This window comes from Hippopotamus amphibius, chromosome 4 (assembly GCF_030028045.1).
Source record: "Hippopotamus amphibius kiboko isolate mHipAmp2 chromosome 4, mHipAmp2.hap2, whole genome shotgun sequence".
Lineage (NCBI taxonomy): Eukaryota > Metazoa > Chordata > Mammalia > Artiodactyla > Hippopotamidae > Hippopotamus > Hippopotamus amphibius.
In genome coordinates, this window is record NC_080189.1 from 43,563,910 (window position 1) to 43,692,754 (window position 128,845).

The 128,845-nt window shown below is 37.8% G+C and overlaps 1 protein-coding gene across 5 annotated transcripts; it reads left to right on the forward strand.

The window, feature by feature from the left end:
• Positions 1–1,890: 1,890 nt before the first annotated feature.
• DPY19L1 (dpy-19 like C-mannosyltransferase 1) lies at positions 1,891–97,308 on the forward strand. 5 transcript variants are annotated; one of them, XR_009053323.1, is made up of 23 exons: positions 1,891–2,275; positions 17,390–17,414; positions 18,041–18,128; positions 20,758–20,895; positions 23,659–23,779; positions 24,472–24,565; positions 38,570–38,627; positions 48,462–48,553; positions 52,475–52,574; positions 54,773–54,850; positions 62,958–63,044; positions 65,135–65,194; positions 65,745–65,825; positions 71,180–71,281; positions 76,273–76,344; positions 78,307–78,356; positions 82,639–82,663; positions 83,508–83,627; positions 84,424–84,598; positions 86,591–86,690; positions 87,834–87,959; positions 94,495–94,745; positions 96,048–97,308. XR_009053323.1 is itself a non-coding variant. In XM_057733211.1 (23 exons), exons 1-22 carry the CDS (start codon positions 1,978–1,980, stop codon positions 94,649–94,651), a joined length of 2,247 nt encoding a protein of 748 aa, XP_057589194.1. In that variant the 5' UTR covers positions 1,891–1,977; the 3' UTR covers positions 94,652–94,676; positions 96,048–97,308. The 5 variants fall into 5 exon arrangements, 4 of the variants coding, with proteins under 4 accessions (XP_057589194.1, XP_057589193.1, XP_057589195.1 ...); XM_057733211.1 differs by having other exon boundaries at positions 94,495–94,676; XM_057733210.1 differs by having other exon boundaries at positions 94,495–97,308.
• Positions 97,309–128,845: the final 31,537 nt, after the last annotated feature.

Here is a 128,845-nt window from a genome sequence, read left to right on the forward strand (position 1 = left end):
GCCCTGCTCTGAGATTCTCCACTGGTCGCCAAGAAAAGAAGGAACTCCTCAGCACCGGTGGAACTGATCAAAACCCACTGGGTGTGTCTTAAACAATAGATGTTCCTCTTTCAATTGAGTTCAACAAATTTTCACAGCCAGGCTCTGGGATAGGCTCTGTGGGACAATATGATGTTGAGTAGGAAAGCTTCTTTGTCTTTTAGAAATTTGAGACCATGGGAGAGAGGAGGGCTAGAACTAAGTAACTTCCACTGCACGACAGAACACAGAATAATCTTCATCTGATTATGTTATCTCCTGCATTCATTCACTCAACCACTCATTTACTCATTCAACAAGTGTTTTCTCTGTCAAAATGGTACCAGTTGAACCCAAGAGGGTAACACACTTGGACCCTGCTGACACACTATTTCAGAATCCAAGCATTCTGTAATACCACTTCAATCCTTTTAAAAAACCAGTGTCTAAAAATAGTTGTTCCCTCCTCGGATGAAAGACAAGTGAAAATTCAAATTCACAAAATATAGAGTATGAAGGATTATAAATTAGCAAGGTAAATTTTTTCCCTTTACAAAATAATTAATTGCCCTTAAAAAGGCATAACAGTGAACGAACGCCGTTATCAACTTCCTTAAAGAAATCACTGGACAAAGAAACTTAACGGAGAGGATCCATAGTCACGTGAAGCACCTGGAATTACAATGGAGATAATCAGAACAACGTGGCTTGATTTACAACATTGGGAATTAAGAGCAACTTTTTGGAACAAGCCCACTGGACACCGCCAGGAAGCGAACTTAGTTATCCACGAGGCTGTAGGGTTTTGTGCAAAGATTGCGAGATGGGGTAGCGGGGGAGAGGGTAACTGGCATCTGCCTGGGCTGCCTTCAATCATGCCTTCCGCTCGCTACGTGAAAGAAAATGCGTTTTCGACTAAAGTTTTTTCTTTTAACAACAACTAAAATTTTTCTGCTTTCTTTCAAGCCACAAGGTTACAGCATTTGAAACTAACACAGCATACTTGTTGATCATCTTTTCTTCTTGGTCCATTCAATTTTATCACCCTCAGCCTGGGCTCCTGCCCTGGTTTTCAGTTTTAGTGTCAGGAACACCCTTGTGTCTCGACCCCTACCAGCTCCCCTTGAGATGCTGTGCTGCCATGTTAAATCGGGTGTCCCGCTCGTCGCATCAGTGAATGCGGGAGCAGCGTTCTAAACGGCGAGGCCACACATCGTGGAGTCAAGTGACCCAGCGGCTCTACTTTGTTCCGCTCTCCTTCCAGCGGCAGGGCCACCGCGGCTCCAGGACGCACGCACAGCGCCTCCCCGTGGTCGTTCCCGAGCGTCTCCTCGCGGGTCCAGCCGCCCCCGCGACGAGCTGCATGGGCCACGCGGGCTTTCCCGGGCTCCACTTGCAGCCTTGATCGCGCCCGAAACTTCGAGCGGCGGCCCCCAGCCGCGAGGGGGGCCTTTCTTCTTCCCGGCCGCCCCTAAAGGGAGGGACGGCCGCTCCCGGAAGCCGGTCTGCGCCCTCGCCCTGGCCGAACCTTGCTCGGGTCGCGAGCAGGGCGGGGGTCGCGGGGCTGCCCCAGGTCGGCCCCCGCCCCCGCCGGGAGTCCGCGCGTGCGCGCTGGCCGTCCGGGAGCGCGCGTCCGGCGCGGAGGGGCGGTGGGAGCGGGGCCGCGGCCGCTTACAAGGTGTCCCCGCCCCCGCCCCGGCGTTCCGCGGTCGCCGTGACAACCGGAGCGGCGGCCACGGCGGCGGGCGCGCGAGTCCGGCGCCGCCTCCCGGCCGCGCAGCCAAGCAGGCAGCCGCCGCCCGTCCTTGCCGCTCTCCCCGCCTCCCCGCCCGCGGGGAGGGACCGGCCCGCCCTCTGCTCGCTCGCCGGAGAGTGAGCGGCGCCGGGGCCGCCCCGCCAGCCCGCCGTTCCCCGGCCGCCGTCCGGGCGCGCGCAGCAGGCGGGCGCGACTATGCCAAGATGGTCCTGCAGGCGCGGAACAAGCACCGAGAGGCGGCCCCCAAGCCGCCCCAGCCGCCCCGCGCCTCGCAGTCGCCGCTGAGGGGGGCGCCAGATGTCGGCGCCGGGGCGCCCGGGGCCGAGCGCGCGCCCCCGTCCCCTCGGCGCAAGGGCGCCGCGGGCAGGAAGGGGCCCCGCGCCGAGTCCGCCCCGCCGCCTGCCGGGGGCGGCCTCGGGGGGCGCTTGGCGGCCGGGCTGCGCGGGGCGCTGGGCCTGCGGCGCTCGGGGCGCGGCCGGACCTGGACCACGCTTCTGCTAGGTGAGCAGCCCAGCGCGCGGGCGCCGCCGGGTCGCGGAACTTTGAGGCGCGGGCCCCCCTCTCCCCTTTCCCTCGGCTCTCCTCCGGCTGCCGCGGCGCCGAGCCCCGCCGGGCGGTCCCTGCCAGTTCGCAGCTCTCTCCGACTTTTCCTGGGACGTCCTTACCTCTTCCGTCCCTCCCCCTCCCCCAGGCTCAGCCTTCCTCGCTCCCTGCTTACTTGCTCTCTGTCTCTGCTTTAAAAAAAAATAAATAAATAAAAATAAAAATGGCCCCGGGATCAACAGCTGCCCGGCCTGGCCGCGAACTGGCAGGTCCGCGCTAACGAGACTTGGGCGCTGCTGATTGGCGCGGGCCCGCCGCCTTCCCCCTTATCTCGGCCCCTGCCCGGGAGGATGGTTTGCTTTGGGTTGGAAGCGATTCCGCTGAGCTCAAAGCAAAAGCACGTCCCCTGTTCTAGAAAGTTGCTAAACTTATAATTAAATTTTAGCGTGCTTTTTTTTTTTTTTTTTCTTGGCTGCAAACACCGCCGATGGCACTTTGTGATTCCCCTCCTCACTTTCCAGGTTCTGTTGTGTTTTGGGCACCCAAGCTGGGACCCTGCTGACCGGGGAACGTTTGGTATGGAGGGCTCCCTTCATCCGCTGCCTTGACCTAACGGGATGATACGAAATGATGTGCTGAAAGAAAAATAAAGTTGAAACATTGATTTTTTGTGGACCGACTTCAGGTTTCCTTTGTTTTCTGATTGACATTCTGATACGGCAGATCATAGCAGTTTGGATAATAGGCCTGATTTTTCTAAGTGGAAACGTAAAATGCTGTAACACTGCCTTTCCTATGTAATGTCATTAATGGGTCTTGGTCCTTTCAAATTCCCCTAGTGACCCCAAAGAATTTTGAGTTCAGTATAGACCAGGGAATAAAATACAGCAAATCGGCTTCTCCTGAGATCACAGCCACCACTAGAAGCCACTGAATCATAAAAAGCCAGAGTCATCACCGTGTGATGACTCAGAAAGGTTGGTATTGCTATTGGGGTACTTAAAAAAATTTTTTTTTCTATTGTAGATTCAAGCCTAGAGAAATTCAGTGTTTTCAGTACATTCCTCCTTTTTTTCAGTAGCGAGCTTGAAAAACCTTGCCAATGTGCAGGTTAGATAAATTCACCTTGGGGAGGCAGCATGGTACAGTGGATGAGAATTAGGCTCCTGATCCAGTTCACGGTGCTTAAGTTTGGTTTAAGTTTCAAGTTATTTCCTTTGTGAGCCTTGCCTTCCCTGTGACATGGGATTATCACCTGCCCTATTTGCTCCAGGGAGTGTCCGGAGAAGCAGAACTAAAGGGGTGGGTACTATATGGCTAGACACTTTGTATCTAAAGCATTTAACAAATTTCAGTTGCTATTATAAAAGCTCATGCATAGTACTAATTTGATATCTGGTGACAGAAAGAAGTTGCATCTTTATTGAATAGCTGCTATAAACATTAACCCCTTTGTAGCAAAATATGGAATGACCTCACTCCTTCAGGGAGGTTACAGTAACAAATAACAGAATAGTATCTATTGCCTTTTTCTTATGTGCATATTTTCTTTGCTTGTAATTGCATTTCCTTTGAATCTTATATTGGATGGCTCATATTTGGATCTAGTATTGCTCATACCTAAGTACACTTTGGTATTAATATAACAGTTATGCCATTTACTTGACTTATCCCTTTGGGTATTGGAAGAAGGTACAGTGAAGGCGCTGTCCCACATTTTTGGATGTACTATGGACACTAGCCATCAGATGGATGAAGGTTGGATGAACAGACCAAGGTCTAGGGACGTTCTGTTCTTGCTAACCATTTATGTGAGGCCATGGGGCAGCTTGAAAGGTGATTCTGGAAAATAATCAGACCAGGGATGTTTGGTTCTTTCTCTGGATCTGTGCTCTCAGATCCTGTAAAGAGGAGCAGAGTTTAGACATTTTTGAAAGCTGTCTCATTTTCACTCTTTTTCCCTCTCCCAGAATGCGTGAGAGTTGAGCTGACATGGTATGGTTTTTTTAGTATGGGGTTTTGCTATGACAAAAATTGCTTCATTTATGTTTTGAAATTTTACAACTTGAGGCTCCCTGATAGAAGCACATCTTTTAAAGAGAGGCTGACTAGTGGTCCCTAGTCTCTCATCTCCTCCACATGTGCAAAGCACTGATGGGGAACTCACTACCTACCAAGGTGGCCCTTTCCACTGTTGGGCAGTTTTAAGCCCTGTTAAAAAATCCATTTTAATAAAAACATTTTCCTTTTTTTAAGACGTTATTTACTGTTTAATGGTAACAGTCATAAAGAAGGTTTTAGAAATGTTTATTTTTAGATATCTCAACCCAGTAGCTCCCTATATTAGCCAGGGGAGGCAGTGGTGTAGTAAGAAGCACCATGACAGTGTTTCTCTCTCTCTCTTTTTTTTTTTTACCACAGCCTGCAGTAAGCAACACAATTTACATTAAACCTGCTCACACGTCTGAAAATCCAACCCTGTATATTTATGCATGTGTCTGTCTGTCTGTCTGTCAAACTATTTATGTATGTCAGTGCCCTGGCAGGAAACAGATTTAACAAGTGGCCTGTTTTCAAAAGTGTGAGCAGGTTTAAGGAACCCACAAAGGACACTGAAGCACCCAGGGATTGTCACCAGTGGGAAAGCGCTACCACCTCCGGGCCTGGAGGGGAAAGGGAGCTTCCTCTGGAGCTGAACCCAGGGAGGGCTGTGCAGTGGGGGCAGGATCACCCAAGAAGAGTGACCCCAGACACTATGCCCACCCTCTTATCTTCCACTGGTGCCTCTCAGTGGCTGACCAACTGGAAATCTTTAGGCAAGGGGCCCAGCTGAATTATTCTGTAAGGTCAGCCTCCTGGGGCTGGGAACAAGGCAGAGAAGGGAGGAGAATGGATTTAAAAAGGGAAATGGAGACTATCAGTATGTGCATATATTTAAAATAAAAGGGTCATGTACTGTACTCATCCTATAATATACAGTACATTCTGATTTTCTGTTCTGTTTTTTTTTAAATGCTGTTTGTATACCATTAAGTTGGTTTCATGATCTAGTATTATGACTCATGATTTGAAAACACTTCCTTAGAAGAACTGTTTTCTGATTCTGTACCTGTTTCAAACTAGTTGGTGCCTGAACAAAGCATTTAGCTTCTCTGAGCCTCAGTTTGTACACATGTTAAAATGGGAGACCCGGACTAGACTAGTGGTTCTCAGTCTTAGCTGTATACTAGTGTCACTTGGAAACTGTAAAAAATCCTGAAAGCGAAGCCACACGTCAGACCGATTAAATCATAATCTGGGGTGGATTGAGGTGGAGGGAAGCATTAGTAGACTTACAGTCTGATGTTCTGCTTCCCTTTAGGAGCAGACTGTCCAGCATCACAGAGCTGACACTCCTACTTGGCAGCAATCCCCTGGAACTAAGTATATCTACCCCCACCCCCCTTTAAATGGGGACACAGACAGCCCAGTTTGCCAAAGTTTCTCCTAATGTCTGTTGTTTTCCGCAGAACGGGCTGCCATTTATCACCTGATATGTCTGTTATTTAATTGGAGTAGCATTCATTGAGATGGTGAAGACTAGGGGTGTGGTGAGGGGACAGATTTAAGGGAAAAGATCAAGAATTCTATCTTGGGCATGTTACCTTTGAGACATTTGTGAGATGACCAAGTAGGAATGTCAAGTAGGCGATGGGACATAAGAGAAGATGTCTGAGTGGGAATATAAATTAAGGAGTCATCAGCAAATGGGTGGTATTAAATTCATGGGAATTGATGATAGCATCTTCTGATATGGGGTTTACTCCGTGCCAGGCATAGTTCTAAGTTCTTTAGATTAACTGACTTATCTCAAATTCATTGAGCTACTAACTCAGTCCTCACCATGACACTGTGCTTGTCATACCCATTTACCAGATGGGGGATCTGTGGCACACAAATGTTAAGTAACTTGCCCAAGATCACCCCTAGAATGTGGAAAGGTCAGGACTTGAACCTAGGCAATGTGGCTCCATAGTTCGTGCTCTTAACTGTTATGCTTATATTTCATCTTCTCTACGGTGAGTATAGCAAGAGGAAAAATGAAGCCCCAGGGTCCAGTTATGAGAAACCTCAACATTTAGTGCTCAAAAGTATTAGCTTTCTTGTTTCTTCCTTCTTCAGGGGAAATAAGGAAGAGAGAGATCATAACCAGAGATAAGCAAATGGAGGTGGAAAAGTAGCGTATTGCAGATGGGTTAATGGACAAGAAAAGGTGAGGAACAGAGAGGCACGGGGCCACTGCCCATCTTGTGGAATGGCTTTCAGACAAACACTCAGACACACCTGAGCGCCAGCTCTGAGGGTGTCTTAATACATAGATGTTGAGCCAATACCGTTCCCTGGAAAGCCAGTGAGTTGGATGGGTGTTTGGGCTTTTAGAGAGTTTCCTCAGTGTTTAAAACCAGTTTTTTCTTTCTAAAGTGCACTTCTGGTTAACTTTAAAGGATGTTTATAATCACTTAAACATATGTTATTACTAAAAGATACAATTAGGAGGGTTCTGAATATGTGCTATTCATGAGTGCTCAAATAAATAACAAATGTGATAAGTTTAATTTGTCTAAATATAAGGATATGTTGCAAAGTTGTGATTGATTTTTGGCCCATAATATGGCATCAATACTGAAAGCAGGTAAAATTTTATTATCTACATGTATATATTTGGATGTTGCTAAAATTGGAACTATAGCTATTTTTGTAAGGTTTACACAGTGTGTGTGTAAAGACTAAGATTAGGCTGTATTATAATGTCTCTTAAAGCTTTTGTTAATGAGATATTTACATTATCACAGAGCCTACAAGCCTGTGTGCTTGTTTCCAAATGGAGTAGCATAGACGTTATAATTTATATGTTTAGTCTTAAATTCTTGTTTTGCTAGTTCATCTTTTACCATCAGATTATACTTTAGCCAGACCATTGGAACAGTATTATTCCAGGGAAGAGTCTGCTAGTTTTCTTTAGTTACCATTTAAGTGATTACTAGTCATCAAAGTTAGTAAAAATTACGTCTCTTTCTAGGTCAAAACCTTTTACATTAATGTTTAATCCCATACAATGCAGTCCTGTTTCATAGGAAAGGTGAGTTCTCCATGGGTAATCTTTCATAATTCAAGAATCATTTAGGACGAATAAGTTTAAAATGTAGAACAATTAATTTTTAGAGTACATAAATCTACAACTACTGTAACTTTTATTTATTTATTTTTTTTTATTTATTATTTTTTGGGGGGTACACCAAGTTCAATCATCTGTTTTTTTTTTTTTTTTTGCAAATTTTTTTTTTGCAAATTTTTTTTTTTAATTTTTTTGGGGGCACACCAGGTTCAATCATCTGTTTTTATACACATATCCCCGTATTCCCTCCCTTCCTTGACTCCCCCCCACCTCGAGTGCCCCCCACCCTCCCTGCCCCAGTCCTCTAAGGCATCTTCCATCCTGGAGTTGGACTCCCTTTGTTATACAACTTCCCACTGACGATCTATTTTACAGTTGGTAGTATATATACTACCAATACTAGTACTAATTTTCATTTTTTCAGAATTATTAGTCTTCCCTCCAACCCCCTGCCCCAAATGCATTTAAAAGCTTACATGTCTTCATGTTTGCCTGGTATATTTCCTCATATTTGACTTCCTTTCTAAAGTAACCAATTATCATATGTGTTTTTCAGTACTTTCACTACATGTATTTGATTCTTGGATGGCATTTTGTAATTTTATTCATAGCAGCAAATGTTAACATGATAGCATAGTCACTAAAATCATTCGCAGAAGTTCTGAGTGATTCATTGTAGTGACCAGGGGTGGAGGTGATTTAATCTTCTAGTTTATGGTATTACCAACTATATCTTAAAACACAGTTTATAGATCATTATTGGCCAATAACTTTTGAAAACTTGCCATCTTGACAGATTTTTAATTTGAGAATATTGTTATAATTGACAGGGGTGAGGCTTTATTTGTATATTCATACCAACTCAAATTTGCCTAATATACTGCTGCTCTGCATTGCATTTTCCAGTTATTACTTCCTAACCGTAACCACTGCTTTTTGTAATGAAGCCTTTCAGTGCTGCAGATGTCACACCATGGAATCTTTTCCCCACATTTTGATACTAATCATAAAGTACTTACATAACTAGCAGTGCGCTACTGTTTTCTACTAGGTTTAAAAGGTTTTTTTAAAACAGTAAGACCTGATTTCTCACTCTTCTCATCTTTGATCCTCATGGACGTTTCGTGGGAATCTAGAACTTAAAAGTTAACTCCTGGTGTTTTATATATGAGAAAACTAAAGTGGGCCAGGTGAATGGCCTGACGCCTCTAGTGAGTTAACCGGGTGAAGTTTGGGATTAAAATTAAGGTATCTTGGCTTGTTAAGCACATCTGTCAAATTGTAGGTTTCTGATCTAGAATCGAAGGCAACTGTCACAGATGCTTTAATGGGAAGATGATCTCATGTGTTACAAGACCTGATAACTTTTTTAGCAAGAGCACTGCTTTGTTGGCTTATGCTCATTTGGGGAATTGCTCGGATTGTTAAATCCTTGTGGTCAACCAGTCAGTCTCCATTTTGTTATTGCATAACTATTTTTTGGAAACTACTAAATTCTGAATTGGTTTTGATTGTGTTTGTTGGTTGTTTGGCATTGTTATTTAAAAACACAGAATAAAATAGTAAAAAAACAAACAAACCAGTATCACAGTTTTCTTAATCATTTAAAGGATAAGCAAAACATTGTGCTGCCCAAGGGCAGTTTGCAGTTTGAGGAGAATACATAACCTCGAGAATCCACAACCATAACCTTAAAACCTTAAATGGCTTATCGATTAATGAACTTGTTAAAATCTCTTGCTTAATACAGTGGGCCTGGGGGTATATTGTGTATATATATGGATTTTTTTTTTATAGTGAAGAGACACAGCTTCTGCATTTTTTCCATTAGATTTACTAAAGCTTTACAGTTTCACTGATTGCTCAGAAGCATTTAATGAGCTAGCATATTTCATTTGTGTATTTTATCTAGCTACTTGTTCTTTAAAAATTGAAATGGCATTTTTTTTTTTGGCAAGGAGAAAGTTACTTTATGACAATTGCTAATGTAGGTTACTGTTTGATTTAGAAATATTTGTGTCCATATTATGTGAGGATATGATTTTAAAAGGAAGTTAGAATTTATTGCTTTAAAAACTCATATGTTGGGTAATTGTCGTATTATGTATTCCCTACTTTAGTATATGTATATGTATATACATAAATATTTAAAAATGTGAAAATTTACTTTGTATATTTCTCTGTTTAGAAGCCTAATTTTGTACTGTTTGGGAGTGGTGGTATATACTTTCCATGTTCTGTTTTCATAATTTCACTCCAAAGTAAACCTTTGTCCTTGATTTTTAAATTATTTCTAAGGAGTTTCCTCCTTTATGTCAGTGGATCCTTTTGGGTAAATGTGCTTATTAACATTTTTTTATGCTTGAGCTTCCAATCAGAAGGACACCAGAGTCACAGAACCCAGGCTCTCTGAGAGGCCTCGGTTTATCCCAATCCTGTGACCTTGGGCCTCATGGGAAAATAAGAGCCATTTTTGCCTCAAAAGGACTCCTGAATCTTTTTACTTAATATGTGAAAGTGCTCTGTGAACTGCAATTGATAAACAGTTGTTAGACTTATTCACTATAATTGAGAATTTCTTAATTTTCCCTTAACTGTTGTATTTTTTTGCTCAATGCCAGATATATGGAGGAGATTCAAAGTAATTAAGGTCAACTTTACCAGCATTATTATATAGACCACTGTGAATACTAGATCTTACCTAGGAGCCATATAGTTTCTTCCAGTTGTGACTGAAATTTTAAAGTAGTCCTGCTTCTCACTTTGAGACTCAATATCTCTATTAATAAATTGAATGCACTCCTTTTTTCCCTGTTGAAAAAAGAAAAAAAATTAAAAGAATCAAACCTGCCAAGGCTTTTAGTTTGGGGAACAGAAAGATCTAAAAAGAAAACAGAAAATAACCATGGAGGCCTCCTGGAGAGTATGAAGTCCTAAGTATTAGTGGTAGTAGTTGTAGCTATACAAAGTCATTAAATGCTAGGAGTAGAGATAACCAAGTAAAAGCCCCTCAGTTCACATTTGGTGAAAATGAGACTGAGGCTAAATAAGTCATATAAAATCCAAGGAATATTTCTTCTTAATTACTTTCTTACCAGGGAAGGTAAAAAAAGAATTAGGTTCTTAATTTTAATTCTTTCCCTTTCTTAATCATTATTTTCAGCTGTCAGGATTTTGACAATTTTTCCTTCAGAATATCTTTTGAATTTGTATTTGCCTTTTCATAATAAAAATTGTTAAAAATGTACATTTCCAAGCCCTGAGATCTGTTGAATCAGATCCTGAGATCTCTCAGGATCTCTGAGCAGTCTTAACATTCCTCAGCAACCCCCCCCCCCCCCGCCCCAAGATTAGGGTTCTCATCCCTGGTTGCACGTTAGAGTCGTCCCCAGTGCCAGATCTAGCAGTGTTCAAAGCTCCCAGGTGATTTCAGTGTGCTGTCAGTGTTGACATTGCCCTTAAAAGTGTTTATAAATCACCCGAGGAGTCAGGGGATCTGGGATGGGACCTGAGAGTCTGTATTTCTAATAAGCTCCCAGGTGACCCAATTATTGCTGGAAAACACATGGAATACAAAGCATGCAATTCTTATGTTAAATTTTGGACCAACTATGGAGATTTTGCTCCAGTCATTTCTATACCCATCATAATTAACCTTGACTGTACATCAGAATCACTTGTGTATTTAAAAAAAAATCCCTGGAGTTTCAGATTTGGTAGCCCTGGATTAATATTCAAACATCTCTAATTTTATTTAGTGCCACCGACGATTCTAATGAAATCCCAGGGTTTAGATCACCTTGGCTCTATATTGCTGCTTTACGATGTTCTCTCTGAAACTTGCTGTGTTTCTTTATTGACTAGCTCAGTGCTTCTGAACCTTTTTTATATCATGGCACACGTAGAAAATGATAGTGTTTATGTGGCATGAGTGTGGGAGTAAATGGTCTCTTCAAAGCGCGGGGTTACTGGCCCAGGGGAACTCCGGTGACTTCTATTCTTGGTACCACTGGTTGAGTAGCTCTGCCAGACTCCCCTCCTGGTGTTCATAGAGCTCTGAGAGCCTGACGCACTGTATATATAGTGAGCGAACCTTTGATTAATATCTCATGATTGTCAGTATCATGTATTCTGTATTATCAGTATTAGTGATGGGAATTCTTTTGTTATGGTGGATCAGAATCCACATCCAGCTTTATTGTAGCCATCTTCTCTTCTGGCTACTCACCATAAATCTTCATCTAAGTTGTAATCATGTTCTGAAATCCACTCCCCGCCGCCCCCTCCAAATTCCCACTTTAATAAGCTCTAAGCTCTGCCCTGAGAGGGCCGTTATTGATCTGCCTTCTCAGATTTCTTGCAGTTCATAGACTTTATGCTATTTACCTGGGTGCCTAATGTGTTCTCTCATTATTTTATGTACCTAAATCTCTCAAAGACTTTATATTTAAGGACACAGATGTTGGCTAATATTTCTTTAATGTTCTCAGTTTCTAGGAAAATGTGTTGTGCATCTAGGAGGCATTTAGATACTTGTTTGACTTTAAAGCACTTTATAACACATAATCTAGGTACTAGAAAGAAGGGGGGAGCTGAGCGTGAGGTATACATGACTGTTTTCTCTTTCCTAAACTGGGTCCTAAAGAATGTCTTTTCACTTATTAGTTTACTGCACAGAAACTGGGCTTTGATTTATTCTAGGTACTTAAGAATAGAAACATGATTTCTTTCAATATGTTAATTTTGTTATATCTATTTTACTTTCACATAATGAGAACCCTTTGAGTAGTTTGGAATGCTCAAATATTATCTTTAGGTGTTTGGGTTTTTACTTAATTGAGTATATTCTCTAATTTCTCTTACAGGGTGATAGTCATATAAAGTTCAACCCAGTGAGGTGCCAGGCACAGTGCTAGAAGATATAGATATTAAGATGAATTAGACACAGGCTAAGCCTCAAGGCTTTGCATTCTAGCATAGGGAACTGTTTAGGTGCTCTAATAATGGTATAATAGCTATGGTGGCAGGACAAGCGTCACGAAATGCCACATTTGAATTTCTTTGACTTTGAAGGACAAATTAGGAGTTTTCAGGCAGGAACAAAGGCATAGCATCATTAAAACACTTGTTATTTTAGGGGATCATTGCCCAATGCAGCCAGTATGAAAGGTGTGTGGCGAGATTAACTGGAAAAAGGCCAGAATGTGGGCTCCATGATGTGAGCCATGGAAAGTCATAGGATTTTTCAGATCAGGAGAGGAGATGCTTAAATCTGTACCTTTAGAAGTTGACTTCCTTCTACAGGATGGATTGTTGGTGTGGAACAGGGAGGCTATTTACTGGTGACTTCAACTTCTGGAAAGAAACTTTTAAACTCTGAATGGACTCTTGAGAACAATTGTTAGTAATATTAGGAAGAGGTTGAATATCGAATTTGTCGAGTTGATTTGAAAACCTTGTCCGGTGGATTTTAGAAGAGTTCTTAACTTCTTTTTATGTCATTTCATCACTTGAGCATTAGGGAGGCCAAAACCCTGCAGAATGCTTTAAGTATGGATTAACCTCAATTTAGAAATAAGTTGTATTTTTAAATTTTGCAAGTCATTTTGGACTTAGAATATATTTCTTCATATAAATATTGTTACAAGATGAGGTCATCAAATGCCTACAGATGGGAGGGGAGGCAGCTCTGTCACTGTGGAAAGAAACTGAGGCTTGGAATTAGAACTTCTGGGTCCAGGTTCTTGCTCTAGGGGAAATAACCTCTCAGCGGCCTAGTTTTTCACTTGTAAGATGGGAGTAAATACTCACAAGATTGTTGTGAGACTCTAAGAAAGCTTGTCAAAGTATTCTATGAATTAAGTCAAGTACTAGTTATGAAGTACACGTGTAAAGGATTAAATGTAGGGTAGATGGGAAACTAGTGGTGGCTGCCGTTGCAGGAGTTCGGCTGGCAGGTTATCAAAGAGGGGCGAAGGGAAAAGCTGCCCCCTCTGGCTTCACAGTTCTTGCTCAGGTACCTTGAGGAGGAGGAAGAGAGAAAGGACAGTGGGTCTCCAACTTTATCGTGCAGAAGACTCAGCTGAGGAATCTTAAAAAAGCAGATCTCGGGGCTCGACTTCCCAGGAATCCTAATTGGGTGTGTGGGAGGATCTGCAGATGAGACTAGGGCTTCTGAGTCATCTGCTAGGGCCAGGTGACTTGGGGGAAGGGAGGAGGCTGGGAGAGTTCGTGAGTGCAGTCTCGGGGATCTGGTGCTGTTTGGAGAGAGGATGGGATTTAGGAGCCCTTGAGGACTGAGCAGAACAGCATGGAAGAACCCCCGCTCCCATTTCTTTCCCCGTTCCTCCTACCCTCTTTACTGCAGCAAAGCTCTGCTGGCCAGGCAAGAGGAGGGGAGAAGGGGCTGTTCCCTCTCTACTTTCCAAGCTATAGCTGGAGGGAGGCGTGTCAGAGGGAGCAGAGCTGGGGTGGGACCTCGGGAACTCCACTGCACTGGTGTTCCAGGCTGAGAACCAGAAGCTTATGTGGCCGGCTGCATGTAGGTGAAGGGTCTGATTTGCACTGATCACGGGGATTCTATTTTTGGAAAAAAAAAAAACTGTTACACGCGCATGAGTGTGTGTGTGTGTGTGTGTGTTTAGCTACCCATCAATCAAAGTATATTCAACTTTGGTTTATTATGTGGACATGATTTAGGATTATTTAATCCCCCCCTTAATTATATGCATTAATTCAGCAAACATTTGAGGCTGGCTATGTGCTCAGCTTCTTGCTAAGTACTACTATAGTAAAATTCAGTAAAACATTGTTTCTGCCCTCAGGGAGTTACATTCTATTTTGTTTAAACAAGATTCTAATAACAGGAGAAGAATAATTTTCAGTGAAGAAGCAGCTCAAATCCCATAAGACTGAAAATTGATATAATGTGACATATAATCTTGTACAAAATTTCTTTAAACGGAAAGTGGAAGGAGTGGACAATTTAGTTTCAGAGTATTGGTAATTTGTGTGCTTCCAGTAAAACTTAAGAGCCTTTTAGAATTCTCAGCCACAGGATTGCAATCTTTTGAATTGGTTGCAAAGCAAACCTTCTTTCCTTGAACACATTTTTCTTATAGAATAGTTTTGGAGTTTTTGAAAGTTTTCTTCATGTTCTGATTTTTGAAAAAATGCTTTATTCAGTACCTTAGAATGATGAAAATAGCATATGTGTTAAACTGGAAAAATTGGATATCAATTTTGTGACACTCTCAAAAGACTATACATGGGATTGATAATCACTGGAATACATTTAGAGAAAATCATTTTATAATCTTTTCTGTAGGCAAGAAGGCAAGAAAAGCTCTTTAGGGATGCTTTAGGAAGTTTTTGTCATTTTATGTCTTCATGCTTAAATTATATGCTCACAAGGCAGTATCAGCTTTATTTACTGGGGCTTTCATTTTCCAGTGACATATATGTATAAAATTTATCTCAATTTTAAATAAATTAAAGCATAGCTCTATACTTTTATATGAAAATTAATAGCTTCTATAAAACATACTGACTTTACCAACAAATGAATTGTAACTTTTTTCTTTTATCTTTAAAATAAAAAAAAGAGGGAAGGGGAATAAGATACTTTAGGGTAAGGAGGCTCTGATCTTTGTCTCATCCCCTCCCTCCTCCACAAGAGGCCACACAATACAGGGATCTTAGGTCAGAATCTCTGCTTCCAACCTCCTTTTTCTCTGTTTATCTGCTTTGTCTCTTTGGCAAGTTCCTAAAGTAATGTGGGACTCAACTTATTATCTGTAAACCAGGGAAGTATTGGTACCTACCACATAGGATGGTTGTGAGATTTGTTGAGTTAGTTCAAGTAAAGCACTTTAAAATGCCTGGCAGGTAATAAGAATTCAAATGTTAGCTGCTTTATTATTATTATTATTACTGTTAATTACTATTATTATTATTAAATTGAAATAAACAGAGGAATTAAAAACATTGGACAGATTATGAATCGACCCTGGAAACTATGAAAGACGGTCATTCAAATGCTGAGAAATCCAAGAATTGTCTAGTGCTGCATGGATTGAATGAAAGGGAGGCACCAAAAGGCACTTTGTATCTTCCATCCTTCTGAGAAGTTGTAGTATTCTTAGGAGGTAGAGAGATGATGATCTTGAGAAATCCTATGTATCACTACAGAACTGTGAAGGTCACAGTCTAATTTAAAGGCATAATGTGAAATGCATTTCTGTTAAAGTCAGCAGAATACTGGATGTCCTTTTTTACCAGAATTACTTAGTATTATTCTAGAAGTTTATTATTATTGTCAGATGGGGAGAAGAAACTAGTAGTAAAATTATAAGACAGGAGCAAAATTATCTTTTTAAAAATATTATTTAAAATGGAGAATTGAAGATGATAAAAACAAAACTAAAAGAATTAATAGTTTAGTAAATGAGCCTCAAAGGAAAACATTACAAAATAAATACACTTCAAAAATAAATACATTTAACAATATCCAGTAAAGTATAATGAAAACAAAATTTCATGGTTATTAGCAGGAAAAAAAAATGTTAAGTTCCCAGGAAAGACTTAATAAGAAATATATGAGTTAACTATATATTATGTATTAGCTCTACTGATAGGATTTTTGTCAGTGGCAATTGAAAAGAAAGTTGAATAATTGAAATTATATAATGTTTATGGATATTAACATATACATATATTGTAAATATGTAGATTCTTCCCATATTAATTTTTGAATGAAATCAAAATGATAATATCTAAGGGATTACCAAAGTATAAGTGTGACAAGTCTTCAGTATGATAAAGATGGTATTTACATTCTATGAGAGAAGAATGATTTATTTAGAACATGATAGTTGGATCATTGAGAAAATAAAGCCCAAATTTTATTGTGGTGGTGTGACATCTTTAAAGGTAGAAACCAAAAAGGAAGTGGATAGTAGATTTGTCAACAAGAAAAAAAAAAATCAAAATTTCAAAAGGCCAAAGTACCATGTACAAACAAATGTCAAATGACAAACCTAGTCAAATGTTTGCAGTTTAATGAATTAGCAAGAGTAAGTCTGTCTTTTGTAACCATTGGTCTCTTCTAGGGAAAATGCATTTAAAAATTTTTTAAAAATATAAATACTTCTTTAAAAATAAGACAATAAGATCTGAGCTGTTTGTCTTTCATTTTTAAGAGTATTTTGTAGTTCATTTCCTTAGTAGTTATTTAATCAGAAGCCTACAATAAGGTGAATCTTATAAGAAAATTGAATGGTATTTTCTGGATTCATTTTAATGTGTTCTTTGTACTTGTGCAGAAAGCATACTATTGATTCTCATATGAGACTGGTTTTATTACTAGCTTGTTTTCTCTCTCTTACTTTTTCTCTTTTCCTTCCCCCACCCATCTCTTTCTTCCTTCTTATTTCATTTTAAATTTGTTTAAAAAATAGTAAAATGTATTATAAAAATTCAGATATTGCAGCATATATCAAAAGTGGTAGTTCCCTCTTTTTATCCATCCTCAGTCCTGTTTGCTGAGGTCACCATATTTCTTTACCCTTGCCTCTCACCATTAGCTCTGTTCTTTTTGCAGTTGAGTTTGTGGAACTTTCCATCTGAGGGTTTCTTGTATAGTTGCTGGCAAATAATAGCTCCTCATTTATTTTATCGAATGAGTGAGTGAGTGAAAATTGCAGCTTATGCTTAATTCATTTATAATTCAATCTATTGGTATTTTAAGCAGAGCCCTGGGACTTCTTTTGAAGAATTCCTATTCTTTGCCCAGTCCCTAAGAGTTCAAGATTTACAGTTCCCAAACTTTACCTATGCTTATCTTTGTAATGCTTTTCTGTAAGGTGAAAACATTTTTTAATGCTAGAATAATAATTTACGTTTCTTTTCTCTTGCAGCTGCCTTTGCAGCAGTGTTGCACTGGTAAGATTGTTTTTCTCTTATGGTGTATTTTATGCAGATGTTTATAACCTACCAAACTATTTCTCATATATATGAATAATTTCAGTATAAGGATGAATGTATATTATTACATGCAATAAACTAGTCGGAAAATGTAGTTTAATTGATAAATCAGAGTCAGAATAATGCAATTTTTTAATAAAAAAGACATCTATTATTAAAGAGGTTATATTTGAGACTCTCCTTTGCTTAACATTAATATAGTGTTCATGTTGAGAGGAAGATTAATTTTTTTAATCTTCTGGATAGAAAGAAATATGAATTTCATAAATCACACATTTCTGAAATGGTAACCCAATGACATTTATAGTTTAATCTATAATTTTATTGTACTTGGCTTAAAATATCATTGTTCTGGTTCATTCTAATTTTAAAATCTAATTTGAATATGTTTTCTTATAGAGAGAAATTCTAGTAGAAATATAAGATATACTGAGTGGAAAAACAAATATGGATACCATTGTGTTTGAGTTTTATCACAAAATGAAATGCAAATATATAGATTAATTTATTTTTGCTTTTAGAGTTTCTTTTAAATTTATGCTTAGTAGGAGTTTCAACACTATTGCTACTGTTTTGTTTTATAGGAGCCATATAACACACCTCTTTGAAAATGATCGTCATTTTTCTCACCTCTCAACATTGGAAAGGGAGATGGCTTTTCGCACTGAAATGGTTAGTTTTCATGTAGTATTTTATTATAGTAGTTTAGTAATCTAAACATTTTAAACTTTTTATCGTGGAAAATTTCAAAGATGTTCCAAAGTAGAAAGAGTAGACAACTCTCCCTACCCATTCCCGCAGCTTCAACAACTGAGGACACATAGCCATTTTTCTGTCATCTACATCTTCATACACCCATCTCTTTTTAAGGAAACCTCAGACATCATATCATATCATATTTCATCTGTAAATATTTTTCATGTATGTCTCAAAAGAAAGGACTTTTTTGTTAACCACAGTATCATTGTCACACTTGAAAATAATGAACAGCATCATCAAATATCAACCAGTGTTTAAATGACCTGGGGGAATGGGCATTTATTAACCATAATTCATTTATAATGACGAACTTTCCCCTGATACCTATTTGGTTTGTTTCTCTGAGGTACACTTCATACAGGAAAGACAGGAAAATGCTTGATTCTTTCTTTTCATTACAACTTTTCAGAAAAATGAGTTGGTTCCCTAACATCTTTTAGTGGTGACCAATGGAGTTCCTTCTTTTGGAGTACCATTATGGCCTGATAGATTTTAACTTATTTTTTTAAACTTAGCTGTCTTTAGCTGGTGAGAGCCCTTGCAGTTGGCTCTGTGTTTCCTTGACATGACCTCACTAGTTTTCTGTAGCTTCCTTACTTGCTGGTACTGCAAGACATTTCCTCTCCAGACCTGGAATCATCCAGTTTTCCAAGGAGCCCTGATTCCTTTCAGTAGCAAGTGGTATTTAGAGACCACAGTTTTGGTGCTAGGTGCTCATTGCTAATCTTTTATACTAGATTGACCATTGTGTCTAGGCCTTTTTAGTAAGCAGAATTAGGAAGCAATTTTTTAAAAGGATAAAATAAATTATTAATTTTTATTTCTAAATTCAAATTTAGGATTAGGTGGTTTTTACTTTTTTGATATTAAATTTGTATCTTTTCTGTTAGCCTGAAAATCTTGGTTTCAGATTACTTATATTTGAGGAATAAACGTATCAAAGATATTATTAAAAATGATTACTGAAAATAATTTAAAACTTTCTTGCAGTTCTTTTTGACTTTAGGATATATTCCACTAGGGGTGTACAGTAAAATTGCTATTGATATATCTTAAAGTTGCTTGAAATTCTCTTCCAACTTGATAAATAATTAATTCTTTTTTTGGATATTTAGAGATATAAAGTTTTTTATTTTTAAATTTTAATTATATAAGATATTTACATGATTCCAAAATCAAACCTGTAAACAAGGTAGGTTCTTGTTTCCTAGGGCTATCATAACAAAGTGTAGTAAACTAGGTTCCTTAAAAGAGCAGAAGTTTATTCTCTCACAGTTCTGGAGGCTAGAAGTCTGAATCAAGGTGTTGGCAGAGCCATGTTCTCTCTGAGGCTCCTTCCTAGCTTCTCAGGATTCTGGCAATCCTTGGCTTGCGTTGGAGGTACAGTCACTCCAATTTCTTTCCTCTATCTTCATGTGGCATTTTCCCCTACGTCTCTGTCCTCTTATTATAAGGATACCAGTTATATTGCATTTGGAGTCCACCTAATTCAGTATTACTTCATTTTATTTTGATTACATTTGTGAGGAACTCATTCCACGTAGGTCACATTCACAGGTTCTAGTGGACATGAATATTGGGGGATATTATTCAACCTGGTGCAGTAGGAAATGTTTAAAAAAACAGTGATATGAGAGCTCAGTACCATGATATCAAAAACCATTCTTTTCCTTTTCTGGGTAGGCAAATCACTTTAATATTTGTAAGCCTTAAGCCGAGTTTAGAGTTTGACAGCTAATGGTACTGGCTACCAGGGGAGCTCTAGGCAGATGGAGTTTGTTCATCTGTTTTGCCCTGTGCTGCCGCTTCTGTTCCCTCGTAAGGCTTCTAGTACTTGCTTGTTTTTGTCCCATGTAGTATTCCAACCTTGATATCTTTCCTAATTAGCATGTCAAAGTAAAAATTATTTTCCTTGAAATGGGGATACTGCCACTGTCTCTCTCTTCTGCCCTCATAGTCCCAGTTTTGCAGGTTTCTTACCTTCTCAGCTGAAGGAAGATATTCTATAAAACTAGCTGGCATCTGAATGTAATTTGTATGTAATACATCAATGTGTAACCTTCCTAATATATATAAATCTGGAGGAAAGGTGGCTGTTAGTACCATTTAGGGATTCAAATAAACAGTTAGGGGGACATATTTTTGAATAGGGATGATTGCTTGGTTCATGGTAAATTAAAGTTCTACGGTAAACCACTCACTCATCCTGTTCATAAGATAGCCTTTTCTAACACTTCAATTAGTATGGACTGTAGCGGTTTCTTAAATGAAGTGTGCTGCCTGAGTTGTATGACTTTTTAAATGTTGAAACTATTTTTGAAGGTATTTTGAGATCAGTTGTTTCCATTAAGACAAGGTAATACTAAAACATGTAAGTTTTTTTGCAAGTTGAGCATTTCTTAGTGATCAGAAACCTGTGAAATTAATTGTAGCTGTTGCTTGATTATTTTGTTTTTCAGAAACAGTGTATTTAAGTTTATTTTTTTAAAGCCAACAAGAGGCATAGCAATTATATACTTATTTTATAATGTGTTTATTTCAGGGACTGTATTATTCCTACTTTAAGACTATTGTGGAAGCACCCTCATTTTTGAATGGAGTGTGGATGATTATGAATGATAAGTTAACTGAATATCCCCTTGTTATTAATACATTAAAAAGATTCAATCTTTACCCTGAGGTAAGATACTTTTTCCATTGTGATTTTTTTTCTTTTACTTTTTAAAGTATTACTTATATTGAATGCTGATCCTAAATCTAAGATGTAATTCAGTGTATTAAATTTTATCTTTTTTTTTTTTTTTAAAGAAAATGTATATCTTTTCTTAGGAATATGGAAAAAAAGATCATTATTAATTTTGGGGGTCTTTAACTGATTTTATGGGAATGATTATTATGATTGCATGGTTTAGAAAATGTGAAAACTATCTAGATTTGGTATGTTTATAGGGATTATAGCAGAGGACCACCATTACTTTTACATGTCATTTGCCAAAAATGTTTCTTCCTTATCTGGACTCTTCATTTAATTGAATGCACTTTTCCCCTGTGGGAGTGGAAGAAAGGTGAGTCCACCAAGAGCTGAGATAGGAAGGCAGTGATATCAGTAACTTTTTTGGATCTTTCTTTCACCATCCCTCTTTCGTTTCATGCATCCATAAGCCTTCACCAGGACCAGCCTGAGATGAGCCTTCCTCAGTGACATCCTCCTCGAGGTTCTCCTGTTAAGCACACTTCCCCTGGGCTCCCCCTTCTTAGCATGCTGATGCTGCTAGATGGCATGCCGCCTGATGCCAGGGCCACGGCTGCCTTGTCTCTGTGGGATCTCAAGTCTGGGCTCAGTACCAGCACTAAGCAGGGCTCTTGGTCATTTCCCATTGGGTGAGAGGAGTCCGACTTCCAGATCAACTAAGTTAGCCTGATTGATTAGTAAGATGATAGAGATAGAGGAGAGAGAGACCAATAAATAGTCACAAAAGTGCTTATTGAATACTTTCTATGACCATGTACACATTTACTTTTACAGTAATGGGATCACACAGCACATCCTTTTTTTTTATAAGTGCTTTTTTGTTTTTTATTTAAAACCATCTTCCTAAGTTATCTTTTCTTCAACAGCATCATTTTTTATGGCTGTATATACAATCTGCCAATGTTTATTTAGTCCATCTTTTATGAAAACTTTGATTGTTTTCAGCTTTTAAAATATCCTAAAGCTGCAGTAAGCATCCTTGAAGCAAAATCTTTACGCATATTCTTATGATTTTTTAAACTATAAATTTGTTGATGTGGAACTGTTTAGTTCAACAGAATATACACTTTAATGATTTTGGTACATGTTGCCAAAATGCTTTCTAGATAGTTTATATTAATGGAAATTCCCACTAGCAGTGTTTTTGAAAATGCTTGTTTCCCTGCTAATTTAATAGGCTAAAAAAATTAAGATCACGTGATGTATTTTGTTCATTGCTATGTACATATATGTGTGTATGTATATTTTATTCAGTGCTATATATTAAAATGCATTTTCGCTTTTAAAAATAATTGCTTATTCATGCCCTTTGTCTATATTTTTATTGATATTTTGTAAGAGCTCATTTATTATATGCAGGATGTTAATACTATGCTATATGGATAAAACATTTTCTCCAGCTTTTTGTTTGCCTTTTAGCTTTGCACAGTATGATGTGAATGTATTTTTTCTGTTCAGAGATATCATATATATGAATCTTTTAGATTTATGGTTTTCATATATGTAAAAATCTTTCTAATTGTTATAATTATGTGTTTGAGATTTACATTTTTAATTTATGTGGAATTTTTTGGATGCTCAGTGTTGATGTAGGAATCTAACCTTATTTTTTTCACAATGGTCTCTGTGTAACCTAACACTTGGATGAGTGGTCCATCTTCTCCCTGTTTCTTTATTATATCCAAAGTTGTTATACAGATATGCTTGCGCCTGCTTTTGGACTTTGTGTTCAGTGTTACCTTAGGTTGTGGTCCTGGGAAACAAGCTTTAAGATGGAGATCTGTACATAGGAAGTGTATAGGGGAGTGCCCTTGGGGGCAACATCTGAGGGGGATGAAGGAAGTAGGAGGCAGGAGGAGGAATTGAGCTGTGATACAGTCAAACAAAGGCCTCAGCCAACCATTGGGAAGCTCTGGACCTGGGATGACCCTGCAGAGTCGTCCTGCCTGAGGCAAGGGCCTCCGCCTTTATATCTCCCCCTGTTGACTAGTTAGACATTGGATGCAGTTGCCCTTGGGTGTGACCTTTAGTGAATTTACTCTCTTCAGTGGAGGGTAGCTCCCAGAGAGGGACTCAGTTGAGAGCTGTCAGCCACCAACACTCCCAGCTGCTAGGGGAATGAGTGCCTCAGTCCTGAAGGGCGGGTCTGGGTGGCACTCTGCTGTCTCCTTTGATCTGTCTGGCTATTCTTGTGCCAGCATCACACTATTTTAATTATGTAAGTAACAAATTTTATTATCTCTTAGGACTTTTTCTTCAGTTACTTCTTTTTTGTCATTTTTCCATATAACACATCTCAATAGACACTTGGGATTTTGTTTGGCATTGTTTTATGTTTATGAATTAATTTGAGGAAGAATTCACATCTTGAAAAATTAGATCTTTTCAGGAAGACAGAGTATCTTTCTATTTGTTCGACTCTTCTTTTATATCACTTGATCTAGTTTTATAGCTTTTGCATATTTCTTATTATATTTTATTCTTACCCATGGGTGAACAGGTAAAGATTGACCAGTGAAGACTCTATACAGGGGATTGTGAAGCTCCTTTTACTAGGTTTAAGGGGACCCAAGTGGATGATATAGGAAGGGAAAATTTGATAATTATCAAAATATATCAAAAATATCATAGTAAGGAAATTGTTGAGGATAATTTTTTTCTTATAATGTCTCTCTCTCTCTATTTAATTAGGTAATCTTAGCCAGCTGGTACAGGATTTATACCAAAATAATGGACTTGATTGGTATTCAAACCAAGATATGTTGGACAGTTACCAGAGGAGAAGGACTCAGCCCTATTGAAAGCTGTGAAGGCAAGTTTCTATGATATTGTCCAGTTATCTGTTGCAGCATATTAAATTTACTGCAAACTTAGTGGTATAAACTACCATTTTATTATGTTTACAGTTTCTGCAAGTAGGGAATTTGGGCAGGGTATAGGATGGTTGGTTTGTTTCCATGATGTCAGCGGACTCTGCTAGACTGAAATGGCTGGGAAGGCTAGAATTAACTTGGGGTTACTTCACTTATATTCTGGCTCCTTGGCTGGGGCACCTGCAAGGCTAGGCCCAGCTGAGACTCTGCTGGGACACCTACATGTGCTGTTTTCATGCAGCTTGGGCTTTTGTATAGCATAGTACCTCAGGGTAATTGGGCTTTTCAGGTGGTGGCTCAGGGCTCTAAGTTGGAGACTGCATGGGCTGTCTGGCTTCTGCCATGGTGTATTGAAGCAGTCACAAGCCCAGCCAGACTCAAAAGCAGGGGCATAGAACCCATACTTCTATAAGAGGAGTGTCCATCAGTTTGCAGCCCTGTTTTAAAACCACTGTAGCCACTACTCTGGTCTTGTCTATGTTCCTCACTACTGTCATGTGTTCGTACAGGAACCGGGGCAGCCATTTAATATATCTGGCAACCATTCTCAAAAGAAGCATATTTCCATATAAATTGCCAGACACACAATGTAATTTATGGTTAGAGCGTGTTTTTTTTTTTTTTTTCAAAGGATTGGGAGATCCTGCTTGCTTTTATGTCGCTGTAATTTTTATCTTAAATGGACTAATGATGGCATTATTCTTCATATATGGCACATATTTAAGGTAAGACTATTCATTGTTAATATGCATTTAGAATAATATGCACTAGAATAGTAGGAATAGTGAGATATTGGTTGACTTATAGCTCAGTTTTATAACAGTCATTTCCAGTATATCTATGTGCAGATACAAAGTTATTTCCATTTGAATGATTTCACCATTGGCATAGCCAGTCAAATTTAAAATAATTTTAAAGGCTTAAATAGAGCAGGATGAGGATATTTGGTAAATATTAAATATTCATAAGTTTTTATGAAGTATATATTGTTTACATAAGAAGTATGTATTGTTTACATAAACTATAAGGGAAAGGACCACTCATTATCAAACGGTGTTAATGACTATTTTGCTGATCTTAAATAGAAATATATTCTATGCAGATATTTAATATCTGACCTCATTTACTTCATAGTTGAGCAACATTTCTAAAACTAAAAGATTGACATATTTTCTAAGAGTTTTGTATTTCTGTTCTTTTTTTTTTTGACAATTCCTTACATTATTTGTTTGAACTATTTTACCTTCAGAGTATCTTTAGAATTTTCTTTTTTACTGCTTACTGATTCTTTGAGGTACAGAAGTATAGGTTATGTATGTGATTTTCAATTTGGGTTAATGCATGTGAATCTGCTTTTATCCTATAAAATCATCTTTGCTTTGGAAGTGTGGCATTCTCAGTTTAGTACCTCGAAGATCTATTTCATTCCTAGCTCAGTGTTTGAGTGTATAGCAGTTGCTTGATAAAAATCTTTGTCAAATGAGGAAGCTATTAGATCAACTTAAAATATATTTGCATAGAGATTTAAGATATTTCGATGCTAATATTTCTAACTTTGCTCTAAGAAAGTTATTTTAATCATGTAATTGGGGGAGACTGAAATGAAAATTCATGATTAAAAGATGATGTGAAAAGTTTTGATTTTGAAACAAGACACACAGAAATAACCAGAAGTATTTGGTAATCAGGAGTGGAGGCTGACTTGAAGGCAAGCAAGGCCAGTGCACCTTGTCTCATGAGGAGCCAAAGTTAGATGAGTTTGGGGAAATCTATTCATTTTGCTGAGTGCTGCACAAATGTCTTATGGATAGCTTTATTACATTTGGAAGATTAGATTTTAAGTAAGAGAGGTTAAAACATGGAATGTGGCATTATTACTAAGTTGCTAATCTATAGTTATGCTATTTTTTTGATTGAAATAAGAATTCCTAAACATTTATTAAACATTCAGTATCATTTTCTTATAATGCTTGCTATATAACAACTGTTTCAAGGACGGAAGGCACAATATCTGCTGCAGAGAATATGAGGTTCTGATTTTGGTTGAGGGATTCTTGGTGGGTTGGGCCCTGGCCTGAGATTTCTTAGTCTGCAGATGGCAGTATTCTCTCTACATGTTCATTTGTTCAGTCAGCACATAAAGTGCATACCAAATGGTCTCTTTTTTTGAGACTGCATGTTTGGGTTCTCAGAGCATGGTGGTGTGGCGCGGTGGGAGATGGCAGCAGTGGTGGGCGTGTGTCAGTAGAGGATAGACAGCAAAGATAAAGTGCTTACAGTTCTGGAGGCAGGAGAAATTTATTCTGTGTGGAGCAGTCGATTTAGTTCTGCCTTGGAGGATCAGAGCATTTTGGATAGGTGGAGGAGAAAAGAATCCCAGGGAGAAGCAAAGGTGGAAAGTCTGGGATATGGAGAGGGTGGTAAGCAGATCAGTTTTACTGGGATGCAGATGATCGAGGAGACGTTGTGGAAGATTAAGTTTGGAGAAATAATTTGGGTTGGTTCATGAATGACCTTAATGCCAGGCTGGTTTGAAAGCAAGTGAAGGAAATCAGAAATTTGACCAATAGAGGGACAGGACTCAAGCTGAGCTGTGATCTCAGGCCACCCTTGACACACAGCTGTCTCCATAGTCAGCCAGTGACTTCTTCAGCACAGGGTCTGTCAAACTGTAGGGCGTTACCTAGTAGGGGATTTTAAAATAAGTGAGTTGGGCCCAGCAATTTTTTTTACATGAAAAAGAAAAGAATACAAATGTAAATAATAAAATATGCCATACTTTATAAAATAGGTGTTATTTAGAGAAACTTCTCTTTGTTGCTTATTGTATGTGTACATACATGTACATATGCTGAGTTGTGGTGTAAAGCCTTATTTCTTATCGCAGTTTTAGGATTAAAAAAAAATCTGTAGACCACTCACTGCTTAGGGCAGTAGGAGGGAGTAACTTTACCTTAAGAGGTCTTTCCAAATAGCTGTCTCTGGTTCTTCTCCCAGCTCGGAGGACTGCATCCTGTTTCAGCTTCACCCACGTTACTGCGTTGTGCCCAGATGGCCCCTTTGATGTTGTCTGACTCTTGTACCTGGTGGCCTACCTTCTGGAGCTTGTGCTTGGATATAGAGACTGCACTAGTGTCATGCATTTTAGTTTTCCTGAATAATCTCCTTAGTGCTGTCCAAACACAGCCTAAACTCTAGGTTCTTCCTAGCCCCACCCATCCCCAAATGAGCATCCAGATCTTGTGCGTTGTGAAGCCACTTGTATTCTCCTGATTGTTGCACTGCACCCTGGGGGCCCAGGTGTGTATATTATACTCCAGTAGTGACCCTGTTTGTATTATGTTGAATCAAGCCTTCTGTCACTTTTTCTATCAGTTTTTTTCATTGTATTTTTAAGTGTTCTTGGCATGAGTATTTTTAGAGGTCTCAAATTACTAGGTAGTTCTTAATGTTTTCTTTCTTGATTGTGAGGTTTGTCACCCTTCTAATTTTACAAAGTAGGATAAAGCTGCAGACTTCTTAACATGTGGGTTAAGAATAAAGAGGAGGATGTCTTCAATTGAGTTTAGAATGTTTTTATAAATTGTGTTTCTATTGAGAAGTAAAAGTTGAGATTTGTCTAGCAGATTAGAAATTTATAGGCAAGGACTTCCCTGGTGGCACAGTGATTGAGAATCCACCTGCCAATGCAGGGGACAGGGGTTTGATCCCTGGTCCGGGAAGATCCCACATGCCATGGAGCTACAAGCCGGAGTGCCACAACTACTGAGCCTGCACTCTAGAGCCCACGAGCCGCAACTACTGAAGCCCTCATGCCTAGAGCCCATGCTCTTGCAGTCAGAGAGGTGGGGCTTCTCCGCAATGAGAAGCCTGTGCAGCCCCCACTCACCACAACTAGAGAAAGCCTGCACACAGCAACAAAGACCCAATGCAGCCAAAAACAAAAAACAAAAAAAAAAACCCAAAAATTAAAAAAAGAGAAATTTATAAGCAGATTGAGTATGACATTTTTAAAGCCAGAAGTATATTTGTTTTTAAATAATACATATATAAGTTTTCTGAAGTCAAATAAGCCATTTCATTTCACCAGAAATGGAATTAGGAGGGAAAATAGAAAAAACATAGCCAAATGGTGAAATGGGCTACCAAGCTCTGACTTGAGGAGATGAAGTGAGATGTTTTCGCACACACAGCCTATTCATGATTTAGCTTTTTGTCTGGAATTCTCAGTATTTTAGTATTTCTTTAAAATATCTATTGTTAATTACTTCCTAAAAGCTGTGTTGTTAAGTCATAGTTACAGTTATTTATTTCATAAGGTACCCTGATATTTCTTAGCCACAGATTAACAGTTTCTGGAGGCCAGTTTCTCAAGGCCCCACGTGTGCAAATCTCTGTTCTGCAGGGAAGAGGGAACATAGGAGAGTAGTTAGCAGGCAGTTAGGAAAGTCCCCATTGCTTCTTTTGGGGGAAATTCATACATTCCTGAGAGATGGAATTCTCATACTGATAAATGCCAAAAGCTTTTCTTGTTGGACCCGAAGAGCAGATATCATGAAAGTAATATTAATCCTTTTATTCTTAGTCATTTAGTTTGATTTTAGGATTTTTCTGGAGTGTGGGATTCTTTCTGACTAGTCCATTGTGCATTGTTAAGTAAGAATAGATTGGATGGTATATATAGCTATTAATCATTTACCCTGAAGCAGCGGTATGCTGGTAAATGTTTAACAGCCAGCTCTCTGGAAAAAAAAATTATAAAATTTATTATAAATTTTGTTGATATAAAAGATGTGTACAAATAATAACAGAGTTTCTAAATAGGATTTCTTCTTTCTTTTTGGAAATAGCTCACCAGAAATACTGTGACCAGCTCAAATAAAAGAGAGAGTGTGGTACTGGGATACAGAGGTTTTGTGGAATTAGAGACAGGAAACAAAGTATTTGGGCCTCATAAAAATTGAAACTGGGAATTTGAAAGCCCTTTTAACCAAGGATGCCTATCCTCTCCTTCTCACCTTCCTCTCCTTCTCCCCTTCTACTCCATTTGTTTCCTATCTCTATTACTTCTCTGATAGAGGTTGTCTGTCGGCGGGTGCGGGGGGTAGGGTCCCAGAAGTAGGTGTATTTTCCCAGTTAGTTGGTTTTAGTCATTTTGCTTTGCTTTGAAATTCAAAGGAAGTCAAAACAAACCTTGCTTTTTGAGGGTTAATATTTCTATTAGTGGAAAATTAATTTAGGACAGAATTAGTCGTGAAAGAGGGATGTCCTTTAGAAGATGTGTTTTTGTTTTAAGGATCATCCCCTTGTTGGTGTTACACAGTTCATCCCTACTTGCTACCAAGTAGTTATTCTTTGTATTTCACTGTCCTTTAGTCTGTCTTTCTTGGTTCCTTCCCCTCTGCCAAGGAATGTGTACATCTCTTACCTTTCCCTCTCAAAGAACAAAATTGAAACAAGACTTCTTAACTGGTCTACCCCTTGGGTATCCTTGTCACCCCTAATCTAATCTTTAAAACTCCTGTTCCTTCCTCTACTGCGCTTCATCAGTGGTGAGGATGTGATCCCATCCACCTGTACTGCCTGCACCTTTTACAGTGATTACCTGGCAGCCAGGCCAAGCTATTCTTTTGTTTGGTTTTAATCTAAGGATGGTAAAATAATTCATAAAGCTACTCAAGGTTTTCACAAAGAAGTGCTATGGCCAGCCTCAGGGGCTCTGTTTCTGTCTTTTTGTGCTTAATTTTCTCTTTAGTCTCTCACTGATTATGGCTGCACAATCTTTAGAGTTTCTACACCTGTCATAAAAACTGTAGCTGAAGGATGGACAAAAGTTCCCTTCCTACAATTCTTAAGACGAGAAATAGAGTAGGATCGTTAAAGCACCTAAGTTTGAGTGTGATTTTTAGATCTTATAGTAGAGTCTTTGAGCCCTTTTCCATTCAGTATTCTACTCCAGGGTGCCCAGAAAATACCGTATCCCTTTTGGTTGTTAGGCTCTTACAGCATTTGACTCTCTATTCTTGATTAAGCATCATCTGAGTAGATCTTCTGTAGAAATCAGTGAGCAGTGAGTAGAGTCGATGACTCTGAGTCCACCTATACCTCTCTGGGCCCTGCTGTCTACTTGGACTTTTGTTTGTTGTCCTCCATGGAAAATACTTTTACTGAACTTTATTTTCAGGGTTTTGTAAGAAACAGCTATGTGAAATTCCTTATTTTGTGTTTCATGCATCTCTGTGATTTGAGTACATTATCTACTATAACCCACTATCCTCTCTTAGAAAACTTTTTTATATGTGAAATGTGTCCTACCTATGGAATCGTATAAAATATTTACATGTATTTTTAAACAATAGAAAAGTGAACAGCTGTGTACCCATCACTCAGGTTGAGAAATGTCATTGTTGGAAGCATTCTTCCTTAATGCATTTCCTTCCCTTCTCCCAAGCCTCAGAGGAAATGACATCCTAACTTTTGGTCTAATTTTTTCCCTGCTTTTCTTTATAAATTTACCGCCTATGTATATATCCTTAAATATGGTATATTGTTTAGTTTTGAAAAACTGTAGGCATTGTTTTAGTTTGACATGTAGAAGTTTACTCTTTTTAGTATTACTATTTATTAGGATCCTATTTTGCTGTTTTTGTTCTCATATATGTGATTTTGTGATCAATTTTTCTTAGAATCGTTTTGCTGACATTACAAATTGGAATGAAAGGTAGCATACTGTGTGTGGCATTTCCGTTTCCTTGAAGGTGATTGCACATCTGTCCCCAGCTCATGTTCCTCCATATAGAAGTGTGCCCCATAGTTTTGGATGGTCTGATGATTTGTGATGTTTCAGTCTATTCTTTGAAGTTTCTGGTCTAATGATTTTCCAAGCCAAAATTAATAAAATTTACTATTTTATTTCCTTTGGTGATAAGAACATCTGTTTTAATGTTATCTGGAAGATTTTTATGATTGCATAGCTCTTTGTCTGACAAATATCAACACGTCCCCAAATAAGTTTATTGAACTATTTTTTAAATTATATTCTACAGTTGGGTAGGAGACTTATTACTAGTGTGTTTTTAAAGTTAATTGTCATTATTTTGTGTGTACGTACATTGGCTTTTTGTGTGGAAAGCAGTCTATTGCCCTATCTGTCTGCATCACCCATCCATTCCTTTGTCCAAAGAAACCACTTTCAGATCTTTGAAATCTCAGCAATTCTACCATGGAAACCAGTAGTCCATATTTATGTTATTATGACTGTATAAGCATTGCTCAGTGCTGAGTCAAGTAGGGTAAATGATTGTTTACCTGGTAACAGTTTTTTTCCTGTGGTTAATAATTGCCCATTATTTTGTTTTCTTTCTTTTTCTATATACCAATTAATTCTAAACCACAGCTAAACTATAAAACAATTTATACATTGCCAAACATCTAAAATTCACCATTTCAGTAATCCCATGCCTAACCCCCAGGGCCTCCTTCCTGGAGCCCTCTGCCTTCTGGCTCCACACTAGAGTGGTCGTTCTCTAGGCTTGCATGTTGGAACTTTATTTTGCTTTTCCACTTGATTGCTGGTTTGACTGATTTTAGTATTTTATTTTTCTTCAGACTTTGTTCCACTGTTTTCCAAGATTCAAAAGTTAGGTGCTGTTTCACCATCAATTCCTTTTGTACATGGCTCATTTTTTCCCTATGGCAGGTTTTGGGTTCTTATTTTTCATATCTTAAATAAAGGTCATGATGTGGTAGATTTTTTCATTCTTTTCATTGGATACTCTGTGGGCTCTGTTCATCTGGACATGGGCATTCTTCTGTTTCGGGGAAAACTTTCCAGTATCATTCCTTTGATGACTTCTCTTTTCCATTGTCTCTGTGTTTCTCACAATCCTATTATTTGGATATGGACTCCTGAATTGAAATCTAATTTTCTAGTTTTTTCCCCTCCCTTATTTTATATGTTACATTTTATTGTACTTTCTACGAGATTTCCAACTCTCCTAAAGAGTCTTGAGCTTGAAGTTTTCTTCTGCTTCTGCATTGTCTCTTACCTGCAGATCCCCCTTCAATTTGTATTCATTTCCGTTTTTCACATTGAAAGCTTCCTCACAGCCTGGTGATCCTTAGCTTGACATTTATTTTTAGGAATGCGGTAGCTTGTAAAAGCTGGTGAGGAGGTTGTAAGGTGGATGGGAAATATGAAAAATAAGAACCCAAAACCTGCCATAGGGAAAAAATGAGCCATGTACAAAAGGAATTGGTGGTGGAACAGCACCTAACTTACTGACTAGCGCTTTTGTTACAGAATGGTCACCTTGTGATCCTCTCGTAGCTCCCTCACTTACCAGCCTCAGCAATCTCTGTACACAGAGAGTGGAGGCACATTGGATCTTAATCACGTCAGTGCAGAAGTGACACCAGGTACCGGTGACAACTGCCCGCCCCCTACCTCCTGTGGACACTGATGTGTGAGGGCTCGAGGGCACTTACCCAGGCAGGAAACAGTATTCCCTGTCTTTCTGTTCCATTTCCTTTATTGCATTAAGGGAGCTTTTTGAGGAGAACCTTTTTTAAATGATTTTCTTTATGAACTTCTCTACATTTAATGTTTGCTGCTCAGTATTTCTGTGGCCACTGCGATGTGTTCCTGACTCTGCCTTCTCTTTTGGATATTTACCTTCCCCTTGCTCCACTAAGCTCTTCACGCTCCGCTACTGTGAGAGAAGCCCGGCCCCTCTTCTGTGGGCGTGGCTACTCATCAGAAAATGCCTGAGGGACCAAGCTCTCACCGAGTACAGAGAAAATCCGATTCTGGTTTTCTGTTTTTCTCTATCATCTTCTTTGGCCATTGGACGTTCATAGTGGCTTCTTTGATGCCAGAATTTTTTTAGAACTACTTTATTTCTAGACAGGTTCCAAAAGCCTTGAGGGGCTGGAAGATTAGTCTGTATGTCAAACCTCCCGTTTAATTTTGCTTAGTAACCCCCTTTCTATCCTGAAGCGGTAGTCATAGTTAATATCACCAGCTTTCCAACTCTGGCTTCTAATGATCCAACCCAAGTCACCTGTGAAATGACTCCATGTTTTTAGGCTCTGTGGTAGAATAGACTGACTTTTTATATCAATTTCTTACTCCTTCCCCACCCTTCACCTGTTTTAAAGAAAAGTTGAATTTCTTATTCTGTATGCTAATTTCACTTCTGTTGCTTTATTTGACATTTTTTGTTGTTATTGTTCTTCATTAATAAATCAAGCATTTACTGTTAGGCAGGCTGGATTTTTGGTTAAAAACATGTCTTAAGTAGGCTGTGAATTGAACCAGCTCAAACTTTGCCAGCTCCATGTTTTTTTCAGTGTTTTGAACGTTCTGTTAACTTGGCCTGCTAGCACATCTTTAATCATTTGGTCTAACAGTTGTATATGAATATTTAAAAGATATGTATTTCTCTTCAGCATGCATAAATTGATGAAAGTTATTGGTCGAAAATATTGGTGTCTTTTCTACAGAATCTGCCCCCTTTTATGTTATTATCTCAGCAAATGACACTTAACCACACTGTTTGTTGCCCAGGTCTGACCCTGAGAAGATATCCATGATTATCCCCTTTAGTTACCTCTAAAATCCAAGTAGTCACAAAATCCCATTGGTTTCTTTCTTCAGAATATCTCTGGCGTCCTTGTGCTTCTTTCTTTGTACCATAGCATTGTGTATCCCTGGGACACCCTGGCATTCTCTCTCTCTCTGGGACACCCCAACATCTCTCTTACTAGGACACCATGGTATTCTCTCTCCCTAGGACGGCCTCAGCTCTGCCATCAGTCCTGTTCCCCACTAGGCTGTTTGCACACTGTGGGACTGTGACAAGGACAGTGCAATTCTGGAGCACAGGTTTTGGGGTAGAAGGAAGAATAATGAAAGGGGGTCTGGTGGTGTATACAGGACCAGATCCCACATGGCATTTTAGATATGTTTAGGGGTTTGAATTTCCTCCTGAGAACAATGGGATGCCAGTGAAGGATTGAGAGGATCGTGTTGGCGTGATTGTATTAGTTTATTTTTAATGATGGCATAATGTAGAGAATACACTGTAGGAGGAGTGAGCCTGGATATAGTGAAGCTGTGCAGGAAGGTGTCGCTGTTGTCCGTGTGGAGGGGATGGTGGCCTGAGCTGGTGTAGTGGTGGTGGGACGGAGAGAAGCGGACAGACTCCAAGATATTTGGAAGGCAGCATTCATGAGGCTTTGAGATTGAGGGGGTTTTTTTGTTTGTTTGTTTTGTTTTGTTTTGTTTTTTAATAATTTTAGGACAGCACAGATTTGCACATTGGTATAATTTTCTCCAGTGGTGCTCAGCAGAGGGTTAAGAAGCTAGGTGTGCCTGTGAGGAAGGAGAAAGCCGTGAGTAGTGGGGAATGAGCTGGAGTGCTGGGAAATAACAGCTCTGAGGTGGGCAAGGGAGAGAAGTGAGCTCAGCTGAGCAGAGTTTAATGATGGGTTCAGGAGCAGTGCCTGGAAGTGACGAGAGAGGAGGCTGCTGGCCTCACCTCCGGGTCTACAACCAATACAGGAGCATGACAGAGTGACTCTCACAGCAGGGTGAGGTTTCAAGGCAGGAGAAGGAAGCATCTGGATAGAGGCTGAGGCTGGTGGGGAAGGAAGTTGTTCACTGTGGAATAGAGGTCCCAGTAGCAGTGACGTGAGATGTTGTGTGTTTGACCGCAAGGTTCCCCAAAAATGAATGCCAACAGTCTTCTGATTGAATAGTTCCTATGTTTTCACTTACCCTTCAGATACCTTTTGAATCTTTGCCCTAGGAGAGGCTCATTATTAGGCACTACAACAGCTGCAGTGACGTATTGGAAGTTCACAATCTAGTAAATAAAATATTCTTTTTCTTGGCCCTGGCAGACAAAGAGTTAAAGGCATTAATTATTTGGCAGTACCAAGCTGAGAACTTTTCTCAGCCTTCCTGATTCTCATTCTCTTTCTCACCTTTACTTTCTCTTTCCTTAATGCTCCAAAGTATCCCTAACCCTAAGTTTAAGGGAACATGCTCAGCTATTGGCCGGGACTGGTGGGCTAGCAGGTGCTGAGGCTTACATCTTAAACTGGAAATTCTCTTAATTGATTTATTTCCAAATTATTCTCTCAAATTCTCTTTCTTAAGCATTTACACAACAATAAAACTCACTCCAAGGGTCATTTAATATCATTTTGAATTAGCTATGATTACTTTCGTTTTCTCTTTGAACTTTACGTGTTTCATCATTCTTTGGTAAATAGAGGTAAAAACCTCAGTGATTAATAAAAGCCTACCAAAATGTGATGATTGGTTTGAATCCACTTCACTGAAAGGTTTGGGAAAGAAGAGAATTATAACATTATTAAATGTTAGAACTGGAAAGTATTTTTAATATCTTTTATATTCTTACCCCCTTATTTTATATCTAAGGAAATCAAGATTCAAAAGATTAATGGGATGTATGAGTAAATGTGGTAAATGTTTGCCAAGCTTAGAATGCTTCAAAACTTGCACAATAGGAGCTTTCATAGTTTCTGACAGTTGGTGGTAATATTGCAGAAGAAACTTTTTTATTTTAGCCACTAGGGAATGCTGAAATATCAACTGACCAACTGTAATGGGAAAAAAATCAAGTTTAAGTATCCTGATTACATCATCTTTTCTGTTTAGCAAAATAAAATGACCTATTGTGATAGTCATTAAGGATCAGACGGTAGGAAGGTAAATACTGGGAATACTATTTTAGGTTTATTGCAAGTCACATCATTTCCTAGTGACTATAACTAAGAACATTCCTCATAGATAAGCAAAGTTTATTCTCCCCTCCTGGCTATGCAGGAACTGAATATACCAGAAAATCTTCCTCCCTGCTTAGTTAAGCAAAGCTGTCTGTAATCATGGAAGATGCTGATATATATATGCTGATGTATGTTCTACTATAATATAACCTATATTACTATAATATAACCTATGTTATAGTAGACCACTATGTAATTTTGAGGTGGGGAAGAGATTCACAGACAAGACAGGAAATGCAGAAGAAATAAAAATAGTGACATTTTACTATAAAATTAAGTACATAAAATTTAAATTTCTTTTCTGAGTGAATATACTCTAGGTTATATCAAAAGATTTTGTCACACATATGAGAGTAAAAAATTTATATCCCTAATCTTTAAATAGGGAAACAGAGACTCCAATAGAAAAATAGACAAGAATGTGAACAGACAATTCACAGAAGAGTAAATGAAGAAAACAAAACAAAATGGCCCACTAAAATGATGTTTTGTTGTAAAGCAACTATACTCCAATAAAAACTAATAAAAAATTAAAAAAATAAAATGATGCTTTGTACAAATAAGCAGGAAGAACAAATCAAAATAACAGTGAGAAAAAAATGTCCACCCTTCCTATGAGCAAAATGTAAAAGGATCTGAGTGCACTGGGTGCTGTGTTATAGAGAAATGGACCTCTCATACACTGGTGAGGGTGTGGACTGGAATGGCTGTTCTGGAAAGTTCACATTCTTTGACTTTGCAGTCTCACAAGTCTATTCGATAGAAATAAAGGCACCTTACATGTACAAAGATGTTATTTTAATGTTTTAAAAATTATAGCAAGGAGTTGAAAAACATTCGTGTGACCAATAACAGGAAAAGAGCTGAACAAATTGCAGTGTGTTTTTACTATGCAATATTTGACATCTGTTACAATAAAAAGGATGCCTTGGGTTACATGTATTGATTAGGAATAATCTTCATTATAGATTAATTAGAAAAGGAACATTTCTGAGGGATATTAATAGTACGATCACATTAAAATATATGTTTGTTTGGTTATAGAGAAAGATTTGGAAGGATGGACACTCAGTGTTTTTACTGATTATCTTAGGTGAATAAGCTCGGGGCGGGGGGAGCGTTGTTAGGAGGAAACCATTTTTTAACATATATAGACCTCTGGGCTTTTTGTCTTTTTAGAATATGTGCAAATTAACATATATTTATTTCATATCTAATATTTAAACATCTAATTATTTATTTAAGCCCATAACTCATTCTTAAGCTTTCTGAAGTCACGTCACTTGCAGTGAGGGCTGGAGTTTGCCTATTTGCTGGCCTTTTGAAGGAGCTGTGCTGTGCCCCTGAGGAGAGAACTGGCTTCCGCTCCCTGGCCTGTACTACTTTTTAGCTCCTTTATGTGTCCCTCTTATTTCTGTGATCCATCACTTCACTACTGTCTGGCCAGTGTGTTGTTTCTTTGCCCCCTTATCCTTCATTGGTGCCAGTCCAGGTTAATAACCAGTGGAGAAAAATCACACAGTCCTACCATTAATGTCTCTGTGAATTTGTGATCTTGAACGTCAGTTGATCCCTTAAAGATGACTCTGCAGCCCTTCTTTTTTCCCTACTCACCTGTCTCCTTAAATGCAAGTGGTATTTCAGACATCCCCCTCCCCCCTTTCCTCAAGCCTTTAGCACTGCTACCTGTTCTCTTGAGCAGCAAGTGGCTCTGTGCTCTGACTCTGTAGGCAAAACGGCAACTCTGTAAACTCCTTGCCGCTAAACACGCGAACTTCACCTTCCTCTTGGCAGACTGGCCCCCGGTGCTGGGGATCCCCACCCTTCCTTCCTCCTTCTGAGAGTGGTGCGGAGGGTGTATGTTCCCGCTGCGTGGGTTATGCCTGCCATCTCACATATCTCTTTTGTGTTTTCTCATTCATACATCCTGAAGAAAAATATAATGGCCTAGAATACCTGTGTCTGATTCTTTGTTGCTTCTCTGTGTTATACACGTATTTGCTGGATGGATAGAAAGAAGGAGGGAAATTTGGGTAAAATAACAAGAAAGCATCATGAGCTAACGAGGATAAAAAGACCTCAATAGTAGAGATGAAAGAAATGATGGGACAAACCTAAAAACAGCCTCACTTTTCCCTGCCCAGATGCTTCTGGCCAGGGCAGGAGGAAAGTGGGGATGTATTTCACTCTTACCTGATCAAATGAAGGTTTAGCTGTTAGGACTGCCAAACTATACCATTGTGGTTTCTTAGCTAGAGTAATAAGCCAGATTCTCATACTTTTATATTTGTGTTGTATATCCCAATTTTTTGAAAACAAATCGATAAAACTTTATCTGTAAACAAGGTTTCCCAAGCATGTATAAAAATAGTTTGGAGATGGGGCTTGGGATATACTGAATTAATTAAATCTTTAACGTGCTAACATGCTTTGTGAACTTCCAAGAGCAGGAGACAGTGTGGTGATTTCCAGCGTTATGACCATAAAGCACTTCTCTGTACTTCCTCCCATTGCCTCTTCTGAATATATATTATATGCCAAGAAAAATAGTTTTAGAAATGCTGAGGAACACAAATTAATATGTGGTACTAAATGATTTAAAAAAAAAGGAAAAAAATCAGATTGCACGATGTACAGTAACATGACTGTTAAGCATTTTTTATTCCTTGTCAGTTTGTGTTTTTCTGTACATTTTGAAGATGGAAAATGATTTTTAAAAAAATAAAACTTGTTTTGACTAATGATACCTTAGAGGAAATAAGCTGTTTTGTAAATAAGTATAGTAGAGTTCCAGTGTGGCTAAAACTTTTTGTAGTACTGGCAGATTATCATGCTATGTTATTTCACGGTATTATTAGGATTGACCTGGTTTCTGTTATTCCCAAGTTACATTTTCTTATTCTCTTTTCCAGCGGCAGCCAATTAGGAGGCCTGGTTACAGTGCTGTGCTTTTTTTTCAACCATGGAGAGGTAGGTACTCAGCAAATATTTTCAAAATCTTCAGGGAGTTTTACTTCTAGAAATATGAGTTTCTTCTTTAGGTAGTCAGTCAAGTATTTTTTAAAATTTTAGGAGATTTTACTAATAGAAATATGTTTCTTTTTTAATTTCTTTAAATTTAATCTATACTGGCATTCTTTAAATGTTTGATCTTATTTTGATTCAAACTTTAAACATTAGCATTTATCTTTAGTTAACTCTTCATGACCATTATATCTTTCACGTGATATATCTCTTAGTGGCTTGAAGAAATAGTGGGTCTGTGTTAATTCTATATATAATTTAACGCTGTGAAAGCTTGTGTTTTAACTATAATGAAAATAAGCTAGCCACGTACCCATTAACTTCCTGTGTGGGGATAACTTTTTGATTTTGGAGCTATAGGGTATGTTTATATTTTAATGCATTTATATTAAACTTTGATATACTTTAAAGTATCCTTTGCAGAATATTTTATTGTACCTATAAATTGGCATGTATCCAAGGGGTTTCTAAAACAGCATTGTAAAAAGCATAGACTCTGGATCCAGGCCACCTCTGTTCAAATCCTGGCCCTGCCATTTAGTGACTGAGTGACCTAGGCAAGCCATTTAATCTTACCTATGTTTCCTCTTTGTAAATGGGTGTAATGATGTTATCCATCTCATGGGATTATTGGGGAGATTAAATGAGTTCATATGTGTAATGTGCATAGAGCAATGTTTAACACATAGTTATTGCTAAGTAATTATTAGTTTGTGTGATTGTTTATATTATCATTAGTAACTTAAGTTTTAATATAAATTCAAGATGCGAATGAAATTCTTCCACTAAATTAATTATAGTTGTAAATGAATTTCTAGTAATATATCTCTGTCCTGTTTTCTTTCATGGTAAGTTTTGTATGAGGGGAAAAGAAAAGAAAGCTCAGATTGCTTTGTGTGAAGTAACTCAGTCCTTTTATGTGTTTCTACACTAAGTGTCTACGGTATTTGAATATGCGCATGTTACAAAGCTCTAAGAGTAGTCATGCAAAAACTTAACTGTAGACTCAAGGTTGAATTTTTTTTATTCAGTGGATTACTAATGGAAATTGAACTAACACATGCTTAGTATTTAGAATCACAGAAATTTAAAGCTAGAGTGGCTTTATAGAGTATTTGACAAATGATTGCAAATGACATTAATTAATTGATTTGGTCGGAATTTTGAGCAAATAATAACAAGAATTATTTGGCTCTTTTTGACTGTGGCTGCTGCTCAGTGCCATGGTGTGGACCTTAAAACCTTCGGAAGCACAGATCTGTGAGAATGGCCCAAGAAATAGGAAATAACTGCTTAACAATGGATGAAAGGAGCACTGAGTGTTCACAGTGAGATGTTGAAAGGAAAGGGATTGTTGAAAATTTTGAAGCCAAGAAACAATTTTAAATACTACTGTCTCTTAAGCAGAAAGGTCTACTGTGTTATTCTCAGTGTAAATTAGAGGTTATTAATTCCTGATCTTACACTTTTCTAATAATTTTGATACTCATGTAGCATGAACATCATTTGTAACAAGGTCTTTTCAGTTTTTTTTTTTCTTCAGTTTTTAACAATGAAATGCAGACCATTCAGTTCATTTTTCAGGTTGATAGTTTTTTGGGTTTTTTTTTTTTTTTTTTTTGATACTTTTCAGCAGCTTGGTATGTTGAAACACGCTTAGGAATCACTTTCTACTTAGGAAAAGGTAAACTAAATGAGATTAGAATTAGAATTGTAGTTTTACTGAGTTATCTATATTTACTGAAAAATGTAGATAATTATACTTACATCAGTAACTGTAGCTTTAGAGTAGATAAGTGACCATTTTGAGTAATAACGTTAAAATTGAGAACATAAACAGCAGTTTTGGGTAGGATATCGTGAGAACTCAAGTAACTAAAAACTATTTTATTGTAATTTTATATTTATTTTGGTTTTCAGATTGTAAGATTTTTAGACCCTTGTTTTCTTCTGATTTTTAAAAATGTTGCATAAAGTACATAGTTTTTATATGGAGGGGAAGCATCTACTCTGATAGTACCTATTCATGCATTTAGTGAACTTTTCCAGAGAATCACAGTGTTTGTCTCACTGGAATTTCTGGCCAGTTTCTAACTGGTACCCTTCTTTCTTAAAAGTTATTTAATCATGTGAGTGAGTAGTTTATGTGCCAAAAAAAATAGTTGTGAATTGTTACCTGCTTTGAAATTCTATTTCCATTATTTAGTTTGCTCTGTACTTGAGGCTACGTATAAGATGTAGTTTTTTTTTTATAAATTTTATTTATTTATTTGTTTATTTTATTGGCTGTGTTGGGTCTTTGTTGCTGCACATGGGCTTTCTCTAGTTGCATTGAGTGGGGGCTACTCTTCATTGTGGTGCGTGGGCTTCTCATTGCAGTGGCCTCTGGTTGCAGAGCACGGGCTCTAGGCGTGTGGGCTTCAGTAGTTGTGGCACATGGGCTCAATAGTTGTGGCTCACGGGTTCTAGAGCGCAGGTTCAATAGTTGTGGCGCATGGGTTTAGTTGCTCCGTGGTGTGTAGTATCTTCCTGGGGCGGGGATCAAACCCATGTCCCCTGCATTGGCAGGTGGATTCTTACCCACTGTGCCACCTAGGAAGTCCCAAGATGTACTTTTTAAAATATTCTTTTCTCAGATGATTTTACACCAGAAAATTTTTCCTTTAATAAAAGAAATACACATTATGTAATGTAAATGATTAATCGAATTATTTAAAACAGAAATTTAAAACCTTCAAATCTGAAAAATGTGAAAACATAATAAAGGAGCTATTAATTGCTCATAGTAACAAACAATAATATTGAGGGTATATATTTCATAATAAAACTTATGCAAATGTTTTCACTTATCAAGCTTTTTTATAAATGTTGATTCTGTCTCTATTGAGAATTATTGTTAAGATGACAGCTAACAATTTTGCTTTGCTTTTAAAATGTTTTCTTATTAAAAGATGTATACAGCATGGGTTGATTTTTAGCATGCTAATTGAAAAGCATTTAGATGGGTACATTAAAAAAACTAAATGCAATATTTTTCTCCAATTTTGGACTGTTAAAAGTTCATTTTATGTGAAATAGGTTTGTTTAGCTTTTTATGATGAGATCTTTTCTTGCCAATTTGTGGGACTTTTTCTTTTCTTCTCTCTTTCTCTCTTTTTCTTTTCCTTCTCCCCACCCTTCATCCCTCCCTTCCTCCCTTTCCTTTCAAATGATGGTAAAGTTTTGGCTAGGACACGTATTCTGGGTCTTCTTTTTATTCAGCTTAATTAAAACAACATATACTGGGGGCCTACTGTGTGTCAGGACTTGTGGATGCTGGCGATGTGTCAGTAAAACAAAGACCCCTGTCCTTGTGGATGATCATGTGAAAGTGGGACAATCTTCTGCTTAAGGCGGGGAAGACTGGCTTATTTGGGGAGAGGCAAGGAGGCCATTGTGGAGGAGCAGAGAGTGGAAGGGATAAGGCCAGACAGTGAAAGATGGGAGGTGGCATGTGGAAGGAACAGATTCTGTAGTCCTGTCAGTCACTGTAAGGTTCATTTGGAGCACATGGCAAGGCCATGGAGGATTACTTGCAGAAGAGTGACATGAGTTAAATATTTTTTACATTAATTTGGAAAATAGTGTAAGTACATGATGTATTATTTATTCAGGCTATTGAGTAGTGTGTGTATTTGTGAAACTTATATTAACTCCGAAAGTTCAAAAACAGAGAGTGTGCTAGTCTTAGTTGGAAATGGATCTGTTGATGTAGGTTTGAAAACTAGCTTCTAATGTAGTAGAAAACTAACCTGCAATATCTTTCATGAGCTGGCCCTTTCTGGGTCTCACCACTCCAGGGTATTTTCTTTTTGTCTCAGTCTTGCTGTCCTTCCTTCCTCTAATTCTCAGAAAGGACTGTTCCTTTTTCTTCCTCAGGGCCTTTGCATATGCTGTTTCCTATCCCCTGCATACTTCCCTCCCTATCTCTGAATCTTTGCCTAGGTGATTCCTCTCTATCTCCTAATCTTTGCCTAGATGACTCGAAGTCATCTTTAATAACTGAATGTTTCAGTTTGAGTTTCAGTGCTGTTCTTCATTTCTTCCTGCAGATCTGGGTTTCCATCTGATATAATTTCTCTTCAGTCTTAAGAAATTTATTTAGCATTGTGGTGAAGATCTGCTGCCAATAGTTCTCTTAGCTTTTGCCTTTCTAAATACGTCCTTACTTTGCCTTCATTTTTTTAAAGTGTATTTTTGCTGGGTAGGAATTCTGGGTTGAAATTTTTATCTTTCAGCGCTTTAAATGTCATTCTTTTGTCTTCTGGCTTCCATTGTTTGATAAGCATCTATTACTCTTATTATCGTTGCCCTGAATGTAATGTGTCTCTTCTGTGGTGGCTTGAAACTTTCCTTTTATATCTGATTTTTATTGGTTTGATGGTGAGGAACTTACATTTGGTCTTCTTTGTATGTGTCCTGCTTAAGTCTCACTGAACATCTTTGTTCTGTGGGTTGATTTTTTTTTTTCAATCAGTTTTTTGAAAGCTTTTAACAAATATCTTTTCTTCAAATATTTTGTCTTCCCCATTGTCTCTCTTATCCTGTTTGAGGATTCTAATTTCATGTACACTCAATTTTTGATGTTGTCCCACAGGTTTCTGATACTCTTTTCACCTTTCTTTCTTTCTTTTTTTTTTTTCTTTTTTTTTTTTTCCATTTTTCTCTCTTTGCCTCTGTTTGGTTATATTATTTTGCCATGTCCCTGAGTTCATTGTTACTTTATTCTGATACATTCAGTCTGCTTTATGCCTATCCAGTGAATTCTTTATTTTAAATATTATAAATTTCAGTTTTTTTCCTGAGCTTCTATTTCTCTGTTGAAAATTCCTATCTGTTCATCCATTCTATCCATCTTTTTCTATAAATTTTTAAACCTAATTATTATAGTTATTTAAAGTCCTTGTCTGCTATTGCCAACATTTACGTTATTTGTAGTTTATTTCTGTTGACTAGAATTTACCTTTTGATTGTGGGTTATATTTTTGTATTTTGCATGTCTCATAGATTTCTCTTTCACGTAAGACATTTTGTGTAAAAGAATGATAAAGCATGAACTAGATAATTTTTTTTCCTTTTGCTTATTTTTTTCCCAGAGAGGGAATATTTTTTCCTGTGTCAGGCATGTAGGGTAAGGGCCTGAGCAATTGGATCCCACCATAAGTCTTGCTATGCTGGCCAGGGCTGCAGTTTTAATTTGTTTTAGTTTAGCTCCAGTTTCAAATGAAGTAAGGAGATTTCTGCCCTGTAGCTCAATCTGTAATTTCCTAGATGCTTAGCCCAGGGCATAATCTCTTTGCTCTTACCAGCAATTGAATTTGGAGGGGGTTAGTTTTTAGCTTTTTAGTTTCAGCCCATTGCTGGATTCGACTTCAGCAAGTTCCTGGAAGCTAAGCACTGTGTGAGATTGTGACTTCTCTCTGCCTCCTGGCTGTTCTTCACTGCTTCTTCATCCCAATCTGAATATCCACTTAACTTAGTACTGTTTGTTGAAAAGACCATTCTTTTCCCATTGAATTGTAGTAGTGCTTTTGTCATTAATCAAGTGACTGTACATTTGTAGATTTGTTTTTAGACTCTCAAATATGTTCCATTTGTCTGTTTATCTTTAAGCCAGGATCACACTATCTTAAATATAGTAGCTTTAAAAGTTTGATATCTGGTAGTAAAAGTCTCCAACTCTGTTCTTCTCCAGTGTTGCTTTAGCTAGTCCGGGTTCTTTGTATTTCCATATAAATTTTAGAATCGGCTTTCCATAATTCTTCCTTCCCCCAACATATATACAAACCTACTGGGACTTTAGTTATGATTGCCTTGATCTCTAGATCAATTTAGGGAGAAGCGACATTCTAAATATATCAAATCTTCCCATCTATAAACATAGGTATTCTTTCATTTATATACATCTTATTCAGTTTCTTTCAGAAATGTCTTATGTCTTGCAAATTTTTAAAATTAGTAACGTGTGTGTGTGTGTGTATTTTTTTCTGGGGGGGGGGTACTGTTCTCTGCCTTTTTGATATGTCCTCAGTGTTCTTTGAACACTTGCTTTCTTGCACAAAAAGGTGTTTCAAGATCACTTAGTACTTTCTTGTCCCCAGATGTGGAATCAGCTATTTTCCAAGGAATCTTGGATCCTGTTAGTGGAAAATGGTATTTAGAGACCACAAACAAGGTGCTTGGTGTGCTTATTACTACTTGGATGTAATCACTTTTAGCTCCTTTCAGCAAAAATCATTAATTCATACTGATTCCTCCAATAATTCTAATCTAGTAATCCAGTATTATAAACGCTGCCTTCTCCCACTCCATGTTTGTGTCTCCTCCCTCCCCACAATCTAAATGTATTTACTTACTTGCTTTATTCTATTAATATATACAAAACAGCTTCAGAATTAATACACTAATATGATTACCAATAACAGACTTACTAAGTAAGGTTTAAGATTTCTCTGCTGTTCTTTTTTTCCCTAAGATTATATTCTACTAAGAGGGTACAGAGTTCAAAAGTAAAACAGCTCAAAATATACCTAAATTATTTTTCCTTTCTGTTATGTTACCCTTTAATACAGTTAGAATCATTTGTTTCAGTTTATATTTATACTGCCTTTGTGTCTTGAGAATACTTTCCTACTGTATACAGAGTTCTGATTATGTTGATAACCTTGAGAAGTTTAGTTTACAACCACATGGTAAAGGTGGTAGAGTTGATACTGATAACATCTTGTCAGATATTTTTTCTATTTTAAATAAGTAAGGAATGGTTAGGTTTGAGCCATTGCTACAAAGGATGGAGTCATGAGAATGTAATTTATTGCTTATCCAACAAAGCTGACTGATTTTACAGAAGTTCTGTGCAAACTTTGTGGTAGGATATGCTGATATCCTAGAAGTTCAGAGACAAAAAAGATGTTTCTTTTCATAGAACCAGTAGAAATTCTTTATTAAGATGGTAAAGCTTGGGACTTCCCTGGTGGTGCAGTGGTTAAGACTCTGTGCTCCCAGTGCAGGGGGCCCAGGTTCAACCCCTGGTCAGAGAACTAGATCCTACATGTGTGCTGCAACTAAGGAGTCTGCATGCTGCAACTAAGACCCGGTGCAACCAAATGAATAAATATTAGAAAAAAAAAGATGGTAAAGCTTAATAATAGCAATCATATATTACTGAAACATTAATTTTTGTGTGAGCCAAAGTTGTATTACAAATTCAGATCGTATCTGACTGGTTAATTGGGCAGCATATCAGTAAATGGTACAGAAAAAGACAAACTCCAAGAAAGCTACCTGACTTACTATCAAGGTGCAGTTCCGTCAGCCTCACAAAGCCCATGCCAAGCTAAGGGTCTACCTAAACAATTGGATCGCTCTAAGTAACATCAAATGGAAAGTGGTCAAACCATGGCTGTTGCACCTAGCATTTTATGGTTGACATCTGGATAGTTGAATCCTTAAACCTATACCATTCTCACAAAAACACTAGCCAAACCCATGGTGGTCAGAAATCTTTTCTGGAATTGCTTTTAAGTATAGTGTTTAAAGCAATATTATAGCTAATACAGCAGTGCAGCAGTCAGAGGTGGGATAATTTGTTTTAAACCCAAATATTATACCAACAAGATACAATTGACCCTACAAATGTTAACTCTAGTTAAAACTCTTGGAACAAGCCTTAAGCATGATCTGTTTGATACTAATACTAACTATAACTTATAATCGACTAGTCAGTTCTATTCCTATTTTTAAATGAAGAGAAATCAATTAAATTATGCTAGATCTATAATAGTATAAGTAAATTATTTGAAAGTAGAGGTTAAAAAATGAAGGTGTTTATTGCTCAGATTCCTTCGTTTTTGATTCTTGAGTACACGATTAAAAAATTCAGCCTCCACCAAGCAGAAAATAGATTAAAAGCCTGTTGTCATCAGTATCTAGGCAGTATTATGTTGCAGTATTATTCATTGCTATGAAATGTGTGCTAAAAATTATATAGTGGATGATGACAGTTTAAACAGTATAAGATTTTTTATTGAATTTGTTTTCACAAATAAAGAATTTCTTATTCTTTGTTAGAATATAGAATACGTTTTTGTAACTCTTTTTGAAGCAGTTCATATGTGTATATTTCCTCCTTTAATTCTTACATTTCAACCTATGAAGAGAACTATAGATTTTTATTTTCCATTTAAAATTATAGTTAAATAAAGAATATTTATTTGTTGAAACTTAAGGTATGATTAAAACAAATCTGTTTACTATTTTCACATTATATGCTGTCATTTGGAACAGCAATTATATTTGTACCAGATCTAGTAAAGAACCCTATTTATTGGAGAAACAATAAGAAGCACTTTCACATACATTTGTATTCATTCACTCTTAATATTTTAGAAGGAGAAAACCTTGCTCTTTGTTATAGTTTATAATTGAGCCTTCTTATCCTTACTTTTCAGGGGATGTAATTGAATTTTAGCAAACTGAATTTCTTCTGCTATTAAGAGAAATGAATTTCTAAGAGATGACAACCTAGTTGAATTTGGTAACAAAATAAATGTGGGTGAACAGTCTGTATGAAGAAAATTTTCAAATTGTGTATTATATAGTTTAAATATTTTGTTATTGGTTTTTGCATACAGATAGGTAACTTTATAAATTTTGGTTATATATCTCTCCCAGCAACCATACTGAAATCTCTAGTTAATCTAATAAGCTAACAGACTTTTAAAACTGCATTTTGGTAACAACAAATATGCATTTTTAGAGACTTTTTCAACCTTTTCATATTCTATTGCATTTATTGTTCATTTATAAATAGATATTTATGTTAATTTCATAGAGAATGGTGAGTTTTGGTAAAAAAGAGGAATACATTGGCTCAAACTTTCCATAGCAGTAGTAGAAATATCTAACAGTCTGAGACAGAGCTAAAATAAAGGAAGGCTTATTTCCACTGTGGTCTTTGTAATTCTATGTAGTCTTTAAAGTAGCCCTGCTTGACTTGAAAGATGTAATGATTTCTTTTAGTGTGACTAGCTTAGTGGTAGTAATATCAAATTGTTTACATTTAATCCAGTGCAGTTTTCTTTAAATTGAAAGATGGACTTATTAATATATGTAGTATATATGCAGAAACATGATGGAGTCTAAAACTGGGATATTACATTATTTAATTAAGTCCAAAGTAAGCTTTTCAGAAAGATTGATACTTAACTATTTTGGGACTTTTGTTGTTTTATTTGATCCCCTGTGCCACTTTTAAATATTTTGCAGCCCAGGGTAGCTTGGTCAAAGAAGAAGTAAAAACAAAAATGGAGTGCTCCTTTTAAGCAGCATTGTCAGTAAAAATACTAATAGTGATGACCACAGAGAGTTTTGAAAAATTGGTTATGGATAATTTTGCTGAAATTCATGTGAAAGAAGACAAACTGTAGTTAATTTTCATAACCAATTCAAATGTAGTGTTTTTACTTTTGGCAGAATATTTTCTTGCTGGTACTTTTCCCACTTTCCTTTTAGGCTACATTTGAAGTTTTTTAGGACTTTGTTGTTGACAATTCATGATGTTACTTTTTCATCAGATCTTATGCCATGTGTGTTCCTCTCAGTTTTGCTGCTGGTGGAAAAGTTAGTAGCTTGTTTTCCAGCACACCATTAAGTTGTGAAAAAAAACTTGATAGCAACTTTCACTTGATATGCTTACTCAACAATTTTAATAGATACCATACACTATGAAATTTTTCTCAGTGTACCCGTGTGATGTGGACACCTCCTCTCCGTGAAAGCTTCTCATATCCATTCCTTGTACTTCAGATGTTGCTTGTGACTCATATTCTCAGGTAACTTTGTCTTATCTTTAGTAGTTGTTGTTTGTTTGTTTTACATTGAATAACTTAAGCTAGAATTTTTTAAACTTCCATTATAAAAAAGTATAATAAAATAAGATGATGCTGTTGCTAGGTTGAATTCATAAAGGTATTTTAAGAGTCTAACTTCAAAATATTTACTACCAAAAACATTTTCTTAATCTGCCTTTTAGTCTTCTTTCCTTTAATTAGTGGTCCACAGGTACTGCTCGAGGAGCAACAAGTCTGCTTCCACTTCTTCTGCCATCTCTACTTTCCCACGCCATTTTCTGCCACCACAGCAGCCTCCCAAAAATAGAAAGAAGGGGGAAAGCTGGTGGCAGTTTAGTGTATCCTATAAGATATAGACCTTCAGAGCAAAGAACAGTTCATGGAATAGATGTGGTCAGATACATTAATACGTGTAGTTCTTCTTTCTACGTTTGTTTAGCATCCCTGAGAATTAGATGATAGGGGTAGAAAGAAACCACCTGAGTAGACAAAGATATGTTCGGAGAGTTCCTGCTAGAAACTCAGGATTGAATTGGGCTCTCCCATGTTTCTCTGGCCTTCAGTTAGAGACCTAACAGAGATTCAAGCAGCACACAAGTGAGAAGAGAGTTGAACAGAGAACAGTTCCCTCCCCTTTCTATCCACAGATATGGAATTTAGGTGGATGCTACCTTGTTGCAGAAGGTGAAGATAAAACAAAATGGGATCTATGAAAGAATAGAACAAAGCATGATGAAAATCTGAAGATGACTCAGACTAAAACTCCTTTCAGTGATCTGCAGAATTCAGGAGAACTGGTTGAAGTCTGTTACATCAAACCCTTTGGATGATCCATTTCCCATGATGATCTCAGCAGGAATAGAGCCATCATGTGGCTTTGTTTCTCATGTCGTGTAGCTTTTCACAGAATGTAGGATGGATGGCGGCTTTTGTATTAGGTTTTAAAGTCTCCGCAACTCCAGCCTGATTGCTCTCCCTTAAATTCCTCTTTTATTATGGAAATTAGAGCTTCTTTAGCATCTTCAAATAAGACGGACTCTGAATTCATAACCTTTAGTTCTGGGGCACTTTGATAGACAGTTCCTTCTCAAACACTTCAGGAGAAAGTGTGCTGTATGAATGTCTGATTCATCACTGCACATGCTGTGCTTCCACATCCACATTCTTGATCTTGGCTTTTTTCTCTAATATAGTGCAGACAGTGGACTGCCCATCAGTCTCTACGTTCTGCTTTTCTTCTTCATCTGCTTCTGTCTCAAATCCAGTGACGGCAGACTTTTGCTGCTTCTCATATTCCCTTGCTGTGCTCTGCTCTGAGCAGCTGTGGGTGGTGCTGCGCCACCTCCAGAATGCTGCTTCCTTTAATCCACCCTGAGGGGTGTATTGCAGAAGTTTCTGCTGCTTTGTTATTGCTGCTGTAACACGTCATCACAAACTTAGATTTATCATGTTACATCATACAGTTCTGTAAGTCAGAAATCCTAAATTAGAGGTGTTGGCGGGGCTGCACTCCTTCTGGAGAGTCTAGGGAAGAACCAATTTTCTTGCCTTTTCTAGCTTCTGGAGGACCACTTGCATTCCTTGACCTGTGGCCCCCTCCATCTTCAGAGTTAGCAATGGTGGATTGAGTTCTTAGCCATCATTATGCTCCAGGCTTCTACTTTGACTTTAAGGACCCTTGTGATTACATTGGGCCCACCTGGATAATCCAGGATAATCTCCCTATCTGAAGGTCAGCTGATTGGTAACCTTAATTCTCCTTTGCCTTGTAATGTGACACATGCAGTTTCCAGGGGTTAGGACATGGGCCTATTTGGAGGCTATTATTCTGCTGACCACAGTGGAACTATCCAATTGCTGTTTCTTGGCTTCAGGGGCCACTTTCTATTAGGTTTTTTTGTCTTGTTTGTCAGGTGCTTTTGTGGTACGCTCTTTATGTTTTCTTTAACCTCCTAATCATTGTCATTTCAGCCTCATCCACCTCCTTATTTTTGTCTTTACTTTTGGTTTTTATAGAAAAGTGTTAGGTAAGGGAATTTCCTTCCTTCAAGGGCTTTTTTCATTCTCCTAGTTTTTCTCTAGTTGACATCTTCCTTCTACTTCCTTGGCAACTGCAGCCCTTTTTCCTGGAGAAAAACACATCCTCCTTTCCTAGAGTTGTGGAAGACTTCTTACCTTTCTTCCGAAGGATGACAACCTCATTTCTATTTGTCATTTAAATCTTCTGATATTTCATCCTTATTACTGAATTCTATCTCTTTGGCAGAGTAGCTATTTCCTTTATTTCTCAGTTTCCAACTATAGTTGACATCTCATGATGTGGGGGGTGGAGGGGTGAATGCCTTGAGTGAGCCGGAGAGAAGCTGAGCAGTGTTAATGTAGGCTGCAGGTACTGAGAATACTATTATAAAGCTAGAATAGACTTTTCCTAATGCTAAACATCATTTATAAGCAAGGTTAGAAAGATATTTTATCTTAACAAATTGGTTTTGTCCAATTTTGAATCTGAAGTATTTTTAGAAATTCAGTTTTGCATAAGTTACCTAATACCAATCACAGTGTTATCGAGTTCTTGATCGTTACTGGCAATATTTGTTTCCATTCCTGTTATCTTGGTTCAGTGCTGTACTGATCCTGCCACCACCAGTTGGAATTCCTTTGCTTTCTATTGTTCCTCTCTTCATCCAATGCATTCTGTGCCCAGCTGCCAGATTAATATTAAGTTCTGCTCAGAAATCTTTGTCTTTCATTACCCATAAAATGAAAATCATTTTCAGTATTCAAAAGCAGTAGTGAAATGCTTTACTTTAAACAATGGCTTTCCAACTTTTTGACTGTAATCTATAAGAAAGAAATACATTTTACTTTGTGACCCATAGTACATATATATGTGTGCATTGAAACAGAAGTTTCATGGAATAGAACCCTTACTGTATACAATGTAGTCATATTTTTTCACTCTACTCCATTACAAATTGTTTGGTTTTTATCTAATAAATTGGTTTTGTAACTCATTAATTGGTTACCTGGGTTTTAAAAATACTTGATTTAGGGGCATGGTAGAAAGAGCTGGGTTAGAATAGGAGAGAGGCATGTCCTTTGGAGAAAAGATGATTTAGAGTAAGTGAAGAAAGGCACTTAGTGCCCCAGGTAGGCTTATCCAAGGGAGAACTTATTTACTGTGTCCAAGGTGCACACCTTCAAACCTTGTATGTGAACATGCATGCTCCACTTTGTGAAGGTGCTAGGCAAGTTAGGGGCTTCACTCTGGCTCACTGATTTAGGAGAAAAGTAATTCTTAAAACTAGCATGAGAGATAAAATCACCTTACCCTCCTAAAAATCCCCTGCATTACAAGTCGGGACCAAAGCAAAGCCTCTAAATGTGACTCCAGAACAGCCCCTGCTGTTGCCTCTTTTCTACATCCCTACCTGTGCAGGACCCAACTTTTATCCCATATCCTCTACAAAACCTCCCTTAGCTACTCAGCCTCTATCTTGAACACTTGTTTGCTTGTCTGCAGAATACTTAGCACTTAGAATCTGCTGCTTCTGTGATTTTTTTCATAGACATCATGTCTCTCCAAATGAATCTATTGAATGCAACTTTAAATATGTTTGGTTATGAATTCACCAAAATATAGTTTGAAAAACTATACACTGACCCACATACCCTGTGTCTCCTTGGGAAGTTTTTTTTTTTTTTTTTACAGTTATGTTGAGTATTTACTTTTCTTAGAAAATTGTTGTAATTGAGTGTCAGGAGGTATAATTTCTAATCCATTGGTTCATTTTATATCTGGTTTATGTTATAACCAGATCATGTTTAGAGATTCTAATTTGTAGTGGTTTGGAGCCATGCTAGAATATTTTCTGGTTAAACATACTTACTTATCTTTTTAAGGGCTACGAAACTTTATAGAGGAAGCTTGATTGCACTGTGCATTTCCAATGTATTTTTTATGCTTCCGTGGCAGTTTGCTCAGTTTGTACTTCTTACTCAGGTAAGGTACTTATATTTTTAAACTGAATTAAGCTTAATGTGTTTGATTATGAGAACTCATTTGTCTAAAATTATAGAACTGAGATGTTATATGGTTCTAAGTCCTAAAAATTTTTTTTTAGTTGATATTTTGAGAGAAATTTCAGGATAGGGAAATATATAAGATTTATTTATTAATGGGTGTTAATTATTTATTTACTAATAGAATGCATTTATTGAACTCAAGCTTATAAGAATGCTTATCTTTTTTATTCAATATTAGTTTGCTTAAAGAGAACTAGTGTTATTAAGTATTTCTCTTGAGACTGTAGTATTTATCTTAAGTAAAATGTATTTCTTTTGTGAATAATAGTGTACGTTCTTACACATAGGATAAATACACATAGGATAACATAGGAAAAATAGCTAAACAACTTATGTTTTATACAACTCCCTTACCAGCCTGTGATATATCTGTCATCTTTCCATGTACTCTTATCTGTCTCTTTCTCTTCAAATAGAGGTCTGTAAAGCAAGGTAAGGGTAGCTTGTTGAGAGAAGGAGTAAAACGTGTGCCCATTTCTTCCTGACACCACTGCTTCTACTTCTTTCTTATACTGGCCATATTCACCTTCGTATAAAGCAGTTTAAGAGTTGCTTTTTAATGTTCTTTGAGATGTCTTGCTTGAGAAATGAAGTCAGACCTGGATTTGAGCCCTAACCCTGTTCACTAGCTTCTTGAGTTGGACAAACTGCATAACTTTTCTTAGTTTCAGTTTTCTCATTTATGAAGTGGAGAAAATGAAAGAACCTTCTGTATTGGGTTGTGATTAGGATCCGATGGGGTCATGTATGTAAGACTCTTAACACATTACCTGCTACTTAGCAAGATGTCAGGTGAGCTGCTTCTATCATTTTTTTTTTAAGAGGCTCTATTTATACTTCTTTCTTTGATCTTATCTTTTGCACTCCTTTGTCTTCTTCAGTTTGATGACATTTTAAATGTTTCTGGTTTAAAATGTCCCTGAGGGTCACTCCTTAGGATTCTGCCCTGTAGGCCTGCTGTATTGCTTAGCCCATGGAGTGGAAAGGGAGAGTTCCTATCTTTGCAGTTAGTGGAGATGGACTGCTTTTTTTTTTTTTTTTCTTTTTTTGGCAGGGGGCAGGGAGGGGCATTGGGGGGAGTTGCATGGAGTGAGGGGAGGCAGTAGTATGCTTCTCTGTGGGGCTTACATTGAATAACAACACACTTTCCCACAGTTATTGTGTCATATCTGTCATGTTTCAGCAATGCCATGTTCCCCATGGAGAAATCTGGGTCAAGGGAAACCTTGTTTTCCTTGCTGTTGGGAAAATTTGTTGTAGATTATTTGGAGACAAAAAACTTAATGAATGAAACAAGTTATATGTTTAAGTATTCAGCTATTTTGCCATTGTTTAAACCATATTTGTGTAGTAGGAGAAGCAGGAAATTTAATTTGAATTGCTTTTTCCATGAAGAAAGGTGGAGAGGCATTGTTTGACATAATACCTCTATATTTACTGAGGTACATTATTTAGTCAATTAATTCATATAATCAACTAATTAATATAAATTACTCCGGTATTCTTAGAATTTTTGGTAAATACATTCACAGTTTTCTTCAAAACTATTAAAAAAGCTAAAAATACTTTTGTAGTGAAAGTAATTCTAGTTTGAAATTTAATAAATTTGATTATAATCAACACGAATATCTGTATAAATGAGAGTACACTAATGGAGATACTCATGAAGAGTGACTAACAAGCAGAACTTAATGTGTTTTTACACACACATGCATTATATAATTATTTTTTAGTTTAATGTACTTTTCCCAATTATGTATTAATTGTCATGTTATAATTAAATTTTCATATTTTTGTTTAAGCAAGGCACTTTGTAATTGTGCGGTAGAATCACTCTGACATTAAAAGGGCTATTGTTTGGGTAGTCCACAAAGTAGATAATTTACATCGTTAATTGTGAGAGATGTGAATGGAAGAGAAGAATCAACCAATATTTGATATATTAATATATTGACCATAATAAATAATAAGTTAGCAGGTAAGAGGGATACTAAAAAGCTTACTTTCAATATAAATATAAATTTGAGGCAAAATAAAGATAATCTTTTCTTAATTTTTTTATCTATTCATTATATGTATAACTAACTTTTAACATAACTTTTTTTAAAATTTCAGATTGCATCATTATTTGCAGTATATGTTGTGGGATACATTGACATATGCAAATTACGGAAGATCATTTATATGCACATGGTAATGATTTAAAAAATTTTTTTTTCCCATTTACCTTGACCTTAAAACAAACTCCTGATTGGTATTTTATTTATTCATGGTTGAAAATAGTTTTAACATAATTCCATAACTAAAACAAATGTTATTTGAAAACTGTGATACAATTAACAGACCTTGTTTTAAATAGGCCACCCAGACAATTTTAATTTGGGTGATATAATCTGATTTGGGTTTCTGCCAGACTTATACATTATCAGCAAAATTGAAAGAATTCATGAAAGAGAAACACGGAATGGTATATTATCCAGGAGCCTTCTGTTAAAGCAAAGCAGAATACTCATTTATGGACCAACAACTATCCAGTGGGACTTATCAGTGAATAAAACTGCAGTGATCCCAGCATATATGTGGATTACATCCTAATAGAGAAGAGGAAGAAGAGGATAAATAATAAACATAGTAAATGGGTAAATTATATAGTATGTTAGAAGGTGGTAAGGGCTATAGAAAAGGACAAGTCATGGTATCCCAAGGAGGTCAGGAGGGCCAAGTGTCAGAGGATGGGAGATCGAGGTGTCAAGTGAAGTGTTCAGAGGAGATCTTATTGAGAGGAGGGTAGTGGAGCAAAGACTGGAAGGAGGAGAGGGGATCAGCTAAGTAGATGTCATGGAAAAGAATATTCTACGTTGATGAAATAGCCAGGGCAAAGGTTTAAGGCTGGATGGTTGATTTTGATGAATATTGATTCTTTAAAAATATTTGTCTTCTCTGTCATTAGTTCATACAATTTTGGTGTTTTCTTTTTCTTATAATTTTAACGTAATTACAGCATGCCGTTGTTTTGTGCTGGTCTCAGCCTATCAATAACTGATGTTTTGGTTGGATGGGCACTTGTGGTTCTTATTATGATTGCAAGATGCCCTTCAGCAATACCTATCAGGAAACTTTGAAAAGAATCAAGGTTTATTACTTACAAGACCTGGAAATCACACTGTACCCCTGGGGTCATATAGTTAGGTTGTGGGGCGGGGGGAGGCGTGGGAGGGGTGGGAAGCAAGCATGCATCTGGGGTTCTGCCTTTATTGGGTCCAGGGTGGGGGCCTAGGGCTCATTCTTTTTTGGTAAATTTAAAACATGTGAGTGAGAGTTTACATTCCCGGAGGGGAGAAGACTGACCCAAAGGTCAGTTATTGAAATTAACTAAGATCTCTAAAACAGAGGCGCCCCGGTGGGGGCACCTGGCCTGACTATCTAGTTATGTGGTTGGCAGTGTGTTTATTCAAGAGATAGCTGTGTTTGAAGTGGATCCTAATAAAAGCTCAAGTCAGGCACTTGTATTAAGAAAAAGAGAAAAAAAACCCCAAACTGTCAGAGTTTACCCTACAGCCATATATTTTCTCATTCTCCAATAATTGATACATATCAAAGGACATTTATAACCTATAGAGAAGTTATGAACAGAGTTATAAAATGAACAACCATGGGCCTACCCTCCAGCTGAAAAATGGAGCCATCATTACTTTGAAGCCCTGAACACATCCCCCTCACTTCTCTTGGAGATAACCACTTTTCTGACTTTTAAAATTATAATTAACTTGCTTTTCTTCATGATTTTACCATATACTTATTCCTAAATAATATATTTTTATAGTTAAATATTGCTATTGTTTTTAAGGTTTATAAAATGGTATCCTTTTTGTGAGACATTTTCACTCAGATTTCTGAAATTTATATGTTACTAGAGTTCAGACATTTTCTTTGCTTTGTGTTTTCCATTGTGTAAATAAAGCACTATTTATCCATATTCTTATCAAAAGACATTTAGGTTTTTTCGCCTGTTTTTTCCTTTTATGAATAATGCTGTACATTCTTTTTTTTTGGGGGGGGGGGTACACCAGGTTCAATCATCTGTTTTTGTACACATATCCCCGTATTCCCTCCCTTCCTTGACTCCCCCCCTCTTGTGTCCCCCCCACCCTCCCCGCCCCAGTCCTCTAAGGCATCCAGATGCCTTAATGCTGTACATTCTTACGCATACCTCCTGGGGCATGTATATTGAGCTTCTCTAGAGTATTTACCTAGTTTTAGATGGTAAATTAAATACATGTTCAACTTCACAGTTTAATATTACATTGTTTTTTAAAAATGATTAGACTGCTTTGAACAGTAGTGTATAACAGTTCTTATTATTCTATATCCTTTTTAGTTTTGTCAATTTGGAGAGTATAAAATGATATCGTATGGCCTTAATTTACATTTTCTCTGATTTTCAGTAAAGTTGCACATCTTTTCATATGTTTATGGGCCCTTTGTGTTTCCTTTTTTGTGTCACTCCTATTCAGATTATTCATCAATTTTTCTCTTATGTCCAAAAAAAAAAATGACATCTGTTTTATTCACTACAGTGTAATTCACTATTTTCATTATTTATTTTGATGTTTGAATTGTTCCTGATTTGGCCAACTACTTCCTGCTGGCTTTTTTGTCTTCTTAATGTCTTCATTATGCTGTGAACATTTTTTTAAAGAAACTGATAAAGTTTGAACTTAATCAAATGCTTTTCTGCATCTGTCTCGATGATCCTGTGTAATTTTCCCTGTTTAATATGTTACTGTGGTGGATTACATTAATTGATTTTTTACATTTATGAACCCTTGCTTTTCTGGACTAAACACAATTTTTATATATTACTGGATTCATTTGCTATTATTTTGTTAGGGTTTTAAATCACTGTTCATGAATGGTATTAGATAATACTTAGCCTTTTTTACATTTGATTTTTTTCCCCAAAACTGTTTAATATATTTTTTTTGCATTGCAGTAAAAATTCGAATAATTGTTAAGCATTTAGAGTCTGTCAATCACACAGTCACATAGGCAACTATGGATGAGGACTTTGACTCAAAGTTATAGTTATGAAAGTACTAACATCACACAGGTTTAGTTTGTAGTAGGACTTATCTTGGGTAAATGATAGAAGCTTTATGATGTCACTAACTAGGGAACTTACTATGAAATAGTTATTTATTATGGAATATCTTTTCCATAGTTGCTTTAAAAGCTATTAAATCCCTATAGTTACTAAAAAGAAAAAAGTACAGAATTGTTTCCAAAAATTTTTTTCCATTTTTTTATTGTGATAAAATATACATAAAATTTACCATCTTAATCAAGTGTACATATCAATGATATTAAGTTAATTCTTATTGTTGTGCAAACATCACCACCATCTATGTCCACAACTGTTTTCATCTAGCAAAAGTGAACCTCTATCCCCTATAGAGTTATAACTCCCTATTCTCCTTCCCTTCCCCCCCCACATGCTGGAAACCCTCATTCTGCTTCCTCTGTCTATGCTGTTAACTACTCTAAGTACCTTATATAAGTGGAGTCATGCAGTATTTGTTTTTTTCTGAATAGATTATTTCACCTGGCATAATGTTCTCAAGGTCCATCCATGTTGATGCAAATGGCAGGGGCTTCCTTCTTTTTTTATGGCTGAATATTATTTTATTGTGTATATATACCACATTTTCAATATTTATTCATCCATTGATGGAAACTCAACCTGTTTCCATGTCTTGGCTATTGTGAATAATGCTGCAGTGAACATGGGAGTGCAGATATTTCTTTGAGATCCTGTTTTTGTTTCCTTTGGATTTATACCCAGCAGTGGATTTGCTGGATCATATGGTAGTTCTATTTTTAGTTTCTTAAGGAACTTCCATACTGTTTTCCATAGTGTACCAATATACGCTCCCACCAGCAGTGGGGAAAAGGATTCCCTTTTCCCCACATCCTTACTAATACTTATGCCTTGGCTATTTGAGAATGGTCTTTCTGACAGGTGTGAGGTGATGTCTCATTGTGGTTTTGATTTGCATTTACTAGTGATTAGTGATACTGAGCACCTTTTCATGTACCTGTTGGCCATTCCTATGTCTTCCTTGCAAACACCATTGATTCAGATCAGCTGCCCATTTTTTAATCAGATTATTTGTGGGGTTTTTTTGCTATATAAGATTTCCTCATATATTTTGGATATTAACTATACTTAGTATATAGCTTGCAAATAGTTTCTCCCATTCTGTAGGTTGCTTCATATTGTTGATTGTTTCTTTAGCTGTGCAAAAGCTTTTTAGGTTAATATAGCCCCACTTGTTGTGATGTTGCTTTTGTTGTCTGTGCTTTTAAATTCACGCATGATTGTTTGCATTAGGGCAAGTTTATGAGGGACGGGTCGCTGCTGGTGAGCTAAGAACTAAAATTTATTGAAATCAACCACAATTTCCCATCTAGGGGTTCTCTTAGAAGTTGCGAGTTTTGATAGACTCCCGAGTTCCAAAGTAGTTCCATCAGATAGATTTGTCAAGTTGCAGTTGTTGTCTAGGTAGGGAGACAGATTCCTGGTGTTCCCTACTCTGCCATTTCCCTAGAATCTTCCAGCACACTTGCCTGATTTTGATAACCAGATTATTCTAGCCCCAATAGAATTAATTGTGTTTCTGCTTTTTCTGTCTGTGGTAGATTTTGTGTAAGATTGTGAGGAATTTTCCCTGAAGGTTTGACAAATTTTGCCTGTTAAACTATATGGACCTGTTATTTTCTTTGTGGACAGATTTTAAATTAGTGATCTAAGTTATTTAATGATAGTGGGACAATTTATACTTTTTTCTTAAGTCATTTTTTAGTAGTTTTATGTTGCTAGGAATTTTCTCATTTCATCTCAGTTCATTCATTGACATGAAGTTGTTCACAGTGTTTTCTTATTTTTTTAATCTGCTAAAATATAGATACTCAAAAAAGTTATAGATACTATAATTTGTAACATCTCTCTTTCATTCTGTATGTTCTAAGTTCTCAATTTTCTCAGTATAATACTCTTCAAATTTTATTCTTCACATGTAAATCAACTGATGTTTTTTAAGCACCAGTTGTTTGTCAAACATTTCCTAGGCCCTTAGGATACAACAGTGATAAAAACAACTTAAAAAATTTCTTCCATTGTGGAGCTTATATTCTAGTGTACATAGAGAGAAATAAATCAAATCTATAAGGTAAACAATATTTAAATGGGAGTAAGCACTATTATGGAAAACAAAGCAGACAAGGATGGTGAGATGTACTGAGTAGGTAGGGGAGGTTGTAATGTGGGAAAAGAAAGCCTCACTGAGAGGGTTACGTGGGGATAGATGAGGGCGCATCCGTTAGGTTAAAAGAAGCAGCACGCGTAAGTGCTCAGAGGTGGGGGTATACTGGTGTGTTCTAGAATCTGCAGAGTGTGGTTGGATTAGAGTGAGAAGTGAAAGGGTCATTTGAAAAGATGTCCCAGAGGTTAGCAGGCAGACCCTACAGGTCGTGTAAATATTTGAAAGGATTTGGTTTCCCCCTGAAGTGGGACTAATCAAAGCCCTTGGAGGATTTGAGCAAAGACGTTACCAGAGTTGGGAATAGACCCCAAATATCTCTCTGGACCTTTAGCACCTCCTTTCTTAATACTATCTTGTATTTCTCTTGAATACCCTTGGCAGTGCTTTACCTGATTCTGGTTATGAATCTGTTTATTCAAAGGCATAGTATTTTGCTAGTATTTGCCAGAATTGATTGGGAAAATTTTAGAGTTGGATTTTACATTGTGGCACTTAAGGAAAAGGCTGTTGTCATAAAATTTTGAGAATTTGGTTACTTACCCATTTGAGATAGGCTGGGACCTGGAATCCTCTACTGGAGAGCTTGCACCTGGACAAAGGTTTCCTTGAGCAATAGGATACAAAGGAACTTTAAGTGACTAGAATAACTACACCATGCACAGTTGGGGCAATTATGAGCAGTAAGATACAAAAAGGCCACACGCTTAACGACAAGTTTTTGAGGTGCTAAGAGCAAAAAGCAGGGTGCTGCGCACCATCCCTGCACATAGCGGCTCCCAGGAGGTGGACAGACCACTTCAGTTAGGCCTCCTGCCCAGCCCATGGGTCCACCCCCATTATTACCCCACTTAAGGTCCCACGCAGCTCCTCTCCTGGAGCAGGGGAGGGTGCCTTTTTCTTGCTTTTGCTCCTTTGTGCTGCAACATGAGCCCTGATTAAGCTTTGCCTGAAATTCTCATCTATTTCTGTTGATTAAAGCGTACAAGGACCTGGGTCAGTAACATTTAGTAAGCATATAAGAAAAAAATAATACTAAATTCATTCCAAGCATGCAAGAATGTCTTATTATTAGAAATCATGTTAACATAATTTATCTCATTAATAGATTTAAAAAAGACTAACAACATGCCTGTTTCCTTTGGTATTGTAACAGCATTTGATGAAAGTCAACATCTAGTCCTGATTTTTAAGCTCTTAATTAAATGAAAATACGTGGATATTTCATTGAACCTTTAATACACACATATGCTTTAAACCAAAAGCTAGTATCACACAAAATGATGAATCAATAGAACTGTTCCCATGAAAGCCAGAAACCTGACAAATATGCCCACTGCCACTCATAACATTGTTGCATAAATATTAACTAATACAACTGACTAAAAAAATAAGAGTTTCAAAAATAGGAAATGAGGTAAAGGTATCATTGTAAATGATATGCTTTTGAATACTTAAAAAACCCAAATTAATAAACTAATTACTACTAGAAACAATGAAAGTTTATATTCATTTATGTATATTTAACATAACTTTTCCAAATATAAAAAATCAGAAAATATGAAAAGATTTTATACAGTAACAACACAAATAATATACACTGAAATAAACTTAATATGCAGGATCTACGTGAAGAAAACTTTGCGCTTCTGATGTATGTAAAAGAACACAAAGAAATGGAAACAATGTATTATTTTCAGATCTAAAGATTCAATATTGGACAGATGTAACTAAAATATAGTGCAATATACATTATAGAATAAAGCAATTCTAATAAAAATGTCAATTTTTGGAACTTAGGCTGATTATAAAATTCCTATGGAAATTTATATATGTAGATCATATATAATGGATCATATATATGTGGATCATATATAAAATTTATAAGTTTTATAATTAAAACTTCTGGAAGAAAACATGGATTATTTTATTTTTAAAGGCTTCTCTAATAATGGAGTTAAATCCTGAAGATTTACAGGAAGTGAGTGATAAACTAACATAAAAGTTTAGAAGACAATTACAATAGAGAAATACCACAAAGAAAGATAAAACTGAACTGGGAAAATACTTATAACGTGTTTGCTTGGTAAGGAGCTGTGCTCTATAATGTATGAAAAGGGTGCTTAAGAACAATACCAAGACCCAATAGAAAAATGTGCACTAGGAATAGGCAGTTCATAAACACACAAAACAATATAAGCAGTAAATAGAAGAAAAGATGCTATGTCTCGCCCACGAATAAAAGAATGGAAAATGAAACAATGAGGCAACATTTTCTTTCTTTCTTTTTTTTCGGGATTAGATTGGCAAATATTTAAAAGAACAATACACAGTGTTGGCAGGAGGGTGTATCAGCAGGAATGCTCATGCCCTGTTGGTGGAGAGTACAATATTCTGTATGGAAATTTGTCAGTATTTTCTCAAATTTTAAAATGTATGAATCCTTGATCCATTTATTCCCTGATGGTAATTTATCCCATAAATGTGTTGACATGTATATAAGATATATACATAAGGATGTTTCTCACAGCAGTGTTTGTAATAAAAACAAACAACAAAACAAAACAAAACTGGAAAGCACTTAAGTGTTCGGAAGTAGTCAGGGGACTGGTTAAAGAAATTATAGTACATCTCCAGAATGGAGTACTTTGTTCAGTTATGCAACAGAATGAATTAGATTGGTTTGAATTGATTTGTAAAACTCTTTGAAACAGATTAAGAGTAAAAGCAAGTAATAGCATAGCTTCTGGGTCAAGTTTCCATTTGTGGCTTTTAACAAATTATAAGCTAGAATTTGTACGTGTGAATGTCTGTAAGGATGTGTAGGAAATTGGTGGTGGTTTTGAAGTGTGGCATAGAACACAGGCTGCTTTCCTATTCTTGAGTGGCTTGAATTTCGTTTATCATGGGCATGTGCAATTTTCAGAATAAAAATCTTTTTTTTTCTATGTATTAATTATATTTTTCTTGGATTTTTCCAGATTTCTCTTGCACTTTGTTTTGTTTTGATGTTTGGAAACTCAATGTTATTAACTTCTTATTATGCTTCCTCTTTGGTAATTATTTGGGTAAGTGTACCTTACGTAAATGTCTATTTTTGAAACTAATGGTTTACCTATTTCTTTATCACTGGCTTGAGATGCGTGAGGGATTTTTCTACAAGAACTCTTTCAAGTGTCTTATTGAATTCAAGTGTTTATGTGCGATAATATATTTGTTATCACTTCCAAAGAAACACAACAAAGTTAATACTGAAAAACATAGTGCTTTACGTTGTAGTCCCAATCTGTCCTTTCTCTTTTCTCATCTTTCTGTCACCAAACTTTTGGTCCTAGGGTTCATTTTAGAATGGTTTCTATGCTTTCCTCTTTTTCTTGTTTCCTCCCTTCTTTCAGTGTTATCCTATTCCTGCTCCACTTTCTGGCCCCGCTTTCCTCCCTCTGGCATCTCGTAGCAGTCTCTCCTCCTTGTGAGCAGAGGCTTGAAGCCTTGGTTTTTTAGTTTTTTCCCCTCGTGTCTATTTGTATGAATTATTCAGATAGTTTAATCAGGTGATGATTCAGTTATATTTTGCTAGATCACTACCAAGAACGGATTTAGATTATGGGGAGACTGTCTTATAGAATTAGAGCAAAAGGTAAAAAGGTCATCTAAGTGCTTCTGCCACATTTGGCAGGGTGGCTTTCTAAATATAAGTCTCTCTAAATGTAAGGGCTTCCAGAGGTAGTTACTCCTTTTGTCAGTGGATTACAATGCTTCGCAAACCTGAGAGGAAAGAAATTAGTCCTTATACTTAACGTGCATGTGCTTTAGTACTGGGCTGGTTTCTTGAAGACGAAAGCATATTGCACGTCTTAATTGAAATGTACTCTACTTCTTGAATAATCATTTAAGTAATTCAGATCATTTTGTCTATTTTGATTTCTAGAACCCATTTACAAATTTCTTTGATTTTACAAGTAATATATATTTAAGATGTGTTTCCCAAGACTATGCCTCTTCTCAATCTGGGCCACCACCCTCTTCAGGTTGTGTGGCTTGAGTCTACTTGGGCACAGAAATTAGCAGTTAGCACGTGGTGATGCTGTGTTTTCAACAAAGACAAAAAAACTCATTAATTGAGTTGCTGTGCTTTGAGATTAGTGATAGTTCTTACAGTCCTGAATTCTGTTTGTAGTTAGGAAATGTGACAATGGACTCATTTCTATATTTACATGTGTACATGGGGAAATCCTGCTATTACTCAGGGTAGAGTACTGATACATGATTTTTGGTACTTGTGTACAGGGAAGCCATTGGATGGAAGATTGCCTATCAATAAAATGTAATCTTAAGTACATTTTGCAGGAAATTTCCCTTCAGTTCTGTTGAGCACCTACAGTGTGTCAGGTTTCCTACTAGGTGCTTGACACTGAGGTGTGTCTCAGGTATGGATTAAGCATTATGCATATTTCATGTATTTTGGTGTATAAAAATAAATGATGGCAACAGTTACAGAATATAGCATGATTCTGCATATTTAACTATAAACAGACATTTGCCTGTTTTTATTTCTGGTTATCACTTTGAAACCTTAATTGTAACACATTTTGTGTTCTTAGATATTCAGAAACTTCTGAAAAGATTCGAGTTCATGTATTTATGTTTTGATCTCTAACCACATTTTTGCCAAGTTTGAAGTAGATTTAGATCTGTATAGGTACTATGCTTTGGGAGTCCATTATGTACCTGGAAAGAAATAAGATTTGATAGAGGAGAAGTACTTAGTTGATCTGTTAAAAACTCATTTGTAGTTTATTCAAGGAGTTAGTAATATTTAACTTCAGGAAAATCTTATAACTAAAGACACCTGTCTAAAATTCTGAAATTATTATATGCTTCTTGGTTCTTAGGTAAATCAGAACCAGTCATAGAAATCAATCATAGAAACTTACATATGGAGCTTCTGTTTTCAGCTTTACAAAGTGACTGACCTAAAATACTCTGGACAAAACAGGGATTCTTGAAATCAGATGAGCTTGTGGTGATTCTATGTGAAATATCAAAAGTGTGCTGAATTTTAGATTCTTGAGAGTCTTATTATTTAGAAGTATTTTTTTGGTACCTGAATTTGTGTCTATAAGTATTAACTGTATGCTATGTTATTTTCTCCATGCAGGGTTTACTGGCAATGAAACCACATTTCCTGAAAATAAATGTATCTGAACTTAGTTTATGGGTAAGAATCAGTCTATTCGAATGTTTTTCCTTCTTTAAAATATATCATTGGTTTTATGTTTTACTTTCAAGGAACTGGTCTATATAATGCAGGGGATCTAACAGTTTTATAATGTATTAGGGCCCAATTTTAATGTGCCAAATTGCTCTTTTAGTGAAGTAAGTTAAGATTAGTATTGGATAGGTAGTTAAAGAATTTCAGTTTTATGTATTTTACTACCCATGTTTTTTTCTGAGGAGCAGTGCATGTGTGAGAGACTGTTAGTAGAAGGGGAATTTAATGGCAATTGATGTATAAATCTCCTATAAAATATATTAATTTTGATAACAAGATTGTGTATATTTTTCTTTTTGGTGTTAGCCCCTGGAGTAACATTCTTTATTTTAATATAAGGTGTTTTTTTGTTTTTTTTTTTAGCATTTTCTCTTGGATATAGAGATAATTACTTCACATGTGATTAAAGCATTATTTTTTTCTTCCTAGGCTATGTCTATGCAATAGCTGTGTGATGCATCAGTTTAGTTTTGTTTTGCTATATTTTTTTTTGTAGGTTATCCAAGGATGTTTTTGGCTATTTGGAACTGTCATACTCAAGTATTTGACATCTAAAATCTTTGGCATTGCAGATGATGTAAGTGCATTTTTGCTTAAACTTGAAAGACTTGAAATAAATCAAGCAGGCAAAGAATGAGTTGCTAGAGTTGTTAAAGTGCCACTATTTAAGCCAAATTCTAAGGTGAAGTCTATTCACCTGTTATTTTATCTATTTACTATAATAGAAAGTAAATGTGGCTATAGTATAGCTATAGTCTGTTCTCCAAAATTAATTTCTTGACGCAACTTTCTTATTTTATTGGTTTTTCTGTATCACGAAGATTTTAAAATTTTAAGGTAAGAAAGCAGTAGAGACTTAAGTTCAGATTTTAAGGCCTGTACAGTCATTTTTCTATGGTTTCTTTAAAATCCCCTTTTGTAACAGATAAAGATGCCACCTTCAGAGCCTCTTAAACAATAGATCATATTATAGACTCATTCTTTTTTTCTTCCAGTTTTCTGGTCAGTGCTTGTGAAAGATTTATTTATAAGCCTTTATTGGTAGTTTAATCCAAGTTAGTCTTATTAAGAGACATTTTTATTACTGTTATCTGTTCTGCTTTTTTTTTTTTGGTATTTGGGTAGGAGAGATAATAAAATGAGAAGAGTTCTGCTTTATAATTGTAAAGATTCACCCTATCTATAATTTTGCTTTGCTTATTTTATTTTGATGTTTTGGTAAGCACATTAATTAAATTAAAAGAAAGAGCAGGACACCAACCAACATGGAAAGAGTAAAGTAAACCACATATTCTTTCCCATCATTTATTTTAATTGACTATCTTTCTTGCTTCTGTAATAGATTAAAGTTGTGAAACTGAGTTCTGTGAAGTTCTGGGACTTCAAGGATGCTTTGGTGGGGTCCATCTACTTCCCAGTCCCCCTGACAGCTCCTCTTCACCCAGGGTAGTCTAGCTTTAATCGCTTACATAGTGGACATTCATATAGGTTTTCATATGAACAAAGGAATTGTTTGCTTAAAAAAGATTGAAAAACAACTGGGCTATTAAAAGGGTGGTCTACCACCTGTGGAAAGATATTTTAAAAGTTTAAAAGTGTAGCCTAAAATGCATTTATTTATTTATTCAGTCATTCAATGTACCTCCTATGTGCCTGGCAGTAGAATGCATCCTGGAGATACAGAAGTGAATAAGATGTGGTCTAGTGGGAGATAAGAACAATTTCTAGCAACTATAATATGGTGTAATGAAAGCTCTAATAAAAATAAGTGCAGAGTGGGACTTCCCTGGTGGTCCAGTGGTTAAGACTCCATGCTTCCACTGCAGGAGGCACGGGTTCTATCCCTGGTTGGGGAACTAAAGATCCTGCATGCTGTATGGCATGGCCAAAAATAAAATAAAAATATAAAATAAAATTTAAAAAGTTCAAAGTGTATTTTTAAAAAATTCATTAAAAAAATAAGTACAGAGTGCTGTAGGAATACATAGGAGGAGTCAGGAAAGGCTCCTAGAAGTCAGCTGTGAAGATGAGTGCTAAAAAGTGATTGAGTCAGCCAGGATGCAGAGACTAAGCAGGAAGCGAAGGGAAATAGCCCAAGTCCTAGGTTTATAGAATCTGTCTACTCACCGGGGAAAGATAAGCCAGTTAAAGTGTTAATTCAGGTTAAAGTGACTATTGTCATTTCTATCATAGCCTGATGTTGCACAAGGGCCCCCTGCTCCCCTCCCAAAAAAATGCTGTACAAAGTTTTCTCCAAATCAGAAATAAATTAGTTGCAGCTTTAGCATTGCTAGAAATCTGTAACATTGATCAAGGACATCAGGTCATAAATTCTTAATTTTGACATTGGTCAAAGGAAGAGAATGGCAAGGCCACACAGCTCTTGGAAAGCATTTCCACCTACCCTTCTCCACTTCCTGTCCTTTAGGAACCCAGTGAGGCATTTCTCCGTCTATCCTGGATTTCCCATCCTTGCTCCTATCAACACTCTTCTTGGTAAAAACCTGATGTTGTTGTTTGTCAGGGAAGCTCAGTACTTAGTGCCCCAAGGTTTTTATTGGGGGCTGGTGACCTAGGCACCCTCTGCCTAGCACGTTATCAAAATTCCAAACTCCCAGAAGGAATGTAGGTGTTCGGTATAAGCCACTATTATCATTTATGGTGGTGGGAGCCTTCCAGAATCTAAGTTCCCTGATGCCAGCCAAAGGTCAGCCTTGCAAGCAGGTTTTTCAAAGGATCCCCTTCAAACCTACTGTGTTAACTCTCATCTGAACATCAGGTTTGTCTCATCTATTCCTTTCTGCCATGTCCACCTTCTGGATCTTCCATGAATATGCATACCACCTCCCAGTCATAGATTTGTAGAGAGCTTGGGCTCTCTTGGGTCCCCCAGTGTCTGTGGACAACTTTCCAGTCCACCAGGGATGTGGGAACTTATCTCCCCTCATTGATTGTCTCCTTTTCTGAATCTGTTTAAGATGTGTAGCTAGTCTGCCAGTCTGCTCTTCACCAAACCAGTACTGTAATCCTAAGCTGGCAGAGCTGTGAGCTTCTGCCTTTCATTTCCTACTGTTTGCTGCTTTTATTGACAGTGCATAGATTTTTTGCTCTCTGCCCCCAAACAAGTCAGCTCCTTACAGTAGCACAGGTTCTGCTTTTCATGGCTAGCCCCACCTAGGTAGGACCACTGGGCTGACTGAGCTGAGGAAGCAGTGGTGATGTAATGGTGGGTGGGAGCAGCCAAAGCAACAATGCCACAGACTCCCACTGCTTTCACCCAGAGTTCATCAGTTTTTTTATGAGTGTGTGTTTGTCCATTCATTTTCCTTTTGATCAGTTTCTTGAACCTAATATAGTTTTTGACAGTTTTGTCCAATTTCACAGTTTTTATTGGAAGAGGGGATTTACTAACTTCTTCCTCTGCCATATCTGGAAGTCCCCATATTCACTGATTTTTGAGTGTTGATCCAACCTTGTATTTCTCACATAACCTCACTTGTTTACAATGTATTAGTTTTTCTAAATATTGCTGGATTTGGTTGGCTAATATTTTTAAGGACTTTTGCTGATAGTTATGGGGATATAAGTCTGTAGTTTTATTTTCTTGTAATGTTTTTGCACGATTTTAGTTTCAAGGTAATGCTAACTTCCTAAAATTATTGAAAAGTGTTCAATCTCCTATTTTCAGTGAGAATTTTTGTAGAATTGATGTTATTTCTTCCTTAAATGTTTGTTAGAATTCGACAGTTAAGGCCTCAGGATCTGGAGTTTTGTTCACGGGAGGATTTTATACTACAAATCCACTTTCTTTAGGAAGTTATTGGTAGTTTATGTGTTTAGAGGAAACTCACCCGTTTCATGTATGTCATCAAATAGATCATGTTTTTTTTAAATTATTGTAGGATTCAGTTAGTGAAAAATTCTTATTGAAAATTTTTGCATATATGTGAAATTGTCTTTTATGCTCTTTAATTTTCCATATTTGGATTTGGAATCAATATTACATTAATCTATAAAGAGCTGCTTTTTACTTTTTTGATATTTTTTCTACTTTATTAATATTTTCAAAGTATCACTTTTTTAAAGTCCTTTTTGGTTTTGTTATATTTCTCTTTGTAATTGAATTCCGTCATCCTCATTTCTTTTCTTCTCATTTCTTTGGAATTGTTCTGTAGCTTTTTCTGATGCTTGAGGGAGAGTGCTTGGCTCTTTTGTTTTCACCTCTCTTATATTCTGATAAATGCATTTTGAATCTATAAATTTCCGTATAAGTAGTACTTTTTTCTGTGTCTTACAGATGAACTATTGTGTGATTTTCTTTCTTAATCTGAAGATAAGTTTTATGTTATTTAGTTTCTAGCTGAAAGAATTTTTAAAGCCTGGTTATCATGTTCCAATTTTGCTGCATTTATGATTAGAAAAAAATAATTTGCATTATAGAAATTCATTGAAATTTACTGTAGAATAGGATGTGAACGTTAAAAAATTTTACTTGTGTTTGAGATAACCTGTAGTCTCTATTTTTGAAGTTTGTATTCTCTGTTTGTGAGCTTATTATTATTCAGATTTTATGTTAACATCTATCTGCTTTTTCTACTTTAGAGGGAAATAGTTAACATTTCCAATGAAATGTTATTTTTTTCTTCCTACAGGTTTTTTCAGTTGTGCTTTTATGCACTTTGAATCTATACTCAACTGCAAATATGTTCATGATATGTGTAAACTTGCTTTGCTGTTTGTTTTATTAGCATATAATGTAATTTTTGTTCTTTTTTCACATATTTTTGTTTGAATTTAGTTTTGTGAGACATTACAATTGCTAACCCAGATTTCTTTGATTCATTTTATCTGGTATATCCTGTTCTCTTCTGTTTTCAACTTTTCTGTATACTTTTATTTTAAGTATGTCTTTTGTAGACAATATTATACTGAATTTTTTTCCCTTAAATCCAACTTGAGCATCTGTCCTTTAATTAATGAATTTAAGCTCTTTACATTTATGGCAGTTATCATTATATTAGAACTTACTTCTTTCATTTTATTTGAGATTTTCCAACCATTTTGCTTTCTTTTTAGGTTTTTTTCCCTTTCATTGGATAGGTAGTTTACATATGCTATTTTAGGTCTATAGATTCTCCCTGTTGATTTCTAAAACTTATCAGCATACATTTCTTCCCCAGGAGACAGAGCATTTGAGATTCTTCAGCACATCCCACCACCCTTTAGTTCCTACTCACTCCCTGACCACCACCCCCACTTCATTTATGCATTGTTTAGGGTTTTAGTCATGATTTGTTTCAGGTATAATTTATCCCCTTTCCTATGGTTCTTGCTCTTTTAGGCAATGATGGATTGAAAGTTTGGCAGATGTTTTCTCATTTGTTAAATGAAAACAATTCCAGCTTCCTCATGGATAGTGGGTGAAGTGATATAGGTGTGAGCAGCGCTCGGTGGCTTGTGAAGTATTACACAGATGCTGACTGTCAGTCAGAACGTGTTTTATTCCAAGGCCTATCCATTTTCTACTTTTTTCAAAAAGTCTTTTCAGTCCCCTTTCAGAAATCTGAATGAACGTTTGCTTTTCTTTATCACACATTGCCGCTTTGTGATTGACAGATGCCTGTGTGTGTTACCAAGCCCACCTGATACTGTGTAGTGTATTTCACCAGGTTTAACGCCTTGAGCAGGGAAAACCCAAAAATAAAAGCCTTTGGAATGTTGATGATGGAGTGTGGAAGGCAGGGTGGTGTTGTAGCTATCACTTGTCAGCAAAAGAAGGGAGACTGAAGTTGGAGGGTCCAGAAGCAGCCAGGTGTGAGAACAGCGAGCTCTGTCATGCCGTGGAAACTATTTTTAGGTACTATTAAGATTAAAATGTGTTATTACAATATATGGCATAATCTAATGGTACCTCCCTTTATTCATTACTAGGCTCATATTGGCAACTTATTAACATCAAAATTCTTCAGTTACAAGGATTTTGACACTTTATTGTATACCTGTGCAGCAGAGTTTGACTTTATGGAGAAGGAGGTAAGATGTGATTTCTCCTTTTCTTTCCTTAGGTTTTGGTCCATTCATTTTTCATAAAGGTACTCTGTTGCTCAGATTCTTACCTCTGTGCTCTTATCTCAGTTTGAGGGAAAAGGAATACCTGGCAGCTTAAAGGAAGATGTTCCTATTTACATTAGTACAGCTTCCTGAAATATATGGTCCTTTTTCATTTTAATAATTTAGAAACATCCATTCAGTCTAGCAGTAGTTTTTAGGATGAGTAAATACAGAGGCATTTCAGGTCACCTCTTTTTTAAGGATAAGCATTAATTCAGTGAAGCTCTCAAGCTTTTAGGTTTCCACTCACTTTGTGGTTGTTTGTTTGCATGATCTCATTGCTTTGAAATATCATTGAATATAAGTTTTTAATTCTGACAACATCTTTCTTTCTCAAACTGTATTCAGGTGTTTAGAAGGAAACCAGAGAGTAGTTTAGTGGATTGTGAGACAGAAGTCTGCAATATTACTTGATGTTCTTGAACAAATGACTCTCATTTTTTGAGTTGTAGCTTACTAGTCTCTGGTAGTATGCTACAAATACATGTTGTGAGGATGAAAGGAGATACATGGGAAAGTACTTTGATTTTTTAAGATATTTTATATTTAATACTATTTTGCAATGCTTTGTGAGCTAGTTTGGTTAAACAGACATGTGTATATATGTCTTTTTTCACACCACCCATGGGGCCTGGATTTATGATGATATTTTATTATCTGAGACGTTTTTCTTCCAACCTATGTGTCTGTCTGTGTGTCTGTGTGTGTGATACTGGCCAACAGTCCTCTGGTGACACGTTCATTTTTCCCAATCCCCACTGGGTCAGCCCGTGTCCTGAATTACAGACCAGTGGAGGAGAGTGTGCCACATAGCCCACCTATCAGTGAGACATTCTGAGTTGAGCCTGTCCTGCAGATGCACTGTTTACTCCACTGACCAGTCAGTCTTAATTTCCTGTGTTCTGGCAAATGGTTTTGATACATAATGGCTGATAAAAAGCATACAAATGATAGTGCTGAACCTGCTGAAAGAAACTAAGGAAAAATATCTTGCAAGACATTAAAATGCATGCTTATAGCAGATCAAGACTCTTTCAGGAAGGTGGTAAAGGAAATAGACTATAGACATCAGCAGAGAAATTAGGACTCATTGGAAATCCTTTAACATTATTGAGGATATACACGCCGCTGCAACCTGAGAGTGTGAAGCATGTATGTGATATAAGAAATTGTTAATTACTGAGGCATAAGTATGCTGTCCGTCACTTTGAAGAAAATGGCAAAGCTGTGTTCAGCCTGCCATTGCTCACCTCCATAGGTGTCCTCGCCCCCTCACAGGAACCGTGCTGTAGAGACAGAGGGTAGCGCCAGTTCCGGGAGGGCATCTGTCGTGTGGCACATCCACATGGTGGGAAGAGGAAGGAATTTAACATGATATCACCCTGATATGGAAAGACACTTAAGGCGTGTGATGGGATGAGCAAAATGGTCTGGTCTGTTGACCTATAATTAGCACACATAAATAGAGTGGGAGGCCAAAATTTTAACAGTGGTTTTTTTGGTGGAGCAAGAATCAGTGGTTAACTTTTTTTGTAATTTGCATCTTCTAAATTTTCTATAATAATCATGTTTTAGTTGTGTTGTGCTATTAAAAGAAAGTAAAAACAGTGAGGGGGATCTTTGCCTTTTAGATATGAAGATGGAAAGAAACAGTAAAGTACAAGGATACCAAGACAGGAACATTATGGCCAAAAACAGACAATGCTGGATAGACCCATGTGTATGTCCTTAACTATGCTTATGTGTATGTACTTAGTATGCAATGAAGAGAGCACCACAGATATCAATAAATGGATTAAAATATGCATTGTTTCATGAATATTATTTGAAAAATTGAATTGGGGTGAGGAGTCAGATTAAAGCCTTATATCATATTCGACACCAAACTTCATTTCAGTTAATGTGTTAAATATAAATGAAGCCTGAAAAATTAATTTGAGAAACATTTCAGTGAATATTAACTTCATTTTTTAATGAGCATAATGTGAGTTGCAAAACATATGAGAATGATTAATAGATTTGTCTGCATTTAACTTAAAACATCTATACATTAAATATTATAAAAATTAAAAAGCAAATGACTAACTGGAATGATTCTTACCATAAATATAATAAATGAAACTAGAGATTAATATAATTAGTATAGGAGCTTGTTCAAATCAATTAAAAAAAATAACCAAGGGCTCTCACCCTTTCCCAGCACCAAAAACACAACCCCACGCCTTCCCCCCCCACATATGCAGAAATGGGCAAAGGATGTGAACACACAGTCCATCAGGGAGGAAATGCTGATAACTGATTAAAATGTGAAATTCATTGTCACATTTATTTTTTCTCCATTTTCTAGTTTTCACAATGAGCATATATAACTTTTATGCTTAGAACAAAATCAACAATTTTAAGAAATATTAAAATAATATAATTCTAATAGAAACACACTCGCAGGCGCACACACACACACACACCTCTAACCGTGTGGTTTGTTTCCTTTGCATATGTTCTTGTGCATACCCTCTCTCTGGTGTATCTTTTGGCACTGAGGGAGTTTTATAATTTTGTTTCCTTTGTATTAACACTTGTATATATTAACCTTAGTCTCTTCATCAGTTTCCTCCTGAGAGTTATACTGAACTTAGCTAGTCATTTCTTGCCCCTTGCCTATTCCCACCCATTTCTAATTTATTGTAATACTATAATCAGGGAGATTATTTTACTTCTTATATACTCTCCTCCTCTTACCCCATTTTTAAGAGTTCCATTGTATCTTCATTGTCAGCACATATAACCTCTCATACTGTTTGGTCACCTTTATGTGCCCAGCAGTGTCGTAGTTCTGTAGGTCATTGTTTTCAGCGCTCACTACAAGTTCTCGGATTGAAGAACACATTTCTTGGCTGTGTGAAGCTTGCTCTCCAGTGGATTCCTCAGGAAGGGCTCATGGGAACAGTAATCCCTGAATTTTTACATGCTCAAAATATATATATATATATATATTTTTTTTTTATTATTTATTATTTTATTGCCTGTGTTGGGTCTTTTTTTTTTTTGCTGTGCGCGGGCTTTCTTCTTAGTTGCGGTGAGTAGGGGCTACTCTTTGTTGCGGTGCGCGGGCTCCTCATTGCTGTGGCTTCTCTTGTTGCGCAGCATGGGCTCTAGGCACGTGGGCTTCAGTAGTTGCAGCACATGGGCTCAATAGTTGCGGCTCACGGGCTCTAAAGCGCAGGCTCAGTAGTTGTGGCACACGGGCTTAGTTGCTCCGCGGCATGTGGGATCTTCCTGGAGCAGGGATCCCACTCATGTCCCCTGCATTGGCAGGTGGATTCTCAACCACTGCACCACCTAGGAAGCCCCTCAAAATATTTTATCAGTGGCTTTTATGTGTGAAGGTCATTTTGGCTAGATACAAAATCTTTGGCTCACATATCTTTCCTTGAGTATCCCAAGTAAATTACTCTAGTATCTTCTGGTCTAAAGTGAAGTGTTGCTATGAAAATCTGATGCTAATGTTATTTTCTTTTTAAAAGAAATATTCAAAAAACACCTTTTAAATAAACTTTTGAAATATAATGTTAAAATTGTACTCTTTATTAAATTTTGTTAAATACTTTTAACACAATTTTGACATACTTCCTTTTTAAGGTAAACATCTGTTATATTTATTGTTAGCAAATGTCTAATTTTTAAAATAATAAAGTAGTTTTAGGGGACTTCCTTGGTGGTCCAGTAGTTAAGACTCTGCACTCCTACTGCCAGGGGCTGGGGTGAGGATTGTGGGGAGGGGCGCAGTTTCAATCCCTGGTCAGGGAACTAAAATCCCGTGTGCCATGCAGCACGGTCAAAAAAATAAGTAAAATCTGAAAGTTTATATCTATAAAAAGAATACTTAGTTATATGATTTTTGCATAGGTTAAAACATAACTTGAAAATTACAAAACAGAAATATATTTATGTATTTTAAAATAATTAGTAACATGCAAATATTTATAAAGGTAAATAGTAAAATAAAAACGTAAAAATTCTCTTTTTAATGGGATTTCTAACTCATGAAGAGTGCATTTTGTGTAATGAATTATCAAAATTACTTGTCTAATACAGATTAGTAAGTGAGAAAATTAGACTAAGGAGAGGGAAATCAGAAAATGCTACTTATAGTATACTTTGTAAAATTAAAATGTAGCAGTATTTTTAATATGGTTGAAGCTAGACTTCTCTTTATAAACATATTGGGGAAAGCATACATCATTTTACTTAATGATACAAGATTGTTTTTGTGAGGGAAAGTGTTGGTAATAAGGAAATAAATTGCAATTTAGAAATTTCAAGCCCAGGGTTGTTTAAGGCTAATCTCAAATTATTGAGAGGTGTATAGAATTGCAATGTACAGGGCTTTTTTAGTAAAAAAAAAAAAAAAAAAAATTCTGTAGTTTTTTATCTGTTACCAAAGAAAATGTAAAAATGTTTTTATTCCTCTTGTAAACATTGGTCATTATTGTGTATGTTTTTATGTGTGTGTATCTGGAGATCACAGTTATGACTTTTATCCTAGATAAAATGCACAGTAAAGCTCATGACATTTAAAGGAGTTTTGCTGACCCGAGGTGAATAATATGTTGAGCTCTCTAGTTAGAAAAGTAGTGTGCAAAAGTGAACCGTAATCTTTCTAGTTACGTTTTACACTTATAAGTGTTTGGAAACTGTATTTGTCATTGTTTTCAACTCAACGTTTTGGGGAAGTTTGTTTCTTTGGAAATGCATCTTTATTTTTACATTAGGAGTCAGTGGGTAGATTGGACCCTAGATGGGTGAATGTTCATGTTTCTTTACTAACATGTTTTAAAATTCACTTGGTTTGTGATTTGAAATTTCATTTGAAATAACATTTTCCTCTAACGAAACATCTCTCTGAATTTCAGACTCCGCTGAGGTATACAAAGACATTATTGCTTCCAGTTGTTCTTGTCGTGTTTATTGCAGTCATTAGAAAGGTAAGTCTATCACTTAAGAGCACTTTCTCATAATAGAACCTTTTCTTATTTCTTGGTAGTAATTACATATACTAGGCTGCATGTTAATCTAGTACAATATTTTATATAGATTTATTGAAACACATTCTGTATTTTCTTGCTAATAGCCTTTGATGAACATTTATAAGCCTTAAAAATATTGTGCTGGTTGCCCACATAAAGTAAACCTAGGAAGAGGATGCTCAAGTTTTGATAGTTATGTATTTTGAAAGATAGGATAAGAGAGATCATATTGACCCAGATACAATTGTTTTTGCTTATGTAAATTATTACTGGCTCACTTTTAACTTTTATGTAATAGTTCCTTAAAATATTTAATATATGCCTTTCTAAGTCATTTGTGAAGTATTCATTAACTTCTGGATAGAGTTTATTATTAATCAAAAGAAAAAATGGAATATTAACAGTATGTTACTATACTTGATAAAATAGACTCCCAACTTGGCTTTGATAATGAAATTTTAAGTCCACGTATAAATCAGGCCAGGGAAGTTCCAATCTTTAGTAAAGAGTGGTGTAATATTCTCTCTTTCTTTTCTTTTAAGAATTAGTGAACTTGAACTCTGTAACTATAAGTGTTTTAGGAGAATGAATTGGGATTAGTCTGTAATTGAAAACTAAGTGATAGACCCTAAAAGTTTTCTGATTTGTAGTTATTATTCCTGTGTTAGTACAGTGTCATATATTTGTAGAGTATTCTGTACTTTAATTATTATTCACATCATATATTTATAATCTCCCAAAACATTTCATATGCCTTATTTCAATTGGTTCTTCAACAGCATTGTGGGGTACAGAGATATTATTATTTCCATTTTGACATGTGCAAAATTGGAGGGTCAGGAGGTTGTTACCAGCCTTACCTCATGTCTATTAAACAAGCAAGAGAAGAGTGAGAATCAGACTGCGCCTTTACCCTCCTCACTGGGCGTTATAGAATAGTATTCAGCTTTGTAGTCTCACAGCCCTTTTTAAGTCTTGTCAGTTTATGGTTAGTCAGTTTCTGCTGTATGCCAGGCTCTGTGCTCTATGCTTCCTTTGCTTTCTTTATATGGGTGTGCACCCAGTAGGTAATAAAAAAATACTAGATGCAGGCAATCCAGAAGGTATTAAAAAGGTAGCAACCTGGGTGGCTAGAGATGATGAAAATGACTAGATTGGGTTAAAGAGACTGGGATGTTTGATGTAAAGAAGAAAGACTTAAATGGAAAGAGGACAATTCTTTTCAAAAACTTAAAAACCTATGACTTGGAGATAAGATTATACTCATTTGGCTTCTTAAAATTATGGCCAATTCTAAGAGTTAGGCCTTTGACCAGCCTTGATCTGGACTGATTAGGAAAGTGTTACAGATTTAATCAGCAGCTAGGTGGTTCTTCCAAGGGCTGAATTAAAACCTATCGGGCAGTGTCACAGAGGACCTCCACATTGGGGATCGGATTTCAGATTAGATGACCTCCCCGTGACTGCTAAGTATGAAAGCGTGGTGTTTAGTTAGTTGTGCTAATCAGTCTCTGAGCCAGCTTTTCAGTTATGTGTGTGTGTAGTTAAGGAGAGGCATTGCCAACAACCCGGGTGCGGCAGAATTCACTAAAGGTGAATTGGAAGCCAAAAGGTCAGGTTTCAAGACCCTTCTTAGTTGTTGTCCACCTTTAGGGAGATCATTTAATCCTTCTGAGCCCGTTGCTCATTTATAAAATGAGGATAATAAAACCTACCTGAACAGGGTTGGGCATAGATATGATGAAGTACTGTACAAATGTAAGATTTTGTTGTTGTAATTACTATTTTCTAAGTTACTTCTTATCTCCATACTTCTATATTTTTAAGTAAGTAAAAGTTTGAAAGTTTAGAAAATATATTATTTGAAATTTTCTTTTTCCCAATACAGCCGTTATAAACTGTTTAAAAATCTATTTGCAGATTGTTAGTGACATGTGGGGTGTCTTAACTAAACAACAGACACATGTAAGGTAAATATGCCATTAATGATTTTGTTACCGCCTCTGTTTATTAAGTAGATATTTACAGTGTATTAATTTTATAGTTACATGTTGTACCCTCAACATTTGATAATTGTTTCGATGGTTGCCATCCCCCTTCTGTGCTTTTCTCATTGTTCCCTATCTATGCAGAGCTCAGCACATCACTTGTTCATTCCCCAAACTGCATCCAGTATGATCTGATCTAATCTATACTTGAAGGACACAGCTTTGTGCTTCAGTTTGGCAGGGAAAACAAATTACTCTGTTGATGGTTTTAGAACCAACGGACAGCCTTTTGAGAGAAGATCAGGGAAATGTAAAAGTGGACCCATACTTCACTTTTTACATAAAATAAATTGCAGATGGAGCAAAGATTTAAATATAGAAAAAAAGAAAGTCACAAATAAACCAAGAGATTATTTTTATAATTTTTGGGTTAGAGGGACCTTGTTAAGTATGACATAAAACCTATAAGCTAGAAGGAAAGATTGACAAGGTTGACCAGATGAATTCTTTGGTTTGGTAGAATACTGTAAGCAATGTTCAAAGAAAAATACAACTTGCGGAAAATATTTGCAAATTATGACAAGGGACTAATGACCATCATACAGAAAGAACTTCTATAAATTAATAAGAAAAATGCTAAAAACCCATTTGAAAAATGAGTGAAGATACAAACAGGCAATTGAGAAAAAAAAAATTCCCATTTTCCCTTTCCCACTACACTCATGTCCCATAGGTCTCCTTTCTGCTCTTTGACCATGACAAGTGGTTTCCTGCCTCTGCAGTTTTGCAGTGGTTGTACCCTAATGGCCCCTGCTTCCCACAGCCTGGGTTAGTATGACTCACTCCTCTAATCCTTGCTTAAATGCAGCCTCCTTCAAGAAGCCTTTCCTGCCCATCATTTCTGAGTAGATCCCTTGTCTCCTGCTTGTTATTCTCCACCATCACATTCTTTTTCTTTCTCTCAGCATTTAGCGCCATGTGTACTTACATACTGATGTGTTGCCTGTATCTCCTGGATGGGGAGGGGGTCATTTCTATTCAATTCAGCAGTTTTTATGCAGTGCCGGGCACATAGGAAAGAATAGTACTTGAGTGAGTAAATATTTATGCACAACTTACAGATACATGAAAAAGTGCTCAATCCCATAATAAAGTGAAAACCTTTTTACTTACCAACTTTGTAAAAAGTAACGCTACCCATTGCTTGCAAGGGTGGGAGGAAGTGCATGGGAGGGCAGTTTGACAATACAAGCAAAACATACAGTGGGCCTGTCCTTCAACCCAGCAATTTCACCAGTGCAAATGTATTCCCTAGAAATGCTCACAGAATTGCAGAGATAATGGTACAGAGTTGCCCATTGTGGTGGTGTGTGTAATGTGGAAAATGAGAACAACCAAAATATCCACTAGTATGTGATTGGTTTAAATATGACCCAGCTGTAAAGTGGAATTCTTTATGGAAGTATTTCATCATACATCCTTGAATTTAAAAAGTACAAAACATATAAAGGATGATTACACTTTGTTTAAAATATGAAGATTTTGTGTGTATATTTGTACATAAGAGGGATATGGAAGGATAAAACTTGTAACTATTTGAAGTATGGGATTGAAAGATGAAGTAAAGGAAGTTTTAATTCTAATTTAATTCTTCTGTGGGATTTTTGGGGGGAGCAGATTTTGTTGAGTTTGTGTGTCTATATGTTTTCTTTTATAACACATACAGCCTTATATATTGTCCTTTCACCTCCAACCAGTGGTAAATTATTGCACGCACTCTTGAGACAATCCTTCTTCTCATTTAGAAACAATTTACTGTAACTGTGTCCTTGCTTCTACTTGATGCCTTTGAGGGCTGGGGAAAAAGAAAAAGCTGCTGTTATATAATGGCAAAATTTCTCTTCAATTGAGATGAAATTTTTTTGAGAACTCAGAAAGGGGTTACGGTTATAGGTATAGTTATGCAGCTCTGGAAGAGAAAGGTGAAATTTTTCATAGAAACAAAACAGTCTTTTCCATAATAACGCAAATGTAGAAATAATTATAGAAAAGCACTGAGCTTCATGGGGCTTTCAATTCAGGTAGGATCAGAGCTTTTTGGAAAGGAGAATGGCACACTGATATTTCATTTTACGTAAGTACCAAAGTCATATGCCAGTATAAAAAGGGGAGGAGTAGGATATACATTTTAATTCTCAAGATGTGAGTACCAGTATCTCCTTTATTCAAGGACCTAGGGGGTAGAGTAGGATAGAGACAGCATGATGAAGTAGAAAATATATTGACTCTGAAGCCAGCCCATATTTCGACCTGGCTTTGCCACTTACTAGCTCTGTGACTTGCTTTCCTTAGCTGTCAGCTGGGATAATAAATAGTTTTAAGATCAGAGTTAATGGAATATAATGTTCATGTTAACATTCTAGATGCTCTAGATAATTTTTGGTAACTGATAATTTTTACTTGGCATGAAAGAAGAATAAAAGAGGATCCATTTCACTTCATTTGCCCAGTATTCTTACTGTTTGCTAATGCATCAGTATTTTTGAAACCAAATCCTCAAATCAGATTGTGTGCTACCTAGATTAGAGGTTAATTGAATCATTTGTTCATTGATTCAAAAAAAGCAAAAAGATTGAACTCTGTGCTAGGCATTGTTCTAGGTCTTAGAAATATATGAGTGTTTAGGATAGAGAAGGTATGTGTTATTAAGTCACACAGCTGTGTCTCTGATCCAGACTTCTCCCTTGAACTCCAGATTTACACATGACTCCCTGTTTGCCACCTCTACTTGGGCGTCTAGTGAGAATCTCAAATTTTGTGAACACAATACTGAGCCTCTGAATGTACTTTCCTGTCAGCACGCTTCTGCTGCATCTTCCTCATCTCATTTTCCTCCTCGCTTTCTCGCCTCTAATCCTGCCGTCTTTGCTGGTGGCCTATCCAGGAGCCTGCTGCCATGAGGGCTTGCTGTCTGTCCTCTCTGCCTCAAGTGCTCTTCTTCCCCGAGGGATCCTCAGGCTCAGACTCTCATCTCCTTCAGGCTTTGCCCAGAAGTCACTCAGTTGGTGACCACAGTGATTAACATAGGCCATCCCGGTCACCCAGCACTTCCTGCATCTTTTATCCTGCTTCCTTTTCCCCCCACAGTATTTATCACCATGTGATGTGTGTTTATTTGCTTTTTGCTTGTCTCCTTCAACTTATATGTATACTCTGTGAGGGCACAGATTTTTTTCCATCTTGTTTACTGCTCAGTGCTCAATGAAATTGAGTGGATGGATGGATTTGTACCCAGTCCTCCTGAAGGGTTAATTTTAGTAAGGAGAGACAGATGATAATAAAGTAAACCAATAAGTGAAAATTTCATTTTCTATGAGAGGATAAAACAGAGAAATGGAGTGGGAGTGATGAAGGTAAGGGGCACTGCATATGAGAGTCAAAGGTGACTGATGTTTTAAGGTGTGAAATTAGTCTAGTGTGACTGGAGCACAGTAGGGAACCTGGTAGAAGAGGAGTTTCAAGGATGAGAGGTGGGGACCTTAGGAGGACTATGTGTAGTGTGGTAAGGATTTGAGAGTTTATTCTAATTACAAAACAAAAATCCCACAGCCAACTGGAAAGTTTTAAGTAAGGGAATGGCATGCCTGTATTCCCGTTTTCAAAAAGTTGCTCTCACTGCTGTGATAAGACTCAACATGGGGTCAGGGTGTGGAGAAGGGGACCAGGCTGAGACATGGGGAGAATATGTGGGCCTATAAAGATGTATCCTTTCTTAGGAAATTAAAACTGTCAAGCAAAGCTAAAGGTGGCATTGTGTGGCTCTTTTCATATTCCAGAGCGGCTGCTGAAAAAAATCTTGTGGCTTCCTAAATTGTCTCTATAGCAGCTATAGTTTATGGGGGGAGCTGAGGGACCGCTGGGGACAGGAAGTAGGGGTAAGGGACTGTGAGGGCTTCAGAGTTTCTTTTTGCTCCCTACTTTGCCAGGATGTTACCAGTGAGGTATCTGATACACAGCAGCCAGTGAGCCTTGTTGGCCTAATAAATATCTGTGTAGTCAGACATGTGGGATATGCAAAGTAAACTACATTAAAAGACTGTAGCACCAGTTTTGGTTTATAACTCTTAGTTATTTTGATTTATGTGTGTGTTCCGAGGGAATATTATAGAAGTTGTAAAACTTATATTTGTAAGATAAAAATGTGCATGACTGAAGTAAGTTCTTCAGTAATGAGTCAATGGTAGTATTTCTTTTTCCATTTCAGAAAACACCAGCTTGATCATGGAGAGGTAAAGACTTAATATCACCAAAATTTGCCTTGTTTTAGTGTTTGTATATATCTGAACTTTTCTTTCTAGTTCCATTTTCTAACGTTATTGGTAAGTCACTACTTGACTTCAGAATAGGCCTGTATGTGTTTCTACAAGAATACAACAATCATGACCATTCATTTGTTAAAGCAAGTAGGTAGGAAACTCATTTGGGCCACTCTGATTATCCTTACAGTAATAGCAGTTCATTGCTGGAGCCCATTTAGATACATATGCAAAGTATCTTTTGCATGATTGGAGATCACTTTCCTTTCTGCTCACCTTGCCCTGAGCCTCAGAGATGTGACTGGTTGGTGTTCCCCATCTCCTGGTGATTCAGCCTATGTTTGTTTGTTTGTTTGTTTTAATTGATGTATATTGACATGTTAGTTTCAGATATACAACATAATGATTTGAATTTGCCTACATTGTGGACTGATCACATGTCTAGTTAACATCCATTACCATATATAGTTACTCATTTTTTTTTCTTGTGATGAGGACTACTCTGTTAGCAATAGCATGGTGACTGTAGTTCATGACACTGTATTTCATATTTCCACCTGGTTCAGAAATGTGGGCTTTGTAAATCCCAGGCTTGATTCTGAGCAGAATTATAGGACCACTTGTCTTAGGGACTTTATACTTTTAGCCCTCTAATAAAATTGAGAAGTTTGAAAGTGAATTTTAAGACTTGTTTATTTCAGAAATCAAAATATTGTTACTAAGAAAAAGTTCCCTTTTCTATATATTCACCAATTTAACAATATATTCTTAAACTTCACAAATAGTAGGAGTAAAAAATACTTTCTCTTTCTTTTAGCTGGTTTATCATGCATTGCAGCTATTAGCATATACAGCCCTTGGCGTTTTAATTATGAGACTAAAACTCTTCTTGACACCTCATATGTGCGTTATGGCTTCCTTGATCTGCTCAAGACAGGTGAGATGATTGTTATGTTGGCATTATAGCTGCCATGATAGTTTTTACCCCAGCCCTTGTTTTTGAGTGGCCCTAAAATCATTAAATTATCCAAAATTCTTTAAATTGTTATAATTAAAGTTCTTCATGGTTTTGTACTAATCTTTCCTAAAGGGTAAGGCCAAAGCAGATCTCTATTCTTTTACCTTCTAAAAATAGTCCTTGGCATGCAACAAACACTCATTCATTGCAGACTGAATTCATAAATAATAGCTGCAGATGATGGTAGAAAGCAGTGATTGCACAGGGGCCCACACTCAGAGGGACTCTGCACCTAGATTGATGCTCTATTGGTGCTGTTTTGAACTTCTTAGAAAGTGTCAGCCAAGGAACCCACTTTTTTTTTTTTATTTTGGCCACACCATGTGGCATGTTCCCTGACCAGGGATTGAATCTGTGCCCCATGCAGTGGAAACAGGGAATCTTAACCCTTGGACTGCCAGGGAGATCCCAAGGAACCCACATTTTTATTTTGCACTGAGTCTGGCAAATTATGTAGGTAGGCCTGGCCTTACCCGAATCTGGGAGTAGAGCAAGTTGAGAAGCATTTCTTAAATCATGTCCCACCTATATAAGACTAATGGTAGAATTCTTTTGATCCCTCACATTATTGTTTTTGGAACTTTTCCTTAGAATTATTAGTCCTGTATCTGGGATTCTAGCAGAGACTGTTTTCCTCTCTGGGAAGTACTTTTGCTTATTGGATGCAGGCTGCTTTGTACTAACAGTTGTCAATGTATTCTTAATTTGGTTGCAGCTGTTTGGATGGCTCTTTTGCAAAGTACATCCTGGTGCTGTTGTTTTTGCTGTGTTAGCAGCAATGTCGATACAAGGTTCAGCAAATCTACAAACTCAGTGGAATATTGTAGGGGAGTTCAGCAATTTACCACAAGAAGAACTTATAGAATGGATTAAATATAGTACTAAACCAGGTAAAAAAAAAAAAAGTCATATTATTTAGCTGTGGTTCTCTCTACAGTTTTATGTACAACTGCACAATCCTTAACCCAAGTTACTTCCAATGGTTTTAATCTTTTTAAGCAGTCCTGCTTCTAGATTATGCAGAAAGAGAGAGATGTCAATCTTGCTTATGTAGTTTGCAAAGGAAATGTTATATGTATTTTCTCAGTATTGTATTTCTCTATTTTACATAAATTCTAATTTTTTCAAAATATATCCAAAGTTTTGCATGGCACATTGGAAAATAATTTGTTATGCTTATTTTCCTAATTAATTTTTTTAAATTTTTTATTTTTTTATTTTTTACAATAAACTGCATATATTTAGAGTGTAAAATTTGGTATCCCAATCTCTCAATTCATTCCCCCCCCCCCCCAACCCTCCCTGCTTTCCCCACTTGGTGTCCATATGTTTGTTCTCTACATCTCTGTCTCTATTTCTGCCTTGCAAACTGGTTGATTTCTACCGTTTTTCTATAGTCCACATATATGTGTTAATATATAATATTTGTTTTTCTCTTTCTGACTCACTTCACTCTGTATGACAGTCTGTAGGTCCATCCATGTCTCTAAAAATGTCCCAGTTTCATTCTTCTTTACAGCTGAGTAATATTCCATTGTATGTATGTACCACATCTTCTTTATCCATTCATCTGTTGATTGGAGTGCATGTGTCTTTTTGAATGATGGTGTTCTCTGGGTATATGCCCAGTAGTGGGATTGCTGGGTCATATGGTAGTTCTATTTTTAGTTTTACAAGGAACCTCCATACTGTTTTCCATAGTGGCTGTATCAATTTACATTCCCACCAACAGTGCAAGAGCATTCCCTTTTCTCCACACCCTCTCCAGCATTTACTGTTTGTAGATTTTCTGATGATGCCCATTCTAACCAGTGTGAGGTGATACCTCATTGTTTTTTTGATTTGCATTTCTCTAATAATGAGTGATGTTGAGCAGCTTTTCATGTGCCTCTTGGCCATCCGTATGTCTCCTTTGGAGAAATGCCTATTTAGGTCTTCTGCCCATTTTTTGATTGAGTTATTTGTTTTTTTGCTATTGAGCTGGATAAACTGTTGATATATTTTGGAGATTAATCCTTTGTCTGTTGATTCATTTGCAAATATTTTCTCTCATTCTGAGGGCTGTCTTTTCGTCTTGCTTATAGTTTCCTTTGCTGTGCATAAGCATGGAAATTTCATTAGGTCCCACTTATTTATTTTTGTTTTTATTTCCATTATTCTAGGGGGGGTGGATCAAAAAAGATCTTGCTGTTATTTACGTCGAAGAGTGTTCTTCCTATGTTTTCCTCTAGGGGTTTTATAGTGTCTGGCCTTACATTTAAGTCTTTAATCCATTTTGAGTTTATTTTTGTGTATGGTGTTAGGAAGTGTTCTAATTTCATTCTTTTCTATGTAGCTGTCCAGTTTTCCCAGCAACACTTATTGAAGAGGCTGCCTTTTTTCCATTGTATATCCTTGCCTCCTTTGTCATAGATCCTAATTAATTTTTAATCTTAGCCCTTCACATTCCTTCTTGAAATGAACTCATGGAATGTGATACTTTATTCATGTATAGAAAGGGAGATGTTTTTGGTGTCATCTGATTATCAAGTTACTGAATATTAAATCATCTTCCAGAATTCCTTAGTGCTATAAAACTTCCCTAGTCAATTTGTTACTTCTTTCCTAGAAGCAGGAAAAGACATTAAGAACAAACAAACAAACAAAAGAAACAGAAATCCTTAATGATGAGACATATGATGAGGCTTTATCTTCCAAGGAAAATAGTTTATCCAGGCTTGATTGCTGGCCACCATTTTATCAGCTGCCCGACTTCATTCTGGCTCTGTCAGTGAATCTTTAAGTACCGATTCTGGCCTCAGCTTTTTCACCTGGGAAGACCAGGAGACCCCCTTGTCACACTCACCAGGTATCTTCCTAAGACCTCCCTTCCTGCTTTGCAGATGCAGTGTTTGCAGGTGCCATGCCCACAATGGCGAGTGTTAAACTCTCTGCACTTCGGCCCATTGTGAATCATCCACACTATGAAGATGCAGGTTTGAGGTTAGTAACAATTATCTCATTGTTGAAAATAGATTTTTCATACAAATAGGCAGTGAGTGAGGGAACCAGTGAGATAACAAGAAGTGTATCAAAAAGGATATGGTGGGGTTTATAGAGTTTGGGGACAAAGAATGCTGAAATAAGATAGTTAAGTTCAATACAAACTGTTAAGGCCCCATAAGACAATAAAACTACCATCTTTGGGGTTATCTTCTCTCCTAGGCAGCAAAAAGAAATCTCACCATGTCTGTTTTATGCAGGTTACAGGGCTCCAAAACACCCAGGGCCTTATTAGTTATCATCACCTTTAAGTTCCCCAGAAGATTCATTAGCCTATAGTTTTTATTAAGGTTTTTTTATAGGCTATTTTTCTTGAATTCTGAGGGATCAGTTGAAATGGAATCCCATTCAAAGAAGGCTTTTTTTTCTGATTTTCACCAATATAGCCTACTAGAATGATATTGGGGTTTTTTTTTGTTTTTTTTTTAACTATTTTTTCATAAGTTAGAGTGTTGTGTTCTCTTTGTAAAGGAAATAGATTTAATTTTCATGCAATTTCTTAGGTTGGCCAGCTATTCATTTGCTAAGTGATTCATGAATCCTTATTCATACGTTATTTTGTGTAACAGCAAGACATACCTTTTATAAATAAAAAGCTTTTTTAAAAAAATCAATTTTAGCAAACTAATTTCCAGAGCAATTGTGTTGAGTAAATTTAATTTTTTTTTTAAATGAGGAATAAAATGCAGCACCATTTAATGCTAATTGTTGGTTCTCAAAGTTAGGACTGTTGCACCTTTAAAGTAGTCCTGTATTTGTTTCTGTATAGCTCATACTCTTATTTGTGATAGAGTAATGGAGAATTAAAAAAAAAAACAAGCAATCAAACAAACCAAAAGACTAAGTTTGGAAATGAAGAGATTCATTAAACTGAACTTTTCCTCTCAGGACTCCTGTGCTACTTGTGCTGTTTTTGATTGACCTCCTCGATGCCTCTTAGCACGAACTCCTGTGAGCAGTGTTCTCTTGACGTGATTCTTCTGTAGAGTCTTTCTTCTAGTTCCAGTCAGTGGTTTTGTCCAAATAGGTTGATTGCATTCTTTTGATCTTGAAAATCTTCTGCCCAATTTTTTTTCTTTAAAGAGCCAGAACGAAAATAGTATATTCAATGTACAGTCGAAAAGCAGCTGAAGAAGTAAAGCAAGAATTGATCAAGTTACAAGTGAATTACTATATTCTGGAAGAGTCCTGGTGTATAAGAAGATCCAAGTGAGTACTCAATACAATATTTTATATTCATAAGACATTAATTTGGTCTTGTGGCAAGTGCTTTACTAGTTGTATGTGTGAGATGTGTATAATATTTAGCAAAGTGTCAGCAGAAAAAACTTTTTTGATAATTATTTGGAGTTTTTTCTTTTCTTGTCATTATAAATATTTATTTATTTTATAATGATTTGCATGTGCAGATTACCTTAAAGTATTGGCACTTGTTCGTAATTTCCCAGATTGTTCATATTTGCCTTTGATGGTTTTTTGAGAAACTTTTATTTAAAGTTAGATGTATTTTCTTTCAAAAGACACATAGAGTCTGAAACCAAATAATGAAGAGTCTCTTTATAATGAAGGCAGACAGCTTTGTCCATGCCGTATCTCTGCACCATACCATATCCTGTGATAGAGGGGACCCCCTCCCAGCATCAACTTACAGTGAAGCTTCTTTCTTGCTGTTTTGCGTCTTATTTGAGTGGGAAAATAATTACCTTTACGGTGACCCATATTCTCTTGGGTTTATAGTTTTAATATCTATTTCCGCAGGGAAGTTCACTAAGCAGAGTAGAACAATAAGAGTTAGTAAGATTTTAAAAGCAAATGTGAATTCTAATGTCGACTGTTTAGAAATGTTGCACTTGGGTGACTAGACAGCAGATGACAGCTTGCTATTAAAATACCAAAGCATTCACCCCATGAGGAATACAGAAAGGAGTATTTTTATTAGACGTCAAGGATATTATATGGAATACTATTATTTTTAAAATTCTCACTACTCTTTAAACAGAAGTCTTCAGGAGACTGCTGTATCTATGGCTTAATCATACTCATTCACCATGTTTTTCAGTAATACACAAGGGTGTTAAGACAAAATGATTAAATATTGACTTAGGAGTAAAAATATTTCTGTGACACAGTATCTATCAAGCATTGCGCACAGGGAAACTCAAATAATTGCTTATTGTTGAATGATTTTCCAGTGAATATGTCCCAAGTGACTTGAATTTAGTCAGGATCTACAGAAAATGTTATTGAGTGATAATTTAGAAAATGCTTTAAGTCCTTATGAACATAAGAATATATATGAAACTTATACACATAACCTTTAGCTTTATTATATAGATTTAAGACAAATTCATAAGCATGTCTCATGACAGTTTGATGAAGACATTGCTATAAATGAATGGTGGACTGACATCTGCAGTCAGAAGGACTCAGTTTCTTGGCAGAGATTTCCCCCAGCATTGGGATATTCTTTATTGCCTGAGGGTTCACTCTCTGATTCTCCAGTTCAGTGATGCCAGCCTGAAACACCTGTAGGTTACTAGAACATAAAATTATTTTGTGACTTTTTTTCCCCAAGCTAATGATGAACGTTGCTTCAAGATTCTTTGTTTTTTTACTTAGACCCCTGCATAGTGTTTTGAATATGTGGAAATTGCAGAGGCTGGGGTGCTCTATTCTAAGATGTTGATGGAGCTTCTTGGATTTGTATAACTGTAGTAGTCTCATGTTCTGATGGGCAGAGCACTGGTTTTTGTACGGAAGAAAGAATCAAAAGACAAGTTTAGGAAGTATGGCAATAAATCTTGCTCCCTAAACAAAGTCAGCAGTGAATTAACTGGCTTCTGATCATCTCCACTTAGAGCTTATTTAACAGGCACTAAGACTGACTGAGAGTCGAGTGGGGCGGAAGTGTAAACTGGATTCCCCACTCTGGACCTTGACTTGCCCTTGTGTTTGTAGCAGCAGGAGTGGAGAGGGAGGAAGCTGAAGAAGTGGCTTCCTCTCATCTGGTTTCCCCACTCAGTAACTAAAACAACACTCTCCATCTACTACAGGATTATAAGGCTCAGGAAATCTTAGACAGGTACACTTTGCTTAAAGCTTAAAACAAAATACAGCTTTGCTTTCTGTTCTGACAGGGAAGCAAATGGAGGACTCAGAAGAAGAAAGGGAAGAAGGACTAATATTTAGTGCTTACCTTTGCAGTAGGAAGAACTGAGTTTATATGTCAGAACAGGGGGAGCAAATGGGGAATTCAAATAGGAAAGAAAGGGAAGAGGGACGAATATCTATCTGAAACTTAAACTGCTTGGCACCTTGGTGGGCACTATATTTATGTGCTCTCATTTACAGAGTGGCTTAACTGTATGCTTGATTATTCCTTAAATGCTTGATGCCCTATGTTCAAATACAAGTAGGAAAATGTATTCAAATGCAAGTGGTAGATGAGTTTTTAATTAACTCCTTTTTTATTCTCACTTCTCTGCTCTCTTTCTCATTGATTCCTATAATAGAGTTGACATAAAATTAAAATACATGAATTCAGAAGAAAATTATTCAGATTTTCACTAATGCTTTTTTAAAGATGTATCTGGCTGGCCTGGGGAAACTTCAGAAAACTCTAAAAGGACTAAAGGATGTTATACTTAGAGCTCACAAAGGCAGTGCTTTGCCCTCTTCTTTTCCTGAAAGCAGCTGAACTCAGTAACTGATACTTCATGTATATTTCACTCTCTACTGTCATTGGCCTGCAGTGTAATAACAGTTTGGCCTTGGTATGTGTTAGAAAATTAAAAGGTAGAAAACCCAAGCCCAGTCATATTTTCATACATTGGTAGAATCTCGTGTCAGCAAAGGTGTGCAAAAAAGTGTGCACTGAACACTCTTTGTAGGAACACTCACTGGTAATACCTTTTTGGGAGATAATTTGATAGAAGCAAGGTAAAAATTGTATAACCTTTTGACAGTGGTAGTGCTGCTTCTAGAAGTTTAGCTTACTGAAAAATATAAGTGCAAAATTGTTTATATCAGCATTGTTTTATAATGACAAAATGAGAAACAATTAAAACATCCATCTGTAAAAGAGTGGTTAAATAATACCTAAAAGTACTAGCACCTATGAAAAAGAATAAAGTAAGTCTTTATGAGATGGAACAGTGACCATTTTTTATTGCTAAGTAAGGAGTCCCAGATTAATCTCATTTTTGTAAAAGCAACCCAAGAGCATTGAATATAAATATAGCTGTGCCTGTGTTTTTGTGTGCTTGTATGTCTGAACGTGAATAAGAAAGGTCTAGCAGAATGTATGCTGGATTGTTTATAGAAGCCACCTCTGAGAAACGGCATTGGAGGTGACAGTGACTTTCATTTATTTATTTTGATAGGTTTATATTTTGACACATTTTTAGGTGAAGTTTACCTTTAAATTAAAGATGTTATTGAAAAGGAGAAAACATGTGCATTCCTGTCTAGTGCTTGCCTCATGGTGGAGAATAGGAGAATGGGACTGCCATTGGGAATAAAAGGAACTTAGAAATGGTTTTTTTCTTATAAAGAAAAGTGAAGCAACTATGACAAAACATAAGCTGTTGTCAAACTCTGTAATTTCTCTTGATTTTTTCTGTTTTTTAATATTAAGAAAAAACAAAAATTGCAAAATCCCTTTCACTTTTTTTGTTTTTCTTGATATTTGGAAGAGTCCAGGCCAGTTGTAAGAATGTCCCACATTTGGATTTGTCTAATTTATTCTACATGATTAGATTCAGTTTGGCAAAATTTGGCAAAAATAGTACATAGAAGGTGTTGTGTACTTTCCATTATGTCACTTTGGGAGGTACCCGTCACTTTGTTCTATTATAGGTGATGCTAAGTTTGATCACTTGATTAAAGAATGTTCCCCAATTCTCTCCATTTTAAGGAGACAAATCTCCTTTATAATCAGTAGCCTTTTACCAGGTAGTTCTTGCATCCACTTCTTATAATTCCATGAATCATTACATTGGTGATTATAAAATAGATAATATAGATTTGAAAGTAATATATCAGTTACTGATTAGTGGGTGTAAGAATGGATTTGATAAATAATAAAAGCTCACCTTGTATCTCTGTGTCACATTTTGGTAATTCCCAAAATATTTAAACTTTTTCATTTTTATTATATTTGTCATGGTGATCTGTGATCAGTGATCTTTGATGTTACTATTATACGTGTTTTGGGGCACCATGTACTGTACCCATATAAGATGGCAAACTTGGTGGGTGAGTGTTGTGTGTGTCCTGACTGTTCCACCAACCAGCCATTCCCCCATCTCTCTCCCTCTCCTTGGGCCTCCCTATTCCCTGAGGCACAGGCCAATTAATAACCTTTCAGTGGCCTCTAAGTGTTCAAGTGAAAGAGTTGCATGTCTCTCACTTTAAATCAAAACTTAGAAATGATTAAGTTTAGTAAGGAAGGCATGTCAAAAGCCAAGATAGACCAAAAGCTAGGCCTCTTGTACCAAACAGGTAGCTACATTGTGAATGCAAAGGGAAAGTTCTTGAAAGAAATTAAAAGTGCTACTCCAGTGAATACATGAATGATAAGAAAGTGAAACAGCCTTATTGCTGAGATGGAGAAAATTTTAGTGGTCTGGATGGAAGGTCTACCCAGCCACAACATTCCCTTAACCCAAAACCCAATTCAGAGCAAGGCCCAACTCTCTTCAGTTCTATGAAGGCTGAGGTGAGGAAAGCTGCAGAAGAAAAGTTTGAAAGTACAGAGGTTGGTTCATGAGGTTTAAGGAAAGAAGCCATCTCCGTAACATCACAATGCAAGGTGAAGCAGCAAGTGCTGATGTAGAAGCTGCAGCAAGTTATCCAGAAGATCTACCTAATATCATTAATGAAGATGTCTATACTAATCAACAGAGTTTTCAATGATTCTTCTTTCTCTTGAAAGAAGATGCCATCCAAGACTTCCATAGCTAGAGAGGGCAAGTCGATGCCTGGCTTCAAAGCTTTAAAGAACAAGCTGACTTTCTTATTAGAGACTAAAGCAGCTGATGACTTGAAGTTGAAGGCAGTGCTGCACTTATCATTCTGAAAATCCTAGGGCCTTTATGAATTATGCTAAACCTACTTTGCCTGTGCTCTATAAATGGAACAACAGAGCCTGGATTATAGCACAGCTGTTTACAGTGTGGTTTACTATGTTAAGCCCACTGTTGATACCTACTGCTCAGAAAAAAAAAAATTAATTCAAAGTATGACTGCTCATTGACAATGCACCTGGTCACCCAAGAGCTCTAATGAATGTACAGCAAGATTAATGTCGTTTTCATGCCTGCTAACACAACATCCATTCTGCAGCCCATGGATCAAGGAGTAATTTCCATTTGCAAGTCTTATAATTGAAGAAACACACTTTATAAGGGTATAGCTGCCATAGCTAGTGATTCCTCTGATGGATCTGGGCAAAGTCAATCGAAAACATTTTTGGACAGGATTCACGATTCTAGATACTATTAAGAGCATTTGTGATTCATGGGAAGAGGTCAGAGTTTCAGCATTAGCAGAAGCTTGGAATAAGCTGATTCCAGCTGTCATGGATGACTTTGAGGAGTTCAAGACTTCAGTGGAGGAAGTCACTGCAGATGTGGTGGAAATAGCAAGACAACTAGAATTAGAAGTGGAGCCTGAAGCTGTGACTGAATTGCTGCGATCTCAGGATAAAACTAACGGACGAGGAGCTGCTTCTCATGGATGAGCAAAGAAAGTGGTTTTTTGAGATGGAATCTCCTCCTGGTGAAGATGCTGTGAAGATTGTTAAAATGTCAACAAAGCATTTCGAATATTATATAAACTCAGTTGATAAAGCAGTGGCAGGGTTTGAGAATACTGATTCCAATTTTGAAAGAAATTGTACTGTGGGTAAAATGCTGTCAAACAGCATTGCATGCTACAGAGAAATCATTCATGAAAGGAAGAGTCCATTACGGTGGCAAACTTCATTACTGTCTTAAGAAATTGCCGCAGTCACCCCAGCCATCTGCAACCATCACCCTGATCAGTCAGTAGCCATCAACATCAAGGCAAGGCCCTCCATCAGCAAAAAGATTCTGAAGCCTTAACACTGAAGGCTCAGATGATGGTTAATGGTTTTTTTTTTTTTTTTAGCAATAAAGAATTTTAAAAGTAAGGTGTATAATTCTGTTGCACACTTAATAGACTTAAGTGTAAACATAACTTTTATATGCACTTGCAGACTAAAAAATTCATGTAACTCACTTTATTGCAATGTTTGCTTTATTGTGGTGGTCTGAAACCAAACCCACGATCTCTTGGAGGTACGCCTGTATAATTTTCTCTGACTATGTGCTGGGCATGGTGTTTGATGCAATCTCTCCCTTAATCCCTTACGTCATGGGTACTTCCCTTTTTACAAATGTGGAGAGAGAGACTGAGTAAACTACACAACACCATATTCTTGGTAAGTAGCTGAGGCAGAATTCAACTGAGATTTTTTACCCCACCACCTGAATTCACATACATTATATGTCTTTTTCTTTCTTTATAGTCACCTTTGTGTTCACCTTGTTGTAAAGAGGATTTCTGGTAGCTTACATAAATACAAATAACTGTGATAGGATTTTTTTTAAAAAACTAAGTAGAAAAAAATGAAATGAGGGCGGGAACATAAAGAGTGTGTTCCTTTACCTGCCGTTATATAATGTACATTGATTTTTAATCTGCATGTTAATTTTTCTAGGCCTGGTTGCAGTATGCCTGAAATCTGGGATGTGGAAGATCCTGCTAATGTTGGGAAACCTCCCTTGTGTAACCTCTTAGTAAAGGAGTCCAAGCCTCACTTCACCACTGTATTCCAGAACAGTGTTTACAAAGTCTTAGAAGTTATAGAGGAATGACCGCTGCCTACAGAGAAGTCCACCAGTAATGGTTTTCATGTTTTGCTAATAACTCATGCCTTGTTTTTAATTCAAATCCCCAAAGCTTTTATAGGTAACTGTTTTCAAATAGAAAACGTCTTATTTAGTCAATTTGAATGTCATTCTGATTGTAAAAATACTTACACCTTTATCAGTTGGTTACTATTTCAATGCACCCCTTAAAATTTGCTATGCAAATGAGTATATGCTTGTACTTAAATATTTGTCCTAAAGTGAGCAAAGCTACCTTTGTAAAAAATGTGATGAGTCGTGACGAGGGTGATATGAAAATATAGTCACTTCTGAACTGTGTAGGGGCTGATTTTACAGTTTGTGGACTATTGATGCCCCTTGCTTTTTTTTCCTGCCTTTTGCTCTTGTCTTTTGAACATTTCAGTGATTACTGTAAGCTCTTCAGTCATGTCAGCCCCTGTCGTCAACTTCAGTGAGAATAGATGAGGCAGACATGGGTATTTGCTATGTAGAACTATCTGTTTATTTCACTTCTTCACGTTCTTTCATTCTCTGTTGCTCTTGTTAATGAAGCATTTCCTGCCTGTTATTAATCCAAGCTCTTGGACCTAGTCCTTAGGACCAAATTCCTGTAACTACCAACCATGTGGCATTAGTGTGTGTGTGTGTCTGTCTCTCACTTTCTCAATATGCTTTGTCAAATAAGTGCTGCTTCCTCATTCAGTTGCTTATCGAGTACTTACTGTTGGTTTAAAACCTTTAATGGCAATTGTGTATTTTTCTCATTTTTAGTATTATTCAAATGTTTATATTTTAATAACTTTAAACCACTTAAAAATTTTCATGTATAATTGTAGTTTTAAGAAAAACTATTTTGAACAACAACAAATATAATGCATTTAGAAACTAATGTATATTTGAGTAGACAATTTATAGTGGAACAGTAGACTGTAGTATGTGGTAATTTTTCTTTTACTATTAAGATACGATAAAATATGACTAATTTTTTTGTCAAACAAGTAAATGAATAATGATAAGTGAATGGAGTTTTTATATTTTGCTTTTAAAATTGCCGGTCTTTAATGAGACGAAGCCTTAAACCTTATGTTATAGTTTTGGTTCCAAAAACCATTATTTCAGTATGAGGAATGACTATACTCATCCTTCCTCTATTACTTTTTTTCTTTTCTGTTTATTTTTTATTTTGAAAATTTTCCAAACCTGCTTTAAATTCCTAGTATGAATTTTTGTTTCTAAGAAGTTAATTTGTGTGAAATGAGATTCTTCAAAACAGTGAATCCTCACAGTTCTGAGAAATGGTTTTGAGATTTAACATTCTAAGCAAACCATGACTCTGGCGGACTACACATTTAATTACACAGTGTTTCTTTATTAACCACAGGCAGATTAACCTCATTGTGGATTGTCCTTGAGACCTGAGTCCTCAGGGATGGTTTCCGGTGCCCACTCCGGGGAGCCACTGAAGAGCTGTTCCCTTTCTGCCTTCTCACCAGAGCCCAAGGACAAGCCTGGTCTGGGGGAAGCACTGGCTTGCTTAGTGCAGACAGCTGCCGAGACAGCCTGGGCTGAGGAGTGTGCAGCCCCCCGCCTGCCCCAGAGCCCGCCTTTCCCAGGGAGCCTCCTTCCGGCCCAGATTGTCGGTGTCTTCAGGTGCCTGCCCCCTCTTTCTCGCTTGCTGGGTGACTTATTTCTTGGGCTCTTGCCAGCTTTAAAAAACAAGGAAGCATCTGGGGAGTTGTGGATGAGCAGCAGAATTTAAGCCATGATGCAGCAATGCAGAAAAATGGGAAGTGGGCACTTGAGGCCGAGGAGGATGACAGTCACCATGGGTGGGAAGAAGGGACGTGTGTGCTCGGCTTTATTTGCCATTGTTTCTCACATAAATATGTTTTGTACATCCAGCAGTTATAATGTTTTTTAAAAGAATTTTACTTTTAAAGTTACTCTCTATTCTTCCTAGCTTTCAATAATTCCCTTCCCAGTAAGTTCACATGTAATTATTTGAAATTCTATATAGGAAAAACATTAAAATACTGTTACAATTGTTTTCATATGCTGGGAAAAGATAAAAGTAGTCAAATTAGTTTTTTTTTTCTCAGAAGATTCCTTTTGTAACAGTATTTATTAATGTAACTCTACCAGCAAGCTATGATTATATTTTAGGCCAGTCAGTTTAGAACAGAGGCCTTGGGCTACACTGCACACTCAGCCATGGTCACATCTTGTAGCAGCCGGTGCTGTAGATTATAAATATCTTTTATGGCAACATAGAGTAGTAGTAGGTTCGATATACATGACAAAACAGTATTAAAGCTCAGTATTTTATGCATTTTTAGCATTTAAAAATATTTTTGCTTTAGTGTGAGGAAGGTTAGGATGGGCAAGGAAGTGATAAAAATAGCTGTTGCTATGACATTAAAAAACAATGTTGGGCAGTATTTCTATAAAAAGATAAGCCTCTAAAAGTGTTTAGCAGAAACAGTGTAGTATTAAAATAGGACAGTGATACTAAGGAGAAAATGAAAGGATGCATCAGGAATACAGTGATAATGCAGAGGGGAATTGTATTTTTATGAATTTTATGCCAGTTGTTTACATGTGCTATGTATGTTAAATAAAAAAGATCATGAAAAATATGGAAAGTTCCTTTGATGGTTCTTTTCATTTCCTCTTTGACTGTGGACATGTTCAGCCTCATTCGGTAATCAGATAGCCGTGAACTGGTTTGTGGCCGATTGCAGCGCTGAATAAAGGAGAAGGGTTAAAGGCCTGTGAAACTACTTAGTCCTGTCCATCAGTGGAGGTGTAGATGTTGAGGTTCCCCATACTCTTCTTATATTTGTGGCATTTTACACTTATATTACTTTATCATTTACATCAAGGTACACAGTCATTCTTTAAATCTATATTTTAGGGTAATTCCAGAGTTGCTAAAAGCTTTTTTTCATACATTAGATCTAAACCACAGTTTGGTCTCATGACATTTCCTAAATTATAGCTCCTTGTATTTGCTTGATTTAAGCATCAATGTAGTTTTGTTGTTGGTTTTTTGGTTGTTGGTTTTTGTTTTGTTTTTTAAAATCTGCTTGGAGGAAAGACAGTTTAGCCTAATTCGTGCCTGTGTAATATTTTTTCACACAGGAGCACGTTCATTCTCTGACATGTTTGAGATCAGTTATTCTCAAATATAGTGTGGATGGGAGTCACCTGGAGGGCTTGTTAAACCACAGATTGCTGCATTCCACCACAGAGCTTTCTGACTTAGTTGGCCTAAGGTGGTGCCATATGATTGGAATATTTGTGTCCCCAAAATCCATATGTTGAGATCTTAATCCCCAAGGTGATGACAGTAGAAGGTGGGACACTTGGGGGTGATTAGGTCATGAGGATGGAGTGCTCATGAATAGGATTAGTGCCCTTATAAAAGAGGCCCAAGAAAACTCCCTTTCTTCCCCCACCATGTGAGATCACAACTACAAGGTGCAATCTGTGAATTAGGAAGTGGGCTCCCACCAGATGCTGAATCAGCTGGCATCTTGATCTTAGACTTCCAGCCTCCAGAACTGTAAGAAATAAATTTATGTTCTTTATAAGATACCCAGTTTGTGGTATTTTGTTATAATAGCCCAAAAGTAGTAAGTCAAGTAGGGCCCCAGAATTTGCATTGTAACCAGCTCTCAGCGATAATGCTGATGCTGTTCCTGCAAGGACTATACATGAGAAAGCGACTCTAATGGATGGAAAGAGACTATCTGGAATACCGGCCTCTAGAGGGCGCTCCATTTCTAACAGCACTTACCCGACCAGTGCAGGCTAGAGAGTCCCTGTATTGGGAACTGAATTTTATGGAGTCCTTTCTTTGTCTCTTAGGGAGCATGCTTCAACAGAACTTGCAAGGAGCAAAGAACAGATAAGGTGATTTTTAACCAAGAACAGATAAGGTAATTTTTAACCAGACACTAATACAGCTCACTTGCATTGTGTTTGCTGAATAGCTGGTGGGGATCATTTAAGTATTTTGAACTTGTACACAGAGATGGAAAAAGAGTGAAATCCTTTGAGATCAAATATCCTTTTGTACAATTACTTTGCCTAAAAGAAAATAAACCCAGTGATGTGTGTGGATTTTAAAACTTCATTTTCCACTTTATTTTGTTTAGCTCCAGAAATCTTCAGTCTTCTACTAGGGAGCAGTTAAGGATCAGCTCTGGTTCACAGATCACCTGTTTCTCTCTTCTGCTTTCCCCTTCTCCTTCCCCCAACTAGAAGTTTCTAATTTAAAATCAGTAAAATTGTTCCCTGTGCAGAAAAAGAGGAAGTGCTTTTGAACTTCTTTACATTCTTGAACTGATCTTTATTTCACAGTACTGTATCAGTACAAATACATTTTTACATTCAGAATTAAAAAGGACATTAGGTATAGAAGAGCCTTGAAAACTTTTCCCTCTTGCCTCTCCTCCCATAAGAGAGATTTAAAAATTCTGAATGAACCTGAGAGTGGAAGACTTTTTCTCTTAAGATTTTGAGTCATCATAGTGTAATTAAAAGGTAGATTTTTTTTGCAATGAGATTAAGATAGTATTGATATTGGCTCTGCTTTCAAAGCAATGCTTTCTGTACTTTCAAAATCTAACACAAAATTCTAATTAATGAGTTGTCAAAATGACTTTCAATAAAGTACACTATCAAGTATTCTGTTTATGCAGGCATGTTCTTTTAAATTCAGCATAATATACTTTCATTGATTTTTTTTTTTTTTAAAGTATCTGGACTTTTTTCCCCCTATATGCAAATTTAATACCTTGAAAGAAAGTTGAATGTGGCAGAATTAAGCTCATTCAGTTGTTATGCTGATTGCTCTTAAAGCTTTTGTACTTACCCATTTCTAAAAAACTAGAAAGAAATGAAAATAAGACATGATCATTGTAAGAATATTTGGCATCTGGCCATGGAAACTAATTTTTTGAAAAAGGTGCCTGAAGGCAAGGTCTTCAGCTCAGCTTTATGTCTGGCTAACATCTCTGGCTCTGCCCACCTGGGTAATGATGCCCCCTCTGGTCTTCACTTTTGATTTTTGGTTAGTAACCAGAGTCCAGATTCAGAGGCCTCCCTCTTGCCCTAGTACATCACTTCCTAGGAAGTGCAATTCGGTAATTCTTCCAGCTCTTTAAATCTGTGATGAATTTGGCTTTTTCTAACAAAGACCCTCCATGGCAGTCATCCTCAAACTTGTCTATACATTGGAAATTATTTGCGCATCTTCAAAGATACTGAAGCCTTTCCCCCACCTCCATGGATTGGGATTTAATCAGTCTGGACTGTGTCCTAAGATTTGGAACTTTAAAAAATGCCCAAGTGACATGTTAGAACCAGGCCCTCCCTGCCTCACATCTGGATGTCCCCCCTTCCCACGTCTCTACCTAATTAAATTAGAAATGGTAAGCAAGTTTCTCTCATATACTCTCTTTTATTAATAATGATTGACTCTATTAGTCATGGAATCTAGTGTTGAGTAGACTCTGTAAGGAAAGAATTCAGTCAGAGAAAAGTGCCATGGTGGGTGTGGGAGGCGGGAGAGTGGTAGCATGGGTACCACACATGTATAAACCCTGATTGGAATGCCAGTGAGAAATGGGAATATAGCAGCCAAAAAATAAAAAATAAAGAAAAAAAAGAAGCTAATTTAAAAATCACTTTGAGAATTTAATACTGATTGTGGAGAATCATGTTTCTGCTCTTTACTGATTTTTTTTCTTTTCGTGGAGTATGCTTTCTTGATCAGTTTTCATTTCAAGATACAACTCAACTCAGATGTCACCTCTTCTGTGAAGCCTTCCCTGACTGCCTATCCCTTGGCTAAGTGAACTGCCCCCACTGTCCACACTCCTAATACCCCTAAATTCCACACATTTAACATGACTTTTTCTGCTGCATTGTGTCCTTTCAGACTGGACTTATGTCTTATTCCATTTTGAATCCACAGTGCCTCCTAGCAAGTGGTAACATTTAATGATGTTTTAAATAAATCATACTTTATTCAACAATGCAGTAAATTCTATTGTAGGTGGCACTAAAATTTATTAAACTAAAAGAAATGGAAAATTATGTATTCTAGCTGTGGAGATGAAATAATAAGGATATGCAGGATCTCTTCAGATTAGATTAATATCATATATAGGAGAAAAATGTCCTTGATAAACAGCTAAACAAAAATGAACCTCATAACATATCCTACCTTGATACAATCAGAAATGGCTGGTAACCAAATAACTATTGGGAAGAAATATGGCGAAGATGGATATGTCTGTCTCCAAAGGAAGGACTCTCTCTGGCCTAGTTTGGGTTTTGTGGCCCAGGATACTACTATGGCCAGTCCTGGACACATTTACTGCTGGTCAGGAAGCAGAGAACTCTGATTAGGAATTTGGTTAAAGTCTGGGAGGAGGGGATTCCTAAAGGATAGGGAGAGAGTCATGTTGTCACTAGATGAGGATGTTAGACAAAACAGATGACAGCAGTCATACAATTAATATTACCATAATTGAGACAAATAAATTAGTATCCTAGATCCATTCTTTACAAACTCTGTAAGAGAAGACATGTTTATTTATTTGAGAATCCGTCTTTTTCTTTTAAAAAGTATATGCCTCCGAGGGTGATAATTAAAAACAAGAGAAGCAGACAAATTCACAAACACAGCAGGAGATTTTAACATACCTGTCTTAGAAATTGATGTAATACGCAGGCAAAAAAGTCAGTAAGGATATGATATACATGATTTGAGTAATAAGGAAAATAATCTTGATGTAATGGTCGTGTATAGAACAAGTACACTGAACAAATGAAGAATACACATTCTATTCTAGCATGTGGGACATTTCTGAGAACTAACAAAGCATGAACTCCAGGAAGACATACATTTTTTATCTGTCTTTTAATCTGATGTAACCCAGACACCTAGAACAGTACCTGGCATACATGGGTGCTCAATATTTGTTGAATGAAAAAACTGATCCTATGTGGGGCCAGATAGTGATTCTTAAAAAAAAATTAATGATTAAAGCCCCTTAATGTGAGAAATCAATACAAAATTAAAAAAACCGTTTTAAATAATCCATGAATCGAAGAATCTATGATGAAAATTTGAGGAAAAATTAGAACAATGGTATACTACAAACTACTTATGGCATGTAATTAAAATGAATCTAGAAATTTTGCTTTTTTCCTATTTATTCTACAATGCACACATTAAACTAAAAATGAATTCAAATGTCCATGTCAGGAATATAAACCACAGCAGACTATTCCCTCCCCAAGCAAGGAAATAATGAACAGAACTTGATGAAAGAGAAAACAAAGATATCAACAAAGCCAAAGCGGATTATCTGAAATAATGCATAATTGAGAGAAAATAAGGCATAAAAATTAGGAATGGCAAATTATAGAAGCTGCAGAGAGTAAGTGGAGGAGATGTTATGAAAAACTTTGTCAATAAATTTGAACACTTAGATAAATGGTTAAATTCCTAGAAAAAATACAACTAACCCAAGAAGAAATAGAAATTAGGAATAGTCTTATCCCCAGCAAAGAAATTGAATTAATTTTTCAAGATCTCCCCTCAAAGAAAACAGCAAAGCCAGCGAGTTTTGCAGACCTCTTCCTCTGAACATTCAAGATACTTTTAAACACCCAGAGAATAGGAAATAAGAGAACTCCAGTTTCTAGGCAACTGTAACATTAAATAACAAAAGCAGAGTAGAATTAATGAAGTATAAGAAAACTATGGGTCTATTACATTCATGAACAAAGATGTAAACAAGAACCAAGAATAAATTGAACATAAGTTATAAAAATACTAGTTCAACCTCAAATTGACCTATATTTTAATCAATGTACCAATAGGGCTTTTTATAGAGCTTGACCAGCTGAATATAAAATTTGTATGGGTGAATAATCAAGACAGATCTGAAGAAGGACATGAAATAGGGGCATTTTTTCCTACCATCTAGAAAGATTTATCACAACAGCAGTAAAAGTACTGGCACAGGGATATGGAAATTGACTAATAGAATAGATAGCTCAAAACAAACATGCATATATTTAATAAATGAAGCTGACAATTGGTTATCTATACGTAAAGCAGTAAGTTGTTTCCCTACCTCACATCATACATAAAAATAAGATTCCAGATAGATGGAAGACCTAAGTATGAGAGATAATACTATAAAATCTGGAAGACAATGTAAGATAATATCTTTATGTCCTCAAGGAGAATTTCCTCAAAGAAGGACTTCCTAAAATGCCAAAACACTAATTTTAAAGGAAAGGAGTGATCAATTCACTTTGTTATGGTTAATAACTCCTATTTACCAAAAGACATGAAGAGAGTGAAGCAAGCCATGATGTGTTGAACATATATGCAACTTGTCTACCTGACAAAAGATTAATATCCAGAATAAAGAACTCCTACAAAGAGTGAAAATAATACAAAGAAAAATTGGCCAAAAACATGACATTTCCTGAAAAAGAAATGCAAATGGCTCATAATCTTTAAAAAAAATCCAATGTATTTATAATCAGGGAAATGCAAAATGAAACCACAATGACAACATTTATAACACAACATTGGTTAAAATTGTAAAGTACTGGGAAAAGGGTAGAACAACACAAAGTCTTCACTCCCAGTAGAGGGTAACTATTTTGGAAATAAATGGCATTACCTAATATTTGAGATTATGACCCAACTTCTCCACTCCTTAGATTTATACCCCAGAAAAATTCCTACACATGTGCATCAAGAGACATGTCTAAGAAGTTCATTGCCAAGTGTTCATAACAGCAGAAAACCGGGAAGTCATTTGCCCATGGGTCTGAAGTAAATAGAATGGATAAAGACATTGAGGTATAGTCATCTAGCAGTGTCCTGTTGAATATGTAAAACTGTAAGACAGCTGTAGGTAACTACATGGATGACTCGGGGAAATATTGTTAAGCCAAAAAAAAAATCTCATTTGCAGAAGAACGCATGTGATGTGAGTTCATTTTAGAGAAAATTCAATAATGTGTAAAGTTAACATACTTTTAAGGGGTTAAAACATGGTAAAATATGAAGAAAAATAAATTATATGTAAAATTAGGCTAGTGACTGTCTCTCAGAGGATGGGAGGCACACAGGGGTCTTCAAAGCTGAAGGTCATGTGTTCTTTGAAACTGGGTAGTGGGTACATGGATCTGATTTTACTATAATTATTTATGCATATTTTATAATTATTCTCCAACAAATATTCAATACTGAAAAAAACAAATAGACACTGTCAGATACTAATACACACGTAAAGAAGAACCCACCATAGATGTGACAGGTAGTTGAGAGAAAATCCTCAATTTCTCCAGCAATCGTGATTTGTAAGTAGTATTTTCCCTTCATGGCTGGCACATGATGGGCCCTCAGTTCAATGTGAAGGGAACACGGAGGAGGGAAACAGGTGTCTCATTTAAAGACCAGCAGCAACCACTTAGGATGATAATATCTGTTACCGAACTCAGGTCCAGCTGCTCACTGCTCACAAATCAATACCCCAGAGGCAGTTGGTGGTGGAAAGGAAAGTAGCTTTTAATCAGAAAGCCATCGATCTGGGGAGAAGGCAGACTTGTGTCCCCCAAAAACCAACTCTGAAGGTTCTGCTTGGCCATGAAAGTTTTAAAGGGAAAAGGAGAAGTAATCTCAGTTAATCACTGAGACAGGGGGTCAGAGTCCTCACCACCCCACACCCCATCCGTTGTGTGCTGGCTCCTCGACTTCTTGTGATCTTCCTCCAGTTGTTATCTTGTTCAGATAGTTTGTTCACACAGTTTGTTCGCAAGATTCTTGAACGGGAAGAAATCTGGTCATCTGTTAATTGCTTATTCTTCATTTCTGCTTCTTTGATCTAACGAAAGAACCAGCACGTTAGGCAAGGTATTGTGTGATGGAAAGATTGGAAGAGTGTGCTAGGGCTGGAGAAGAGCAGAGCGTGGGAGTGCCTGAAACCAAGTTTAGTTACAATGTTGCTTTGCTCAATTGGCAAGGCAAAAGGGGTTTCCTGCCGAGGGTGGCTGTAGTATCTGTAAAACAGCTGAATCAGACAGTGAGTCTGTGACTCTGTTGTCCTCATCCGTAACTGCTTAAGCCTGCTCTTTTTTGACTCAGGGAGGCCTGGGAAATTTCAGCTTTTCTACAAACAAGAGGCAGGAGACATGGAGGGGTCTTTGTACTTGAGGGGGGTGGGGGCACAGGGTTCTGCTGGGTTCCAAAGCCACAGGCTGTTAGAAGAAAGGATTTGCTGCCAGGGTTGAAGTCAACATCCTTTTATAAATGGAGAAGCTGAGGCTCTGAGACCACAAGTAACTTGCCCAAATTCATGCTAGTACTCAGTAGTAAAGCTAAAATTAGAAAGTTGCTGCCCCGGTACCCCATTCACCTTGGTGTGGTGGGAAGAACAGGCCTTGGGAACACAGTTTAATTGGGGTGGAATCCAGACTCTGACACTTAGCTCTACAAGCACAAGTCAGTTATATCTGGAAAGCCCAATTTCCTCCTGGGTAGAATAGGGATAAGAAACAAGGCCAGTCTCACATGGCTGTTATGTAGATGCCATGAGGTATTATAGGTAAAAGTTTTGTGGCCAGAGTGTAATGAATGCCGGTTCCCTCTTTTCCCTCCTAAACCATGGTGGCAGATGAAGAGGCGGAAATGACGTGGCCTCGTCAGCCCCCCACACCCAGGCAGGAAGGCGCCACGCTGGAGAGTGAAAGAGCCTCTTCCCTGGATCTCTTTAGGTGCACAGGCACACACAAGGGCACATCAGGATTTCTAGTTAAGTGTGTCTTTGTGCCTCTTGCTTCGTGGTTTTGGTACTCATACAGAACTTATTTCTGGTTCCAGGTGACTAAATATTCACTTTGCATTTGTGCAAATAATTATTGTGGTTCTCTGTTTACTCCAGACACATGGACCTTTTGTTATCACCCAAAGATCCCTATGGTAACAAAAGAGTCAAGCTGAACAAAGATTTCTGCCAAAAATCAATTTCCTGAAGTCAGGAGGTCTTATCTTTCATAGTCTGTGTGCAGAGCTTTTTCTTTTCCTTTTTTTTTAAATGAACAACAGACTCTTTATTGATTTCTGCCTTCCCAGTGCTTGCTGTTTCGCCCTAACTTTTGGAATCTTACCCTGGGGGGAGAAGAATTGGCGAGACATTCCCTACCCAAGGGGGTGCTATGCAAAGCCAGCTCGCCCTGAGCACTGGGACCTTACAGTTTGGCATGGAGGAGAGACATGGCAGACTGGGGGGCTTTGTGGTACCCTGACAGGGCCACTGGGAGGTTGGCTGGGGGTCCTCAGTAAATGTTTAATTGAGGCAGATCTGGGTCACATTCTAGCTATGTGATCTCAGGCAAACTAATTAACTTCTGAGCTATCTGGAGAATATTCTCCATGATAGAAATTATAGGATTTAGTTTCATTTTTTTGTTGCAACTTAACATACACATATTGAGTACCTGCTGCATACCAGACACTGGGAAAACACAAAATAAATGTCACAATCCCTGCCATCAAGGAGAGCCAGAATTAAGTTCAGGGATGTGCAAGTTCTATCCCCAGCACACTGGTTAGGAACACATGTGCTGCTGTGGGTCAGAGCAGGGCATGCAGCCTGGCTTTGCCATTCTCTGGAAAAGGCTACTGGATCTTAGGCAACACATTAACCTTCGTAAGTTTCTGTTTGCAGGTCCTTAAAAATAGGAACAATGATTCTTCATAGCCTGGGTGTGAGGTTTAAATGAGATCTGATTTTTGTGACCAAGTTACTGCCAGCTCTCTGTGCTCAATCTTCCATTTAATATAAGAATAAAAATGATCTAGGGATCCTCCCCCACCTGCCGTTGTTTCATTGCACTGGCCTGTAAAACTTACACCGGCATCTTCTTGCGTCTTCTTTTCTATCCCTGATCTCTCCTCTTCACCCTGAACTCAGCAGGCAGCTCTTTTCCTTCAAGCCCCCTGGATGCCACCGACACCAGAGGCACCACGTCACACACTTCCCCTGAGGTCTGGGGTGAGAGGAGGGCCTGGGTGGTGGTGCAGCCATGGTGCCCCCACTAAAACCTTGGGAAATGCTTCACTGGCTAGGCTTCCTCCCTTGGCCCTGCCCTCTGCCGGGCTGCGGGACCCCGTCCATGCACTCCCGCACTCTGCTTCCTCCTCTGGTCAACAGCCCCCCATCCCAGCCTCTACTGAGCCCCGCCTCTGGTCAAACCCCAAATTCCCCTTCATCAGGCTGAGCAATTTATCTCCTCATTACCTAACCTCTTTTTCAAAAAATTGTGGTAAGAACACTCAACATGAGATCTGCCTTCCTAGCAGATTTTAAGAGTACAATACACTATTGTTAACAGCAGGCACAATGCTGTACAGCAGACCTCTAGAAAGTTTTCCTCTTGCTTAACTGACACTTCATACCTGTTGGTTAGTAACTCCCCACCTCCCCCTCCCATAAGCCCACGGCAACCACCATTCTATTCTTTGCTTCTATGAGTTTGGCTATTTTAGATACCTGATGTAAGTGGAATCATGCAGTATTTGGCCTGTGACTGACTTATTTCACTTAGCATAATGTCTTCAAGGTTCATCCATGTTGTCACATATAGCAGGATTTCCTGCTTTTTAAAAAGGCTGAATAATATTCCATTGAATGTATATACCACATTTTCTAAATCCATTCATTGGTGAATAGACATTTAGGTTGTTTTTGCAAGATGGTTATTATAAATGCAGTGAACATGGCAGTACTAATATCTCTTTGAGATCCTGATTTCAATTCTTTTCTCTAACCTTCTTATCTAGTCTATCTATTCCCAAGGGGCTTCACATTCATAATCAAACATTTCTGCTAGGTTATTTTTTCCCAGCCAGAGGATCAAGAATCTCTCTGAAATGAATTCTCTATCAAGCTTAAATAGCAGACATCTTGAAAAAAATTTTCCCTCTCCTTCTCTTCCCTTAATCATAGCGCTGAGCACAGATGAACAAAGCAGGGTGGAACTGATCACTAACCATTCTTCATACTGAAAATCTCTGAGGTTTCCTTCTTGCGCTTTTCTTCCCAGGTGTCTCCCCAACCCCTCCACAATAATTTCTTGCTGTTCCTCTTTGCTTTTTGTTGAGAATAGGAATAATTCATGCAAACATAAGGAGAGAGAAAAAAAAAAAAAGCTTTGGAGGGGGGGAGGGAAGGGAGGAGAAAATTAATCTCCTGTCAAAATAGTCTGGCTCCACATCTGCCCCTTTCACTCAGGCTTCGCTTAAAGTGGGCCCGGCCGGTTGAGGTGGGGCAGGCTGGGGGCCCTGCTCGGCACAGCAGCTGTCCCTCCCGGCAGGGCCAGGGCTGCCTGCTGAGCTGCGCAGGAAAATGACTCAGGGATGACAGAGAAACGGCTGCCAATTCCAAGCAGAATTTCCACCTCGGAGAATGCACGGCATTGTCTTTTCACAGGTCGTTTTCACCGTGAGTGTGCACTGCCTGCAGAGGCTTACGATCTGCAGATTTCATTCCTGTCCAGATGCCCAGACATCCACTGACTCCTGGAGGCGTAGCGTTTTATGCTGGGAAAAAATCTTTTAGCGTGAAAGGCAAAGTTATAAGCTGTGAAATTGGTTTTGGAAGTGTTCCTGAACCAAACCTGGGTCTACTTGCCGGCGTAATACAGCCACTCTACTGACATCGGGTTGTGGTGAAAGAAGGTGCAGCGTTTATTGTGAGGTGCCAGACAAGAAGTCCAGGACAACTCATGCTCAAAAGACCTGAACTCCAGAGGTTTCAGGGAGGCATGTTTAAAGGCAGAGTGAGGGAGGGGAGTTGCAGGGCATGTGATCAGCTCATGCACACTTGTCTGCCTGGTTGATGGTGAGGTAACAGGGTGGTGTCGCAGGGGTTAACATGATCGGTCTTCAGGCACTGGTAGGCCTGGGGACTATGCTCTCCATGATCATCAAGTAGTTAACGTCTTCCATTTGGTAGAGGTTTTAGCATCTGTAAAACAACTCAGGAAATGTACATCAGATACTGTTATCTAGGTGCTTCAGAGAGGGAATAAAGCAGAGGATATGGGGGAGGGGCCTGTCCCAGGAAGGTCCCAAAAGGTCCTGCTCAACCAAAGGATGGGAAATTCCTAAGGAAGATTTCAAGAATTCCAAGGTTTCTGGGTGAATGCCGAGGAAAGAACACTGGACTTATTCTGGAAGACGTCAGTGTTAGTTTCCACTTTGACAGTAACATCCTGTGTGTTAGTGGGCAAATTACTTCTCTGAACTTTAGTTTTCTTGTCTATAAAATGAGGACATTGAATGGGAACAATAATTTTCAAATCATGTTCCTAGGATCCTATAGTCAATAAATTGGAGAAATACTGGAATGAGTGACTTTAGGTAGAATACTTTAGTAATGACCATCTCAGAAGCTTTACTATACCGATATGCACCATGACTTTCCAGGACAAGGATAACATGCAAGTTCGCATAAGCAATCAAAAGCCCTTTAGTGGAGCAGGTGGCAGTCAAGCCCCTTGTGACTTTATTGTACTAAACGAAACTTGTTCTGGACATTTAGTTACACAGTTCAAGAGCGGAGTGTAAAGAAGAGTACCACAGGTCCTGAAGGTACAGAAAGTGAGTCCTATGAGAATAAAAATCAATAGAAATGAGGTTGTGAAGTTAGAAGGAAAGATGGATAAAAGCCAGTCTGACTGACATTCACTTATATGCAGGGCTTTAATGAAGAATTGGAGGTCTCAGAGGGCCAAGTAAAGGTAGATGATTTGAAATTTAAATAATAAGAAAAAAATCTTACATGTTTGCTCTTCATGCCTTTGTGTAGGTCAGGATTTCTACCTGGTTTTATTTTCCTTCTGCAGGAAGGATTTCCTTTCACATTTCCTGTGGTGCATTCTTCTGGTGATATTCTTTCAGCTTTTGTATGACTGAAATGGTCTTTATTTTGCCTTTTGTTTTGAAATGTAGTTTTACAGAGTGAAGAATTCTAGGTTGACAGTTTTTTCTTTCAGGACTTTAGAGATGTTGCTCCACTGTCTTCCTGCTTTCACCATCTCCAAGAAAAAATCTACTGTAATTCTTGTTTTTGTTCCTCCATATGTAATATGTCAGTATTCTCTGGATGCTTTTAAAATTTGCCCTTTCTCACTTGCTTTTAAGCAATTTGATTGGCATGGGTCTTGGTATAGTTTTCTTCAGGTTTCTTGTCCTTGGGCTTCATTGAGCTTTTTTTGATCCATGGGTTTACAGTAGTCATCAAATTTGGAAGTTTATAAGCCATTATTTCTTCAAATAAATTTTTCTGTCCATATTCCTCTCTCTGTTGTCTCTTTTGGAGACTCCAACTATATATGTTTTAGGGTGCCTATAATTGTTGGGCAGCTCACTGATTTTTTTTTTTTTAATTTTGGGGGCAGGAGGGAGGGATTTTGTTTTACTCTCTGTTTCATTTTGTATAGTTTCTATTGCTGTGCCTTTAAGTTCACGTATCTTTCCCCCAAAATGTCTAACCTACTGTGAATGCCATCCAGTATATTTTACATCTTAGACATTATAGTTTTCATGCCCTGAAGTTCTGTATGGTTCTTTTAAAAATATTTCCATGCCTTTCCATAACTTTTGAACATATCAGATAAAATGCGGTTCTAATAAATGATTTAATGTCCTTCTCTGCTTGTTCTACCATCTGTTAGTTTGGGGTTGGTTTCTATTGATAGAGTAATCTCATTTTGGGTCATGATTTCCTACTTCTTTGCATGTCTGAAAATCTTTGATTATGCCAAACATTGTGAATTTTATCCTGTTTGGTGATGATTATTTTTATATTCCTATAAATATCCTTGAGCTTTGTTCTGGGATGCAATTAAATTACTTTGAAACAGATATTGTATATCTTGCTTTTATGATTTTTTAGGTGGGTTCAGAGCTGTGCTTAGTCTAGGACTATTTATTCTCTACTACATGATTTTCCTGGGTACTCTACCCAATGTGCATGAATGATGTGTTTTTCTCTCTGGCTGGTAGAAACAGGCACTATTCACAGTCCTGTGTGAGCACTGGGCAGTGTTCTCTAATCCTTCAAGAAGGTTTGCACCCAGCATTGGGTAGTTTCCTTAAGTGCATGTGCTGATCAGTACTGTGCTGAATACCCAAGGAACCTCTACAGACCACTCTCTGGGCAATTCTCTCCTTTTTTGGTACTCTTCCTTGCAAGTTCAAGCTCCCTTTACCTCCCCAGACTCTCATTTCAGGGAGTTCATCAGACTCCATCTGACTTCCCCCTTCATAGGCTGCAGACTGTAAACTCTCCCAAGGCTATAATCTGAGGCAGTTCTAGGGCTCACATCATTAGTTAGCTATCTCTGGGATCACTGTTCTTCATTGCCTGATATCCAGTGGCTTGGAAATCCTTTTGTCATATATTTTGTCTTTTTGTGTTGTTATTTCAGTAGCAGAGTGAATCCAGTTTTGTTACTCTATATCAGGTAGAAGCAAAAATCTTTAACTTAAAATTATAGCAGAAAGTTTAAGTTGAACATAAGCAATTACTTTTTTCTATCACTATTAGAAAAAAATCATAGAGATAGGAGGCTCGGGGATATTTTGGAGTCCTCATCTTGGAGGCTTTAATAGAGGGGACAGGATGTGAGCATGATCTGACTGTGACATCTGTCACTCTGATCATAAGGGTTGATTTGGGTGATCTGGCTGTCTAGGCAGGTGTCCCCTTCCTCCCTCACCACTCCCGAGTGCATCCCTCCCAATGCTGCACACCTAGTTGAAGAGGACAACCTTCACTTATAGAGGAGAACCAGCCTTTAGTCAAGGCTACATGAGTAGCTGCATTCCCCTGCTAGAACTCTCCAGGCCCATTTGTAAGGGTAGTCAAGCTTCCAAGATTGCAAACACATCCAAATGAGGTACTGCATGTGGCAGTCTGCCTTTCTTTAAAAAATAAAATAAAGTGGACAAATGGCATTGCTAATGGGTGGTTATTTATTAAGATTTCTCTCTGATGTATGTGACAGAAAATAAATCCCAACCTTCAGCAAAAAAGGTAATTTTTTATTGGCTTAATATTTTTCCAGGAAGTCCGAGGAGTTGGGCCAGGGACATCTGCCATTCAAGATATGAATGGCCATTCTAGACCCACATCTTTCCTTAACTCAAGGGCCAACACAAAGAGAATAATCCTCTCCCCAGCAGAAGTAATCTGAATGGCCATTTGAGTCATGTGAACACTGCCAGATTAATTATTGTTTCTAGAGAAATGATTTAAATTTCTCACTGGTTGTTTAGTTTGGATCTTGTTTCTCAGCCGCTCCACACTCCTCTCCAGTCCTACCCATCCCCATGATCGACAGTTTTACTAGAGTTACATGCAGTGGGGGAGGGATACTGGGTAGTCAAAGTTGTACCCGTGAAACATGGGAGAGCTATATGAGATGATCTTACAAGATTTCCACCTACTCTAAAAACTCATGATTGTAAGGATCAAAATGGGTATCGGAAGGATTTGAAAAATATCAATTATAGGGCTACAGACAACACACAGAGTAAACTGATTCCCTTCTTAGGAAGAGTTTCTTAAGGTTTTATTTTTCTGAAATTTTTAAAATTGAAGTAGAGTTGATTTACAATATTGTGTTGGTTTCTGCTGTACAGCAAAGTGCTTCAGTTATATGTATACATACATTCTTTTTTATATTCTTTCCCATTATTGTTTATCACAGGATATTGAATATAGTTCCCTGTGCTATACAGCAGGACTTTGTTATTTTTCTTTTTTCCTGATTTTTAAAGTAATAAAACTGAAAATTTGGAAAATTGAGGAAATATCACTAACCAAAGAAAACCCCTGATAACATTTCGGTATATCCAAATTGTTAAAGAACTACTTGTTTGATCTGAATTAAAATAAAGCATACCTGAATAAAGTCTGTTGCTAATTCTCTTGGTCTTTCGTGTTTATAGACCAAGTTGAATACCAAATCTTGGCATTTATGCTCCGAGTAACAGCAGATTTTTCTATTAATTATGGCATGTGTGCACTTTTGAAGGTTTTATTCCTCTAATCACTTACTAGTTACTGCTCTGCATTGGGCTTTATTCAATAAAAATGCACATCATTAATGTCCAGTCACTGCTGCTCTACCTTGCATTACAAAACATCGCCGTAATACACAGCTTATCTTGGCATATTTCTGAAAGGTCTTTAAATAAATAGAAATGGTGAGGTAATGGGTTGAATGGAACCCATGGGTAATTTTGTGTTCATTTTACTCATTCATTCCTGCACTCATCATTCATTTACTCATTTATTCAACAACTTTTTATTGAATTCCTACTATATTCCAGACACTTTCAGGGTAGTAGAGAAATAAATGTGAACAAAACATGCATGGTTCCTTTCCTCTCATAGTTTGCTGTTTAATGGGAGATATGGAAAAAAATAAACAAGTCGATGAAATAATTACAGACCATGATAAGTGCTATGAAGGAAGCAAACAGTGTTGAGATTTATAACATTTAGACCAGACAAGGTTCTTCTCTGCTTCCAACCATCCATAGCTCTGCATTGCTTATATAATGCAGCCCAACTCCTCAGCATGACATTCAAGGTTCTTTACAACATGGCCCCTACCTGATATTCCCAGGTTCCATTGCCCCCAACACATGTAAATATTGAGTACTCCCTGGACACGAATTTAATGCCAAGGATGTCAGATATTAACTTGCTCATAGTGATAAACAATCTTCGAGTAGTTCCAAGTGAGGCAGTGACACAAGCTCATAGAATGTATGCTTTGGATGGTAACTTTGCGGAGGGGAGCATTCAGGAGGACTGGTCGGGAGCATCAGCAGGGCTTCAGCAACAGGATGGCATAACCTGAAGTGTCAGTGGGAGTGACAGATCTACAAGATACTGAAGTGATCCATTCTCTAGGACCTGGGTGTGAGGGCCAGGAGAAGGAGATAGCAAATGACTCCCAGCTTCCTGGCCTTGAAGAGGTTGGTGAGCTGCCAGCTGAGGCAGTAGAAGAAGCAGCAAAATGGTGTTAAGGTAGTAACGCTACTTTAATCAATATATAGATTCTCCCAGAGAAATTCAGAAATAATTTCTTCCTCTGGGGCTCATCAGAGTTTTACAAGAAAAGTACCCAGACTTCTTGCCAGTGGTGTTCTGACATCAAAAAACATGGCAAGAAAGGTTATTTCATAAGCCTCTAATCTGGAGTCTCACCAGGGTGGTCTATAGGCTGAATCTGTTTTACAGGCCAATGAGCTGTCTTTTTAAAACATGGGAAATTCTCCCACAAAATTCTGATTTCCAGCTTCCCTTAATAAAAAACGAGATCTGCCAAAATTTTCATGACAATTGGCTGGAACTGAGGGGTGACACTCTCCTTCCAAAGACATCTGCACCTTCAGTTCACCGGGGCCCCACCACTCCCTAATGTCCGTCCGGACAGCAGACTGAGAAGTCCTCAGTGACTGCTCTGTACAAGGGCTCTTGTGCAATATGTGCAGGGACTTCTTAGTCTGAGATCCCGGGGCACACAGGTGGGGTGGTAAACACAGTCATCCTTCCCCGGTTCAGAAGGCTTGGGTTTCCCCTGCATTGTTCCTCCAGGTGTCTGGCCCTGGAGTGCCCAGCGCCATGGCTGCTCTCCCAGCTCCTGAATCTCTCCCTTGTGCCAGAGCCTTGGTGGAGTCAAACCCAACACGCCACTCTGTAGCAAGGAGTCCTGCAGGTGAACTGTTGCCTATCCATTATTTAAGCACTACTGGCAGTAACACTTCCAGGGATATTAATAAGAGCAGTTATAAAGCACTTAGTCTGGATATATGACTCCTTCAGTGAACCTCAGGCTAGACATTATCATTCCCATGTTACAGATGTGGAAACAGAGGTACAGAGAAGTTACACCATGGTGCACAAGGTTACACCATGGATGATTAGGGAGAGAGGAGAATCTAGGTTAAATCCTTAGCACCTACCCTTGAAAAATTGCTTGACTGATAATATATTTTTAAATAAAAATTATTCCTATTTTATCTATTTTTTTAAACTTTAGCATTATGCATTTTTGGAGTTATCTTTAAACAACCACATCTACCTGGAATTTCTGGTTAACTCTAGATAGTGTGCCATGTGCTTTCCTGTCCTGTCTGTTTGTGTCTCCTGTGTTGGTTGTGGTTCCCTCCTCGTCCTTTTTGCCCATGTGAATCCCTGCTCTGGAAGCTTCCAGTAGCAATTTGCGTATGCCTGTTTTTTAAAATGTTTTAATTTTATTTTATTGTTTTAGTGAAGTATAGTTGATTTACAATGTTGTGTTACTTTCAGGTATACAGTAAAGTGATTCATATATATATATACACACACACATATACATGTTCTTTATATATATATAAATGTTATATATAAATATAAATATATTATGTATATATATATGCTCTTTTTCAGATTCTTTTCCGTTGTAGGTTGTTACAAAATGTTGAGTATAGTTCCCTGTGCTGTACAATAGGTCCTTATTGGTTAACTATTATGTACAGTAGTGTGTATCTGTTAATCCAAATCTCCTAATTTATCCCTCCGCCCCCCCCTTTCCCTTTGGTAACCATAAGTTTGTTTTCTATGTCTGTGGTTCTATTTCTGTTTTGCATATAAGTTCATTTGTATCATTTTTTTAGATTTCACATATAATCAATATCGTATGATATTTGTCTGTCTGACAATTCACTTAGTATGATAATCTCCAGGTCCATCCATGTTGCTGCATATGCCTCTTATGTATGCATTTGGACACATTTTCTGAGGCAGTCTTAATTTCAAATATTTGGTCTATTATTGTACAGTCTCACAGCTTGTGTCCAGACCATGGATTCCTGATTCAAAATATATGGCCATGGTGTGTTGTATAGTCCTTTTAATCTGTACTGAGAGTTTTTTTATTTTTTTAAATTACATATGAGTCTCCCTTATGAGACAATGAGGTGCTAAGAACAGAAATCACATCTTACTCATGTGCACGTTCAAGCCCTGCTTAAATGATAAAGAGTATTGCATGGAGTGGGCAGTTTGTCTTATATCCATGAAGATGTCAGTTCTGTGTCCTTCTCTTTACTTAATAACATGTTCAGATTCCTTTTTCTCTCTCCTTATAAAATCAGCTTGACTGAAAAGATAGAAAATCACTCTGAGGCATCAGAGACTAATGCCAATTGTGTGTGGTATTTAATTTTCAATTGGCATCAAAGACCTCATCCAGAGCATCCACATAGAAAAGGTCAGTGACCAGAATCCTGTGTGTGTGAGGGCAAGTGCATATTAAAATGGACAACCATAGTGAGTTTAGAGCAGAGGTTCTGAACCAGAGGTGATTTCTACCCTTCTTCTCTCCCTCAAAGCAATGTCTGGAGACATTCTTGGTTGTTGTAACTTGGGGAGGGACCCTCTACTGGCATCTAGTGGGTAGAGGCAAGGAAGCTTACAAAATATCCCACAGTTCACAAGACAAACCCCAGAACAAAGAATTTTCCAGCCCAAAGTCTCAATAGTACTGAAGTTGAGACACTCAGGTTGAGAGGGTTTCCTATGGCTGCTGTAACAAATTTCCACAAACACAGTGGCTTGAAACAACACACATTTATTATCTTACAGTTCTGGAGGTCAGAAATCTGAATGGGAGAGATGGTTCAAGATGGCAGAGTAGGAGGACGTGCGCTCACTCCCTCTTGCAAGAGCACTGGAATTACAACAAACTGCTGAACAGTCATCAACAAAAAGACACTGGAACTCACCATAAAAGACACCCCACATCCAGAGACAAAGGAGAAGCTGCAATGAGACTGTAGGAGGGGCGCAATCACGTTAAAAACAAATCCCATAAATGCTGGGTGTGTGACACAAACTGGAGAACAGTTATACCACAGAAGTTCACCCACTAAAGTGAGGGTTCTGAGCCCCATGTCAGGCTTGCCAACCTGGGGGCCTGGCAACGGGAGGAGGAATCCCCAGAAAATCAGACTTTGAAAGCCAGTGGGATTTGATTGCAGGACTGCCACAGGACTGGGGGAAGCAGAGACTACACTCTTGAAGGGCACACAAAAAATAGTGTGTTCACCAGGACCCAGGGGGAAGGAGCAGTGACCCCATAGGAAACTGAACCAGACCTACCTGCTGGTGGTGGAGGGTTGCCTGCAGAGGTGGGGGGCAGCTGTGGCTCACCGAGGGGACAGGGACACTGGTGGCAGGGGTTCTGGGAAGTACTCATTGGTGTGAGCCCTCCCAGAGTCTGCCATTAGCCCCACCAAAGAGCCTGTAAGCTCCAGTGCTGGGTCGTCTCAGACCAACACAGCCCCACCCATTGGCAGACAAGCAAATTAAAGTTTTACTGAGCTCTGCCCACCCAGTCCTACCCACCATCAGTCCCTCCCATCAGGAAGCATGCATGAGCCTCCTAGATAACTTCCCCCATAAGAGGGCAGATAGCAGAATCAAGCAGTATCAGCAGTATTTCCTCTTGTGGAACTGAAAACCACAGCCACAGAAAGATAGAGAAAATGAAAAGGCAGAGGACTTTGTACCAGGTGAAGGGACAGGATAAAACCCCAAAAGAACAACTAAATGAAGAGGAGATAAGCACCCTTCCAGAAAAAGAATTCAAAATAATGATGGTGAAGATGATCCAGGACTTTGAAAAAAGACTGGTTGCAAAGATCGAAAAATTGCAGGAAAAGTTTACCAAAGACCTAGAAGAATTAAAGAACAAACAAACAGAGATATGTAACACAATAACTGAAATGAAAAATACACTAGAAGGAACCAATAGCAGATTAACTGAGGCAGAAGGGCAAATAAGTGACCTGGAAGACAGAATGGTGATAATCACAGATGTGGAAAAGAATAAAGAAAAAAGAATGAAAAGAACTGAAGACAGTTTAAGAGACCTCTGGGACAATGTTAAATGCACAACATTCACATTATAGGGGTCCCAGAAGGAGAAGAGAGAGAGAAAGGATTCAAGAAAATATTGGAAGAGATTATAGTTGAAAACTTCCCTAACATGGGAAAGGAAATAGCCACCCAAGTCCAGGAAGCGCAGAGAGTCCCAGCAGGATAAACCCAAGGAGAAATACACCAAGACACATAGTAGTCAAGTTGACAAAAATTAAAGACAGAGAAATATTATTAAAAGCAACAAGGGAAAAATGACAAATAACATACAAGGGAACTCCCATCAGGTTAACAACTGATTTCTCAGCAGACACTCTGCAAGCCAGAAGAGAGTGGCATGATATATTTAAAGTGATGAAAGGGAAGAACCTACAGCCAAGAATACTCTACCCAGCAAGGATCTCATTCAGATTCAGTGGAGAAATCAAAAGCTTTATAGACAAGCAACAGCTACGAGAAGTCAGCACCACCAAACCAGCCCTACAACAAATGCTAAAGGAACTTCTCTAAGCGGGAAACATAAGAGAAGAAAAGGACCTACAAAAACATAAACAAAACAATTAAGAAAATGGCAGTAGGAACATACATATCAATAATTACCTTGAATGTAAATGGAATAGATGTTCCAACCAAAGACACAGACTGGCTGAATGGATACAAAAACAAGACCCATATATGTGCTGTCTCCAAGAGACCCAATTCAGACCTAGGGACACATACAGACGGAAAGTGAGGGGATGGGAAAAGATATTCCATGCAAATGGAAATCAAAAGAAAGCTGGAGTAGCAATACTCATATCAGATAAAATGGACTTTAAAATAAAAAATGTTACAAGAGAAAAGAAAGGACACTACATAAAGATCAAGGGATCAATCCAAGAAGAAAAGATAACAATTATAAACATCTATGTACCCAATATAGGAGCACCTCAATACATAAGGCAAATGATAACAACTATAAAAGAGAAAATCGACAGGAACACAATCATAGTGGGGGACTTTAACACCCCACTTACACCAATGGACAGATCATCCAGAAAGAAAATTAATAAGGAAACACAAGCTTTAAATTTCACAATAAACCAGCTTGATTTAATAGGTATCTATAGGGCATTATATCCAAAAACAGCAGATTACATGTTCTTCTCAAGTGCACATGGAACATTCTCCAGCATAGATCACATTTTGGGTCACAAATCAAGCCTTGGTAAATTTAAGAAAATTGAAATTGTATCAAGCATCTTTTCTGACCACAACGGTATGAGATAAGAAATCAATTACAGGAAAAAAACTGTAAAAGACACAAACACATGGAAGCTAAACAATACGCTACTAAATAACCAAGAGATCACTGAAGAAATCAAAGAGGAAATAAAAAAATACCTAGAGATAAATGACAATGAAAACACAATGATCCAAAACCTTTGGGATGCAGAAAAAGCAGTTCTAAGAGGGAAGCTTACAGCAATACAACCCTACCTCAAGAAACAAGAAAAATCCCAAATAAACAATCTAACCTTACACCTAAAGAAACTAGAGAAAGAAGAGCAAACAAAACCCAAAGTTAGTAGATGGAGAGAAATCATAAAGATCAGAGCAGAAATAAATGAAATAGAAAAAAAGAAAACAATAGCAAAAATCAATAAAGCTAAGAGCTGGTTCTTTGAGAAGATAAATAAAATTGATAAACCTCTAGCAAGACTCATCAAGAAAAAGAGGGAGAGGGCTCAAATCAACAAAATTAGAAATGAAACAGGAGAAGTTACAACAGACACTGCAGAAATAAAAAGCATCATAAAAGACTACTACAAGCAACTATATGCCAATAAAATGGACAACCTGGAGGAAATGGACAGATTCTTAGAGAGGTATAACCTTCCAAGACTGAATCAGGAAGAAATAGAAAATATGAACAGACCAATCACAAGTAATGAAATTGAAACTGTGATTAAAAATCTTCCAACAAACACCCAGGACCAGATGGATTCACAGGTGAATTTTATCAAACATTTAGAGAAGAGCTAACACCCATCCTTCTCAAACTCTTCCAAAACATTGCAGAGGAATGAATACTCCCAAACTCATTTTATGAGGCCACCATCACCCTGATACCAAAACCAGACAAAGATACTACAAAAAAAGAGAAAATTACAGACCAATATCACTGATGAATTTAGATGCAAAAATCCTCCACAAAATACTAGCCAACAGAATCCAGCAACACATTAAAAGGATCATACACCATGATCAAGTGGGGTTTATCCCTGGAATGCAAAGATTCTTCAATATACGCAAATCAATCAACATGATACACCATATTAACAAATTGAAGAAAAAAACCACATGATCATGTCAACAGATGCAGAAAAAGCTTTTGACAAAATTCAACACCCATTTATGATAAAAACTCTCCAGAAGGTGGGCATAGAGGGAACCTACCTCAACATAATAAAAGCCATATACAACAAACCCACAGCAAACATCATTCTCAATGGTGAAAAACTGGAAGCACTCCCTCTAAGATCAAGAACAAGACCAGGATGTCCACTCTCACCACTACTATTCAACATAGTTTTGGAAGTCCTTGCCACAGCAATCTGAGAAGAAAAAGAAATAAAAGGAATCCAAATTGGAAAAGAAGAAGTAAAACTGTCACTGTTTGCAGATGACATGATACTATACATAGGAAATCCTAAAGATGCCACCAGAAAACGACTTGAGCTAATCAATGAACTTGGTAAAGTTGCAGGATACAAAATTAACACACAGAAATCTCTTGCATTTTTATACACTAACAATGAAAGATCAGAAAGAGAAATTAAGGAAACAATCCCATTCACCATTACAACAAAAAGAATAAAATATCTTGGAATAAACCTAACTAAGGAGTTTAAAGATCTGTACTCAGAAAACTGACACTAATGAGAGAGATCGAAGATGACACAAACGGAGAGATATACCATGTTCTTGGATTGGAAGACTCAACATTGTGAAAATGACTATACTACACAAAGCAATTTACAGATTCAATACAATCCCAATCAAATTACCAATGGCATTTTTCACAGAACTAGAGCAAGAAATTTTACGATTTGTATGGAAATGCAAAAGACCTCGAATAGCCAAGGCAATCTTGAGAAGGAAAGACAGAGTTGGTGGAATCAGACTTCCTGACTTCAAACTAAACTACAAGGCTACAGTGATCAAGACAGTATGGTACTGGCACAGAAACAGAAATATAGATCAATGGAACAGGATAGAAAGCCCAGAGATAAACTATGGTTAATTAATCTATGACAAAGGAGGCAAGGATATACAATGGAGAAAAGGCAGCCTCTTCAATAAGTGATGCTGGGAAAACTGGACAGCTACATGTAAAAGAATGAAATGAAAACACTTCCCAACACCATACACAAAAATAAACTCAAAATGGATTAAAGACCTAAATGTAAGGCCAGACACTATAAAACTAGAGGAAAACATAGGAAGAAAACTCTTCAACATAAATCACAGCAAGATCTTTTTTGACCCACCTCCTAGAATAATGGAAATAAAAACAAAAATAATTAAGTGGAACTTAATGAAACTTCAGAGCTTCTGCACAGCAAAGGAAACTATAAGCAAGATGAAAAGACAACCCTCAGAATGGGAGAAAATATTTGCAAATGAATCAACAGACAAGGGATTAATCTCCAAAATATATCAACAGCTCAATAGCAAAAAAACAAACAACCCAATCAAAAAATGGGCAGAAGACCTAAATAGGCATTTCTCCAAAGGAGACATATGGATGGCCAAGAGGCACATGAAAAGCTGCTCAACATCACTAATTATTAGAGAAATGTAAATCAAAACTACAATGAGGTATCACCTCACACCAGTTAGATTGGGCATCATCAGAAAATCGACAAACAGTAAATGTTGGAGAGGGTGTGGAGAAAAGGGAATGCTCTTGCACTGTTGGTGGGAATGTAAATTGATACAGCCACTATGGAAAACAGTATGGAGGATCCTTGTAAAACTAAAAATAGAACTACCGTATGACCCAGCAATCCCACTACTGGCATATACCCAGAGAACACCATCATTCAAAAAGACACTTGCACTCCAATGTTCATTGCATCACTATTTACAATAGCCAGGACATGGAAGCAACCTAAATGTCCATCAACAGATGAATGGATAAAGAAGATATGGTACATATATACAATGGAATATTACTCAGCTGTAAAAAGGAATGAAACTGGGACATTTGTAGAGACACGGGTGGACCTAGAGACTGTTATACAGAGTGAAGTGAGTCAGAAAGAGACAAATATCATATATTAACACATATACGTAGAATATAGGAAAATGGTACAAACCAACTGGTTTGCAAGGCAGAAATAGAGACAGAGATGTAGAGAACAAACATATGGACACCAAGTGGGGAAAGTGGGGAGGATTGAGGGAGAATAAATTGCAAGATTGGGTTTGCCATATATACATTACTAATAACAAAAAGACCCCAAATTGTACACTCTAAATATATGCAGTTTGTCTGTTAACTGTATCTCAATAAAAGTTCTTAAAAAAAGAAGAGAAATCTGAATGGGTCTCACTGGGATAAGATCAAGGTGTCAGCAGTGCTACGTTCCTTCTGGAGGTTCTAAGGGACAATACATGTCCTTGCATTTTCCAGCTTCTAGAGGGCACTCACATTTCTTGACTTGTTCCTCCTGCCCTCCTTCTTCAAAGCCAGCAATATCAGGCCAAGTTCTCAGTTTCCATGCCTCTGGTTCTCCCTCTGCTTCCTCCCTCTTTCACTTAAGGACTTCTGTGATTATGTTGGGTCTATCCAGATAAACTGGGATAATATTCCTATTTTCAGGTTAGCAACCTTTATTTCATCTGAATCCCTTTACCCTGTAACCTAACATACTCATAGGCTTGGAAATTAAGATGTGAGTATCTTTGGGGGCCATTAGTCTGCATGCCACAGAGGTCTGTCCTTGTCCTACAAATATTAGCCACAGCACAATCCCAAATCAAATGCATTTACTGCCTTTATCAAGACCAAATTTCAAGTCACTTATGTAATGCCCAAATACCATGATATGATTTAAAAATAATTGTGTGGACTGTTTAAGATATACAAATGATTTCATTCCCCTTCAATTATAGCTACTTACTGACTAAGGCCTGTCGTATGACCTCCTATGGCATTATCTCCTGAGCTGTAGGACTTGTTAAGGGATCTGGGCTCAGCCACACTGGCCTCCCAGTGTCTTTACCCGGTAAGAGGTTTATACACAAGGATCAATAGCCAAACGGAAATCAGTGTTCCTTTTCATTAAGTGTCAGATGCAACAACTCCCAGTGTAAAGATAGGAATCCAAGAAAGACTTCACTCCACTTCCCTGGAAATGTAAGACATCAGCCTAAATTTCCTACCCAGTTACAGGCAGAGTGGAGGTGAAAGAGAAAGAACCCTGGCTGGGCCTGTGCAGAGACGGAGGCACCCCTCCCACACACACACACCCAGGTCTGCCTGCCAAAGGACCAGCCAGTGTCTGCTCCCTTAGATCAACTTAGGTTAAAATCAGTTAAAAAAAAAAAAAGCTAACATGACTTTAGGTGGACTGTTGGAAAGTTAGACTACCCTTAGGAGGCATGTTGGAATCTGGGGGTCTTCAGCAAAAGGATTGGGGTTACCAACAGTGGTACAGAATGGGCTAGAGAGAGTACTGGTGCTGGAATCAGATGGTTCTGTGTTATGGTGCCGACACACCTCTGCCTGAGAAGGCTGCCTTCTATAACTTTCCAGGATCTAAGCCACTGTCCTGCCCGCTGCTGTCCTACAGCCTGGTGTCCAGCCCCCTTTAAGCAGGGCAGGTGCATGTAAGTTACTGTTCCCTACAGAAAATGCACCTATGGATCGGTGGTCATTATTTTAGGAACACAGTAGGAACATTGCTCTAATTCCAGGCACTCTCCAGCTTTTGATAGTAAGGCCTGAGTGCCTGGCATGTCATAGAGACTGTGATGCTGTTGTCTTCTGGATTGCCATGTGAGCCCAGAGAAATAGTCTCCTTTGGAGCCAGTAATATGATTTATTTGAAAGAAAGACTATAATGGACATGTGCTTCAAATGAAAGACTCAGGATGGTACTGCCAGAGCTCAGCCTGTTACGCTAATGGTCTGCAGGGAGGTAGCTTGAAATTGCTTTTATTAAGGGAATGGAACACAGAGTGGAGAAATGGAGCCAGCAGGCAGCCAGAGGTCTCCTGTCTCTTCACCTTTCATTTGCAAGCGTCTGGGATGCCAGCCACGGTTGGCAGGGTGGTGTTGCTGGTGCTGGCCTGGCGGGCTGACTGGGGCTGGGGAGGTGCCTTCTCCTTGCATCCCATGGTCTGCCTAAACTCACTTTCCCTGGCTCTCTTTCCTCTCTCTGGGTGAGAATCAGGAAAGGAGAACAGACCCCAGTGTCCCCACAGTGCCAGGGTGAGGCAGGTCATGCTTCAGTTAAGAGAATTGATTGGTGACAGGTGGAATGGCTGTGTCCCATTGGCACTAACACACACAGTGCCATCAACCTGGAGGAGGATTCCAGTGGGCTCTGGGTGGACACTGGCCTCACCACCTAGATGGATGACATTGCTGGCAACATAAAAAGCATTCTACCAAGTGATGAACGCCCTGGAGATGGCCTGGGGACCTCAGAAGGTGTGGAAGTTGCCATTTGCAGCCTATCTTGCCCCCCGAAGTTTCAGCAAAAGTCCAAATCCCCCATGTGCTCCCGTCAACCCTCCCTGCACTACATGGGAGTGTATTCATCTCTTACAGCCTCTGCAACAAATTACCGCAAATTTAGTGGCTTAAAGCAACACACATCTATTCTTTTACAGTTCTGAAAGTCAGAAATCTAAAACCAAGATCTCAGCAGGGCTGTGTTCCTTCTGGAGGCTTCGGAGGAGAATCTATTACCTCCTCTTTTTCAAAATCTAGAAGCCACCCATATCCCACTCCACTCCAGCTTCTTGCTTCTGTCACCACATCCTCTGCTACAGACTCTGAGCCTCCTGCATCTCTCTTGTCAGGACCCTTGTGGGCATAATCTCCCCACCCCGAGATCTTTATCTTAATCACACCTGCGAAGTTCCCTATACTGTGAGGTGAAAGATTCCAGGACTGAGAGCTGAACATCTTTGGGGGGATATTTCTCAACCCACTACAGGGGGATCAGAGCTGGTGGTGTGGGATGGGGAGACCACATCCAACCTTGCTCCATCCAGCCCGGCAATGCCTCCTCCAGTGTGGCGGCACCAGGTAAGCGGACCCCACTTGCTAGGACAGGCCTACCTAGACACCCTCTGTGACCTCGCTCCTGCCCCCATGCTGCCCGTCTTCACTCTGCTGGCAAGTGACCCTGCAGCTCCTCCTCTCCTTTCTGACTTCTTCTTCATCACTAGAGTGATCGGGTTGCGCCATTTCCCTTGTTCTATCCTTGGATTCTCTTATCCACGTCCTGCTTCTCCTCCTTGTGGCCCTACTCAATTGAACATTTTCCTCAGAAAACTTGCTGTGGCCCAACAAGTTCTGTGAAGTGTGAGCACATTAACGTTACAACAAAAATGCAGAGGTATACCATCTCTTGAAGCAAAGGGTAGTGCCTGAGGGTAGCATGTGGGAACAGGGATGAGGTCTCAGTGCTTCCTTCTCTCTTGTGAGCAGAGCATCGGGCATGATGAGCAGGGACAGAGAGGAAGGAGAACCAGCAGGACAACTTGGGGGCAGGAAGCAGAGAGATTTGTCATAGGTGGGGGTGCCTCAAGGGGAGACCTGGTTAAGAAAGATCTGAAAATGAATGAGAAACCCCCACGGGATGCTGATGAGACTTCTGCTCAGGAAGTATTATCTCTGGGACAGGGGAGAGAGCCGCTGCTTAGGGAAGCTGGCAGGGAGGGGTGTTCCCAGGAGGACAGACTGTGAATCCAAGACAAGACCTGGACCAACCAGAGAAGATCAGGAACCTGGGAGAGTGATTTTTCTCACTTATTAGTGGAATGTATCTTTTACCATGTGTATTAGTTTTCTGAGGCTGCTATAACAAATTCCCCAAAACTTAGTGGCTTGAAAGAAAAGAAATTTATTCTGTCACAGTTCTGGAGACCAGAAATCTGAAATCAGTATCAGTGGGCAGAAATCAAGGTGTAGGACTGTGCTCCCTCTGGGTGTTTTGGGGAGAATCTGTTCCTTGCCTCTTCTAGTTTCCGGGGGCAGCCGGCTTTCCTTGACTTGTGGCTACTTCAGTCTCTGCCTCCGTGCTCACATTGCCTTCTCTTCGCTGTGTGCGATCTCTCACTGTGCTCTTTTATAAGGGCACTTGTAATCACATTTAGAGGCCATCCTGATATTCCAGAATAATCTTCCCATGTCAGGATCCCTAATTTAGTCACACCTACGATGATTCTTTTTCCTTAAAACATTTGCAAGTTTTAGTAGTTAAAACCTGATTTATTTGCGTGACCATTTTTCAACCCACGACACCATCTTCACACCAGCCTTGTCAGTGGCCGTCGGCAAGGAAAGGAGGTAAGTGATTGCAGTGGCATTTCCAGCCTCTCATCATAGCTGTGACCTTTGTCAGATCAGTCACCAGGTGAGTGCCAATGATGATGACCTTGATATTCTTAGAGAAAAATGCACAGAACTTTCCCAGGCAAAGAAGACAGCAGATGGACCTGGGGCCTGGGCTCCTTGTTAAGTGCACCACAGAATCCTCAGTGTACCCACTTCTTAACAGATGATGAAAGACAGATGACCTATTCTAAGATTTCCTTTTCTTTGGTTCTTTTCTCTTCTGGTCACTGTTTTCAGAGATAGTACCATAGCAGGAAAAACTGCAGAAGCAATTGATGCCACAGGAAATTCTTCTGTGGTAAACATAGGGCCCTCGGATCCAGATCCTATCAACTCCCAAGGCTTTTTCCCTCCCTCTTTCTCTCTTTCTCTTATTCTTTCTCCCTGCACATGGCTGAGTGGTAAGATTTTTAATAAGCATTTTTAATCAAAACATATTAATTCAAAGTCTCAATATCAAAATTTGTTGCCTGTTTCCCCCCATTTGACATTAGGCAAATCACTACCCCTTTCTAGATCTCAGCTTGCTCACTTGTGACTTGAAAGGGGTGAGCAGAGAGGGCAGAGGCAGGAAGGTATGTTTAGTGTGAAAAAGACTGTAGAAGGTAGTGAAGAAGCCCAAGCTTGAGAACCAGGAAACCTTGAGTTAGAAACCTGCCTCTGACACTCTGCTACTCAGGTGCTCTTGAACAAGCTGCTTTTCCTTTCTGAGTCCCTGGTTCCTCATCTGTAAAATGGGAATGACAATTGGTGTGAGGATTGTTTATGGGTTGAATTGTGCCACTCAAAAAGAGATATTAAGTCCTAATCCCAACGCCTGTGAAGGTGACCTTATTTGGGAATGGGTTTGGTGCAGCTGTAACTTGTTAAGATGAAGTCACACTGGAGTAGGGGGTGCCCCTAATCCAATATGATTTGTGTCCTTATAAAAAGAGAAGGCACACAGGGAGAAGATGGCCATGTGACAATGGAGGCAGAGATCGGAGTGAAGCATCTACAACCCAAGGAATGCCTGGGCTATCAGAACCTGGAAGAGGTAAAGAAGGATCCTTCCCTACAGGCTTCAGAGGGAACATGGCCCTGCCAACACCCTGATTTTAGACTTCTGACCTCCAAAGCTGAGAGAGAATAAACCTCTGCTGTGTTAAGTCATTTTGGGTTGTTTGTTATAGCAGCTCTAGGGAACTAATAGAGTTGTCATGTCTACTCAGGCTCCTCTTGGCTTGATAGTTTCTCAGATGTTCCTTGTTTTTGATAACCTTTTTGGATGCTGTAGAATGTCCTTCTAGTGGGATTCGTCTGAAGGTTTTCTCTTGATTGCACTGGGATGATGTATTTTGGGGAGGACGACCACGGAGGTGAAGTGCCATTCTCATCACATCATATCAAGGGTGCGCGCTATCAGTGTGATGCTGACCTTCGTCACCTGGCTGAGGTAGTGTTGGTCAGCTTTCTGTACCGCAGTGTTACTCTTTTATTCTCCCTTTCCCCGCTGTGCTTTTTGGAAGGAAGTCACTATCTGCAGCCCACACTTAAGAGATGGTCACTCATAATCCACATCCTTGAGGGTGAACGATCTACCAACCCTATTTAGAATTTTTCTGTGTGGAAGATTGTCTCTTCTTCTCTGTTTATTAATTTATTTAATTATTTGAACTCATGGATGTTTATTTTACACTGTGGATGATGACAGATTATTTTTTGTTGTTGTTCAAATTGTTCCAGCTTGGCCATGGGGGCTCTTTCAGGTGCCTCCTGAGTTCTTTTGAGATACCACCCCCATCATTATGGTTTTTTTTCCTTCCCAAGAACTTCCTTATTTCTGGCACTACAAGATGCTCCAGGCTCATCTTGCATATTTTCTGCCCCAGCCATAGAATCAGCTCTAGATAAACCCTGGCTTTTTAAATGAGAGAAAGCTATTAGAAATCACTATGTGCTCATTGCTACTGGAGTGCCACAGCTTTTAGTCCCTCTTCGCTGATGGAGCCGGGAAACTTATGTGTGTTCACTAACCTGTGTTTTCCTAAGTCGCTGCTCGCCTTAGATTTGGGACTTCTTGTATTCCTCCTCTTTGTATTCCTCCTCTTTATTTTCCTCATAGAAATAGAATTGTTGGGTCCAGGGAAAGGGTCCATCATCAGGACAAGTCTATTAAAATGCATGCAATGAATGAGTCTGAATGGGCTTTCTTTCTTTATCCTAATGATCCATGTTTCTCAAGCCTCTACCCTTATAGCCTCCCTAGTCTACCCATAAGGTCCTACGCTGGGACTTGGACTCATGTTGTTTGTTTTACCTACCATGCCTGGCTGGCCCTTTATCTTCTACTTATCCAAATTTTCCCCATTTTTTCTAGATCCAACATGGGGGTGTTTGCATGGGTGTGTTCCCATTATCATGATTCATCAAATTGTACATCTAGGGTTTGCACAAGTTTTTAAATGTATGCTATACTTCAATAAAACATTTACCTAAAAAGATACCTTTGATCTAGGTAGAAGA

Coding starts and splice junctions, on each gene's coding strand:
- DPY19L1 (XM_057733210.1), top strand. CDS start 1,978: ATGGTCCTGCAGGCGCGGAACAAGCACCGAGAGGCGGCCCCCAAGCCG. Junction 18,129..20,757: donor TGGCTTTTCGCACTGAAATG/GTTAGTTTTCAT, acceptor TGTTTATTTCAG/GGACTGTATTATTCCTACTT. Junction 78,357..82,638: donor AAACAACAGACACATGTAAG/GTAAATATGCCA, acceptor TTTCCATTTCAG/AAAACACCAGCTTGATCATG.